The sequence below is a fragment of the Primulina eburnea genome, chromosome 4 (assembly GCF_022965805.1).
Source record: "Primulina eburnea isolate SZY01 chromosome 4, ASM2296580v1, whole genome shotgun sequence".
Lineage (NCBI taxonomy): Eukaryota > Viridiplantae > Streptophyta > Magnoliopsida > Lamiales > Gesneriaceae > Primulina > Primulina eburnea.
In genome coordinates, this window is record NC_133104.1 from 5,074,184 (window position 1) to 5,215,527 (window position 141,344).

The 141,344-nt window shown below is 37.3% G+C and overlaps 6 protein-coding genes and 1 pseudogene across 7 annotated transcripts; 4 read left to right on the forward strand and 3 right to left on the reverse strand.

Annotated features, from left to right (window-relative positions):
• Positions 1 to 7,260: 7,260 nt before the first annotated feature.
• On the reverse strand, positions 7,261 to 9,018 carry LOC140829717 (mogroside IIIx synthase-like). The gene has a single exon (XM_073193023.1). The coding sequence runs from the start codon at positions 8,783 to 8,785 to the stop codon at positions 7,427 to 7,429; it is 1,359 nt and encodes a 452-aa protein (XP_073049124.1). The 5' UTR covers positions 8,786 to 9,018; the 3' UTR covers positions 7,261 to 7,426.
• Positions 9,019 to 31,717: 22,699 nt separating this feature from the next.
• Positions 31,718 to 33,865, reverse strand: LOC140829718 (mogroside IIIx synthase-like). The gene has a single exon (XM_073193024.1). It carries the CDS (start codon positions 33,184 to 33,186, stop codon positions 31,825 to 31,827), a length of 1,362 nt encoding a protein of 453 aa, XP_073049125.1. The 5' UTR covers positions 33,187 to 33,865; the 3' UTR covers positions 31,718 to 31,824.
• A 1,250-nt stretch (positions 33,866 to 35,115) lies between these two features.
• Positions 35,116 to 36,558, reverse strand: LOC140829719 (mogroside IIIx synthase-like; annotated as a pseudogene).
• A 14,396-nt stretch (positions 36,559 to 50,954) lies between these two features.
• On the forward strand, positions 50,955 to 103,157 carry LOC140830745 (uncharacterized). The gene is made up of 4 exons (XM_073194212.1): positions 50,955 to 51,094; positions 54,742 to 55,676; positions 56,850 to 56,966; positions 101,809 to 103,157. Exons 2-4 carry the CDS (start codon positions 54,750 to 54,752, stop codon positions 102,865 to 102,867), a joined length of 2,103 nt encoding a protein of 700 aa, XP_073050313.1. The 5' UTR covers positions 50,955 to 51,094; positions 54,742 to 54,749; the 3' UTR covers positions 102,868 to 103,157.
• LOC140830746 (uncharacterized) lies at positions 97,906 to 100,080 on the forward strand. Of its 2 annotated transcripts, none has more exons than XM_073194213.1 (2): positions 97,906 to 98,007; positions 99,411 to 100,080. In XM_073194213.1, the coding sequence occupies exon 2, from the start codon at positions 99,419 to 99,421 to the stop codon at positions 99,947 to 99,949; it is 531 nt and encodes a 176-aa protein (XP_073050314.1). In that variant the 5' UTR covers positions 97,906 to 98,007; positions 99,411 to 99,418; the 3' UTR covers positions 99,950 to 100,080. The 2 variants fall into 2 exon arrangements, with proteins under 2 accessions (XP_073050314.1, XP_073050315.1); XM_073194214.1 differs by having other exon boundaries at positions 97,918 to 98,067.
• A 10,432-nt stretch (positions 103,158 to 113,589) lies between the features above and the next one.
• LOC140829636 (uncharacterized) lies at positions 113,590 to 115,176 on the forward strand. The gene is made up of 3 exons (XM_073192944.1): positions 113,590 to 114,116; positions 114,564 to 114,613; positions 115,141 to 115,176. The coding sequence occupies exons 1-3, from the start codon at positions 113,816 to 113,818 to the stop codon at positions 115,174 to 115,176; spliced, it is 387 nt and encodes a 128-aa protein (XP_073049045.1). The 5' UTR covers positions 113,590 to 113,815.
• Positions 115,177 to 137,252: 22,076 nt separating this feature from the next.
• Positions 137,253 to 140,355, forward strand: LOC140830747 (uncharacterized). The gene is made up of 4 exons (XM_073194215.1): positions 137,253 to 137,469; positions 137,561 to 137,683; positions 139,653 to 139,755; positions 139,864 to 140,355. Exons 1-4 carry the CDS (start codon positions 137,375 to 137,377, stop codon positions 140,110 to 140,112), a joined length of 570 nt encoding a protein of 189 aa, XP_073050316.1. The 5' UTR covers positions 137,253 to 137,374; the 3' UTR covers positions 140,113 to 140,355.
• Positions 140,356 to 141,344: the final 989 nt, after the last annotated feature.

The window sequence follows — 141,344 nt, forward strand, 5'->3', positions numbered from 1 at the left end:
GAAAACTCAAACATGCCTTCTCCCACTAGCTTGTGCATCCTTCTTTGGGAAATATGACCTAGTCCAGCGTGCCATATTTTGTGTGGGATTTGGATCATCTAACTTTCTTTTGTTTGTTGTTGAAATCATGTTTACTTGGACATTCACTTATCAATTTCAGAACATTTCTGGCGCATATAATTTCTTATGTCCGGACTTCTTGCAGTGAAATAAATCATTCTGACTTATCGGGCTTTGTTGCCCTTTTAAGTGTCCTTCAAAGTTTGTCTCTTATTGGGATTGTTTTTCTTGTGAGGGGCAGAAAATTTCTTTCCCTTACCTTGTGGGCCATTTTTCGTCTGACGAGAGAGCCATTAGAAAAATAACAATTTTCTATTTTATGGTGATCTCATTAGTTATAAGCGTATTGACTAGCTCTTCAAGGCTATCATCTATCTTATTCAATTCACCATAACCCCGTCAAATGAGGAAGAGAAAGACAACAAATTGATGTTATCTAGTAACTCGTTAGGAATCACATATTCCAGGCCCACCACATTCTCAATAAAGCCAGTCATACGTACACTACGCTCATGGGCCAAAGCCCCATCTTGCATACGTGTAGTCATGAGCTCCTTGAAAGTGGTGTGCATCATTCTATGAGTTTCTTAAACCATGCAACTTTTGCACGTGTATTCTAATGTCATCAGCATTCAACATTTCCTCAAACTGTCCCTACAGTTCATTTGACGTAAAAGCGATCATGTTACACTTTAGCTTGCATACTATGGTCCTACAATCTTGCATACTTTGTCAGTTCAACAGGACTGACATTAGTGTGTATGCCGTTTTCTCTGAACTCAGAACAATTTCCCAATCAGTTTTTAAAATTAGGTTCAGTTAGCTTGTTAATAACATAATTGGATTATGTGACGAAATCGAAAATATACTGATATGGAAACAGAATAATTGTTGTTGATTATTTTAAAATAATTTTAAGATATAAAATATGGATTTTTATTTTATAAATCTCCCTCCCACTATTTTGACATTTTCACCACCCTCTGATGAAAAAGGGAAATCGTATTTCCTTAGTGGGCACGTAGAGTCCAATTAACCAATTATAATCCCGAATAATATCAGCCAATTATAATTTCTAAAAGGTAGAATCCAATTGCATCCATATGCAACCTCCGCGTGTTTTGCCTCACGTTTAATAAGGACCAATAATATTACGCCGTTTATTTTCGCGTGTCAAACCAACCCATCAATGTTGAATTGTAGTAGACGGTCGCCATGAGTTCCCCCAATAATATGAGCCAAAGTCATGGGAGTTCCACTCAATTCACATCATATGTCCGGTGGAAGTCACAGCTTTCCGGCGTACAGGCCTCCACATTAATATGAGCCAGACACTGTCCGCGGGTAGCGATCAACATGCAACCACGGTTGATGGAAGGCAAGGAAAATTTAAACTCTTTTAATTTTTACTTTTACGGTTTGATATAAATTTTAAATCATATTCAAAATGAGGGATTTTAATTTTAAAATTGTCTCATCATTTTAATTTAAAATCGCGTGCCACGAGTTTGTATGTTTGCCGGATTCATGCAACTATATTATTTAATAATATACATACATGCATACTACTATATATCACATATATCATAATATGGCATTCAACAATGAATAAGGATGATCGATCGCCAACACTATTAGATCCATGTGAGCCATACATGGATCCAGGTCCAAAACCTAGGTGAATGCGGGGATGCAAATGCAACCATTACAAGAGCTTCCAATATTTTACAATATCTTGTTCATCGGGCCCACCATCTTCCAGTCTTGATCTCTCACTATTTCTAATAATTACATTTAAATAGCCATGGCACATAAGGGATACATCTCATGGGGGTGGGAACGAGCCATAAACCAGGCTCACTTTAATAATATCAAATATTAACAAAATGAATAAAAACAGTAAAATATCCTAACATACACCTAACACATTGGTCAAGGCTCTCGATCATCCTTCATGCATTTAATATCAAATATTAACATCAATTAATTAAACAATTTAATTAACTGATAAATCATATATCTAATAATTTTATCACTAACCACCACAATTATTAAAGAATTTAATAAATTAAATAAACTCCTTTATTTAATTTCCAATTAAATCAATAATAATTGATTTCTTGTAAAAACTCATTTTTACCATAAATAATTAAAATCATATTCTAATTATTTATTTTACAAGAAAATTATTAATTTTTCAAAAATTAATTTTCCAAAATAAAAATTGAACCAATTTTAAAAAATATCAATTTTACCCAAAATTTGAAAAAATCAGAAATTGCATCCTAGGCCCAAACAATTCAAGCCCATTATCCAGAACGGTTCCCGAGACACTCTCGGGCAGCCGCCCTCCCCGCTGCCCGAAACCGCTGCCCGAACGTTTCGGGCAGCAGCAGGGGCCCGGTGCGCGCTGGGCGGGCACAGGCGCGTCGGCGGCACGCCGTGCGCGCAGCGTGCTAACGTTCCGCACGCCGCGCGCACGGCACAGTGCGCTTCCCGGAACAGTTTCGGGCAGCCCCACAATTTTTTTTTATTTCTGGAAAAATAAACTTTTTTACGGTGCATCAATTTTCTGAAAAATTTTCTTGTGAGGCTGGAAATAAATTATTCAATATCAAACCATATGATTTAGACAAAACCTTGGCTCTGATACCACTGTTGGATCTCGGTTTTCTCGTGCCCAAAACGCAGGGGAAGTTTAATAATTTTATTTTATTTTGAAAAACAAAATAATTTTGGACACTCGTATGGTTTTCATATATTAAACATACATAGGATGTTTAGAAAATTTATACCTTCGGTGAAAATTTCACAAGGCTCCAACTATTCCGAGATTAGTGGAGATAGCTCTTGTTGTAAATCCCTATGAACGGTTTTCGATCTTTTAATCAGGTCTACGACTGTAATATATGTCCCTCTTCTAACTTGCACTAGAAAGTGTAAAAGATTTTGTATTTTGAGATCAAGAAAACAAAAATGGTTCAAAACCCTTTTGAGAGCAAAATGATAATTGCCGATAGAATTTTTTTTTGGATAACAAAGTAGAATGAATATTGACGGAGACTTTCCCCTTTTTTTATTCTTCAAAAGCATCGGTCAAAAATCTCTTGCAATCAATAATCAAAGTCATATATATATTTTATTATTTTGACTAATGATTATTTCCTTAATTAATCATATTAATTAAGTTAATGATTTCAATAAATCTACACATGATTCTCGAAATTGGCACACCATAATAATGCATATTTCGAAAATATGCATACATTTGTATATTATTATTATTAATTTTATGTGCAAGTTTTAAAGTATGGTATCATGAATATTTTCATATTACATAAATCAATACCATATTTTATAAAACTTAATGGGTCATATTTTAACTCAATTAAAATATAATTATTAAAGCCCATTTGAACTTTAATAAATTTACATGATAAGCTATACTCTTACAAGCTCATGATCCATGCTCCCATTATATCATCATAATCCCGATCGACGATCCAATATCATCGATGTGAAAATTTCAACTTATTTGTTATTATGATGCACATTTTAATTTCGAGATCACCAATGTCTAAATAAGGCAGGTGTACTTCTTTTGATTGTTTTATAGTCATGCTCTCAAAATTTCTATAAGCTTTTATAAACTTTATTTATAAGCTTATCGATTGATCATATCAAACTTATTTCTTATAAATTAAACTCTTTGAATTTATTATCCCAACGGGAACAAGTAAACCAGTGCTTGTGTGACCCTCAATGGTTCAGGGATACAGCTAGCCGTGGGTTCACAACTCTTTGTGATTCAGGACATAATCCTTTATTCGAGCTTACCCTAATTTGCCCCATTCTATATATCAACTATTGATCATGAATGTCAGAACTCATTTCTGATTGCACCCATCGGATCATGGTAAGAGCGTCTAGTAGCATCGCCCCATGATCCCCTAGGTATCACTGATAGTGCCTGCAAGAACCAGTCGATTATGATTAACGTGTAGTACTATCCCTTCATCTCATATATCCTGATCGAATCTGCAACCATTGGTTCATCGAGGGTTGCATATTAATTCGATAGCTATGTGATAACATAATAGTGGCATCGCGTGTACCATTTGAGAACTCTTTCTCTAACGTATATCTCATACTCTGGCCAGAGATTTCATGCACTATTATTTCATCATATCACACAGGATATCCACACCCGTAGGTGAGCGGTGAATCCCCGACTACAATGCACTGGCTCCTATATGTGTCGCAACTGTACCCAACCTCGCCACCTGATGACTCACCTGGAGCCGGTAAACGAGTCAAAGCACAACCCTAGCATATAGAGCCTCAGTGTTGTCCCGGGTCGTAAGGACTAATGGTGTACAATCATAACCACAGACTTATCCTCTTGATGAATGATAACCACTTGGAAAGTACGAGGGAGGGTTGTTCGGTATAATCATCATATGACTACCCATCTGCATGTTTGGAAATCTCCATGCCCTTACCAAGAAACGCAGTACACAATATCACAGATGCTAGTCTCGAGCTCAAGCGACCTTTATCCATGTTTTAGGCGGCTGAATCGACTAGGAACGAATTTATAATATGCAGTGTTTACAAATGAGTTTCGACATCGAATTACGATTCATTTGTATTAAAGCGTAATCAAGGACTTTATCTATGATGATTGCATAGGTATACAGATAAAGTATAACGAAACCATTAAAAGTTAAATTATATTAAAATAAAGATTGTTTATTTCACTTGAGTCAGTAAATTCTCTAGCCAACCATTGGCTTGCAGGGCATCTACTCTAACAGAATGCTCATCGATGAGGCAACTTCCGCAGCCCACGGTTGAAAACCATCGTAAATCAGCAAATCCGGCTTCAGGCTGCTGATGATATCAGCAAAGCTGGAGATAGACATTTGAAAGGCCTTGGAAAGCCTTGGCATGAGATTTGGAAGAACGTTGGAATTGTGGGGGAAGATCAGGGAATGATGGTAATTGGAGTTCAACTAGTTGGATCGAAGATCGTTCTGGAAACGAATTCTTGATCGAATCCAGGTTGATGGCTGTAGAACAAAAGTATATGTGGAAGTTCTTGTTCGACAGATTCTTGGATAGTTCAAGATAGGGGAATACATGGCCATGTGCAATCCATGGAAACACAAGGATACTGAGTTTCCTCTCATTCTTCTCCTCCATTGATGGGATCCTTTTGCTCTGTAACTCGAAGTCTAAACTTCGATATGGTTTGGAGTTTATTGTTTTTCGCATGCAAAATAAGACATTATACTATATAAATTCATAGCACGATTTGTTTTGTGATAATTGGAGAAATCCAATATAATATCTAGCTAATACGTCATCTGATTTGAATTTCAAGTAAAATTAATTGAAATAGTCCAATCCATGATTTCAAATTCTTTGGTTTTTTTTTTTGGAGTGATCCTAATTTGGAATAAGGAAGAGGAAAACATTCCTAGCTTGGCAACTAATGCATGGCCATGTGCAAGGGAGACCTTCCATTGACAAGTGTCTCACTATCCTTTCCTTCTCTCTCTTTCTTCTTTTTTCTTACTTATTCTTTCCTTCTTATCGTTTTCTTCTTTTCACTTAAATCTCGATCGATCGTTTTTGTTTTAAGTTTTCTCTTCCTTCGCTATATAGTATTTTTCTAATTCCCTCAAGGGGTATGATAATTCCTATAAAATTGCATCTTTCATATGTATCGTTCTTTGAGAAAAAAATTATATTGTAAGTTTTATAAGTTGGCGTGCTTTGAATTTTAGTCGTATAATTGTCAAAATTTGGTTTTTACTAGCTTGAATTATTTATTTGTTTTGATCTTTCTTTTTGGTCCGAAACCACTAAGTCATCGAAGATGATTTATTTGGGACTGATTTACTCCTACTTGGTACATATGGCGACAACTAAATTCATATTACTCAAATTAATAATCATCTAAAGAAAAAATAAAGCCAAACGACACTCAATACTTCAAATGAGAGGAAAAAGGTTTGTTTCCTGTTATTTTTGTTTATGTATATTTAATATGTGTAAAGCTTTATTCTTGTTGCATGTACCACATAAGAGATTATTAATGTCAAATAAACAATAGCTTGTTGATTTAGTGGTTTCAGTTAATGACAAAAAAAGTTTTTGTATAAAAACAAAACTTTGACAAGTTAAATGACTAATTAAAAAAAAACAACTTACTGAATTAAAATCGCAATTTCCCCCTTCTTTTAACTGTTATACATTTACTTGGAGGAATGCAATCTTAGATGGTATTAATAATTTAAAACTCGGTTGAAAAACATAAAACACCAAATGATAATATTTGAAAATTACAAAGAATTTATAATTACTAATTAAAAATTTTTCTATTATAAATGCTATAATTATCCAAAAAAAGACTACATTAATTTTAGTGTTAAAATTGAGAATTGTAAACTTAGTATTTTTAGTTCAAGCACACTTGAAACCACAGAATGCGGCAAAGATGTAATTTGGGTGTTGTAAATATGACATTACAACCGGTAGATCTATGTTTTTCAACAAGATGTACTCTGCAGAAATGATCCAAATCAGTATATGACATTGGAAATTAGAGCAACCATATAACCACAAAAAATGAATTTTAACGTCGGTAAACGTCTTTATGATGTTGAAACAACCTAAGCACAAGATTTCAGTAACATAGCTCAAAACATGGGAAGCAAGAACAAACCTCAGTTTTTGGAAACAAACTTATAATGATTACTGGAGCTGAGAAAACAAAGATGAAGAATCGATAGAGACGAGTAGTGATTGTAGATCGAGATTCAGCCACCGTTCTTTGATGTTGTAAAAGTGATTACTGAGGAGAAAATTATGATTTGATGAGTTTTGATATCATATCTCACTTGATTTGTCAAATTAACAATCAAATAGTTATCTACAAAATTGGATCTTAAACATGATAAAAACTATTATTAAAATATTAATCAAATATCAGATAAGTATCGGACCTTTCATCTATCCTTATTAAAACCAATCAACCAAACACTTGTTGCATATAGTTTTCTTACATGACTAGCTTGTTTTCTGCTTGTATTTTGTTTTATCGGAGCTTCATGCTCTCTACGTAAATGGATTCGCCGGACTTTCCTGACGACGGAGAAGCATAATCTAAGAAGCTGCACCACCGACACACGCTTCATCGGAAACAAGACATTTTTGTCATAACAGAGGAACACCGGACATGACTTGATGTTCATGGCAATAATTGGTATAATATACATGAAACTAACTTGCCCACAGAACAACGCACATTCATCAATGAAAATATTATGTTGCCTCATGATAATACTAAGTATATAACCTATAATTTCCGTTGCTTATACTTCATGCAAATCTGCAAGAGCTGCTCTGCTGCTTCATTCATGGCCTCTTCTTCTTCATTCTTCATCTTCTCACTCAATTCCATAGCCCTAAGCCTCAACTTTCCGCCACTCGGCTCCACGATAACCTTATGAATCGCCTTCACAATATCATCACTCGTGAACTTTCCATCTTCATCTCTTGCAACCTCAACACCAGCACCAGCCTCTACCACAAGCCTAGCATTCAAAGGCTGGTCGGATTTGAACGGTACCGCTATAACTGGTACGCCGAAATAAAAGCTTTCCGTTACGGAACTCATTCCACAGTGACTCACAAAAGCACTTACGCTTTTGTGTGCCAAGATTTTTGCTTGTGGCGCCCAGCCCTGCACAATAAGACCCCTATCATTAGTTCTATCAAGAAATCCCTTCGGCATGACCTCGTTAACGTTGATTGTCTGAGTCTCTCCAGCAGGACATCTTACAACCCATATGAAGTTAACATTAGAAAACTCCAACCCTTTCGCTATCTCCTCCATCTGATCTTTAGACAAATAGTTTTCACTGCCAAAAGAAATGAACAACGTTGACAACTTGGGTTTCGTACTTAGCCAATCGACAATCTCCGAATCATTCTCTTCATTGTAAGATTGTGTGATAAGAGGACCAACAGGTACCACTTTTTTCTTGCACAGAACAGACAAATAATCCATATACTTCCCTTCAATTCCCCTGCATGTCTTAATTAAAACAATGTCATTAGATAGTTTCAAGGGGCCAAACGAATAATCTTTGTCATCCTCATTTCTTTCTAGTTGACCACTTTCAGCCTGCAACGCCTTCCTTTCGTAGTCTTTGAGGTACACCGCCGGATAAGGGAAAGTTGAATCCTTGCATATGAACCCGTGATAAGCAAATGAATATGTAGCCGCTCCTGTCGTGACAAAATGAACTGCAGGAATGTTCATCGATGAGGCAGCTTCCGCAGCCCACGGTTGAAAACCATCGAAAATCAGCAAATCCGGCTTCAGATTGCTGATGATATCAGTGAAGCTGGAGACAGACATTTGAAAGGCCTTAAAAAGCCTTGGCATGAGATTTGGGGGGACGTTTTTCGTCGTGTGGAAGTACGGAGGAAGATCAGGGAATGATGGTAATTGGAGTTCAACTAGTTTGATTGAAGATCGTTCTTGAAATGAGGTTTTGATCGAATCCAGGTTGATTGCTGTAGAACAGTAGTACATATGGAAGTTCTTGTTTGACAATTTCTTCGCTAGCTCAAGAAATGGGAAAACGTGGCCATGTGCAATCCATGGAAACATGAGGATATTGAACTTACTCTCGATTTTTTCCTCCATCAATGGGAAGTTTTTGGCTCTGTAAGTCAGAGTTTAGACTTTGTCGTGGTATTTGGTGTAGTTATCTCTTGTTTTCGGTTTTATTCATGCTATTCGGATGAGCTTATCACTTAGAACACGATAATTATATTGAGTAGATAAATCATGATCACTCATTCAACCATGACTTAGGAATGAGCATCCACAATTTCTCGGATTATGCGGAATTTTCTCAATATATGTTTGGATCGCTGATAAGACCTCGATTCCTTTGCTTGTGCAACGACACCAGTATTGTCACACGAGACCAGGACTCGATCAACAGTTTGAGGAATCCTGGCCATGGCTTAACATACATGTCAAGAGGTAAGTAAATGATTGGCACCATGTATTCCACTTATTTAGTGTTTTTTTATTGATGAGTTTTTTGTTTTCCTATATATAATAAGGGGCAGGTTGGACAAGTTGTCGGATTTAATATTTACTTAACACGTGCTAAATTTGATTTTCAAGTATAATTAATTAAAAATAAAATCAAATTGCAGTAATTGAGTTGTGACTCATCTTTCACTACCAACCAATTTTCTCAGCTGTTTCTCCACCAAACATTGCTAGTTTGGTTTGGATCATTTATTTAATATAATTATAATTTACTTGTGATATAATTACTATTATATTATTAATATAGGCAACTACATATTAATAAAATTATTAGACAACTATATTCTTTTTATTTAAATATAATAAATTTTTAATTATTTATAATTTTAAAAAAATCGAAAAGCCTGCACCGAATTTGGGCCAAAGGATTTGAGAATGGTGCCCCATTGGAGCAGATATGCTACAGCCAGCATTGGAGATGGTCTTAGGTTCCGAACGTCTTTTGTAGTTTTAGAAGGGAAAATAGGTTTTTTGTTCTTGTTTTGGTCTACTAAAAATTTATAGTTTGGTTTTGGCGTAAGTGCTAAAACGAAACTAAATTTTGGTGACGTTACACCTAAAATAGTGAATTCTATGGTGTCACATCAATAATTAAACCAAAATAATCGCAAATTAAAAATCAGGTCACAATTTTACGAGTTAACGAACGAAAACAAAAAAAAAAAAATAGGACACCTTGGTGCGCAAAAAAATTACTGTCTCATATTAGAATGTATGGAATGTATATTTTGAAAAAAAATTATATCATAAATATTTATTAAAAAGAAATTCCGTGAAATGAGATGCTACTACATGGGTTTAACAAAAGGTTTTTTTATTTGATAATTTTTTTTTTTAATGAAAATGACTTCATTAAAATATCGTAAAAAGTTAAAGTACAAGTACACCGGGCATACCCGGTGTAGTATGTCAGCAACCAAGTCTGTACTCGAAGTTGGCAGTTGAAGAATCAGTTAATACAACTATCGGTTAGTTGGATAAGGTGGAGTAGATAGAGATATTCACTCGGTCACCAAAGAGATCCTACTGGAGGGTTGCCTCATAGCAGTGCATATATATATAGATGCAGGTGGAGTGCCCAAACAGATAGTTGGATTATCCAGAAAAGAAAGTGAACAAGAAGCAACACGTTTTCACACATTAGGCACGAGAGGTTTTTCTTTGTAATCCATAGAAGAGAAAAACGGTGGAGTGGAGGAAATCGATTGCAATTCAAATTGTTCATTTGTATACTGATTCATCAATGAAAATCACCTCCCGTGGATGTAGATCACATTCTTGATCGAACCACGTAAATCTCGTGTTCGTTTTTCTTTTGTTATTGTTTTGGTAATCTTCTGTGCTTTGCTCTTAATTCGATTCACGGCCAAATCTTAGTTCAAATCAAGTTGAGGTTGGATCCAAGTTTACACAACAACTGGTATCAGAGCCAGGTTCTTGGCTATCAAGAAACTCTCGAATGGGTTCCAAGATTGAGGTTGATCGCTTTGATGGAACTGGAGACTTCTCGCTATGGCGTAGAAGGATGCATGCCATTTTAGTCCAACAGAAAGTTGCTAAAGCATTAGGCGGGGAAAAAGTTCTACCAGAATCTCTCACCGCTGATCAGAAGGTGGATATCATGGAGACAGCGTTCAGTTCGCTCACTCTCCACCTAAGTGATAAAGTTCTTCGCGAAGTAGCCTCAGAGAAAACAGCAGCAGGGATCTGGGCAAAACTTGAATCACTTTATATGACAAGATCGCTACAAGATAAGATTTACCTTAAAGGTAAATTTTTCGCTTTCAAAATGGATGACTCAAAAACTATCTGTGAAAATCTTGATGAATATAATAAACTCATTCTTGATTTGGAAAACATTGGAATCGAAATTGAGGAAGAAGACAAATCCATCATTCTCCTAAATGCCCTCCCAAGTACCTATTCGGTATCTGTGGATACAATGAAATATGCGAAGGAGAATATGGTATTTGATGAAATTCTGAAAGATTTGAAGGCAAAAGAATCATACAAACAAGTAGAAAAGGAATTCAAAGAACAGGGAGACAGTCTCTATATGAAGGGGAAAGTCAGATAGGAAGGGCAATAACAAGAAGAAGGCCAAATTCAATTTTAAGTCAAAGAAACTGAAATGCTTCATATGTCACAAACTTGGCCACTTCAGAAAAGACTGCCCAGACCGATTCAAATATGGTGACAAGAAAAATGGAAATGGAGAAGCATCTGTAGCACAGGATGGCTATGAGAGTGCAGAAGTTCTGTGCGTGGGTGACCAGAAAGTAGATCTAGATTGGATCTTAGACAGTGGATGTTCTTTCCATATGTCACCAAACAGAGATTGGTTCATGTCCTTTGAAGAGATAAATGGTGGACAAGTTATATTAGGTAATAATAAGACTTGTCAAGTCCAGGGAATTGGCACCATAAAGCTAATCATGCATGATGGCACTGAACTCACACTTAAGGATGTGAGATACGTTCCTGAGTTAAAAAGGAACTTAATATCCCTTGGAAGCCTTGATCAGCTTGGATATTCTTTTAAGGCTCAAGAAGGAAAACTGTCAGTACTCAAGAATTCACTCACTGTAATGAAGGGTGTATGTGAGACCTCGAGACTAAAATAGCTTTGATGGCATTTTGGTAAATAAGTTGAAAAATATTCAATTTATTTTGATGGTATTTTCGTAGATAAGTTGAAAAATAATGAATTAATTTTAAAGGCAAAATGGTAAATAATGACATAACTTTTTCATATGAAGCCCAAATGATTTGAGATTTGGATATGACGTAGAAAACTCAAAGATTGAGAAGTTTCATGTTTTGAGTTTTGAGAAATTTGATCGTTTGACCGGTCCAAAGGAATGTACCGATGTTAAAATGATAAATATATTATATTATATTATTTTATTAATATAATATAATATAATATTTAAAAAAATAAAATAAAATAAAAAGATAAAGATGAAAACGTACGAGAATGATTCATTCTTCAGCATTTCATCGGAGAGAGATACGAGAGAATAGATATAGATTTTTATTTTCTTTTCGATCGTGCGACTTATCGGTTTATCCAATCGACGAACCGACTTCATATCTGGGATCGTTGACACGAGGTCTTCGATTTGAGGTATAAATTTTATATTTTTGGTAATGTTTGAAATTAATCGGTTTTTGGAATAAATCCGATAAATTGTTAAATCATACTAGAATCGAAAATTGTTGAATAGTGTATGATTTTAACGAAGAATAGATGATTATAGTGATATTATTTTGAATTATTCTCAATTTATTATAATTAGAGAATTTTAATCATTTGATTGAGATTGAAGAATTATTTGTCGGTTATATATGCGGTAAAATAACTGACAAGAAACTAAGTTTTGAAGTCGGAATTGAATTATGATATGATTTTGATTTGATATGAATTTTTGAAGTTTCAAATGATATTTGAAACTCATATTAATGATTTTGGAGTATGTTATTGATTGGAATGAGTATGTTATTGATGTAGATAAAGTATTATACTGATATCTTCAAACTACATCGACTGGAACGAAGAATTGAGGTATGTTGCGACCGGGTAACATACGACAGGTATCTGTATTATATGATATATGTCGGTTTGATTGGATTGATTGGATTAGAATACGTGTCTATGTGCCTATTTGATGATTTGATGTGGCATACATGACATTGAGATTTGAGTATCGATGTACAAAATAAATGTTTTGTTAACACACATCATTTTATGCATACATCGATACATGACATGTACGTTGAGCTATGATCCTTGGATACCCTGATATGATTGGATTGGATTCCGGGGTTTGTGAACACAATCCCTATGCCGGTATTATATGACCCGTAAAGCATAGACAATTGTGGCCCCATATGATTGGATATGAGATGTGGGATTGATGGCGCTTCGTCGACGCTATCATATGTGTATTCCCATATCGGCCGGTGTGCCAGCTCGAGCATTGATTTGATTTGATAGCGATTCGATTGATTCTGACATGTGCTCAGTGGATGGGCATTTGACCTGATACCTTCACGACATACATGCATTGCATACCATATATCATTGTTTTGATATCTGTGGTATATATGATTGGTTGTTCCATACGGAGCTTTGCTCACCCCCAAGGGGGGCTGTTGTTGTCTTTGTGTGTGGACAATGGCAGGTACTCCAGGATATCAGGAGGCCAGAGAGGGCACTTCTGGTGGAAGCCACAGCTTGGGCTGAGGTTTTTGTTTATGTCTTGTTCCCAGTATATATGTATATGTATCTATATACCGGGGCATGTCCCGAGGATATGAGATTTTGTATGTGATTGATTACGTGTGGGCGTGTTTATGATTTGAATTTAGATACTATTTTTAGTATTTAAATATCAGAAGAGATATTTTGGGCTCATTGTAAAGAAATTTTAAACCCGTTTTCTGCTGTGATTAATCAGATTGCATTGTAATAACGATTAGGAGTTAAGGGCCCCACAGTGTAAGATCAAATGGACTATATACTCTCCAAGGAAGAACTCACTTAGGATCTGTCAGTGCTGCTGAACATACCCTTGACAACTCAATGATATGGCACCTGAGATTAGCACATGTCAGTGACAGAGGACTACAAGAACTGCAAAAACAGGGCCTCCTTGGTAACAAATCGCTAAGAAAACTTGAGTTTTGCGAGGACTGTATAAAAGGTAAATCTACAAGAGTTAAGTTTAACAAAGGAGTTCATGTGTCCTCTGCCCCTTTGGAATATGTACACACTGATCTCTGGGGACCGTCAAGAGTCATATCAAATGGAGGAGCAAGATACTTCATGTCAATCATTGACGATTACTCTCGAAGGGTATGGGTGCATATCTTGAAAAACAAAAATCAAGCTTTTGACAGATTCAAGCAGTGGCTCATTCTGGTTGAAAATCAGTCAAACAGAAAGTTAAAAAAACTCAGGACTGACAATGGTTTAGAGTTTTGTTCGAATGAGTTCAATGATTTCTGCAGGAGTAAAGGAATAGCTAGACACCTTACGGTCCCATACACACCACAACAGAATGGCTTGGCCGAAAGGATGAATAGAACTATCCTTGAGAGAGTGAGATGCATCTTGGCACACTCAGGAGTTCCCAAGAATTTTTGGGCAGAAGCGGTAACTACAGTGTGCCAACTAATCAACAAGTCTCCTTCTGTCCCACTAGGATTTATAACACCCATGGAAAGGTGGTCCAAAACACCACCACTTCTGGATGACCTCAAAGTTTTTGGTTGCGCAGCATATGCACATGTAAAACAAGGAAAACTCGAAGCAAGAGCAATCAAATGCATCTTTCTAGGATATCCTGAAGGTATTAAGGGATACAAACTTTGGTGCGTAGAACCTGGAAGACAAGGCACTATAATCAGCCGTGATGTCACCTTCAAGGAAGACCACTTCCCTTATAAGGACTCAACCGTTGCAAATGAGCCCTTAGAAAATGATGAAAATTCAAATAACTCAAAGGTTGAGGTGGAGCTAACTGATAAATTTCCATTGATCACTAAAAAAGACACACCTGATGAAAATAGATCAGAAGAACTTACATACGACATGGATAACCTCAAACACTATCAGTTGGCAAGGGACAGAAATAGGAGGGTTATTAAACCACCAAAAAGATTAGGACATGCAGACATGATCTCATACGCATTCTCAGTTGCATCACAAATTGGAGAGGATGATCCAGTAAGCCTAAGAGATGCCATGAGCTCTGATGATAAGGAATATTGGTATCAAGCAATGACAACAGAAATGAACTCTTTGCAAAAGAATCATACCTGGGAGTTGGTACCAAAACCTGAAAATCAAAGGATAGTAGGATGCAAGTGGATATTCAAGATAAAGGAAGGAATACCTGGGGTTGAACAACCAAGATACAAGGCAAGATTAGTTGCCAAAGGTTTCTCACAGGTAGAAGGAATAGACTTTCAAGAAGTATTCTCCCCTGTTGTTAAGCATAGGTCTATAAGAGCTGTACTGGCCCTAGCCGCAAAGGAAGATATGGATCTTGAGCAACTACATGTCACTACTGCCTTCCTTCATGGTAAACTTGAAGAAAAGATATACATGCAACAACCACACATGTTCGAAGTCAAGAGTGAGACCCCATTAGTATGCTTATTAAAGAAATCCCTTTATGGCCTAAAGCAAGCTCCAAGGCAGTGGTATAAACGCTTCGATGACTTCATGATAAGCCGAGAATTTTCAAGGAACAATTATGATTGGTGTGTATATCATAAGGTCCTGAAATCAGGCAATACCATGTACCTACTGCTCTATGTAGACGATATGCTAATTGCTTGCCCAGATATCAATGAAATTCTATCATTGAAGGTTGAATTAAGCAGGGAATTTGAGATGAAAGACCTGGGACAAGTCAAAAGAATTATGGGCATGGAAATCAAAAGAAACAGACACAACAGGGAATTGATCTTGGTACAACAGGGTTATGTGTTGAAAGTATTAAAGAGATTTGAAATGGAAAATGCTAAACCAGTAGCAGGACCATTGGCTCATCACTTCAAACTCTCAATAAACCAAGCACCAAACACAGAAACAGAAAGAGAATACATGCAGAAAGTACCTTATGCCAGTGATGTTGGTAGTCTAATGTATTTAATGGTATGTACCAGGCCTGACCTTGCTTACTCAGTAAGTTTAGTGAGTAGATTCATGGCAAATCCTGGTGAAGAGCACTGGAAAGCTGTCAAATGGATTCTAAGGTATCTCAAAGGAACCATTGACACCGGTATAATATTCAAAGACTCAAGGGATGCTGATAACATGATAGCAGGATATGTTGACTCTGATTATGCTGGTAGCATTGACACAAGAAAGTCTCTAACTGGCTATGTCTTCACAATAAATGGCACTGCAGTGAGTTGGAAGGCAAACCTACAGCCAGTGGTAGCACTTTCAACCACAGAAGCAGAATATGTTGCAGTCACTGAAGCATTTAAGGAAGCTAAATGGATGAAAGGCTACATGGAAGAGCTAGGCTACAAGCAAAAGTCTGTAAATGTGTACTGTGACAATCAAAGCGCCATACATCTGTCAAAACATCAAGTTTTTCATGAGAGAACAAATCATATAGATATAAGGTTACACTTTGTTCGTGAAGTAATAGAATGTGGTGATGTTCAAGTGCTAAAGATAAGTACCGAAGATAACCCGGCTGATATGTGTACCAAGGTGTTAGGGACAAAGAAGTTTGAGAAGTGCAAAGAGCTGGTCAATGTGACCAGATGCAGGCTGCCTTAAGATAAGGGGCAGGAGGAGGTGTTTTCATGGAAAACTTGGGTGCAGACAAGGTGGAGAATTGTAGTATGTCAGCAACCAAGTCTGTACTCAAAGTTGGCAGTTGAAGAATCAGTTAATACAACTATCGGTTAGTTGGATAAGGTGGAGTAGATAGAGATATTCACTCGGTCACCAAAGAGATCCTACTGGAGGGTTGCCTCATAGAGTGCATATATATATAGATGCAGGTGGAGTGCCCAAACAGATAGTTGGATTATCCAGAAAAGAAAGTGAACAAGAAGCAACACGTTTTCACACATTAGGCACGAGAGGTTTTTCTTTGTAATCCATAGAAGAGAAAAACGGTGGAGTTGAGGAAATCGATTGCAATTCAAATTGTTCATTTGTATACTGATTCATCAATGAAAATCACCTCCCGTGGATGTAGATCACATTCTTGATCGAACCACGTAAATCTCGTGTTCGTTTTTCTTTTGTTATTGTTTTGGTAATCTTCTGTGCTTTGCTATTAATTCGATTCACGGCCAAATCTTAGTTCAAATCAAGTTGAGGTTGGATCCAAGTTTACACAACACCCGGGAAGAATTAATCCCCATCCACCCGAATCACAAATCAATCCATAGTATCAAACATGTCACTAGAGCTAGGAATACAACGAAAAACAATAATCTTAAACGTACGCACCAAGTCTTCAATCCTATGATCTTCTTCATCGAACATGGTCCTATTCCGAGCATTCCAAACGGTGTAAATAGTTGCTGCAAGAGCCGATAATCGCATCCTAGCTAGAACCGATTTCCCACCATAAGTTGTTCTGAAGGCTCTCAGAATTGCCGTTGGAGATTCCATTCTTTTAGATATGCCTAGCCACGCTCGAATATCCTTCCAAATTACCGAGGAGAAAGAACATTTGAAGAACAAGTGTTGTACTGATTCAGGCTCGCTTTTACATAATACACACGATTTCTCAACAACAAATGGAAGCCGATCTCTTGTCAGGAGCTTTGCATGAGACAGAAGCCAAAACGTAAATCTGTGTTTGGGTAGGATGAACGATCGGCTGATCAGTGGTTTCCAAGGCCATTTACCAGTCGAGTTGTTGAAGAAGTCATATGCACTTCGAAACCCGTGATCACGTGACATCAAGGGTGGATATTTTAGCATTATCAGAAGTTGATGCTCTCATTCTCACTCATGAAGGACGTCTGGAATCGCATAACACTAGAAATCACACTCTACCTGATATGAATCTTGACACGAATAAATAGCAAACACGATTAAAAATAAATCGCACCCTCTATTCAATTACGATAATAAGATTCGTGTGTTTTTCCCGATCTTTTGAATCAAGTAAGGTTGTGTTATTCACCTCTAAACTATAAAATTTTAGCAACAAATAAACACGAGAATAACAATCGAAATTTGATACGAACCTTCGAAGAACGACGCCTACGACAATCCGCACAAGAACGATCGACAAACGCCTCAAAGTTATAAACTTTGATAAGTTTGATTTGATTTAACAAAGCTAAAGCCTTGAAAAGTTGAGAGAAAAATCTCACAAATTTGATAAACTCAAAATAATATGTGTATTGTGTTCTAAAAATTCGTTCAACATAGTCTATATATCAAAAGATATCAAGAAATCTAGTTTCCTAACAAAACAAAACTCTAAATAAGGTAATTTTTCTCGGTCAAAACTCTAGGACACGGACCCCGTGTGTGCCTCCGTGTCCGGGTCCGTGTACACTCGGGACTGAATTTCAGCTGGAACAAGGGACACGGACCCCGTGCTCACCTCCGTGTACGGGTCCGTGTAGACACTGTCTTTGCCTATAACACAAGGCACGGACCCCGTGCCTGGGTCCGTCTTCAGGTCCGTGTAGGCTCTGTAGTTGCTCATATCGGGGTGTAAAGGGCACGGACCCCGTGTGCAGGTCCGTGTCGGGGTTCGTGCAGACTCGGCCGATGCACACAATGTTTGAATCATGTTCCTTTGGCCTCCACACGCACTCCCATGCATCACGACCCCTTCAGGCTTGCTCATGACTCCTAGTAGTGCCTCCTTAAATCTCTTTAGTCGACCCCTCGTGATTGGTCCCTCTGGCAACTGCAAAGGATCCCATGCTTTCCTTGGGACGTCCACGTTCGCATCATCCTCCCCTTCTTGAAAAGGATTTGTCCTCAAATCTTGCTCATCACCTACATCAAACAACGACAAATCACTAACATTAAATGTAGAACTTACGTTGTACTCACCTGGCAAGTCGAGTTTGTAGGCGTTGTCATTGATCCTCTCAAGAACTTGAAATGGTCCATCGCCCCTAGGTAATAGCTTTGAGCGTCGCTTCTCCGGAAACCTCTCCTTCCTCAAGTGTAGCCACACCCAATCGCCCTTCTCAAATACCACCTTCTTTTTCCCTTTGTTGGCTTGCCTAGCATATTGTTAATTCTTCTTCTCAATGTTGGCTTTGGCTTTTTCATGCAACCCCCTAACAAATTCAGCCTTCTTTTTGCCATCCATGTTTAACCTTTCACTCACAGGTAAAGACATCAAATCCAACGAAGTCAAAGGATTAAAACCGTATACAATTTCAAATGGCGAATAGCTAGTAGTAGAATGCACACAACGATTGTAAGCAAATTTAACAAATGGCAAGCAATTCTCCCAATTCTTTAAGTTCCTTTTAAGAATAACACATAATAAGGTTCCTAACGTCCTATTAACTACTTCAGTTTGACCATCAGTTTGAGGATGACAGGTCGTAGAAAACAGTAATTTAGTACCAAGTTTAGCCCATAGTGTCTTCCAAAAATAACTTAAGAATTTAACATCACGGTCCGACACAATGGTCCTAGGCATGCCATGCAGCCTAACGACTTCTCTAAAGAATAGGTCCGCAATGTTAGATGCATCATCAGTCTTGTGACAAGCAATAAAGTGTGCCATTTTAGAAAACCTATCCACAACAACAAATATAGAGTCCCTCCCCTTCTTTGTCCTAGGTAACCACAAAACAAAGTCCATAGAGATATCAACCCAAGGTTCACTAGGGACGGGAAGTGGTGTATATAATCCATGTGGTAGTGTCCTAGACTTAGCTTGTCTACAAGTTACGCACCTCTCACAAATACGCTCAACATCACGTTTCATGTGGCCAATAAAAATGTTCATGCAATGCACTTAAAGTTTTAGCCACCCCAAAGTGTCCCATCAAGCCACTCCCATGTGCTTCCCTAACAAGTAACTCACGAATTGATGACTTAGGAATGCACAATCTATCCTCTCTAAACAAGAAACCCTTATGCAAATAGAATTTATCATGTGGACCATGCACACAAGTTTCAAACACTTCCTTAAAATCATCATCTAGCACATACAATTCTTTAACAAGTTCAAACCCCAAGATTTTAGATTCCAAAGTAGAGAAAAGCACATACCTCCGTGATAGTGCGTCGGCCACTACGTTTTCCTTACCTTGCTTATACTTGATCATGTAGGGGAATGTCTCTATGAAGGCCACCCACTTAGCATGCCGCTTGTTCAGCTTTTGTTGCCCCTTGAGGTGCTTTAGAGACTCATGATCCGTATGAATCACAAATTCTTTAGGCCTCAAGTAGTGCTGCCACGTCTCAAGAGTCCTCACAAGTGCATAGAACTCCTTGTCATACGTGGGATAGTTCAGCGCTGCCCCATTGAGCTTCTCACTAAAGTACGCCACCGGCCTTCCTCCTTGCATCAACACGCCACCAATACCTACACCTGAAGCATCACATTCAATTTCAAAGGTGTTAGCAAAATCAGGTAAAACAGGTAAAGGAGCATTAATCAACTTTTGCTTAATAAGGTTAAAGGACTTCTCTTGCTCCTCGCCCCAATAGAATGGAACGTTTTTCTTGATTACTGCCGTCATCGGTGCCGCCAATGTGCTAAAATCCTTGACAAACCTCCTATAGAAGCTTGCAAGACCATGAAAACTTCGAACTTGACCAACATTAGTAGGCGTTGGCCAATCTCGAATAGCACTTACCTTGTCTTCATCAACTTGTATACCCTGTGAACTTACCACAAACCCAAGGAAGACAAGTTTTCTAGTACAAAAATCACATTTCTTCAAGTTAGCATACAAATTTTCAGCCCTTAACGTGATTAGCACAAGTTTCAAGTGGTTAACATGCTCTTCTAAGTTTTTGCTATACACGAGGATATCATCAAAATAGACCACAACAAATTTTCCTATGTGTGCACGCAAAACATGATTCATCAACCTCATAAAAGTGCTAGGTGCATTAGTTAAGCCAAAAGGCATAACCATCCACTCATACAACCCATATTTAGTTTTAAAAGCAGTTTTCCACTCATCACCTTCTCTCATCCTAATTTGGTGATACCCACTCCTCAAATCAATTTTACTAAAAATGCAAGATCCATGCAATTCATCTAACATATCATCTAGTCTAGGTATGGGATGCCTATATTTAATGGTTATGTTATTGATTGCCCTACAATCCACACACATACGCCATGAGCCATCTTTCTTAGGGACTAATAAAATGGGCACCGCACAAGGTGACATGGACTCACGCACAAACCCCTTATCTAATAGCTCACTTACCTGTCGTTGCAGCTCTTTAGTCTCCTCCGGATTGCTCCTATAAGCTGGACGGTTTGGCAAGGCACTCCCGGGCACCAAATCAATTTGGTGTTCAATCCCCCTCAATGGTGGTAAGCCTTGAGGTAGCTCCTCCGGAAATACATCGTCAAATTCCTGCAATAGTGAAACAATAATGCTCGAAAGGGATCCGGCTATATCACTTGTGTTAAGGAGAATCTCCTTGTAAAGAATTAACACAAGTGGTTCATGTGTGTGCAACAATTGTTTCAACTCACCTTTTTGGGCCATATATAATTTCTTTTTGGCCTCTTTCCTCTCCTTTTCTTTTCCCTCATTTTCTTTCCTCTCTTTTTTGTTTTTTTTGGCTATCTCACTCTTTTGATCACTCTTTTTTTCAGCCACTTCATTTTTGTTTTCAAAGGTCATCTCACTTTTTATTTCACTCTTTTTTTCGGCATCATCTCTCTTTTTCTTTTTCAAATGGTCCTCCAATACTTGCTTCGGGGACAAAGGAAGCAGTACAATGGATTCTTTCTTTAAAACAAATGAATAACGATTTTTGAACTCATCATGAGTAACGTGCCTATCAAATTGCCAAGGCCTACCCAACAAAATATGGCAAGCATGCATTGGCACCATATCACACAAAACCTCATCCACATACTTCCCAATAGAAAATGACACTAGAACTTGCCTATTTACTTTCACCTCCGCACAATCATTCAACCATTGAAGCCTATATGGTTGAGGATGTTTTATTGTAAGCAATCCCAATTTTTCCACCAACTCAACACTAGCCACATTAGTGCAACTCCCCCCATCTATGATGACATTGCAAACCCTACCATTCACAAAACATCTAGTGTGGAACAAATTCTCCCTTTGGCTAGCCTCCTCATTCTTGACTTGGGCACTCATGATTCGCCTAGTCACTAGCGCTTCTCCTACAACCGCTCCATATCCCTCATCGGGATCCTCCAATGCAGGCATATCATCATCACTACCCTCGCCATCTCCCTCACTTTGAGACTCATACTCACCATAATCATTCAAGATCATCACCCGCTTATTAGGACAATCACTAGAAATATGACCCATCCCTTGACACCTAAAACATCTAACATCTCTAGAACGATTAGAAGGAGTTTCAGATTTATCTTGTACTCCTTGCTTAGGGGCCTCTTGCTTAGTGTCAAATCTTGGCTTGGGCACCACTTTATTTTCCTCACGTTTCACCCCGCTTGCCCGCCAAGAAGATGATGCACCTCCGATTTGATTGGTGCGGCCAACTCCTCGCCTCTTGAGTTGTTGCTCCACCTTTATGGCCATTTGCACCATCTCGTCTAGATCTAAGTAGTGCCGAAGCTCCACTTGATCTTGGATCTCCCTGTTCAAACCACAAAGAAAACGAGCCATAGTTGCTTCATTATCCTCCTCAGTATTTGCCCTAATCATGAGTACTTCCATCTCCTTATAGTAGTCCTCAACACTCTTCAACCCTTGCCTCAAAGTTTGTAACCTCTTAAACATCTCCCTATAATAGTGGTTAGGCACAAACCTCTTCCTCATTACACTCTTCATCTCATCCCAAGATTCAATAGGTCTCTCATTATACTTTCTTTTTGTGGTCACTAATTGATCCCACCAAATGAGAGCATAGTCTAAGAATTCAACCACCGCCAACCTCACCTTCTTTTGTTCGGAGTAGTGGTGACATTCAAATACGAACTCTACCCTCTTTTCCCATTCTAGGTACGCCTCCGGGTCAGATTTCCCATGGAATGAAGGGATTTTCATCTTAATGCTACCCATGTGACGATCTTCCCTAGTCTCCTCATACCTACCTCTCATAGCTTCTCTTCTTCCTCTCCCAAATCCTCTATCTCTTCCATTCCTACCCCAATTCTCATTTTGACTCTCATCGCCTCCTCCTAGATCATACTCCTCGTCATCTCTACCCAAATCCCTAGGCTTAGGTTTACCCCCACTAACACTAACCTCAAGTTTACCCAACCTCTCATGCAACGACTCCATTTGGGTCGTCATCATCCTACTAAAATCCCCAAACAACGCATCTATTTGGGCCTTAGACACCCCCGAATTCGAACTATCTCCTACCTCCCTCTCCATTTAATTTCAAATTTGTACCTGCAAGAAAAGGTTAGTAGAAATAAAATAATCCCCACCCAAATGCTCACGGTCACTCCAAAGAAATTCACTCGCCTCTCCTCTCTTATTTTTTTTTGCTCACAACAAATACTCACTAGTCACTCCAAAGAAATAACACTCACACTCAAGTAATATCACTCAAATTTGAGAGTTCTCTCAAGAGCTTCAAGCTTTGTGTTTTGAGTAAATCAAACAATCAAGTTTCAACTTGTAAACAATTGCAACCGACTCACTTGGACTGTGTAGACACGAAAGTCGAATATAGGGACTATTTTTTTTTTTTTGACTGTGAGAGGCAATTGAATATGACTCTCAAAAGGGAATAGAACAAGATATCAAAAAGAAATAATGGTGAATTTTCGGAATTTTTGTACTCTTTTTTTTTTTTTTTTGAGTACTACTCGAAAATCCCAAAAAAATTAAGAGCAAAAATTTTCGAGAATCACAGATTCACGAAAAAAAAAAATAAACGAAGAACGATAAATTGACACAGATCTGACAAGGAACGAAGGAATATCACAGATCTGAAAGTTAATAACAGATGCTTACTTGAATTCAATAAACCCAAAGCTCTGATACCAAATGATATGAATCTTGACACGAATAAATAGCAAACACGATTAAAAATAAATCGCACCCTCTATTCAATTACGATAATAAGATTCGTGTGTTTTTCCCGATCTTTTGAATCAAGTAAGGTTGTGTTATTCACCACTAAACTATAAAAGTTTAGCAACAAATAAACACGAGAATAACAATCGAAATTTGATACGAACCTTCGAAGAACGACGCCTACGACAATCCGCACAACAACGATCGACAAACGCCACAAAGTTATAAACTTTGATAAGTTTGATTTGATTTAACAAAGCTAAAGCCTTGAAAAGTTGAGAGAAAAATATCACAAATTTGATAAACTCAAAATAATATGTGTATTGTGTTCTAAAAATTCGTTCAACATAGTCTATATATCAAAAGATATCAAAAAATCTAGTTTCCTAACAAAACAAAACTCTAAATAAGGTAATTTTTCTCGGTCAAAACTCTAGGACACGGACCCCGTGTGTGCCTCCGTGTCCGGGTCCGTGTACACTCGGGACTGAATTTCAGCTGGAACAAGGGACACGGACCCCGTGCTCGCCTCCGTGTACGGGTCCGTGTAGACACTGTCTTTGCCTATAACACAAGGCACGGACCCCGTGCCTGGGTCCGTCTTCAGGTCCGTGTAGGCTCTGTAGTTGCTCATCTCGGGGTGTAAAGGGCACGGACCCCGTGTGCAGGTCCGTGTCGGGGTTCGTGCAGACTCGGCCGATGCACACAATGTTTGAATCATGTTCCTTTGGCCTCCACACGCACTCCCATGCATCACGACCCCTTCAGGCTTGCTCATGACTCCTAGTAGTGCCTCCTTAAATCTCTTTAGTCGACACCTCGTGATTGGTCCCTCCGGCAACTGCAAAGGATCCCATGCTTTCCTTGGGACGTCCACGTTCGCATCACTACCTCATTCAACGAACACAGCTACCCTCCCTCCTCAGAAAATACCTAAACATTTTTCTTTACCTCGAGGATTCTATTCTCGTGGTCATGGTCGTGGAAGGTATACTTGGGGAGGACGACGTTTCTGGAACAATAATGGCCGATCTATTTTTCAAATATGTGGGATTACGACCATGTAGCAGAAATATGCTATTACAGATTTGATGCTGAATTTGTTCTTAAATTTACAAACTCCTTTCGACCGCCGTCATAGAGCTCTTCCTACCACGGCATCGAGGTCATCCACGACCTCCTTCGCCAGTCTATCCATCTGCAGCTTTAGCCACTGCTACTTTTGAATCTGCAGATGATGAATGGTGGTTTCCAGATTCCGGTGCCTCTCACCATGTTACAAATAACCTTGGCAATATCACAATTGGCTCCGAGTACACTGAAGGTGGTTAGGTTCATATTGAAAATGGTGCAGGTCTATTTATATCTCACATTGGTGACTCTAAGTTTCATTCATTCTTCTGCCTCTCGTCCTTTTCGATTAATAACTTGCTCCGCGTTCCTCGCATAACTGAAAACCTTCCAAGTGTTAGTAAGTTTGCTCATGATAATAATGTCTTTTTTTATGTTTATCCTTCCTTTTCTCTCGTGAAGGATCTAGCCACACAAGCTATTCTTCTCTACGGAATTTTGCATGAAGGATTATACAAGTTCACTCTTAGGACACCTCTTACTGCCACCTTTCCACAGCCCACATGTCTTCACTCCACCTTTTCAGCCCCATGCTCCACTATTACTCACGAGCATTCAATTAAGGTGTCTCCAAGTATTTTGGACCAGTGACACTATAGATTAGAACATCCACTACTTTCTATTGTTAAGAAATTTTTTATTCAAATGTAGTGTGTTGATTCCAAGAAATGCTATTATGAAATTATGTGAAGCTTGTGAACTTGGAAAAAGTCATAAACTCTCCTTTCCCAATTCTCAAACAAAATTTTCAGAACCTCTTGAACTTTTTTTCTCCGATGTTTGGGGTCCTGCAAACACTCCTTCACGCAATGGTTTCAAGTATTATGTCAGATTTGTCGATGCCTTCAGTCAATTTACGTGGATATATTTTCTTAAATTTAAATCAGAAGTTGCTCAAGTATTTTCCGACTTAAAAAATCATGTTGAACTACAACTCAACAAGAAAATCAAAGCCGTTCAATCTGACTGGGGTGGGGAGTTTCCAATCTTTAAGTTCCTTACTTCAAACACAGAGGACAACACATCGAGTGCCATGTCCTTATACCTCAGAACAAAATAGTGTCGTTGAGCGAAAACACCGTCACATAGTCGACATTGGTTTGTCTCTTTTAGCCTATGCATCAATGCCGCTACGGTTTTTGGATGATGCCTTTTCGATGACAGTTTATTCATAAATCGGTTGCCTACTGTTGCTCTTCAGGGACTTATTCATCTTCAGTGTCTGTTCAAAAAACCACCAGATTACTCTTATCTTAGAATATTTGGATGTCTTTGTTTTCCATGCCTTCGTGACTATAATCCTCATAAACTTGACTTCTGTTCCACCCCGTGTACATTTCTTGGCTATAGTGACAAACACAAAAGATATAAATGTATTAGTGCCGCTGGCCGTGTCTTTATTTCAAGACATGTCAAATTTCATGAACACAACTTCTCTTTCCATAAGCAGCTTGATGGCTTTAGTTCCACTTCCATACCTCAATCATCTTCTCCTTCATTTCTTTATTTACCAAAGGTTCCTACTTGCACATATTCCTTTAGTTCGGTATCTCCAGCACCTTCCCTTAATGACTCTTCACCTCAATCTTCTTTCACACAATCTGTTCATACATCTGCCACTCCGTCTCTTGTCTCTTCATCAACTGAGCAGATAATTACTTTACCATCACCTACTAATTATTCTCCCCCCCAAGCCACGACACCTGTGCCTACTACATTGAATCTTCACCCAATGGTGACTCGTTCCAAGGATGAGATTTTCAAACCAAAAGTTCAATTATTTATACATTCAAACATCTGGGAACCGTCATCTTTTCAGGAAGCCAGCTCACATCCTGAATGTCCTAAAGCTATGGAAGGAGGATATCAAGCTTTAATGCAGAATCATACATGAACTCTTGTTGCACCACCCTCTTCTTTACCAGATCTATTATTTAAGCAGATATAGAAGCGTAGCTAATGCCATATCCGAACTACTATGGCTTCAGTCTCTTCTTTCTGAGTTACATGTTACTGTCTCAAGTCCACCTATTCTTTGGTGTGACAATCTCAGCACCATTGCAGTGACTGCCAATCATGTACTACATGCAAGAACCAAGCACTTAGAACTTAATCTACATTTTGTTCGAGAAAAATTTTTAGCCAAACAACTTTGAGTACGCCATGTTCCTTCAATTGATCAACTAGCATACATGCTTACTAAACCATTGTCAGCAATAATGTTTCATAGTCTTCGGTTCAAGCTTTGTATGGTTCCTCATCCCCTGCAAAGCTTGAGGAGGCCAGTTAATCCCATGAAATTGAAGAACTCAAAGCCCATGTGATAAATGACAAGCCCATATAATCTGGGTCCAATAAACATAAGGATGAATCTAGATGAATTTACTGTTGAATTTTGTAACTGAATTGCATATTAGATTCCAGGTGTCAAATTCTTGAATCTTGAGTCCTCTGTATAAATCGATTCACAAATGTAAATGAAAGCATGGAAGAAATGATTCACACGAGTATTATTCTTACTCTTCATCTAACTTTTCTAACTGGAAGCGGCTATACTAGATGTTAAAACCAATTGCCCCTCCGGTTTCTTTTCATTTTTCTTTCGGAACTTATATACAAACTCTTGTTTTGTGATCAATAAAGAAACAATCTGGATTGGTTTCCATCGATGTAGGTCCTACTGAACCGAACCACGTAAACTTCTTCTTTGGTTATTTTCTGTGTCATTCATGCTATTTGAAATTCGATTCCATTGATACATTGCATCGACAATAAGTGTATGTGAGAAATTCTTAATTCATTGTGCACTAACTTGATCGAGGAATTTTTGATTAATTCACAATATTTGTACTAGAAAACCGATTTTAAAAAAATATTGTAGTAGAGGAATTTTACTCTATGGATCAGACTTTATAATATAAATGATTATATATGACATGGATTCTAGTAATTAACCCAAAACCACAGCTGACAGACATGTTTTTAAGATCATAATTAGCCAGGTTTTCTTATTATGATTTGACAAGTATAATAACTTATTATAAAGGCATTTAAGAAAAAAAAATTTGCTTATTTCAGTTATTTAATAACATTTAGGGGCTGGTTGATTAGCAGTCAAACATAACCTTGTCCCTCTTTTTAAGTGGTTCGATAAGTAAATCATATGTTATTTAGTTTAAATTTATAAACTGTTCAAAATTTCTAGGGACAATGGTAAAATAGATCCTTTAAATTTGTCTATTTTATATCTTGGTCTTGTCAGTATAAAAGTTTAAGTTTTGGAAAACAAAAAATGAAGCTTGATTTTTGATAGACCATGAAAAAATTAGAAGATTTTCAATGATATGTTTGTAATTTTTTCGTGTTGTATTTAACATGTTTATAATCGAAATTATGATTTTTTTTTATGTGTATTCTTGGTATTTGCAGTTCATGATCGACTCCCACTTACTGAGTGTTTCTCCCATCACTCACCCTTTACTCTCTTTCTCTCTCTAGATGAGAACGAAGAGCGAATAGATGAGGATGGACAAGTCATGTTTTGAGGATGGTGATGAAGAACAAGTTCATGATCAAGCATAGTTGATAATTTGATTTTGTTAAGTTTATAATTCACTTCTACATTTTGTTTTGAATCGCATTGTAAAGAAGATGATATATTTTTATGAAATATACTGGTTTGAATATTTGATTACTATGAAGCTTGTTATTTATAAATGGTGTGATTGCGAAACAATGTCAATATCAACCAACTTCGGTCTCGGGGTGTGACAAAAATGAATATGTTGTAGCTCGGTGGTGACGAAATGGACTGCAGGAATGTTCATCAATGAGAGAACTATTAGGACACCTTTTTCTCGCACCCAAGACACAACATAAGTTTAAAATTTTGTTTCGATACTCGAAACAGACTTTGGTCTTCGTATGTTTAAAACCATTCATAGGACGTATACATGCTGTACTTGCGCGTATATTTCACTTGGCTCCAAACAAATCTGGTTTTAAAGCGGAGATAACATTTCTTGTAACTTTCTGCAAATGGATTTCCCTCCGATTGATTGTCAAATCTGGTCCATGATCAGATGCTACATTTTTCGCTTGGATTGCACCTTGAAATCGTAAGTGATTTGTGCATTGAGACAGTGACGTCATAATTTTCAAAATCCGGGATCGGTGTAGCGACAGAAGCACGACGATGGAATAACACGAAGTGGCCGAAATATTTTTCTCCGAAACCTATAGGATGGCCTAAACTTTTCCAAGAAAGGGGAGGAAGATTTGTGAATTTTGTACTTGTTTTGTGTGCAAAAAATTCCGGTATGTATTGTAAACTCTTATGGTATATTTATAGATTGTGACTCTTGATCCCACCAAGAGTCCATCTCCCACAAAGATTCCTCTTTGTCTCAAATATATACACATATTTTATATCTCCATATAAAGTGTATATATTTAAACACTAATATATATAAACATGCACTTTTAATACATGCATAGACATATTAATTATATTAAATAATCATTATTTAATTTATATAATTAACTCATTAATTAATTAATTCTAGGCCCTTCTATAACATTTTATCAAAATTTGTACATGTTATTAGTCACCACTGCTAGTACCATCATTTAATTAGTAGAATCTAAATCTATTAAATAAATTATTCCGAACTCATTATAACTCCGATTGACGGTCCGGTAGCGCCGATGTATCAATGATATAGTGAAAAACAAAAATTTCGAAATCAAAATTTTCACTTACTATATTGGGCAGATGCTAGTTTAATGAACTCTTTCATCAAAACAAACAGTTCTACTATCCTTCCTTAATTAGCAATTAAGCTAACTTCCATTTCTTTCATCCTATGGAATCAGCTTATAAACTCCTTTATAAACATCTTGTTTGGTCTCCATCAAAATATAGTCGCCACATTCAACTCCTTGAACTTTGAATTTCTCAATATAACTAACCGTGGGAATCCGATGCTTGTGTGACTCTCAATGGTTCACAGATACAACTAGCCGTAGGTTCACATTTCTATGTGATTCAGAATAAAATTTATTCTTATTCGGGTTTACCTTAATTAGCCCCTTTTTTTTCATCAACTTCTTAACCAAGAATGTGAGAACTCATTTCTGATTTCTCTAATCGGATCATGGTAAGAGTGTCTAGTAGCATCGTCTCATGATCCTTTAGGCATCGTTGATGGTGCCTGCAAGCACCTTAAGTTATGGTTTGCGTATAATACGGTCTTTTCAACACATATATCTCGATCTAATCTGCAATCATTGGTATATCAAGAGTTGCATATGAATTCGATAACAATGTGATTTATCTTTGAGTACTAATAATGGCATGATATATACAACTAGGAAAACACATTTTTCTAAAACACATTTCTTGCTCTAGCAAGAGATTCCTTGCACTATTAACTAATTAGTTCACATGATATCTTTACCCGTAGGCAAACGGTGAATCCCCAACTACAATGCATTTGCTCCTACGTATTTCGAAACTACACCCAACCTCACCACCCGATGACCCTCAAGAGACTCAATAAGCGGATCAAAGTGCACTCTAGTACGTATAGCCCCTACATTGTCCCGGGTCAAAGAACTATTAGTGTACAACCATAACCACGGACTATTCCACTTGATAAGTGAGAGTCACTTGGACAGTTTGAGGAAGGGTTGTTCAGTGCATCATCATATGATCACCCATCTGTATAAATGGACATCTTCATGTCCTTGCTAATGAAACATGGCATTTATATCACATATGCTAGTCTTGAACTCAAGCGACCTTTATCCTTATTTTATGGGCCTAATTCAACTATGAACATGTTTAGAATATATGATACACTTCCTAATGAGTTTCATGATCTTACGTTGCGAGGCAGATCTCATGGTAGCTATTAAATATTCAGGACTTTTTTTATGCAGCTTGCATGAGTATACAAATAAAATATAATGTCATAATTGAATAAAATCATAAAATATTTTAAAAATAAAAATTGTTTTACAATAGTGTCAATAAAATCCCAAGCCACAAATTGATTTGTTGAACATCTATTCTAACATTAACTTCAACAACCCAAAGTTGAAAATCATCGTAATTAAATTAGAAAATCAGGCTTCAGATTGCTGATCATATCAGTGAAGTTGGAGACAAACATTTGAAAGGCTTGAAAAAGCCTTGGAATAAGATTTGGAAGGATGTTTTTCCTCGTTTGGAAGTTCGGAGGAAGATCAGGGAACGATGGTAATTGGAGTTCAACCAATTGAATTGAGGATCGTTCATGAAGTGTATAAAATAATATACATGGATAATTAAATATTTTATTAATTTCAAAAATTTTGAAAGTAAATGGGATATGTGATATATGCTATATCCTAACTTTTTTTAATATATAAATTAAAAAATATAGACGATATTAATTCAATATTCCCAGTAGTTTAAGAATTTTGAAAATGGGATGAGATATTACAGTTATGATAAGTTAAAAACTTATTATTTCTAATTTGAGTGGATAAAATAATTACGCTATTTAACATAAGAAAGATACATTTGTGGACCATGAATGTCACTGATCATATCTAATATATAGAATATATATAAATATAAAATATGTTGAAAATCAAAATTTATAATAATCTAAATTAATCATAGAATTAATTATGTCCTTCATAATTTCAAATACATGACTATGGAAAAATACACTTGCTGTGAAATTTAAAAGGACCAATTTTAATGACCTGATTTACACAGCCATATAATCACATCCTCAAGGCTGCTGCTTATACTTCATGCAAACCCGCAACAGCTGATCCGCTGCTTCATTCATGTCCTCTTCCTCTTCATTTTTCATCTTCTCACTCAACTCCATAGCCCTAAGCCTCAACTTTTCACCGTATTTCTCCACAATAACCTTATTTATCGCATTCACGAACTCGTCACTACTTAAATTTCCATCCTCGTCTCTTGCAACCTCAACACCAGCACCAGCCTCTACCAAGAACCTAGCATTCAAAGGCTGGTCGAGTTTCAACGGTACCGCTATTACTGGTACGCCAAAATAAAGACTTTCGATGATAGAACTCATCCCACAGTGACTCACAAAAGCACCTACGCTTTTGTGTGCCAAGATTTTTGCTTGTGGCGCCCATCCCTGCAAAATCATACACCTTTCTTTCACTCTATCTAGGAACCCCTTGGGCATTACCTCATGAATGTTAATAGTCTTTCCAACCGGAGATCTTACGACCCATACGAAGTTGACATTACATAGCTCCAACCCTTTTGCTATCTCCTCCATTTGATCTTTAGACAAGTAGTTTTCACTGCCAAAAGAAACGAACACAGTTGAAAACTGGGGTTTCGTGCTTAACCATTCCACAATCTCCGAACCGTTTTCTTCATTGTCCGAGCGTGTGATAAGTGGACCAACAGGTACCACGTTTTTCTTGCACAAAACAGACAGATAATCCACATACTTCCCTTCAATTCCCTTGCATGTCTTCATTAAAACAATGTCATAAGATAGTTCAAAGTGGCCAAATAACGAATCTTTATCATCCTCATCTCTTTTAAGTTGAGCAACCTCAGCTCGCGACGCTTTCCTCTCGTAGTCTTTAAGGTACAACGCCGGATAAGGGAAAGTTGAACCTTTAAACCTGAACCCATGATAAGCAAATGAATATGTTGCGGCTCCTGTGGTGGCGAAATGGACGGCCGGAATGTTCATGGATTTGGCCATTTTCGCTGCCCACGTTTGAAATCCATCGTAAATAAGCAAATCCGGTTTCAGATTGCTGATGATATCAGTGAAGCTGGAGACAGACATTTGAAAGGCCTGAAAAAGCCTAGGCATGAGATTTTGGGGGACGCTTTTCGTCGTGTGGAAGTGCGGAGGAAGATCAGGGAATGATGGTAATCTGAGTTCAACTAGTTGAATTGAATAATTTGAATTAGATTGTTGCTGAAGTGAATTTTTGATTGAATCAAGGTTGATTGCTGTAGAACAGAAGTATATATGGAAATTCTTTTTTGACAGATGCTTGGATAGTTCAAGATAGGGGAAGACATGGCCATATGCAATCCATGGAAACATAAGAATGCTGAATTTCCTGTGACATTTTTCCTCCATTAAAATGACTCGGTCTAAACTTTGTTCTGCTTGATGGTGTAGTTTTAACTTTTAAGGGTCTCTCTTGTTTTGATATATATCGGACGGCATCTTTTGTTTTGATGCGTTGAACGAGTTCTTTGATGGTATCACTACATATTTAGTGCTTTCCGCCATCAAAATTAGCCATTTTGATGATTTCAAGATAGAAAATGTAAACTAATAATATGTAAATCATCCACAGTTGTCCCATATATATGAAAAGGAAGGTTTACCAAATCCGATCCGATCATTTAATGTATTTTGAAGACGAATATCTGGTTTGATTTTTTCAAGGATATATGTTGAAATAATTTGTTATTTTCCCATCTGTCGTATCTTCCAAAGCTGATGGCCAACCTGTAAAATTCAAGACAACAAAGGACAATAGAATATGATATGTTAGAATAAAAACGGGGCTCAGACACACTGAGTTTGACCTCTCTAAATACGCAGTAAACACCAAGGTGAAGACCACAGAATTCTGTGTTTCCCAACGCTCTCACCGGTGAATGCTCTCACGGCCAGCGGGTTGCACACACACAGAGAATCCGTCCCCTTGCTGCAAGGAGAACAAACGAGAGAGAAAGGAATGAAAAACAGAGAAAACACCGAAGACGAAGCAAGGTCTCACGTTCTCTCTTCTCTCAAAATCAGCTGCTCACTCTCTCGCTGGAGAGCTGTGATTCAACTTTCACGTGCGAGCCATATGCACTCCAAGTAAAAGAAGAATTTGTTCGAATTTCAATTTTATAATTCAAGAAATCTCGTAGAAACAATTGAAACAAATTTACTTCACACTTTTTATACGACTTTCAGTTCCCGATCGGATCCCAGAAAACGCAGTTTCACAATATTGAGATTTGCTAGTTTTGGTCATACTATATCATACTACCCAGCTTAATATTTTTATTTTTAAATACGACATTCGGTTCCAGATTGAATTGTTGGTCCAGTATGCCATGGTTTTCTTTTGTCCTCAAAAGTATCTATATGGTGTCTAAAATGAGACAAGGTTGCACAATCGGGTAAAAGGACACGATTTTCCGGTGGCATGTCAATAATCCGATAAAAAAATAATAAAACTTGAAAAAAATGCAAATTAAAAAAAACATAATAGTGTAACATAGCAATTGTTACCATAATATTTATGATAATGTAGTTAAAAGAAAATTATGATACTAACCTATAACAATACAATGAAGAATGCAATTTGTATTCCTCTGAAATCTGAAGTATATGAAAATATCCCATCATCTTCTGTTGGGTAATTACGATGTCGATCATGATGATAATATAGTACCAAAAAATGCGAAATAAAATAATCAACAAAAACACAAAGATTTATGTGGTTTACCCAATATAAACTACGTCTACGGAGCTACTGCAAATCTTTATTATAGAGGGAAAATATTACAAATATATACAACACTCAATCTCTCACAATCTCAATCCTGAGTATAACCGAGAAAATATTTTCTTTAACTCAGACAAGAGTAACACTCAATTTTTTCTTCTCTCTTGACCTTGGGATGATTAGAAAGTTTGGATGTGATATATAGCAAATGAGCTCAATGTATAGCAAACTCTTCAAATGTCAAAGACAGATGTAAATTCAAACTTTGTTAGTCACCATTTGGACGGTAGTGCAAACTTCGTATTGGACGACATATATGAATATATACACAATTTTCTTGTCTACATTTTGGTCAAAAAACCACATGTCCAATCTTAACATCTTCAACCAGTCTTATTTATGAGATATTATTGTCTATAGTTGACTTATTCTACCAAACGCTACCTCCTCAAACAAATTCATTTATCTGATCTATATGACCTATAATTTCTTTTACCTAGAGTTCCAAGCAAATATGGGCATAATTTATACATTCACAATAGAATCATTCACAGTAATACTGTGTATGAATATAACCAGTAATATCCTCAGTTCCGTTGCCTACACTTCATGCAAAGCTTCAACAACTGCTCTGCTGCTTCATTCACGGCCCCTTCTTCTTCATTCTTCATCCTCTCACTCAATTCCATAGCTTTAAGCCTCAACTTTTTGCCACTCGTCTCCAGAATAACCTTATTTATAGCATTCGCGAACTCGTCTCTCCTTAAATTTCCATCTTCATCTCTTGCAACCTCAACACCAGCTCCATTTTCTACCACAAGTCTAGCGTTCAAAGGCTGGTCGAGTTTCAATGGCACGGCCTATAACTGGTACGCCAAAATAAAAGCTTTCGATTATAGAACTCGTCCCACAGTGACTCACAAAAGCACCTACACTTTTGTGTGCCAAGATTTTAGCTTGTGGCGCCCATCCCTGCACAATAAGACCCCTTTCTTTTACTCTGTCATGAAACCCCATCGGCATTACCTCATGAATGTTAATCGGCTTTCCGACAGGAGATCTTACGACCCATATAAAGTTTACATCACAAAGCTCCAACCCTTTTGCTATCTCCTCCATTTGATCCTTAGACAAGTAGTTTTCACTGCCAAAAGAAATGAACACGGTTGAAAAATGAGGTTTCTTACTTAGCCATTCCACAATCTCCGAACCATGTTCTTCATTGTTAGATTTTGTGACGAGTGGACCAACAGGTATTACGTTTTTCTTGCACAAAACAGACAAATAATCTACATACTTCCCTTCGATTGCCCTGCATTTCTTCATCAAAACAATGTCATCAGATAGTTTGAAGTGGCCAAATGATCCATCTTTCTCATCCTCGTTTATTTGAATCCGTCCAATCTCAGCTTGCAATGCCTTCCTTTCGTAGTCCTTAGAGTACATTGCTGGATATGGGAAGGTTGAATCTTTAGCTGTGAACATATGATAACCAAATGAATATGCTGCAGCCCCAGTGGTGGCGAAATGGACTGCAGGAATATTCATCGACAAGGCAATTTTTGCAGCCCACGGTTGAAAAACATCGTATATCATCAAATCCGGCTTCAGATTGCCGATGATTTCAGTGAAGCTGGATTTAGACATTTGAAAAGCCTTAAAAAGCCTAGGCATGAGTTTTGGGGGGACGTTTTTGGTAGTGTGGAAGTGCGGAGGAAGATCAGGGAATGATGGTAATTGGAGTTCAACTAGTTGGATTGAAGATCCTTCATGAAGTGAATTCTTGATCGAATCCAGGTTGATGGCTGTAGAACAGAAGTATATGTGGAAGTTCTTGTTCGACAGATTCTTGGATAGTTCAAGATAGGGGAATACATGGCCATGTGCAATCCATGGAAACACGAGGATACTGAGTTTCCTCTCATTCTTCTCCTCCATTGATGGGATCCTTTTGCTCTGTGAGTCCGAGTCTGAAACTTGTTCTGGTTTTAAGGGCTGAGAACTCGAGAAAGAGAGAGACATTGGACGGTCTCTTTGGCGTTTTCAAATTAGAAAGTGTCAAACAATTGCACGGTTTTTCTTGTGTGAAATGTAAGGTTTGACAAAGTTTTCAACTTAGAAAGTGTCGACCAATCTTTTCCTTTTTTTATTTTGAATCACTCGATATCTTTTTCATTTTATTTGTTTTTCCTACTTCTTTGTTTGATTAAATTCTGTAATCTCATCATCATATTTAATTTACATGTTCCTTTTTCATGATAAGATTTGACGTTGATTAATCTATTTGATAATTTTCTTGTTTTTTCTTATGACCTTATTTTGTTTATTTGAGTTATTTAAACTTCGGTCTTACTCCATTTTATTTCATTTTTTATAGAAGTATCATTTTGTTTCTGCACATCTTTTACCACTATTGACAATAGGGATGACAATGGGTAGGGTATGGGTCGGATTTCATACATCCATCCATCCCATACTCATTTATTAAATTCATGTGTGTGTTTGGTTGAGTGGATTAAATAAGGATAGATTAATAGTTCAATATTTATCGTTAAAATTTTAATATGTTTTAATAATCATTTTGACCCGGTTTAAGATCCAATTTTATTAATTAAATAGTTATCCATAAAATTGGATCTTAAATCGGGTTAAAATGATTATTAAAACAACTTAAAATTTTAACGATAAATATTGTACTATTAATCTATCCTTATTTAATCCACTCAACCAAACACACTCGGGGTATTGAATTTCATCATCATCCCATACTCATCGGATTATCGGATACACATACCCTACCCAAAGACTCTATTATCATATACAATTGATTTTTTTCAAATTTAAATTGTTTCATCGAAGTTATGAATATTTAAAAAAATTATTTAAATGAACAATATGAAAATTATTAATGATAAAAATTTGCAAAATAAACTTTATAACAAAATATTAAAAATAGTTTATATTAGTTGAATAAAAATAAGCAAATCAACAAAAATAAAATATTTTTCAATTTTTGAAGTCAAACATGGAATAAACTTACCATTGAAGAAGATGAAAAATTGAATGAAAAATAAAAGAGCGGTAAAACCTGGAAACGTAAAAGTGAAAGCGAAAGGGAAGAGAAAAGAAAAAGTATCGATTTACTTGAATTTGAGAAGATGAATCTTTAATATAAATAAATATAATTATTATATATGTATGATTTACTTGGATTTGAGAAGATGAATCTTTAATATAAATAAATATAATTACTATATATATATAAATATATATATATACATACATACATATATATATATTTATTTATATTTAATTTAAACGGGTATTCGGGTCAGGTGTGAGTCGGATTATATCAAACCCGCCTCCATACCCAAACCCAAAAATCCTCATACCCGATTACCCAATTATTTAATCGGGTCTAAAAATCCCTCCATACCCTCTTCTATTCGGGTCGGATATCGGATCTTCCAACGGGTACGGAGGAAATTTCCATCCCTGATTGACAACACATCATTGTTCTTAGTAATTACTGTATCTAATTTGAAATGAAACTTGTTATGTTTCTTGTTTGATTCTCTTAAATTTTCTTTATGTTTAGATATATATTTTTCCCTTAAATGAAATAAACTCATTTTTAAGTAAATTTTCAGCTCTCTCGTTTGGACACTTACTGACAATTTACGATCATAAAAAATTTCAGTCAAATATTACGCTAACACAACTCTCATTTATTTCATGTCCGAATGTATTTATATTTTCTACCAAAAAATATGTTATTTCCAGGATATTATTCTTTTCTGAGACAAATGACAAATGTTACAACCTAAAAAATGGTATATGTTTCCTTATATTTTATTTTATGAATTACTCTAAATCAAATAATGCTAATTTATGTTTTTCTTTCAAATTTGTTGGATAATTAAGTATCAAAATAATAAAATTTCAATGAATAAATAATAAATCATCTTTGTGACGAACTGTTACTTAGAATAGTACTATTATAATATTTGTGGAAACATTTAAAATTTTCTTATTAAATAATTTATTTTAAGCATAACTCGTAAAATAAAATAACGTTTACCACGCATCTTAAAAATAACGTTAATAACGACCTACAACGTTTGAAAATCACAACCATAAAAATCCCAAGTCAAAACGACCACCATAATTATAAAAACTCGAGCATAACATAATAAGTTTCAACGAACTTTCCATCAACCCAAGTTCAAAGTCAGATTAAATAGTTTTAAAACGTTCATAACTCTCGTGAACTACATGGTCCTTGGGTTTGCGCTGCCACTAGTCCGAGCCTGCTAACTGATCACCACCTCCCGTCTTCTCAACTATATCATCTGCATCGATCAAGTCTAGTGAGTCTAAAGACTCAGCATTCATAAACCATGAAGAATAACAAATAATACATAGTAAAAATTCATGCAATTTAAACACAGCTCGTACATAGCATAATATAAGCATAAATATATATAACACGACTTTCATGCATAAATATTTTCATAAAATCACATTTTCATGATCGTCATAGTAATCGTAGTCATAAATCATTTTGCATAGAGTTCTTCAATACAAGTGGCTCATAACATAACTCGTTTGATCAAACTAACCACAGTACTAGGCCGACAGAGATCACTACAGCCCTCAGACTGAATGTTCACTCCCTAACAGAACATAATTCCCCCGAAGAGGTTGGAGAGGTCCCGGACACATTCTCCGACTTCCAAACCCGTAACATAATTTGGCCATAAGAAAAATCGTTGTGGCCAAATCGCATACCTCAAAAATAATTATTTTGTACGTCATACATACTTACAAACATCGTGAAACTTGTTGGATCGTCATCGGAGATCTTGCCTCAACATCCTAAATTAAATATCAAAACAGTGCCTAAAGGTGCGTTCGGACACGTTCGACTCCCGAATTAAATAAAACCACTTAGTCTGTATCAATCAACTCGAGACTCGACCCACACGTAAAACACATCCCAACCTACTGCCCAAGGCTATAAACCAGCCCTGAACCATGCCCAAACCCCGTACCATGCACCATGAACCATGAAGACACAAGTTGTCCCAAAGAATGACGCTATGACACCTATGCGTTCCGTACAACTTCCTATCAATTTCCACTCAAACCAAGACCGAACCAAGCCCTAGAATCGACCCTTAGACATCCCTTGTGAATATGATTTGTCCCTTTCCAGCCCAAGACACATGTAATGCCCTTAAACCACAAAAACCTGAGACCTCCATGCACGAGCACTATCGTGCACAATCGGGACTTCACGACTCTAGCAACTCTTCCGTCCAACAAGTCCCTAGCCGACCCATAACAAGCTTACCCCAATACCCCAAGACCTTTCCTAGACCCTACTACGAGCCCTGGTCCAGTCAAGCAACCAACTCGACTCCCCAATGTCGTGATCCCTAACATGGGCGTGTGATGCTTCCTCAACTATTGCTGCACCAGCAGCTTATCGGTCCATCTCGGACCACCTAATGACATCTAAACACATCCCATAATGTGACCATATGTAGCAGCAAGCCATAGATCGGTCCAGCAAAGCTGGCGATCAAAAACTCGAGAAAATGAAGAAATTCATGCATATTATATATCGAAAATGATTTTATTAATGTTTTAGCATTCATATAATCAGAACAGTAAGTTTTCATGCATTTTTTGTATCAAAATACAGTAATTAACATTATTGATGTGTCAAAGAAAGGTTTATACATGCCTTTGCATATTAAATGCACGAAATATCGAATACCGACGCGAGGGAAAACAGAGGCCGAACGGAGAATGTTTGCTGCGTTTTCTTGCTTCAACAAGGACTAAATTAATCAAGGAACGTTGTGTGATGATCGTCTAGGGCTGCTGCTAGGTGAATAGATGCAAAAAAAAAAAAAACCCCAAAGTCTAGGTGTTTCGGCCAAGAGGTGTGTGTGAGTTTAGTGTGTGTTCTAGGTGTGTGTTGTGTGAGAGGCATGTGAATGAGTGTTATAGGGCTAGGACTTTCCTTTTTATTTAATAAAAAAAATATTAACTAGGGTTTTAGGTTAATTACCCAAGGTTTCTATTATTAATTAAGTCCTCCAACTTTTAAAATATGACAATTTGAGAGTTCTACAAATCATAAATTCTACCAATAATTAAATACTAACTAATTTAATTAATTATGACATAAATTAATTATTAAAATATTGTATCTCGAATGAAAGGATTTAAATTCCTTACTTTCGAAATTTTCTAATTAAACATTTAACATACTTTTATTTCACTCGATAAATTAAATTTAGCCTTTAAATACTAAAATTCATAAATACTTTATAATACCTATTCTCAGCTTAAAATAAAAATGTAACTTTAAATTTTAACACCTCAATCGTCTATGGTCTCCTTTCTCGATTCGGCGTCGAACATTTGTCTGAAAAACTAAAACTCGAGAAAAAAATCTTAAATTTCATATGCATGCCTATCTTATTAATTAAATAAATAAATTATTTCAATCATATATGGGATTTACGTGTAATGGTTTTTGGGTACTACAATCTTAAACGAATCAAAGGATTGAAGCCCATTTTATCATGTCTAAATACAAATAATAAAGGGTGAGAAAGATGAATGAGTCTATATAGAAAATCTAAAAAATTAATTAATTTTTTTATTTGTATAGTTTCTATTTTTAAGAAATGACATTAACTTTGATGTCTTAGTCGAATTATCATGGTTATGAAATTTTATTTACAATCATGTTTCAAAACAAAATGAGAGAAAAAACAGAATTAAGAATCAAGAAATAACTAAATTTTTATATTTTGAAATATATCTCATTTTCTCATCATTTTCATCGAATCGATGATATTAAAAAAATATCAATTCACGGAGATTTTATGAATGTTCGGAGACTTCAAATGCTCCTATGTCACTCATTCTATCACAAGATATGATTTCACTAAAAGACTTTGATTAATTACAGAAATTGTAATAACCTACTTCAGTTTGGTCTTAAACACTGCCAAACTAAAACTCTTAATATCTTTAAAACTTTACAGTATGCAACTCATATATTTTTCTAAGAACAACTAATCTTAAAAGATATAATACAACAAAGTGATGTGCTAGTGCTTTTGCTCGAAAGATAGTCTGAAAGCTATGAATATGTCTTTTAGGTATGAGCTTTTTCGAAACTGATCTTGTAAGCTTGAATTCAATAATTCACTCAGAATGAATGTGCACAAAGTTCTTTTCTCAGCTGAACTCCACGACTATTTATAGGCTTTGCTTCCAACGGTAATATTGAATGTATTCAAATGGCTTATATCCGTTGATTTGTTTTTTCTGAACGTGTCAACATTCTTACGAAAATAGTACACTATAGCGTTCTGATATGCGGCGCTCCCACTACAAGTTACAGTCTGCTTTGTATAGATTGTCGGTTGTTGGCTATGCTTCAGCTGATGACGTGTCCAAATGACTATTAGTTGAGTATATAGTCGATTAGTTGAGATGACTATATAACTGAGCTCTCATAACTGATCAGTTTAGTTATCTTCACAGATTCAGTTAGCTTCGATCAGTTCGATTGCCTTCGATTATTTAGCACATTATTTTTCAGTTCGGTCAACTTCAGTTTAAGTGATTTCAATTCGAATAAGTTCAGTTGAGCCGATCTGTTCTGCAGTCTTCAATCGCTTCATTTGTCAAACTACAAAATTATGATTCCAACAATTTCCCCCTTTTTGGTGTTTGACAAAACATAGAATTCAAGAACTTATATGAACTGAACTTTTGTAGATAAAATAATCTTTCATTGTACTGATTCGTACAAGGAATGAAAGAATTATCTTCTAACTAATCTTTACGAAAAATACTGTACAGATTCGTACAAATCAAATAATGGAAAGAATAAAGACTGTCTTCTAACTGATCTTTATTGTTCTGTATTTATTTGTTATTTTTTCAGCAGGTTCTTGATCAGTTGGTTGGCATGGTCTTTTCTTAGATTGCTGCTGCTATTTCTCTTCCCTTTTTTTGTCAACACCAACACGGGTTGATAGAAGACGGACTTCAAAGCTGACTTGTGATATGACATTCAACATCTGTTCCTACATCAAATCCATGCGCTTTGCCATACTTGTTTGCATGAAGTCAATTCGTTCAATAAGCATGTCTTGAGTTTGGAAGAGAGCTAGAATTGTCACTCTGTCTTTCTTCAGTTGATCTACTAGGAGAATAGTGAAGTGATATCCTTTGTAACCTGCTGGAGTTTCTTCATTGTAATCTTCTTTTTAGAATCAATCTTGAGTGTTTGTGTGATACCTTTGTTCGACATCTTAAAAATGAAAGATTTAAAATGAGTTTATAATGGCTTAAAATGAACTTCTATAGCAACTTGGGTTAATCATTTTCGTAAAGCGAGAACGAATACGAAGTAGTTGCTATAGGGGCCCATTGTGCAGTCATGCGGGTGCAAGCCCGGGCTCGGGACGTGACAGAATGGTATCAGAGCTGGTCACCGGTATGGAACACCGAGAAATAAGTGCTATGCGGGGCAAAGTGCTACGTGCATGGGAGCCACCTCTTGAACCTGCGGGGCAAAGTGCTACATGACGGGAGCCACCTCTTGAACCTGTAAGAGCCACCTCTAGATTCTCGGCGCTGGTGGATCGAGGGGTCAGGCCGCGACGAGGACGTCGCGTTTTGAAGGAGGGGTGATTGTGATACCCTTGTCTTAAATCTTAAAAATGAAAGATTTAAAATGAGTTTATAATGACTTACAATGGACTTCTATAGCAACTTGGGTTAATCATTTTCGTAAAGCGAGAACAAATACGAAGTAGTTGCTATAGGGGCCCATTGTGCAGTCACACGGGCGCGGGCTCGGGCTCGGGGAGTGACAGTTTGCAATAGTTGGGTTGACTTCATATCGGAGACAGTTGAAATAAGATTGTGCAAACTGGACTGAATTTCTTCAAGCATGAGATCAGTGGCCATCGGTTTTTCAGGAGACATGGTTTTAGATTTAGCTGGTGCTTTGCCCTTGTCTTCTTCACAAAAAATGACCATGCTAAATGCGGTGATTCAGTCTCAGTTTGGTCTAGTTCTTTGACCATTTCTTCAACTGCTTCCTGTTGAGGATCTTGAACTGAGGTAGAAGGTTGAGCAGTAGTTGAGCTGGAGGGCACATCAGTTGGTACTTGTATATCAACTATTTGTTCAGGGTGCAACTGGGCTGTTTCAGCTTTATTATGTTGGTCAGTCATGGCAATTGACCGAACCATTGCTTCAATATTTTCGAACATAGCCTCCGAATCTAGTTGTTATAATAAGCTTCGGTCTTCAACTGTCTTAGCTGGTTGACCAGATTCAAGGTTCAGCTGGATGTCAGTGGCAACTGATTGGATAACTTCGTCAATATTGGCCAGTGACAACTCAGCGTCAGTGTACAGTTAAAGAATAACTGGAGGAGATTTTGAAGGAGCAGAGGTTGAAAATGGATGATCATCTTGAGGAGTAAGAACAATCACTGGCTCAGAGCTCTGTTCAGCAACTGCTTCCTTGGATGGCTCTGACTGAGCTCCAGATGGCTGAGCCTGCTCCACAGATATTGGTCTTTGGGAATCAACTGGTATATACATTTTTTGATCTATTTCCCATGCTTTGATCGTCATTTGTAAGGATAAGAAATCTGAGTCCAGCTATTGAAAGACGGCTCTGTCAATGTAAGCAGTTGGAATGATCGAATCATAGTTCTGTTTAAGCTGAGCTGTTACTACAGCCAGCTTCTTATGTTCATCAGATCAAAGAAATAAGATCTCCTCTCCAGTGCCTGAGTGATGGTTATAGCCTTTACTGTCTTTAGGAATAATTTTTCCAGAGCGATGAATTCATTTAAAACTGATTTCTTCTTTAATCGACTGATAAACACTTCAGTCCGAAATCTGACTCATTCATCAAAATGTTCCAACTTCGATTCAACGAACTCATTTATTTCGTTCCAAGTGAGATCAATACGAGTCTGAATCAGGTTGGTTGGCCTGGGCTCTTCAATCATGTGGTCCTTGCCTTTCGGGTCATTTAGGACATGAGAGATACTCAGCCCAGAAGTAGTTGCATCCACCTTGTCACGTATCACCATGCCTTTAGGTCGAGCGATTGTGTGTATAGTTGGTCTGGTGACAGTGATAGGTGGTGCTCGGACTCCAACAAGTTTCAACTTTTCATCATATTCGGTGACTATCTTCAATGGAGGCTCAGTTGGCTTCTTCTGCTAAGTCTCTTCAGCTGTTTGTGCAACAGAAGCTGCCCGAATAGGTATAGCAGTTAAGAGTGGTTCAGCTCCAGTTGGCATCAGTCTTTCAGCTGGAATGACTACAATAGCAACTGATTTGATCTTTTGAGACCTTGGCTTCTTCACAATTTTTGCAGATGGTGTTTTCTCCGATTTACTATCACTGACAATCGGTTTCCTTTTGATTTTCAATTTCTTCACCAAGTCTTTGGTTATGTCCTTTTTCATGGATTTGGGAGCTGCCATCATCCCGATCTTTTGTTTGATTTTGGTGAACTTCTCCGGTGAAATATCCAGCTTTGTCTTTGGTGGCTGAATATTTTTGGCGTTGAAGACCTTGAACTTGGAATACTTCTCGCTTGAGTCATCCACTAGACCAGAATTTTTTAGCAAATAGCTGAGCATCAAAGCGAAAACATTCGACTGCTTCGAAGATTGAACCATATTTTTTAGAATGTTGAAAATAATGGTAGACCAATTCAATCTTATGTCTGTCATTATTGCTGTCATAACTTGGAATTTTTCAAGGCTGAGGGCATCAAATGAACCTGCCTTGGCGAGAACACCCTTGACGACGATATCTGTCAGCAGTTGTATTTCTGGCTTCAGCTCTATTTTGGGATCAGACACCTTGATCTTTCTCCCATCAGCAGATAATAAAGTCTGCATCTCCTCAATAACATATAGCTTTATCTCAGAGAAATGAGATAAGCCATCAGTTGACAGTGGAAAAAGTTTGCTGAAATAGTCTTCGTCCACGATTAACGAATGATTGTTGACGGTCATGACAATCTTGTCTTAATCAAAAATAGTACTTTTGGCATACATCTCTTGGATTTATTTTGGATAAATCACTTGGGTCGCCAACCCTAAATATTCTTCAATCCTGTAGAATCCAACTTCTAAATACGCTTCTTATAGCCTCATCGGAGACAGAGAGGACTGAATCGAAATCAATCGCCACAATGTTGAGAAGGAAAGCTAGAGTTTGGCTTGCCATTTTCGTTGATTTTCCTGCAAAAAGATTGCTTCGAGATTTTGAATATTTGAGAGATAGAGTAAAGTAAAGTGAACTGAATGGAGGCGACACGATTAGTTAGGTGTGTGACTGTTCAAATTTCGGGACACGTGGCAATCCAAGATTTATTTGAATAAAGACATGTGTACTTCATTTGAATATTGAAATAAAATGTTTTGAATGTCAAAAAATTTATTATGGAACTTCAACTGAATTAATAATCAGTTAACGTATGTGATAAGATCAGTCAGGTCGAGAACTGAATGATCAGTTGGAAACTAAATCAATTCAGTTCAAGACCAACTGATATTTGTCTTATCAGTTAACCAATTTTAATTCGACATTCCCACTAAATGGATGCATTAAATATTAAATGATCTCAATCTTGGAAGATGAATCATCGTTTGCTGATAGAAGTCTCTTCATATTCTCCTGCCAAAAATAATACTCGCGCCTCTTCATATGGTTTTGAGTCTATAAATAAGAGCAAATTAGTTAGACACAAAATCACTTGAGTAATTCAGCAGAGTACATACAAGGCAACATCAGATGGACAGAGCTAGCAGTTCTCAACAACCGGACCTTGCTGAGGAGTCTGTCGATCGAGGCAGCTCGAAAGATCAAGATTGAAGACACTGTCCACCTGGACAAAGATCCAGGAACTACAATCCTTCCGAGAGGAGGTACTAGTTGCCACGAGGATACAAGTGGCAACTGAAAACAAGTATAAGCGGCGCCTTTGTGTCACTCATACTTCATACATCTTCATAGATGAAGGTGTCTACCTCCTGATGCTCTTCAAGTAGCAGGGGGTTCTATACATAATTGCTTGATTTTAGAATATAATTTAAAAAATAATATTTAATTCGGACATTTTCTTACTAACAAGTAGCTTTATGCGAAACCCTACGTTTAGAGAGTTGATAACCATTAATTGTCCCGGTTTGTTCGATCTCGTGAAAATATTTGCCACCGGAGGTCATAAGTTGCTCAGTTTCTCTGTTGATTGTGTTCTCAATATCTGTTGTGTGGCAATTGATTTTGCTTGGAATCGTGGTTTATTTCTCTATTGTCGGCGTTGGTATAAAATTTCAATTTGGGAATTATTTTGGTGTTGAATGTTTCAATTTCTTCCCTTTTATGTTTGCTAGTATAACCCCGTGCGATGCACGAGATGATATTATTAAAAATTAATTACTGTAAAAAATAATATAATTATAAAAAAATAAGAAACTATTTTTTCTCAAATTTTGAAAAACTTTCTTAAATATAATATATGTCGATTAATTGTGTTAGCATAAGGCAATGACATGATTCTTATCGTGTTTAATATTAATGTCGACCACCAACCTAAATATATATTTAATTCTATAATTTCCGAGAAACTATATATATTATTATTTTTTAACATGTGATAAATAAATATTTTAAAATTATCATGTTTAATATTAATGTCGACCACCAACCTAAATACATATTTAATTCTATAATTTCCGAGAAACTATATATATTATTATTTTTTAACATGTGATAAATAAATATTTTAAAATCAAATTTAATAAAACTAATGAGAAATACTTTTTTTTCAAAATTCAATAACTTCGTCTAAATCCTCATTCACAAAAAATTTTGTGACATGGTACATGTGTAAAACATTTGAAGGATAACAACAATTGCTTTATCAATATCTTTATCCAAATAAGTTATGATTATATACACAAAATATATCCATAATATACACAACAACTTATTATTTCTAAAAAAAATGAAATATGTGATTATAAGTAAAGTATATATAAACCAGAAAAGTTATTTTATTAACATTTATTATGCGTATTACAAAACAATGCCAATAACTTTTATAAGTTGTCCCCTAATAAGTTGTGTACTTTCTTTAGAATTGGTTTAATCATTTCCATTACGGGACATTTTATATTACCTTGTTTTAGTGAACTTTGTAATATAGAAGAAAATTATCGCATTAGCAAATGCTTAATAATTAAAATTTTGTGCAAATAGGATAATAATATTTTTTACTTCTCGATTATGAAAGACAAATTTCAAACTTAGTATCTCATTGTTCTCATTGTTTCCACATGTATGTAGTTTATAATAACCAACTCATTTTGTCCATTGCAACTTGGAAGGACTCAACTCACAAATGATGCTGAAAATGGGAGTTATTTCAGAATTCAGTATTGGAGTACATAAATTTAGTAAGATAAATAGAATAAATTTGTTTCCAATATAATATGCAACAGTGCATTATTTATAATTTAAAATTCAAATAAGGCAGCCTAAGAGGAAAAAATTATACAGCGGGTGCTTTTGCTAGAATTATATCATGCTTGAACTCTTTCAAATTATGGAAATCTCGAATTGTATGTATTGAATGTCAAACATTTCTGATTATTGAGGGTAATAAACGTGTTTATTGAGAATAATTTAATGTATATTTGAAACCCTTTTGAATATATCTCTTGAAATTTTTTTTGCGCTATCTTATTTGAATTTTATGAAGACAGTCCAAGAGATACAATATACATATAGTTTTGGAAATTAAGATAATCTCGAAATAACATGCATTTGAGATCAAATATTTATGATTACTAAATGGTAATTTAAAGTCTATTGGAAAACCTTCTTTAAGCTATAACTTTTAATACTCTATCAATTTTTCTTAAGAAAAATTAAATAAACTAATTAAATATTGTATTTCTTTTTTTTAATAAGTAATTTGGGAGGAAAGTGTCATATTTTGGTAAAAACTCTGCTTATATATATATATATAATATATATATATATATCGAGAAATTATTTCATTTACCAGGGTGGCTTGGCTACGTAATTGGCTTGTTCGGCTTGGTGTTGATGGTGTAGGTTTTAGATATAGTTCAGTATTAGAATTGAAGTGCATGATTTGTTGTGCAGACAAAATTGGGGTTTGTGGAAATTAGATTTGTGGAGAAGTGATTGGAAGTTAATGTGTCAGATTTAGATTATGTATTTGAAAATATATACCAATTTAGGGATGTTAAATTTTTATCGGTTCTTCTAACGATAAAACATAAAATTTTGTCGATTCTTCTCTCCAGTATTGTTTGAATGATCGAATAGAATATGACTTTCAGAATCAGATTTAGATTGTCTACTTGGAAAAAAAATACCAATTAGGTTGTTAAAATTTGTCGGTTCAACTCAAATTAAATTTTTATTCGTTTTGCTCACATTAATATTTTTGTCGATTTGGATCGCTTGTATTGTATAAGTGATCAAATGATTGTGGCTTTTAGAATCAGACTTTGATTTTCTATTCGGAAAAAAATATTGATTTAGGTTTATAATTTTTTTCAGTTATGCTCACGATAAAAAATTGTCGCTTTTGATCACTACTATTGTAGGATGAGTCGAATTAATTATGACATTTTCAATCTTATTTAGATTGTGTCTTTAACTTTTTTTAAAAATATTGATTCAAGATTGTTAAATATTTTTTGGTTACTCTTACTTGTATACTTGTATCATACGATAATATTTATTATTTCAGTTAGATATTATTGATGATTTTTCAATTTTGATTTATTTTTCGAATATCATATGAAACAAAAAGATGGATTGTTACACGGATAATGATATGAGAATAGGAGAAGTTGGTGAAAAATCCCCAATCATAATATATCTTTGGGTTCACTCCCTACCCACAAAATTGTAATACTATGTCATACAAAATGTGGTACACTTCATGTGGAAATGTGGTACACTTCATGTGGAAATGTGGTACTAAAAAAATACCTAGGGACTGAACACAAAAAAAAACGGCGGCTAGGGACTGAAGGCCAATTTCCCGATGAGAATACTGACAAGAAACTATGTCAGTAAATGATCCAGCAATTTTCAAAGATTATGATATAGTATGATGTAATTGCACACTCATATACGATTAGTTGCATGAATATGTTAAATATTTTAAAGATTTGTATTATTTTATATATCCCACATTATTAATGGATTAAAATTTCAAGAACAATTATCTATTTTCTTATATAAATTATATGTATTGTTTTAAACAAAAAAAAGAAAAAGAAAATGACTATTTTGAAAATTAAAATATAAACCAAGTTTTATTGAGTGGGTTTCATGTGAGACCAGTCTCATAGATCTTAATTTGTGAGACTGGTCAACCCTACCCATATTCACAATAAAAAGTAATACTCTTAGCATAAAAATAATATTTTTTCATAAATAACCTAAATAAGAGATCCGTCTCACAAATACGACCCGTGAGACCGTCACACACAAGTTTTTACCAATTTTATTTAGTATATCAAGATTATATCAAGATAAGATAATATAAATGATAATATTGTTTACCAGGTTAGATGATAATTCAATTTAAGTCTTTGGAGGATCCAATAATATATGCATTAAGTACTTTTGTGGAAGAAGTATCATACACGATGCAACACTTTTAGGAGTATCTTCATAAAATTTAAACACGAATATCAGTTTTATTTTTTGGTTCCATTTCGGAATTTAAATTCATTGTTGTCAACTATAATATATCTAATTAATGGGTTTGTTATTCATTTCCCCCCTTAGGATCTTCTCGTTTTCCATAATTCTCAATGACAATAGGTTGGATCTAAATCCAATCAAACACAGGTAGCCCGGGACTCTTCTCGGACCGCTCTATATATATACTAATTACTCTGCACACGTATTATGTGTACAATCTTTTTTTATCATTATTGATGGACTAAAATGAAATTTGATAATTATGGAGGAATTATATTAATATTTGAATTGTTGAAATAAAAAAATAAAAAATAAAAGTGTGTGTTGAAATTTAAAAAAACAAAAACAAAAAATAAAAGTGTAATATTAGTATCATATAAGGGTAAAATTTGGGAAAAAAAATTGATGTCCTATCTATACAGTTATTATCATGTCATCACAATTAATAATATAATATAGAATAATATAGATATATATATATATATATATATATTAATAATTATTATTTATATTTTATATTAAAATTTAAAATAAGGGTAAAGTAACTCTAACCCTAACAATTCACAATTGCAGTCAGCCGCTTGCTCATCTCTCCCTGTGTGTACAAGCCAGATTAAGATAACTTTCCAGTGTAAGTCTCGAGCACCTTGCTTCCTCGAATCGCCTGCAGTCGTTTGGATTTTAACATCAGGTTCCAGAAAAGACGTCTTTCGTTTTTTCTCTTTACCTTTGGTTTTACTTCATGAATTTCGCTTGACTGCTCCTTAATTTGGATCAAGGTTTCGGATTTTAGGTTGGTTAAACCTGGTGAATGTAATTTGTTTTCCTATCCCTCCCAAGATTTCTGTTATAATTGTTTCTTGCACTTGGCTGTTTTTGATTATAAATACATCGTATCTGTATACGATATGATGTCACCTTATTTTGTTTAATTTGTCTTCTCGAAATAGGATTTCGATCTATTAAATTTTTTTGCCTCACGTTTGGCGGGTTGATGATGGGTCCAACCCGGATTGAACTGTCGGATATTAGATGGGGCGGGGCCAAAATGAGACTGGGTGGGTTTTTTCTTGGCAGGGTGTGTCCCGGGTTTGGCTAAACCCGCCGGTTGCCAACCCTATGGTACCATAATTGGTTTGGTTTTTTTGCACTCAGCACTATTATGTTCACGATCATGGGCTTTATCTTAGAATTTTGGACTCTTATTAAATGGATTAAACCTGAAATTTTTACTGTGCCGCTTTGACCACTGCTGGCTTTGGAATTTTCTAACAGAACTTTAGTGTTATTCTTATTAAAATTTGTTTAGAGTTTAATTTAGATATGTGACCAAACTTCATTGCACATGTTTATGAAGCTGATCCGTCCACCTTTTATCAATGATTTCAAAAATCCCTTGGTACTTCTCTTCATTGTTGTTGAAAGACAAAGGAATAGCCTCCTTAGCTCGATCCATAGCCTCGTATATAGACCCCATTGCAGGTCTTTTTCACCATCAACTAATCAAAGCACTTTAACCATTGGGCCACCAACTTTGATGGCATAAAAAACATGATTCCAAAATGAAGGCATCAATATAATCTCTGTTGCACATTTACCTTCTTTCTACTTCGCAAATCGACTCCTGTTACTTTCCAAATTCTTGAAGTGAACGTCTTTCTTGTGGCCTATTATATATATAGCCATTCACCATCATGCTCCTCTCATAAACCGTCTTGAGTACTGGAATTTTAAACAAATCTTCAAGCAGTAAATCCAAACAATGGGCAACACATGGAGTCAAGAATATGTGTGAAAATCTTAACATTAAATGCTTCCCCGCATATTAAAGATTTATGATATTACTTATAAGTAACAAATCTAATACTTATAGTTATTAGAAAGTAACCACTTGAATTCACATTTCATACCCGCTGAAACATTTGCTGATACATTATCTGGAACCACTTGAACAACATTCTTTGGACCAGTTTGCTCTACATACTTTTCAAGTAAGTCAAACAACTTGATCCTTGTATGAGAAAAGCCGGAGGCATCCACAGATTCCAGAAATAACATCCATTTTGGACCGTTCACCAAAAAATTAATCAAAGTTCTATTTTTCTATTAGCCATTAATTACTGCCTCGTACTCTTACAAAGAATTTTCGTACTTTGTATTTCTTTATTTAAATAAGTTACCCTAACTTCATGGTAACTTGGGGGTATCCAATCATGAGTACACTAATATGCAGCTCTACAAAATTTTCTCAAAGCTATCATACTTTACAGCGTTGAACTGGAATACCTGCATCGTACATCCATTTGACAAAATATTACGCTACAGTCTCTCACTTTTTTCCGACTTTCATTGTATTTCTTTGAATCTTTTGCTCTTTTTTGCTTTCCTTGATTCACAACTTGATCCATATTATTGACAAAGAAATAATAGAGGACCAGTCTTTGTCTTTTGAATTGAGAAAACAGGGTGATGGCGGTGGAACTCGCTGTTGAACTTAACATTGATCGTTTCGTTTTTCGAGGGATTGGAAACACATCATCTTCTTCCAAAATTTCCAATTGCTCAACAAATTCATCAAAATTAGGATTCATGTCCATTTGCTACTTGACTTGAACTTCAGTTCTAACATGCTCAGGGCATTTTGGACATGATTTGACATGTCGATGACATCTAGCAAGATGTTTCTTGAGACGAAAAATTCATCCCTTGAGAATTTTGCCAAAAAAAAACACATTACAAGGAATTAGTGTCTTTTGGATTGATTAATTTCCATAGTTCCAGCCAGGATCTTTTCGATTCTCCAAAATTTCAGAAGTCAACATTACTCTAGAGAAAAAATTGCAACATATTATATCAGTAATTCGGTATATACAATAACATAAATGAACACACCGTGCAGAAACCAAACAAAAACGTTACATAATTTATAATTAAAATTTAAAACTGAAGTTAAACTCGAGTAAAATTTGCAACCATGAAATATGAATATCCTTGATTCCATGTGTTTGAAATAAATTAATATGCAGAAAATAAACGTATTTAACATACAAATTTGGACAAAATGATGTGGGCAGTGGGCTGGAGACCATTCCATAGTTCATACAGGCACTAAAATTTATTGCCAATAGGAAATCACATTTGACTTATACTATTTATATTGACTAAAAAATAAAGATTAAAATTTGCCAACATTGTTGATCCTAATTTAGTGGTGTCCTTTCAAAAAGATATTCATGATATTGCACGGGACAAGTCGCGTGGGAACTAAAAATATTATCATGTCTCGCGATTCTAACAACTTTAAACTTTTACAAAAGATGCCCATCAAATTAATATTCTCAGATAGAATTCGCAAACATGCATAAATTCAGCTATCAAATATACAACATCAAATAAACATCATCATTTTGGGTTTCTCTACTATGCTACGTCCAGTAACACATTTTAGGTTACATATGAAAACAAACTAGCAATCTATTGTAGCTGTCCAAGATGAAGTAGAAATCACTGGCAGATTTTGTCTTCAGAAATGGTACGAGGTAAACCAACTTCTCGGTCTTCACTGCAGCGCTCTCTTCTTGTTTTGCATTTCTGCTGCTGCGCGCTCTACTACTCTTCTTCTACGCGCTCCCTTCATTTATTTTACGTTTAGAACTTCGGTTGTTTGGGGTTGGGACATTTGTTTTTTAAACTAGTAATTAAAATAAACAAAAAGCAACTTCTCTGTTTTTCAATTTAAAAAAAAAAATAACTCAAGTGCGCTTTAAGCACGCCTGAGTGACCTTCCAAGGGGAGCCTAGGCACTGGGTTTGCCTTAGTGAATCATTGCGCCTAGTATGGCCCCAGGTTATAATTTTCCAATTGATTTATATTTTTGTTAGGACCTATTTATTAAGATAGCAAGAACTCTTATGACGTAGAGATGGTAAACTCCTGGCCCTTCAAAGGAGTGCCAAATATCATGATTGTTTGAGCTTAAGTATAAAGTGGCTACCGGCTCAAAAAAAAATAATTATTATAAAGGGGCTACTGTATTGATCCTGATAGGGATTTAAAGGGACAAGAGTTTCAATTGGTGTATGCTCTCAAGGTCCCCTTGGTTCTAGAGGCTAAGGCCCAGAACTATAGATCCTGCAGGTCTAATTGAAGATATTGTGGGCCCAAAATGAACGATGCAGCAGCAAGCATTGAATCATTTGGTTGATGCACATGTGTTCACCGAAGAATTTGTGTTTGTGGTGTATATGGATTAATCTTACCAAGCAGGATGCCTTTATTTTTAGTATATTGCAATCCAGTGAGCGAAGCATTTATACATAATCTGCTTTGGATCCACAGAGTTGGCAATGGTGCGTGCCAAGAGAATTACCAGAAGCTCTGATAAAGCTCGTAAGGAGCATGAAGCTTCTGAAAATGCAGTAGCTCAGTCAAAGACTTCTGATCTTGTGCAAGTGGATGTGGAACCACCCAAGGCTGCAGTTCAAGGTGAAGATAAAATAGAAATATCACTTGACCAGGCAGAAAGTGGAAAAGATGAAGAAACTCACAATTTAGAAATAAAAAATGCAATTACGGTGGACAATGATGAAAATGAGACGATGACAGAAATAAATGATGATAATTCGGCTGAAGAGGACCTAAATGGTTCTGAAGATGATGAAATTTATTCTGAAGAAAGCGTGTGGGAAGATGAGGAAGAAAATCTTGAAGAAGTCAATGAAGAAGATACAGTTGACAAAGATGAGAATAATGTCGAGTTACAAACAGGAGAAGATGAGTCAATAGAAGATCATGTGGAAACAGAAGATGAAGTTAAGAAAAAAGAAAATGCAGAAGAAGAAAAAGAAATAACAAATGGTGATGGAGGAAGCACCCAAGAGCCTGTTACTGAGAAAGTGAAAGCAGGTTTGAAAGAGGAGGTGGATAAATCCACCGGAAGGATTAAAAAGAAGGCCCAACCAGCGAGCTCAAGGAAATTGAAATCTACCGACGAACATAAGCCAGAATCATCACGCAAGAGAAAGGCTAAAGAGCGAGTTGAGAGCATGGGAATGATTTTCATGTGCAGTTCTTCAACAAAGGAAGACTGTTTCCGATACAGGGTTTTTGGGTTGCCGGCAAGCAAGAAAGATACTGTGGAAAAGATTTATCCTGGGATGAGACTATTTCTGTATGATGTCGATCTGAAATTGTTGAATGGCATCTATAAATCTGCTGGACCTGGTGGTTATAACATTGAACCAAAGGCCTTCAAATCCCAGTTTCCATCTCAGGTTCGTGTGTCGTGTGTACGATATATGCTATGCATACATTTCTTATACTGCTCAATCTGTACTCGATAATGAGAACTTTCTGCGAGATGATATAGGCGCCACTATGGGCAGATTGGTAAATTCTATGCAGGGAAAGATGTTAAGAAGTGTTAACTTCAGTTCATCATTGTTAACTTGGTAAACTGTCTTTATTCTGCTTTAGGCAAGGGATTAAACAAACTAAATTGAGCCTGATGCTATTTACTTTTTCATGGATTTAAGTCATTGATTGTGACTTAGGTATTTTATCTTTTGGTTTTAGAATTGAGGTTGAGAATAATATGGTTGATCACGTCATTCAGTATTTCAGTCGCAAGCTAAAAGCCAATCTGGCAAGGGTTCAAAGCATATTTTGATTTCTCAGACAAAATTGGGAAAACCTTTTTGCCTCAGATCAAATTGGGCAAAAACTATCAAAAAGTGGAAAGAGCATCAATCTCATTCTACTTTGAGCAGCAGCTCAAGTTATGAGTCCTCGAGGAGAACTTATCTCTTGGATGTCTTAGAAGGACTAAAAGTCTAAAAGTATGAGCTGTTAGGAGAAGTGCAGATCCACTGAAAAAATATTAGAAGTAGTTGTACAGCGTTTGATTTTTTGCGAATGAAGGCCATAAACCACCAAACGATGCTGATTGTAGAATAATTGCTTGTACAAGAAGAATGTGTCAACTGTATATTTAGGATAGTCCCATGGGCATGGGAAATTGTCTCGTAAACTAGAATGCGTTAATTCCTCAATATTCACAAGCTCATTACATGACTTGTATAATTTAAATATATTCTAAAGTTTACAAGCGACATTGTTTTTCTCTCATTGCTGGACAACTATGCCCCCAAAGAGGGGTAAAGAAATACTGTAATCAAACTTTAGAGTGGCTAATTAGCTTTATTTGAATATTTATTTTATACTTCTCTCTTTTATCATTTTTATGAAAATGAGATTATTGTAACTGGGCTAAGATTTTGAATTGTGGTGTTGGTCAAGTTCGATGGTTCTCATCAGTGAAAAGATAATATCATATTTTTAGTTGTGATTTTTTTCCAAGTGCTTTGTCCTATGCGTTCAGGAAGTCAAATAAATACTGCCGGTGTGCTGAACCTCGAGTTTTGATTTGAAGGCAGTTATTGTTTCAGGTTCGATTCAGAGTTTTGAAAGATTGTTTGCCTATAGCGGAGGAGAAGTTCAAGAAGGTTATCAAGGATAACTACTTTTCAAAGAATAAGTTCGATTGCAAACTGACTTCAGTACAGGTATCTTGGCAAAACCTCCTTGGCTGAATATATGTTCTCAAATCTCAAGGACTAGTCTGGTAGCATGATAGTAGGAATGACGATTCTGACATTTTTCATTTTGATTTATCATCTTTGTTGTATTCAATATTTCTTTTTTCCAGGTCAATAAATTGTGCAAACTTTTTCTGGCTAAGAGCATAGGACAGCACCTAGCAAAGTCAGGCAGGATTCGTAAAGCAGAGAACCACACAACCGTACGTAGAGGCAGACTTGGGAGACGTAGAGCAGAAGAGGACAGGCTCCATTCAGTGAGGGAGGAGCGCAGGTATCATGACCGTTCTCACAAGCGCCAAAGGAGGATCCCAGTTTCACCAGTGCGGGAACCACTGCCTTTACGGGTTCCCTCACCTCTACCTTCTTCTGTTCGTTTATATGCTCATGATAGGACTTTGGAAGAGGATCCTTACAGGAAATATCCATATTTAGAAATTCGTGATCCTTATCAGGATGGGCTGCTTTTAAGCCATGGCGATCCTTACAGAGATCGACGAGATCCACCCACAGAACGACGTGATTCTTTCAGAGATGGGCGAGATCCATCCATAGAACGACGTGATTCCTACAGAGTTGGGCGAAGTGATTTTTATGGGGTTAGGAGAGATCCACCTACAGAACGTCATGATCCTTATAGAGATGGGCGAGATATACAGCTAGGGCGTCCATCTCCTTACAGAGATGGACAGAGAGTGTACATAGATCGTCATGATCCTTACAATGACAAGCAAGATTCATATTTTCTGCGCCGTAGTCCTCCCAGAGCCATCCCTCAATCTGACCCTTATATCACTTACAGGAGGGATCCTTTATCAGACCGTCATGATGTTTATAGAGATGATCGCTTGGTTGAGACCCGCGAATCTTATGGGCGAAAGTTACTGCTGGACCACCGTGACCTTCCACCACATTTAGAATCTAGGCGGCTCGATGACATCAGCATTAGGGATTCACATGTTTCGTACCGAGCACGTCCAGCATACATGGAACCTACGTATTCTGTAGAATATCCTTCTGGGGCAGGGTTGGAGCGCGACCTTCGTCCTTTAGGTCCATCTAAGGATCATTCTGCTAGGGGCCAATTATCTGGGTTCTACTCGACTCGCCTGATTTAAGAAAGAACTTTATGGTGAGCACGTAAGGAAGCTGTTTCAGTAGACTTCGGCTTGTAATGTCTTTACGTTGCTTTTCTGGTTAATTTAGTACTTCTGTGTTGGTTTGATTGATGTTGTCAACGCTCCTTTAACTTTCCCTAATAAATTCCGTATCCTGAAACTTAGTTCGAACAAATATATGATAACTTATTGTTAATTGGAACTACATCGGAGCAAATGTGATAATTTATGAGGCATTTCAACTGTAATACTTTATGTACTAATTTTTGTTTCTGAGCTCTACATGTTTAGTCTATTGTGAACCATTTAATCATTTTGGTTCGCAATCAGTAGTTCGGCTGTTATATTTGACCATTCAATTTCGGCTTAGTTAGCTTTGAATCTCGTCGGATTACCATTTCATGTTGCCAGCATGTGGCAATCTACTCTGTTGGAAGTAGATCATCCTGTAGGCAATAAACGGCCTCCACTGCAAAATATGTGTTAGGCAAAAGGACCAATCTTACCTTATGGTATCTGGGAATTTCGATTCCACAGGTGGGACGACCAGCATTGACAACGTCAATTGATTTAGGGCGATGAGATCCAGGCATCATCATCTTGGAATTTCCCCGCGGTGACGTCGAATCTCCCTGTTGCATTCTGAGTATCCCAATGAATTTGAATTAAACATGTGTTTTTGTCACACTGAAGTCATCATCAATGTACGAAGGATTTAAACATTAGCTCAGGTCGTAAGAATCTCTCTATTTTGTGCCTTATGAGCGTTCCATGTCATTGAATGATTTGACTGGAATATACATGAAGAACTCAAATATTCTAAAATTAAATATTTATTATTTCATTAGGAATTATGGGGTAAGCACATAAAATAGTAAATACCAAGGTTCCTTGAGTGGTTTAGCACTAGCTTGAATGTAAATTGAAGAAGTTTTACTATACTTTTCAATAAATCATGTCAATCTATAAATAAAATTTACACATGCATATAGCAAATTTAAGCATGAATTTTAAAGTCCTCAAAACTTAAAATGTTCAAAATCACAAATATTAATAGTTCAAGTTTTTGGAGTTCTGTCTTTTTGGTGAAGATTGAATGAAGGTGATGCCGCATTAGGTTTTTTTGGGTAAAAAAATGTTATACTATTAAATTTTAATGTTAAAAAAAGTCAAAATAGAACAAACTGTTTCACGTTAAAATTGGCAGTTTTTCGTCATTCTTTCGAAAAATTATTTAATATTAAAAATAAAAATGTAGTATGAAACATGTTGTGAAAAAGTAAAAATTTATGGTAAAAAGTAAAAATCTCAAACTCTCAAAATTTACCAAACTACACACTTTATAATATTTTTCTCCCTACTCAATTGTGATTTTCTTCACAAACGAGAGATCTATTTATAGGAAATCTTTACAAATAATCCAAAAATAAAATACATCATTACCTACATCATCACACACTAATTTTCAATATTTACAACTCTTATTTTCAACATTCAAATATTCAACATTCAAATATTCAATACACACATTTTAAATATATTTTTCAACAAAACAAACAATTATTCCCCACTCTTTCCAAAATCCTAGTATGCTTCACACATAATCTTGTTTTTTCTTGTTTGTTAAACACCGACAAAAATGCAATCATTGTTTACACAAACTCAACAATTCGTATCATAAGCTCCAATGATTCTTCTCAAAGTCACGACATTGATCTATTACGAAAATACGGATCAGTATAAAGTTCAAGTCACTAAAAAATTCATATTTTAACTGGTGTACAAATTTGTTTGAATGTTCCAAGCTTAATGATAGAAATTAAGTAAAAGAAAAGACAAAAAAACTCGTCCGAACATAATGGAAAGAAACATGTGCCTAAAAATATGTATGAGAATTTACCATGTCGCAGAAGAGGCGTTGATGAGCCTAAATTTGGCTCCTCAACGCCCCGTAAATGGCATGGACGTTTCCAGGCCGTAGGGGAGGCACCTGTGATGCAAGTGAGGAGCCTAAGCGCCTCCTTATGCACAAGATAGGCGAGGGAGATGTGCCTGAAGTGTTGTTTGACAGAAAGTCACAAGTTTTCATGATATTGTAAATCCAAATGGTGTCTTTTGAAATCTTTAATCTAAATTTTGAGTGTACGAACGCTCCAATTGGTGAAACATGTCCCTACAAATTGATAACATTAAATAGAGCTTAAAATATAATTTGAATCAATCTTTGAATCAAAATTCTGAATTCATTCATCATGTCTACATCTCTTTCTTCTTAAAAGCAAGAGAGTTTATAACCATTTATGGTTGTTGTACTTGTAATTTATTGTGTTGTTATTACAAGAGAAGTATTTTTTATCTTGAGAGAATATTGTCCATCGGCCATCCACAAAATTTAAGAACTTATTGCTGCAATAGGCCATCAACTTATTTCTGAAACTTTAATGAGAAACCGACCATCTTCTAAATTTCAGAAAATTTTCTTTAGATTTTGGTGAAAGATCTTGAAGATGGCAATGATCAGAAGTAAAATTTGGGGCCAATATTGAATATTATGTCCTTAAGAAGTTTTGCTCGGCACTGGTGCTTCGGTGATTGACGATCTTCTCATAAGAAACAACTTCTTTTATGATTATCAGCATAGTCGATTTCACAAGTTTTATACCATAAAATGGTATAAACTCTCTTTGATTTTGGAAGGAAGAAGTGCAGACAAGATAAATGCAAATGTGTATTCAAAAAGTTCATAATTGAATTAATATAATGACTTTTGATAATGTATTTAATGTTATCAATACGTAGGGACATGTTTCATCATTTGGAGTGTCCCTTCATCCAAAAATCAGATGAAAGACTTCAAAGGACACTATTTGGATGCAATGGATCATGAAAATTCTCATATGCTGTCAAAATACACTTCAGGCGCCTAGGCGAAACTTTTCGGGCACCTGAGAACCTCGCTCTCGCCCGAGCTGAACGCAAGGAGGGGCTATGCCTCTTTTGTGCCACAAGCAAGGCGCTCAGGAGCCCCATGCGACCTGGAATTTTCCATGCCTCACCCAGCGCCTTTTTTAGATGCCTAAGCACTTGCACTGCTGCCTGGAAAAATCTCAGGTAGCTTTTAGGCGCAAGTGTGAATCTGTTTTTAATCGAACGAGTTCATCTTTCCTCCACTTACTTTCCATTCATTCAGGTTAAAACATTCCAATATGTGTAGGGGTTTTTGTCAGTTTCTATCTTTGGGTGCTCGATCATCTTACCTCGGGCAACATCTATGAAGAGACAAAGACTCCTAGCTCTGGAAATCGACACTACCTCTACCCCTATTTTTCCGAGCATCATCATATATTATTTCTCAATGGTAACTATCGCATCAGCTTTCCAACGCGTATCACAGCAAGACAGTTTGTTCAAGAGAGGTGGAGCAAACCTCCAGTGGGACATATGAAATGCAATGTCGATGCAACAATATTTTCAAATCCTCCTCATGCTGGCTATGTGAGAACCTGAAATTCCAGCAGTAGCAGCAGCTGGCCAATTTCAACAGAAGACAACAATTCCAGCAGCAACTCATATTTCAGAAGATGATAAAATCCAGCAGACCGAATCCAGCAGCAGAAGATCGAATTACAGCAGACAATTACTGATTCAGCTATTGAGTTGTAACTGAAGCATTTATCACGGAATAAAGGTTGTTAATGACAGATTATGGCCATTAAATGGGAAGCTAACAGTCAGAATATGTGCATATAAATAGCACCCTCAACCTCTGAATTGGTGTTACACAAATCTTGAATTATCACTTGAAATATTTGAGATAAGAGAGTGCTTATTTTCGGGCAGTAGAAAGCAGTAGCGAGAGCATGCCTATTTCCAGAATTCAACCGAAACTCTCCAGCAAATTACTGTAAGTGGACTTATGTATAAATACCTTGAAATCAGTTTGTTAAGATCTGTTTTAAAGCATAGTTTATGTATGTTTGATTTCTGATATGTGTTTCGAAGCACTGAAATTCCCTAATGAACTAATGGTTGGAAGATATATTCTAAACATTTCTGAATTCTGATTCTGATTCTGATTCTAGCCTCACCCCTTAGAGGAGAGAACATATAGGGTACTGATATCAGTTTAGCCATGAAATTCACTAACGTGTTCAGTGCTTACTAATTCTGATTTCTGTTCTGAAACCTGTAAATTCTGAATTCTGATTTCTGTTATGAAATACGAGTTTTCTGTATATTACTGTATTACGGTTTTTGTATTAAAATGATTTTCGAAAACTGGGAGTTATTCCCGCCCCTGCTTACTGAGTGACAATCATATCACTCACTCACCAAACTCATCTCAGATAAGAACGAGGAAGAGTTGATAGAAGAAGAGGAGCAACGCCAGTTTTGGGGCTGGTGATAAAGATCGTTGTTCTTAGTTCTGATTTATGTTTTATATTCCTCTGCATCTGTTCAGACATTGTAATTTTATGGTTTTACAATTCCGCTGTAAAACATTTGTCATTGAGTTGTAACAGACAATGATTATTATGAATAAAAGACTGGTTTCTGAAATTTTGTACTTCTGGGGCTTGTTGTTTTCGAATGAATATTGGAGAGCAACGCCGGTGTCAACTAACCCCCGTCCCGGGGCGTGACATTGAAGTGGTATCAGAGCAGAACCGGGTTTCATAATCTGGGGAGGAGGAACTAGAAATAATAAGTTCTTATAGACTTCTGAAAATAAGTCCTGAAAGTTACTGAAATAAGCTACTGTAATAGACTACTGAAAGGATAGACTAACTACGTACAGTTAGGAAAATCAGTAGAGAAGTAAATCAGAATACAGTAGCCGAAACCAGAACCAGTAGATGGAAACCAGTAGCCGAAACCAGAACCAGTAGATGGAAACCAGTAGATCTGAATGCAGAAGACTGAGTCAGTAGACTCGGAATGCAGCAGACAATGCTGGAAAAGCAGCAGACTGATTACAGAAGCATCAGAGTTGCAGTAGAAAGTGTATTCCAGCAAGTAAATGCACTAGACCTTGCAAATGACATAGAAGTTGAGGTGTTTTTCGCGCAAACTTCAAACGGCCATAACTTTTGATCCAGGAGGAATTTTTACTATTAAAAGTAGGCGTTGGAAAGCTCTCGACGAGGAGAACCTAACCTAGAACAACTTATCAATCTAGCACCGCCGACGAACCCCAAAATCCATCGTTTAGATAGTGATATCATCATTTCCGTAAAATTTTCCAAAATTTTGAAACTTTGAGGAATTTTCATTTTCAAATGGCTTAGTATTTTTGCACCAAACTTGGCACCATTCATGTTCTTGATGTCAAGGATTTTTAGTAAAATTTTCACGTAATTCTGAGATAAAAAATTTTTGAGCTATTTCTGCTGTTAATTGTATAGGCAGTACTGATTCTGTTCATTCCAGTATTTGTCTATAACTCGACCTATATTCTTGAGATCATTTCTGAACCTTTACGCTTATGTTTTTGGATGTAGGATATGGCGGACCAAAGTAGCTACATTAAGAGCTTAGAGAGGAAGCTAGAAAAACTAAAAGGGAATAACTACTGCCAAAGTTGGACAAAGATGAGTTTGAGCGTCAAGCAGAACATTTGAGGTGTGATGTTCAACGTTATGCTCATTATATGCATGAGGCAGAAGAGAGGAGTAGGAAGGCTCAAGAAGAGTTTGAAACCTCCCAAGAGACTGTGGTAGAATTCATCGAGTTACGTGATACACTACTTGAGAAGATCCAAATACTCAAGGATCAGAATCACCAACTCGTGCACCAGCATAATCAGTATAGTGAACAGACTGATGCACATATTCATGAGTTTCAGAGTACTGTTGAAGTTCTTAGTGACCAGAATGTAGTTCTGCATGGCCATATTGAACATCTACAAGCAGTAATAGCCAACCAAGATGAACCTGAAGAGGAACCAGAACAGGAAGAAGAAATTGAAGAGGATCCTATGGAGTTGGGATTAGGAGAAGTGATAGATTAGACATTCAGTAGTAGTTCTTTGTATTACCATGTGTTCCATTTGCATTCATGTTCTCAATTTCGATGTTTCGTTGTAATTGCACTTCTTGAGGAATCAATAAAATTTATTTCAATCCATTGGTTTCATATTTAAACTTTGAGCAATTACTCTATCATCGTGCTTCATTTGTTTAGTCTCTATTCTGCCATCAACCTTAGAACTTTCTTAATTGTAGGAAATGGACGGACGACCAGTTAGAAACAATCGCAATCCTCGCTACGACAACCGCAATAATAACCGAAATGATGAGGATGCTCAACAACAACCACCACAACCACCACCAGCAGTTGGCCTCAGTCAGGTAGACTTGATGGCTATAGCCATGATTGTGGCAACCACGCTACAAGGGTTAGTGAACCCTAATGCTAACCAGCCACCGCCACCACCTCCAGCTCAGAATGGGACTAAGCAGCACTATGAGGCTCTCCGAAGAGCAAGAGTCCCTAACTTCGATGGAAGCACCAATCCAGAGATCGGACAGAATTGGATGAAAGAGGTGGAAAATCATCTTCGACTACTTGAGGTTCCCCAAAGGATCAGAGTAGAGGTGATTACACCTTTTCTTGTGGATAAAGCTGCCAAATGGTGGGAAGGAGTCTCACCAGCTATGTTAGAGGCGGGACCTATCACTTGGCAAAGGTTCCGAGAGGCATTCCTGAGGCAGTACTTTCCAACAGCAGTCCGAGTGCAGAAGCTGTCAGAATTTGAAAGCTTGGTTCAAGAACCAAACATGACAGTGGTGGAGTATTCATCCAAGTTCCACTCGTTGGGAACTTACTCCCCAACCATCATGGGAGACGAAGCCTTGAAGATGCATCGCTTCAAGAAGGGATTGAACAGCCGTATTCAATCTGCCCTCGCCGTTATCGAGCCCAATAGTTTTGATGAATTGATGGGAGCCGCCATCAGGGCTGAAAATGATATTAAGGGGCGTGAAGGCGAGAACAAACTCAAACGTCCTCAACCAAGCCAGTACCAATCGGGCCAGTAATTCAAGAGGCCTAGGATTTCAAGCAACCAATTTAGTGCTCCATCCAAAGGAACCACTTCTTCTCAATCAAACAAAGAAGGAGTCAAGTGCCAAACTTGCGGATTCACACACACTGGTGAATGTCGTAGGAATTCTGGAGCTTGTTTCCGTTGTGGGAAGATGGACCATCGCATTGCTCAATGTCCTATTCCAGATCCAAGGAATGGTCCAGCAGGTGGAACAACTCCAAATAAGCCTAAGGAGAACAAGCCCAATGCTCGAATCTATGCTATCACTCAAGAATAGGCGGACAACTCAAATGATGTAGTAGCCGGTATCATTCTAATCAATAATATACCTGCTTATGTGTTATTTGATTGTGGTACTACGCATTCATTCATGTCTAAGAGATTTGCCAAGAAGCTAGGAGCTAAGCCTGATAACTTAGAAGAACCATATAGAGTTGCAACCCTTGCAAATCGAATTTTAGAAACTCGCACTCTATATCGGAATATTGGTGTTCTCATAGAAGATCAGAATTTCAAGACAAACCTGATTCAACTAAACATGGTGGAGTTCGACGTAATTCTTGGAATGGATTGGTTAGCCAAGAATCATGCCTTAGTAGACTGTCATGGAAAGACGGTAACCATCCAAACTCCACATCAAGAGAAACTTTTATTTCATGGCAAGACCAAAGAACGAAAGACTCTTCTTTCTGCTTCTCAAACTTGGAAAGCCATGAAAAGTGGGGAAGAAGTTTACCTAGCCATGTTAAGCGAGGTAAAAGAAGGAACCACACTGACACTAGAAGAGATTCCGGTAGTACAAGAGTTTCCGGATGTCTTTCCTGAAGAACTCCCAGGCAAACTTCCCGATCGTGAAGTAGAATTTGAGATTAACTTAGTGCCCAATGCTACACCAATCTCAAAAGCACCATACCGAATGGCTCCAGCAGAGCTGAAAGAACTCAAAGAGCAACTCCAAGAGTTGTTGGACAAGAAGAAAATTCGACCAAGCGCATCTCCGTGGGGAGCTCCTATCCTATTTGTAAAGAAGAAGGATGGAAGCATGAGGATGCGTATCGATTACAGAGAGCTGAACAAGATCACAATCAAAAACAAGTATTCGCTTCCAAGGATAGATGACTTGTTTGACCAACTCAAAGGAGCCTCAGTCTTTTCCAAGCTCGACTTAAGGTCAGGCTACCACCAACTCAAGGTCAAGACGGACGATATTCCGAAGACAGCCTTCAGAACAAGGTATGGGCACTATGAGTTCACAGTGATGCCGTTCGGGTTAACAAATGCTCCGGCAGTATTCATGGATCTCATGAACAGAGTGTTCAAGCCATTTCTAGACAAGTTTGTTGTGGTATTCATCGACGATATTCTAGTATATTCATCAAGTGAAGAAGACCAAAAAGAACATCTTCGTCTCACCCTCCAGAAGCTGAGAGAAAAGGAACTATACGCCAAGTTCAAGAAATGCGAATTCTGGCTAGAGAGCGTCGCATTCTTGGGACACATAATATCAGCAGCGGGAGTCTCTGTGGATCCAAAGAAAGTTGAGGCAATCTCAGATTGGCCCAGACCAAAGAATGCGACCGAAATTCGAAGTTTCTTGGGACTAGCATGATATTACCGAAAATTTGTTGAAGGTTTCTCTTCAATAGCAATACCTCTCACCAAACTCACACAGAAGAACTCTAAATGTCAATGGAGTGAAGATTGTGAGAGAAGCTTCGAGACTTTGAAGAAGAAGCTTACATCCACGCCAGTATTAGTATTGCCAACTGAAGGCAAAGACTTCACCATCTACAGTGATGCATCTAAAGGAGGTTTAGGATGTGTACTCATGCAAGAGGGAAGGGTGATTGCATACGCGTCAAGACAGTTGAAGCCGTATGAACAGAATTACCCAACACATGACCTTGAATTAGCTGCAGTGGTGTTCGCACTAAAGATTTGGAGACACTATTTATATGGTGTTAGGTGTGAGATTTTCACCGATCACCAAAGCCTCAAGTACTTGTTCACTCAGAAAGAGTTAAACATGAGGCAGAGACGATGGATTGAACTCTTGAAGGACTACGACTTGACGATAAGCTACCACCCACGCAAAGCAAACAAGGTAGCCGATGCTTTGAGTCGGAAGGATATGAACAAAGTAATCCTAGCGTCACTCTCAGCACAACCATGCCTTCGAGATGCCATCAAAATGAGTCAAGATAGAGATTTAGCTTTAGTGAAGCTGAAAGAGCAAGCTAAAGAAGGGAAATCACCAGAATTCGAGACGGATAACAAAGGAATATTGTGGATGCAAGGACGATTGTGCGTACCAGACATTGATGACCTTCGAAAAGAAGCAATGTCTGAAGCACATAAGTAAAATTTTCAGTACATCCTGGCAGTACCAAGATGTACAGAGACATGAAGAAGAATTTCTGGTGGAATGGAATGAAAAAGGATGTTGCGACATTTGTTTCCAAGTGTCACGTGTGCCAACAAGTCAAAGCAGAACATCAGAGACCTGGTGGACTTCTTCAACCATTAGAAATCCCCGAATGGAAATGGGAAAATATTTCTATGGATTTTGTAGTAGGTTTACCCAAGTCGAGACAAAGTTATGACGGCATCTGGGTAGTCGTAGATAGACTCACGAAATCAGCGCATTTCTTACCTGTCCGCATGAATTATAATTTGGACAAGCTAGCCACCTTGTACATGAATGAGATCGTGCGATTACATGGAGTACCGGCTAGCATACTATCAGACAGAGACCCTAGGTTTACATCTCGATTTTTGAAGAGCTTTCAACAAGCTATGGGGACAAAGGTTACTCTTAGAACGGCCTACCATCCTCAGACCGATGGCCAAACAAAGAGAAAAATTCAAACTCTTGAGGATATGCTGAGAGCTTGTGCTCTAGACTTCAGTGGTAATTGGAGCGAACATCTGCCCCTAATCGAGTTCGCATACAATAATAGTTACCACAGTAGTATTGGAATGGCACCATACGAAGCTCTGTATGGACGAAAATGTCGATCACCACTGTATTGGGATGAAGTAGGGGAAAAAGCCATCGTTGGACCCGAACTGATCCAAGAAACAGTGGATAAAGTTGCTTTGATCAGAGAGCGATTAAAGGCTGCACAAGATCGACAGAAAAGCTGGGCTGACATGAAAAGAAGACCCGTGGAATTTGAAGTTGGAGAGAAGGCATATGTCAAAGTGTCACCCATGAAGGGTGTATTTCGATTCAATAAGGCTGGGAAACTTAATCCTAGATACGTCGGACCATTTGAGATTCTTGAGAAAGTGGGAACACTTGCTTACAAATTAGCACTTCCACCCGATATGTCAAGGATCCACAATGTTTTTCACGTATCGCAGCTGAGAAGATATAGCTCTGATCCAAGTCATATTCTCGAGGCCGGACCACTTCTGGTTGAGAGCAATCTAAATGAAGAGTTGAAGTATGAAGAAATTCCGATTCGAATTGTGGATTTCAAAGACCAAGTACTGAGGCGACAAACTATTCCATATGTCAAAGTACAATGGTCCAACCACAACGAAAGAGAAGCCACTTGGGAGTTGGAAGAAAAGATGCGAACACAATATCCTTATCTCTTAGAGAATCATGTTTAGTCAAGTTTCGAGGACGAAACTTCTTATAAGGAGGGAGGGATGTGAGAACCTGAAATTCCAGCAGTAGCAGCAGCTGGCCAATCTCAACAGAAGCCAACAATTCCAGCAGCAACTCATATTTCAGAAGATGATAAAATCCAGCAGACCGAATCCAGCAGACAAATCCAGCAGCAGAAGAGCGAATTCCAGCAGACAGTTACTGATTCAGCTATTGAGTTGTAACTGAAGCATTTATCACGGAATAAAGGGTGTTAATGGCAGATCATGGCCATTAAATGGGAAGCTAACAGTCAGAATATGTGCCTATAAATAGCACCCTCAACCTCTGAATTGGTGTTACACAAATCTTGAATTATCACTTGAAATATTTGAGATAAGAGAGTGCTTATTTTCGGGCAGTAGAAAGCAGTAGCGAGAGCAAGCCTATTTCCAGAATTCAACCAAAACTCTCCAGCAAATTACTGTAAGCGGGCTTATGTATAAATACCTTGAAATCAGTTTTTAAGATCTGTTTTAAAGCATAGTTTTTGTATGTTTGATTTCTGATATGCGTTTCGAAGCACTGAAACTCCCTAGTGAACTAATGGTAGGAATATATATTCTGAACATTTCTGAATTCTGATTCTGATTCTGATTCTGATTCTGGCCTCACCCCTTAGATGAGAGAACATATAGGGGACTGATATCAGTTTAGCCATGAAATTCACTAACGTGTTCAGTGCTTACTAATTCTAATTTCTGTTCTGAAACCTGTAAATTCTGAATTCTGATTTCTGTTATGAAATACGAGTTTTCTGTATATTACTGTATTACGGTTTCTGTATTAAAATGATTTTCGAAAACTGGGAGTTATTCCCGCCCCTGCTTACTGAGTGACAATCATATCACTCACTCACCAAACTCATCTCAGATAAGAACGAGGAAGAGTTGATAGAAGAAGAGGAGCAACATCAGTTTTGGGGCTGGTGATGATGATCGTTGTTCTTAGTTCTGATTTATGTTTTATATTCCGCTGCATCTGTTCAGACATTGTAATTTTATGGTTTTACATTTCCGCTGTAAAACATTTGTCATTGAGTTGTAACAGACAATGATTATTATGAATAAAAGACTAGTTTCTGAAATTATGTACTTCTGAGGCTTGTTGTTTTCGAATGAATATTTGAGAGCAACGCCGGTGTCAACTAACCCCCGTCCCGGGGCGTGACAGGCTATGGTTGTGTTCTCAAAGATTATGAAGATGTGTTGATAGCGGCAACATATGGTAGTAGCTTTGGACAACATTCTCCATCAGTAGTAGAGTAACAAGGAATCCTTGAAGCTCTAAGCTTTCTCAAAGGAATGCAAATTCAAAATATTATTGTAGAATCTTGTACCCAACTAGATATCCATGCTCTCCAGAATTCAAATTCAGATTCTTCGAGTTTTAATTTTACTGTTGATGATTGCAAAATCCTAGCTTCGGATTTCTGAACTCTAGTTTTGTTTTTGCTAAGAGATCCGCAAATCAGGCAGCTCATGTCTTGGACAAGACTACTGGTTCTATGGATGATCATGTAGGATGGTCATCTCACCATCATATTCTTATTTATGGTGTAATTGATTATGAATTATTGATTTAATAATATTACCGTTTTATTTTAAAAAATATCTATTCGTCGGATATCAACCCGTCGTAATAATATTACTGTTTTATTTTATGGTGTAATTGATTATGATATGATATGATGTCTGGATGTATAAGGTATGATTTTGGTGGGAAATTAACCGGATTGGGTTGGTTTCTATCCTGGTATGTGGGAGTTCAGGTGAAAAGTGACTGGGCTTGAAATACCTCACTTAAGTGAGTAGAGAACGTTAGTGGGTGCCGGAAGATTCTCCGGCGTAGCTATTCTGACGGTCAAGTCAGTACAAATGTTTTATCTTTGTACAATGAATATACACATTTATTGCAAGAATATCTGAAGGCATTAATATCAAGCAAACCTGATATTTATAGGAGAAAGATCAATGAAGACTTTGTTTTCAGTGTCCAGCTGCTACTCTTGGCGAGATGGTCGCTCATGCTCTGTTCACTGACACTATCAAGTCGTACAACTCATACTTACTTTAGCCTAGTCACATCACCCTTAAGTGTACTGAAAGACATCCCAATGATGATCAAGACATGGCGTCCCATACATGTGAGCTCAGAGATGACACATGTGCCAGGGTTCTCGGGTGGATAACCGCGACAGGTAACACTACCTTCTAGTTATACTAACTGATCTCTTACTACCCGAGCTGATCAGCTGAGAGCCCGGCTTCTTCCGAGCACTGGTGGGCTTGCTCAACCTTCCTAACTACCCAAAATCCGGACTAAAGATGACCCGAGTACCTCTTTGATGATCTGGATATCTCTGGAGTATGAGATTCCAACTAGTTGGATTGAAGATTGTCGGCCAGTCTCTTTTGTTTGGACATGTTGAATGAGTTTGGTAACATAATTTACCAACGTAATGTTTTATAACTGTGTTTTTTTGTTCTTACGCTAGCAAAATTAGGCTTAGACTTTCAGTCTTGGCTGTTTCAATGTAAAAGTGTCAACAAATGTCACCTGAATCAGACACATGTGGCCTATCCTTACCTAGGAGATTTATTTATGAATTTATTCAGTGCTAGGAACTAAGTTTATATAATTAATTTATCTTAAAGATAAGAAAAGAAAATATACTTTTGAAATTTACTTTCCGCACTTTATTCTCCCTCCATTGTTTATTTTCATTGTTTTTACTCATTTAGTTAATTTTTTACGTAATGTCTGAAATCCATGTGCTTAAAAATATTATATGTACTAAAATAATTTAAATAAATTATCTAAATAAATAATTTATATTCTTTTGAAGTAATTATATATTTATGTTCGAAATTTTATTATTTATTGAAATTAAGGATTTTCAAGCGAATATCCGATTTTTGACTGATGGAAGAAGACCGGGACGATTGTGGTAAAATATTTTAAAAAAATTAATTTTATTATTATCAAGAGGCTCAAAAATATTTTATTTAGGGGCGAAATTTTCTAAATTGTATAGATTTAGTATTTATTTGAAAGTTGATAATTATTTCATCCTAAAAATCGAATTTCAATAAAGTAGGGGAATTTTTGGAAATTTTCACCATAAATTCAAAAATTTTGATATTCTAAAATTATATGCAGAATTTATTAGGTTTAATGAGCCTAAATGACTAGAATTGAGATAATTAATTAAGGTTTATTTGTTCTAAGCTTAAAAGGACCCAAAACCCTAAGCTTAAAAAAAAACAACATAGGGTTCCTAGCAGTTACCGAGACCTAGCTGCACAAAAATCAATACAAAATGTAAATTTATAGTGAGGAATAGGAAAAGAGTCGTCTCTCGATCGTGCTCTTCACTCCTTTGTGCTGGTATTCGAGTTTCGAGTGTTTCTAACACAAAGGCACGTTCTAAACCGTTATTTTTACACCATTCAAATCATATTATATATGTTATTGATGTCTTGTATGAAAATTTATTTGTAGCCATGTTTTTTGGCAATGAATCTTAAAGAGTCCAAAAATCTAGAAATTTCAGCATGTTTCAAAATTTACTCCCTCATATTTTAAGTTATGTGATTTATAGGTTCATTTTATGAAAATGTTATCAACTGATGATTTGTACTACTCGATGTTACTTCGATTGGATAGTAAATTCAAAATTTTTGAGTAAAAATTGAAAGAGATATGATTTTTCTCGTAGAGCTACTCAATCTATGCAAAAATTTACGTGTCAACCCATCATCTGATGTTCTTTTGGTTACTATTATTTATAGGTTCGTTTTCTTGAACTGTTGTCAACTTAATATTTGTAGTACTCGATGCTTCTACGATTGGACAGTAAATTCGAAATTTTTGAGTGAGAAACGAAAGAGATATGGTTTTTCTCGTATAACTGCTCATTCTATGTGAAAATTTACGTGTTGATAAGTGCAAGATTTGCACTAAATTTACCTTTGAATCCATTTTGAATTATGCTTGTTTCGAACAGAATTACGCGTTTTTGGTTTGTTTATGTTATCATTTCAGGAATGGAGAAAATAGCGGACACGAAGCTAAGTGAACCAAGAAGTGCATTACCACGAGCACGCCATGGGACAGAAGTGCGCGCGCCATCGCGCCACTTCACGCGCACATACACTCAATCCTCGGACAGAGCCTCGCGCGCGCCCGCGCGAGATCACGCGCAGCCGCGCGCAAAGATGTGCAGGATGATCGATAGTGGCTGGCGCGCCACCGCGCCAGTTCATACGCACCCGCGCGTACAGACCCGAGAGCAACGCGCGCCAGCGCGACTTCATGCGCGACCGCGCGCATACATGCACGGGCAGATGAACAGCAACTCGCGCGCCACCGCGCGCGCGCCGCAACCAGAATAGTTATAAAAGCGCGATCGCTAGGTCAGAAAAAGGTGGCAGCTGTTTTGGTAGAGAAAACACCTCGGAGGGCTGGAGAAATCAAGAGACGAAGATCCGGAATGCGAAGATCGATCGCAGATACGAAGAACGACGGATCTGGACACAGAGACGACACTTCGGATTTGTCTTTTATCTTTCGTTTTTATATTTTCGTGTAACTCAATGTCTGAATCTTCAAACATGCATTGTGTTTATTTAGATTTCGTGATGAACTAAATTCCCATTCTAGAGAATGACGTAACTCTGTTGATACGATGATTTGACACCGTTATTTGTTTGATTGAATTCCGCTTTCGTTTAATTGTGTTCTCTGCGTTTACTGCACTGCAATTTACTGGCCATAAATTGTTTGTTGTTTGATTAATCTTATAACTCGGGAGAGGGACTAGGATTATAGATCATTAGAGACACATCGTTGAATGTTTATAGCGTTCGGAAGGAGTATAACTTTAGCGAGGCTTAGTAAGAACATTGTATGCGCTTATCTATGAAACGTAGATTCTAATTAGGAATAATTGAATCGAAGTTGATAGATACACTTTATTCGTCACTTGGGAAAGGGGGAATAAAACAATCTAAGTGTTCTTGGCCATTAATCGATTGGAATTCAGGAATATAAATTAAACTGTGAATAATTATCGTGGAAACTTTGTGAAATCATTTCTCTAGATACCTTCTCTCATTATTATCTCTCAATCCGGTGAGTTAATTTATTCATTGCTTTCAATTAATTCGTTTAAACAAACAAAACTGATTATTGATTTTTCTAGATAAAGTCTTGGCTATTTTAATTACAAGAATTGATATACATTTTTATACACACTCCTCGTGGGATCGATACTTGTACTCAGAAGTACATTTTACTATAACTTGATATCGTGCGCTTGCGAGCAGTTAAGAAAACGCGCAACAAGTTTTTGGCGCCGTTGGGCGCGCATGCGTCTGGGGAGTGTCAAATTTGAATTTATATCAGTATTGTTACCAATTAGTCTAGATTTTAATTTAGAGCTTCTATTTTTCTTTTATCTTATATTGATTAAGCGTTTTATTCTTCTTCCTGTTTGACAGTGTATGCTAAGATCGCAAAACTCAGAACTGCTTATTTTTTATCCGGAGATCGAAAGAACTGCGAGAAGATTAAGAAAAGCAAGAAGAGAAGAGATCCAAGCAATGGCGGAGAACAGGGAAAATGACAGACGCGACCAACCAGAGGCGATTCCTATAAGAGATCACTTCCGACCAGTGCTCGGCAATCATTACTCTGGTATTGCAAGAGGGACCATAAATGCCAACAATTTCGAGCTGAAGCCTGCCTTGATCAATATGGTTCAACAAAACCAGTTCGCTGGAACTGCTACTTCAGATCCTCATGTTCACCTGAGAACCTTCTTGGAGATAACGGATACGGTAAAGATTAATAATGTTTCTGATGATATTATTAGACTGCGTTTGTTTCCGTTTTCTCTCAGGGATCAAGCACGAGGATGGCTACAATCGCTTCCCTTGGGAAGCATCACGACATGGCATGAGCTAGCCACGAAATTCTTAGCGAAATATTTTCCCCCTGCAAAATCTGCCCAGTTCAAGATTGAGATCAGCACGTTTAGGCAGACTGAATTCGAGCAATTGTATGAAGCATGGGAAAGATACAAGGAGCTGTTAAGAAAGTGCCCAAACCATGGCTTCGAAGACTGGGTGCAGATTGAGTTATTCTACAACGGTCTAAATGGGCAAACAAGAGGAACAGTGGATGCTGCAGCTGGTGGCACGATCTTTGCCAAATCTCCTGAGCAAGCTTATGACTTGCTCGAACAGATGACGATAAACAGCTACCAGTGGCCGTCGGAAAGGGCAGGAGTAAAAAGGACAGCTGGAGTTTATGCGGTAGATCCTATTACGTCACTCACTGCGCAGGTATCTGCATTGACCACTCAAATAGCCGCGATGAACAAAGTGAGTACATCTGACATCGAGGGTCCATCGATGGTTACTGAGGAACTATCCACCCCTGAAGAAGCACAGTATATCAACAACAGAAATCAGGGTGGATATGGAGGATATAGAGGTAACCCTCCCCCTAACACTTATCATCCTGGATTAAGAAATCACGAAAAATTTTCTTACGCAAACAATAAAAATGTGTTGAATCCTCCACCGGGGTTCAATACATCAAAGGGGGAGGGAAAGCCTTCATTGGAAGATTTGATAGGTACATTCGTTGCTGAGTCTGGAAAAAGGATGGCGAGAACTGAATCTCGTCTTGACAATGTGGAGACTCACATGGGAAACATGGGTGCCACAATGAAATCTTTGGAAACGCAAATCGGACAGTTGGCCAACGCTCTAAAAGATCAGAACAAGGGGCAATTTCCCAGTAACACAGAGGTGAACCCAAAAGAGCAGTGCAAGGCTGTCACTTTGAGGAGTGGGAAGGACTTAGAGGTACACAGTCCCAAAGAGAGAGTGGACAGTGAGAAGACAGTTGAAGAAAGTGAACCGGAGGGATCCACGGCTGAAATCAAAGTTGAACCACTTCCAGTGTATAAGCCGACTCTACCCTACCCTCAGAGATTCAAGAAGAAGAATTTAGATGATCAGTTTGCAAAGTTCTTGGAAATTTTCAAAAAGATACACATCAACATACCATTCGCTGATGCTTTGGAGCAAATGCCGAATTATGCAAAGTTTATTAAAGATGTGATGTCTAAAAAGAGGAAGCTGCAAGAGTTTGAAATAGTGAAGCTTACTGAGGAGTGCAGTGCCATCCTACAAAAGAAATTACCACAAAAATTGAAAGATCCAGGGAGTTTTACTATTCCTTGTTTTATTGGTGGTTCTCATTGTAGTAAAGCTTTATGTGATTTAGGAGCAAGTATTAATTTGATGCCATTTTCTATTTTCAGGAAATTGGAGCTTGGAGAAGTTAAACCAACTACTATCACACTACAGCTTGCAGACAGAAGTCTCACGTATCCGCGTGGGATCGTCGAGGATGTACTGGTAAAAGTGGATAAGTTTATTTTTCCTGCTGACTTTGTGATTTTAGATATGGAAGAAGATCATGATGCTCCATTGATCTTTGGGAGACCATTCTTGGCGACTGGAAGGGCATTGATTGATGTTCAAAAGGGTGAACTCACCTTGAGAGTTGGTGGAGAAGAAGTTATGTTTAACATCTATCACGCCATGAAGGGATCGAATGAGGTAAGCACTTGTAAAAGCATTAATGTTATAGACTCATGTATGTCTCTTGATTGTGCAGGAATGAGGGATCCCTTGGAGAGCTGTCTGACAGGTGCGGCAAGAACTGTTGATGAAGATAATTGGGAAGTGAAAGAGCAATTGGTGGCTCTTGAAGCACTACAAAAAGAAAAGAGAAAAGATGCACCGCACGAGGAGTTGGATGTAAATGAGAAACTAGAGGTAATACCACCTTCCCCTGAGTTGAAAGAGTTGCCGAGCCACCTGTGTTATGATTTTTTAGGTGAGAAGTCGACGTATTCGGTAATTATCTCTTCCTCTCTTTCGTGTGATGAAAAAGATAAATTATTGAGAGTGCTGAGAGAATACAAAACTGCTTTAGGATGGTCGATATCTGATATTAGGGGAATTAGCCCCACTATATGCATGCATAAAATTTTGATGGAGGAGTCGTATACTCCTTATGTGGATCACCAGAGGAGGTTGAACCCAGCAATGAAAGAGGTTGTGAAGAATGAGGTACTGAAATTATTAAATGCTGGTGTAATTTATGCTATTTCTGATAGTAGCTGTGTATCTCCTGTACAAGTAGTACCAAAAAAGGGTGGAATGACAGTGGTAAAAAATGAAAATGATGAATTAATATCTACTCGTACTGTAACTGGTTGGCGAGTATGTATTGATTATAGAAAGTTGAACAATGCCACACGAAAAGATCATTTTCCATTGCCTTTTATTGATCAGATGCTAGATAGAATTGCAGGTTACTGTCACTACTGTTTCTTAGATGGTTATTCAGGTTATAACCAAATTGCTATAGCACCGGAAGATCAGGAGAAAACAACATTCACATGCCCCTATGGTACGTTTGCCTTTAGGAGGATGCCTTTTGGGCTATGTAATGCACCTGCCACTTTTCAGAGGTGCATGATGGCCATATTTGCAGACATGGTGGAAGAGATAATGGAAGTCTTCATGGACGACTTCTCGGTATTTGGCTCGTCATTTGATCATTGTTTACATAACTTATCCCTTGTTTTGCAGAGATGCCAAGAAAAGAACTTAGTTCTTAACTGGGAGAAATGCCACTTTATGGTCCAAGAGGGCATAGTCCTTGGACATAAAGTGTCGTCTCGGGGATTAGAAGTCGACAGAGCCAAGGTGGTTGTCATTGAAAAACTTCCTCCACCAAAGAACATCAAGGGAATAAGGAGCTTCCTTGGACACGCGGGGTTTTATCGTAGATTCATTAAAGATTTTTCTAAGATCACTAAACCCCTGTGCAATTTACTTGAAAAGGAGTCGACCTTTATATTTGATGATAATTGTTTGCAGGCATTCGAGAAGATAAAAATGGCATTGGTGACTGCACCAATTATGATAGTGCCAGACTGGGAGCAACCCTTTGAGCTGATGTGCGATGCAAGTGACTATGCAGTAGGTGTAGTGTTGGGCCAGAGACGTGATAAATTCTTTAGATCAATCTACTACGCAAGTCGTACCATGGATGCGGCACAGCAAAACTACACAACTACCGAAAAAGAGATGCTTGCAGTAGTATTTGCCTTTGACAAGTTCAGACCCTACTTGGTAGGTACAAAGGTAATCGTTTTCACTGATCATGCAGCTATCCGATACTTATTTTCCAAGAAGGACGCAAAGCCACGCTTGATAAGGTGGATCTTGTTGCTCCAAGAGTTTGATTTTGAAGTAAAGGATAGGAAGGGATGCGAAAATCAAGTGGCTGACCACTTGTCAAGACTTGAGCTTGAAGAGAAGGAAGAAGAGGGAGCCATACAAGAGACATTTCCTGATGAGCAGCTTTTTGAGGTAAACTCTGTACTTCCTTGGTTTGCTGATATTGCTAATTTTTTGTCTTGTGGAACCCTTCCCCCAGATATGAGCCACCATCAGAAGAAGAAATTCGTCCATGATATAAAGCTCTTCTATTGGGACGATCCGTTCGTGTATAAGAGGTGTGCTGACCAAGTGATTAGGAGGTGCGTGGAAGGTATTGAAGCACAACAAATTTTGGAGAAGTGTCATTCTTCGCCATATGGTGGACACTTTGGAGCGTCACGAACAGCGGCTAAGGTATTGCAATCCGGTTTTTATTGGCCCAGTTTGTTTAAGGACAGCTATACCTTAGTAAAATCATGTGATAGATGCCAAAGGTTAGGAAACATCTCTAGGCGTCACGAATTACCACTGACAAATGTTTTGGAAGTGGAACTTTTTGACGTTTGGGGCATAGATTTCATGGGACCTTTTCCCCCTTCCTCTGGTTATTCTTATATTCTGTTAGCTGTTGATTATGTGTCGAAATGGGTGGAAGCAATCGCCACCAGTACTAATGACTCTCATGTTGTAGCGAAATTCGTACAGAAAAACATTTTCACCAGGTTTGGAACACCGAGAGCCATCATAAGTGACGAAGGTACGCATTTTTGCAATAGAATTTTCAACTCACTATTGGCCAAATATAATGTGAAGCACAAGGTGGCACTAGCATATCATCCGCAGTCGAATGGACAAGCTGAAGTATCCAACCGGGAAATTAAGCAGATACTGGAAAAGACAGTCAACACAAACCGGAGGGATTGGGCCATGAAGTTGGATGATGTGCTATGGGCTTATCGGACTGCGTTCAAGACGCCTATTGGGATGTCTCCCTATCGGCTGGTGTTTGGAAAAGCATGCCATCTACCATTGGAGTTGGAGCATAGGGCATTTTGGGCCGTGAAGAAGTTGAACTTTGATTTGAAAGCGTCTGGCGAGGTTAGAAAACTACAATTGAGCGAGATGGACGAATTCCGAAATGATGCATATGAGAATGCCAAGATCTACAAAGAACAGACTAAGAAGTGGCATGACAAAATCATAGTTCGAAGGGAGCTCAAACCAGGACAACAGGTACTGCTGTACAACTCTCGTCTGAAGTTGTTCCCTGGTAAGCTAAAGTCGCGATGGTCGGGGCCATTTGTTTTGGAAACGGTGTCGCCCTATGGAGCTGTCGAGCTAAAGTGCAATGATGGAAGAACCTTCAAAGTGAATGGACAGCGGGTTAAACCCTACTATGGAACTGAAGTAAGAAATATCGACAGTTACAAGTTGATTTGATCAGACAGGGTACCGTCGGGCTGATGACGTTAAACCAAGCGCTGTGTGGGAGGCAACCCGCATTTATTTATTTTCGCATTCGCTCTGCCTCATTATTTCATTTCAATTTCATAGTTAATACTTGTAATTTTCTATATTCAAGTTTCTTATTTGAATCGCTTTATTTTGCAGGTGTTTTATTAAAAAAATAAAATAAAATAAAAATAAAAAATGGATTTGCAGACGCATGCGCTCCCAAGCGCGACATCTCGCGCGGCAGCGCGCTAAGAACCACTTGGATTTACAGAAGCTCGCGCGCCCGAGCGCCATGTCTCGCGCGATCGCGCGCACAGCAACTTTGCACGAAGACAGTAGGTCACGCGCGATAGCACGACTTCTCGCGCGCTCGCGCGTGCTACTTTATCACCGATTTACAGAAGCTCGCGTGCGGTAGCGCGACATCTCGCGCGAACGCGCGCCCTCAATTATTGCTTACAGACCCGAGGACCGCGCGCCCGCGCGCCGCGTTCAGCCCCACTTCTTTAAATACCCTCCTCGCGATTTTCTACCCTAAATTCTCCTCTCCCTCACCACTCAGCCGCCTCCCCTCACAAATCCACTCTCCTTCTCATATCAAACTCCTCTCCCACTCACATATTTTCACTCCAACACCACCATATACTTACCTCTCCACCTCCCTCACACCTCAACACCACAAACACTCTTCCCTCAACACATATACACACCCAACCACCACAAGCAACCACCACTAGCAGCGCCGCCGCCGTCCTCCCAAAGCACCGCCCCTCAGCCGCCGCCGCTCTAGCGCTGCCGCCTCCCTCCAAGCCGCCGGTGTTCTTTCTAGTCGTTTGCTTCAAGTAAGGGTACCGTTCCTTCCACAATATTATTGTTTGGGGATAAATTTCAAAATTCTAGCTGTGTTGGTGGAATTGTGCTCTCGATTTGTTGATTATTATTGTTGATACAAAGTGATAATTATGGCGCCTCGTAAAAAATCAAAGGATGGGGCTTCCTCCTCTCGTTCCTACGATGCTCACAAATTTTGGAACGGGGAAGCCTTTCGGGTATATGAGAGCACCTTGTCTAGGTCGATTATTCCAGAAAGAGGGCTAGATATGACATACCCCGACTGTGCATTCATTAGAGAGGTCGGGCGACGAGGGTGGATGGATATAGCCCAGTCTCCGCCAGACGCTGTGATATCCGTAGTCCGCGAATTTTATGCGAATTTGAGAATCAAACATGAAGAATGCGGAGTTTTGGTGCGAGGGCAACTCGTCTATTTTGATTCGGCCACTATTAATGCAATTTACAATCTGCCGGATTTTGAAAGTGACGGGTACACTGAGTTGATCACGGGGGCTGTGAACTACGATGAGATTATCAGGACCTTAGGCATCGAGGGTGCAGAGTGGCGATTGAATCAGGGCTCCCCAGTCACTTTGAAGAAATCTGATTTACGCCGTAAACCACGTTGTTGGGCATCTTTTATTCTTTCACGGATCATGCCCTCATCCCATCAGACTGAAATTACAAAAGACAAAGTGGCGTTGATTTACGCCATCATGACTGGGAGAACCGTCGATCTTGGGAAGCTTATTCACAGCTATATTATGCGTGCTGGCACGGGACTCATGACCGTCAGCCTTCCCTGCGCACATACTATCACTGCCCTTTGTCTTCATGCCAGTGTGCAATGGGGCACCGATGAACAGGTCCTGAAAGCCAAGAGCCCAATCACAGTATTTGAAGTAGAGCGTTCGCGCTTTGGAGACGAAATAGAACGGCAACAGGCTAGGGCAGCTTATAATCAGAGGGCCAGAGAACGTCAGCCACCACCACCACCATCGATTCCTCGTTCTAGTTTGCGAGATAGGATGTTCCGACTGGAACAAGAGTCGCGGGCTGAGCGCCGACGGCAGGCCGAACACCGACAGACTACTAGTACCTTCATGTCCTACATGATGGATTTCACGACGGCACTTACCCAGCGGTTCCCACCTGGACCCGAGGATGTTCCTTACCCACCACAACCAGCCTGGCCACCACAGTACCCACAGCCGATGGACGATGATGATGAAGGATCTGGGGATGATGATTCGAGCCCCGAGTTCTGACACTCGGGTGCGAGGTATGTGTTGTCATGTTCTTTATTTCCATACATTGCGGACAATGCATACTTTAAGTTTGGGGGGGTAACAAATTGCTTGTTGGAATCTGAATTTTTATTTTGCACAGTAGTTAGTTTGATTTTTTTTTTTAATTTATTGCATTCTATATTTGTTAGGTAGAGTCATGGATAAGTAAAATGTGTGACCGATGATGAAAACTGAATTGCGATCCTGAAATTTATATGTGTTCATGATAACTTAGGAGTCACAATTATTTTGCACTGTCGTGTTTGTTGATATTATCGTTGTTTAGAGACAAGTTGCATGCCTGTGATGCTAAACAGATGAGGGAGATCTGATTATTGGTAATTCTTGCATGACATTGATTGACACTTTTGCAATCATAGGAATGAGCTAGGCAATTGTTCGTAATATCCTTGGGCCTATGTTATTTGCTTATTGTCAATTGTAGCCCTTTGAGCTTCAAGTTAATTGAGATGCTTAAATTTTCTTCGTGCACCTATTTCATATATCATTTTTATTGAAAATTGCATGTGATTGGTGTGTATGAGTTGACTAATGGATTGACGGAAGTCTAGAACTTGTTTGAACACTTTTCGAGGCGAAATACGGATAATATGTAACATAGAAATGATTTAGGCGATCTTTGAAACCGTTGAGCCTTCGAGCCTACCAAATGAACATGAAATATCCCTAGTGTCCCATTTTGAGCTTACTAAAAATCAAGTGGTGTGTGTCAATGACATACAATCAACCCCCACTTGTATCTATTCTACATCCCACAACAACTACCTAATGAAGCCGATACACTTATTTTCCTACCTGATTTTGAGAGAAATAAATTCATTGGTGGTGTAGTGATTCAAAAGCTCCTTGAAAAGAAAAAGAAAAATTGAAGTGAGCAAAGAGGGAGTTGAAAATAGACAAAAAGAAAGAGAAAAAGTTCAATCAAAGAAAATATAAGGGAGATGAAGGATATGAATGAAAAGAAAACAATAAGTGGATGGTGAATGAAAAAGAAAATGAAAAAGAGTGAAATTGATGAAGAGTTGATTATTTCTCTCAAATTTTGAATTCCATACCTTTTATTGTAGCCGTGAGCCGTGGCCTAACGTTACAAGCCTACAAGACCTATTAACCTTGTCACATTTATCCAATATACTAGTGGAGAAAAGTTGTTCAATTCAAGCCTATGGATACCTGAAACTCATTGTCAACAAGTATAGACCTTAATCACTTGCTTGCAAGCATCTCATTTTGTGATTTCATCTTTGGCATACTTGTGTTGATCATCTTTCGAGCCAAATAATCACCGAAAAAGTCCTATGTGATCTGTGAATGCAAATGTTTATGTTGATGATGTGAAAGTTGAACTGAACTGAGGATTTCTTGATCCTGTAAGGCAAAGGGGCATTACAACTTTATTTGAGCATTCGATGGGGTAAACAAACATTGACATATCACACACACACGTGACTCTTGGGAAATCGTGAATTACATGAAATTAGATGAATCGGAGGTCATTATCACTTTTTGCACATCCATGACTTTAGTAGTTTGCGTATTTTTATTCCTTCTTTATTAGCTTTTCTTATATTTTGCTCGGGACTAGCAAAAATTCAAGTTTGGGGGGTTTGATAAGTGCAAGATTTGCACTAAATTTACCTTTGAATCCATTTTGAATTATGCTTGTTTCGAACAGAATTACGCGTTTTTGGTTTGTTTATGTTGTCATTTCAGGAATGGAGAAAATAGCGGACACGAAGCCAAGTGAACCAAGAAGTGCATTACCACGAGCACGCCATGGGACAGAAGTGCGCGCGCCATCGTGCCACTTCACGCGCACTCGCGCGCACATACACTCAAGCCTCGGACAGAGCCTCGCGCGCGCCCGCGCGAGATCACTCGCAGTCGCGCGCAAAGATGTGCAGGATGATCGACAGTGGCTGGCGCGCCACCGCGCCAGTTCATACGCACCCGCGCGTACAGACCCGAGAGCAACGCGCGCCAGCGCGACTTCATGCGCGATCGCGCGCATACATGCACGGGCAGATGAACAGCAACTTGCGCGCCACCACGCCATTTCATGAGCCACCGCGCGCGCGCCGCAGCCAGAATAGGTATAAAAGCGCGATCGCTAGGTCAGAAAAAGGTGGCAACCGTTTTGGTAGAGAAAACACCTCGGAGGGCTGGAGAAATCAAGAGACGAAGATCCGGAACGCGAAGATCGATCGCAGATACGAAGAACGACGGATCTGGACACAGAGACGACACTTCGGATTTGTCTTTTATCTTTCGTTTTTATATTTTTGTGTAACTCAATGTCTGAATCTTCAAACATGCATTGTGTTTATTTAGATTTCGTGATGAACTAAACTCCCATTCTAAAGAATGACGTAACTCTGTTGATACGATGATTTGACACCGTTATTTGTTTGATTGAATTCTTCTTTCGTTTAATTGTGTTCTCTGCGTTTACTGCACTGCAATTTACTGGCCATAAATTGTTTGTTGTTTGATTAATCTTATAACTCGGGAGAGGGACTAGGATTATAGATCATTAGAGACACATCGTTGAATGTTTATAGCGTTCGGAAGGAGTATAACTTTAGCGAGGCTTAGTAAGAACATTGTATGCGCTTATCTATGAAACGTAGATTCTAATTAGGAATAATTGAATCGAAGTTGATAGATACACTTTATTCGTCACTTGGGAAAGGGAGAATAAAACAATCTAAGTGTTCTTGGCCATTAATCGATTGGAATTCAGGAATATAAATTAAACTGTGAATAATTATCGTGGAAACTTTGTGAAATCATTTCTCTAGATACCTTCTCTCATTATTATCTCTCAATCCGGTGAGTTAATTTATTCATTGCTTTCAATTAATTCGTTTAAACAAACAAAACTGATTATTGATTTTTCTAGATAAAGTCTTGGCTATTTTAATTACAAGAATTGATATACATTTTTATACACACTCCTCGTGGGATCGATACTTGTACTCAGAAGTACATTTTACTATAACTTGACATCGTGCGCTTGCGAGCAGTTAAGAAAACGCGCAACACGTGTCAACCCATCATCCTCCATTCTTTTGATAACTGCGATTTATAGGTTCGTTTTTTGAAAATGTTGTCAACTGAAGATTTGTATTACTCGGTGTTATCTTTCGATTGGATAGTAAATTTTTTAGTGAGAAATGAAGGAGGTATGGTTTTCCTCGTAGAATTGCTCAATTTGTAAGAAAATTATACGTCTTAACCCATCATCCTCCATTCTTTTTATTATTGTGATTTATAAGTCCAGTTCCTGGAAAGGTTTTAAACTAATGATTTGTAAAAATCTATGTTATCTTCGATATGGTACCAAATTCTCAATTTTTGGCTGAGAAACGAATGAATTATGATTTTTCTAGCAAAACTATTCAACAGGTTTTTTTTTTATATGCACGGGGTTCGTGCCTAGGACACATACATTTAACGGACCATAAATGTATTTTTTAAAAATGTATATAAAGTATACGGAAGCATCAAAACATGTTTATTATATGATTATTTTAAATGAAGGGAAAAAAGAAAAATATTGTGGAATGTGAATTGACTATGACTAAGAGGTAGTGAGGGATATGTCGAAAATGGGGGCGGAGAACTCACAATGAAAATGGTGAAAATTGTGAAGAACAGGGACAGGGATCTCACATGGGTAATGGATCCGTTGATAACAAGAATGATGAACTTACTATATGATGGTTAGAGGGATTCGACAATAACATGGTCTTTGAACTCTGTCAGTCTGGTACTACGGTTTATAGATCGATCAATCAAATAAAGGAATCACTTTTGATGAACAAACTTCACAAAATTTTTATGAGGAGAGGTTTACGTTATGAACAAAAAAATAATAATTGATGTGGATGCATTTGATTTAAAAACTAAAAGTATTTTCAATTAATATTATTTTAAATACACGTGATTGTATTTATATATATATATACATATATATATATATATGTGTGTGTGTGTGTGTGTGTGTGTGTGCGCGCGCGCGCGTGTGTGTGTGACTTGTTATAATGGTTTGAATATGTTGAGCCATTAGACTCACTAGATTTGAACGTATGCGGGTGATGATGATGTTGAGACATGAGTACGCTCCTGAAAACCTTGCATTCCGCTATAATTTAAAGTTTAACGAACGTTGACGAGAGAATTTTTATTTAGCATGGTCGAGATTTTTTGATTTGCTGAATTTTATTGCCTATTGAGTATTTAGAACCTTATTCAAATATTACTTAATAATTATATGTTATCCGGATAGTTTTGGAAACTTAAATTTTTTATTTAAATGTGATATCGATTTAACTTTTCATTAAAATTTTATCAAACCGAGGTTCCAAATATTTTCCCCATGAATAGTGTTTTCATGAATAGTGAAAAAAATTTCTTGTGTTATTTATTTCAAATTAGAGTTTGGAACTTTTCGATTGGTATTAGAGTCAGGTTCTTGTAAGGGTTGTGCCTACTGTCAGTTTCGATGAGCTCAAGGAGTCACGCCTCAAGTTTGTGAGTTTTGAAGCTTTAAATTTTAAATGTTTGAAATTAGATGTTCTTAAGATTGTTAACAGTAGAAGACAAGATATCATGAATTTAAATGCATGTTAGTTACATGTTGGGTGAGATTATGATTACAGGTATGCCTCCGAGACGCATTATCTACAGACAATGGGAAGATGACCATAGAGAGGAGAGGCATGAGGAGGCAACACCCCCACCTCCACCCCTGGGCGCAAGTGCTCGTGTGCTAGAGGACATGGCATAGCCGTTGGAACGACATACTGAGACTGCTTGTAGGGTTCGACCAGAGGCGAGATATTATCTCTTCAGGAAGATTGACCCCAAGGACTTCTATGGCACTACCGATCCATTCATGTATTAAGGATGGATCATATCCTTGGAGGTGATATTTATATTTATGGACATGACAGATGCAGACAGAGTGCGAGGTGCCACTTACTTCTTGAAGGATGATGCTTCTTTGTTGTGGGAAGGAGCAAAGAAATCAGTGGACTTTGAAACTTTGACTTGGGAAGAGTTCAAGAGAATATTCTACAAGAATTATTTCACCACAGATGTGTGATCCAGAATGAAGAGAGAATTCACGAGTCTTCGACATGGAGATTTATCTGTTACTGAGTATGTACAAAAGTTTTATAGAGGGTGCCACTTTGTGCCCCTAATTGCCAACAACATTGTTAAAAAGTTGAGGCACTTCATGGATGGTATGAGACTTACTATCTGCCGCATTGTTCTGATGGAAGACCTGATTGAGTATTCTCTGGCTACCACTAGGGCCTACCGGGCAGAGCAAACTCTGAAGGATATTGATGGGGAATGCAGAGAAAGAGGCAGCACCTGCAGCAGAACAAGAAGCCTGTTGCGGGACCACCAAAATTCCAGGGACCGCCAAAGCCTCAAGGACAACAGAAACCTTAACGACAGCAGACACAACAACCACAAAAGCCAGCTGCTCTAAAATCTAATGACAAACCATTGTGCAAGGAGTGCAACCGCCACCATTTCGGCAAGTGTATGTGGGAGACTGATAAATACTTCAAATGTGGTGAGGTTGGGCACCAATCATAAAATTGCCCAAAGTTGTGACAACAAATGACTCGTAGGGCCTATGTGATGCATGCAAAGCATGCCGAGCCAGATACTACTCTTATCAAATGTATTACAGTTAATTCAGCAGTTTATACTGTTGAATTCTTTGGATGTTCAGCTAGAGATGTTAGAATTATTCATGGTTTAAGTTTTCAGAATCGTGTTTATTAAATAGGATTTTTTTAAAAAAAAAACTTCGGAATTTCAAATTTATGGTGAGGTGGATTTTAAGAATTTTGTACGAGGTGTGATTTTTTTTATCACATGCAGGATTTGTATCGCGAGTGTAGCCACTAATGCTTTATAGATTCTGGAACTACCCACTCATTTATATATGAATCATTTGTGAATCGTTTGGGAATCACACATAAAAGATTGGAATTGTTATATAGAGTGGCATGAGAACATTATTCGAGCATATCTTATTATGTTACCAATGCCCCTAGTTCGATATTATATTGGCATTGACTGGTTGATGTTAAATAGAGCCTCGATTGATTTTCGTCAGAGGTCAGTATCGATTAGATCGGCCAACGAGAAATTGATACGATTCTTCAGACACAAAAATCAAACACGCTCTAAACGGAGTCATGCCATCGATTGAATGAAATAAAAAACGTTGTGTTTTCCCGATATTTTTTAAACAAGTAATTGTTTTTGATATCCACCTCTAAGCTACAAATATTTAGCAACAAATATTCATGAAGTTAACTTATCTCAAACGAACCTTTAAAGAACGCATTTTTGACAATCCGAGTGAAGAACAATCGACAAACATCACAAAGAATAAATCTTTGATAATTTTGATTTTTAGTTGTACAAAGCAGAGCTTTGAAAATCTTGAGAGAAAACTTAAAAGAAATATATTCAATCTTCAATAATTGTTTTACATTGTTTTTACAAGGTGTTAATTTTAAAAAAAAATTACAAAAAATCATAAGTTAGGGTTTCTAGGTATCATTCTGCACTGCAGCGCGCTGGGGTGGGAAATTTTTTCCGCTGAGGCATGGTGTTCTCACAGATAGGCATGTTGGGGCAGGGATTTTCTCTGCTGGGACACGCATGTCTCTACCCTAGCTGCCTTCCGGGGTCATTTTGCACTTGAATGCTTTGGTGCTCGACACGTCTTCATGAAAAGCTTCATTGGACTCCTTCAATCATTCAAAGTTGCTTGATTTTTCACATTTAATCATCATCAAGCTTGTACGATCGAGACCACATAGTCGTTTGAATCTTTTCCAAAAATTTAGCATGTCATGCCCAGTCAGATTCATATAAAAAAGCATTTATTTTTGAGACATTCAAGAACAGGCAGATGCCGCGTGTTAATTCTTGCATATGTGGGAGGGAACTTTTGCTTAGAGGCTGCCAAGAATTTCTAGCCAGCATCACTTCGTTTCCCGACACAGTCAGTTAGCTTATAGATGAGGTAGAGATAGTCAGGAGGTTTCTCGATGTATTCCTTTATGATGTAGCTGGTTTTCCACACGAGAGAGAGTTGGAATTTTCTATCAAGTTGATACTGGGTACAATGTCAATCCCTAAGGCATCGTATCGTATAACACCAGCAGAGATGAAAGAACTGAAGGATCAGATTCAAGAGTTGCTAGATAAGGGATTTATTCGTTCTAATTTCTTTCCTTGGGGCGCGCCAATGTTATTCGCGAAAAAGAATAACGGAAGCATGAGGATCTGCATTGATTACCGGAAGTTGAACAGAGTAACAGTGAAGAATAATATCCATTGCCGAAGATCGGGGACCTATTTGATCAGTTGCAAGGAGTTTTGGTATTCTCGAAGATAGATCTTTGTTCCCGGTATCATCAGTTGAAGGTAAATGAAGCATATGTGCATAAGATAGCCTTCAAAACTCGTTATGCGCATTATGAGTTCTTGGTATGCTATTTGTGTTGACATATGCCTCAGCGATCATAGATATCATGAATTATGTATTGCAGTTGTACCTGACTCGGTTTATTATAATGTTCATAGATGACATCCTGATTTATTCGAAGAGTAAGGAGGAGCACCGACAACACTTGAGAACAACATTGCAAATACTTCGGAAATGAAAATTGTTGGCTAAGTATAGCAAGTGCGAATTCTGGTTATATAATGTGGCATTCTTATGCCACATTATTTCGATTAAATGAGTAGAGGTTGATCCGTCTAAGGTTGAGGCAGTGAAGGAGTGGTCAATGCCTAGAAATGCATATAAGATAAGTAGTTTCTTAGGATTAGGTGACTACTATCGCCGCAAATTTATCAAGGGCTTTTTGTCCATTGCAGTGCCATTGACAGTTGATAAAGAATAATGCTAAGTGTGTAAGTGGATATGACTGTCAGAGGAGCTTTGAGAAGCTGAAGCGGGCATTTACCGCAGCACCAGTTCTAGCTATGTCATCTAGGCAAAGAGACTAAATGTTGTACATCGATGCTTTGAAACTCAGTCTAGGCGCAGTGCTGATACAACATGTTCGAATTATTGCTTATGCATCTAGGCAAGTGAAGGTGCACGAGAAAAAAATTATCCGACTCATGACCTTGAATAACAACAGTTCTCTTTGCTTGATGATTTGGAGGCATTACTTTATGGTGAGAAATGCAAAATTTTTACCGATCTCAAGAGTTTCAAGTATTTCTTTACCCAAAAGAAGCTGAATATGAGACAAAGACGTTGGTTAGAGCTCGTGAATGATTATCTACCACCCAAGAAAAAATAATGTCGTTGTGGATTCCTTGAGGAGGATGACAGCAGTCATAGCCCAACTATCATTTCAGAAATCTCTTCAAATAGAGATTCAAAGGTTTGATCTTGAGATTTTTTCTAGAGGCAACTCCTAGATTATCCACATTAATAGTACAGTCTACCTTTAGAGACCGTATTCGTATTGGACAGTCGACTGACGAGCAGTTGCAAAAGTGGAAGAAGATGGATGAGTCTAAGGGGGGCATGTTACATTCAATGGAGGACGACGTTGTCAAGTGCAGAGGTTGATTTTGGGTTCTATTGTTGATTCTCTTAGAGTTGAGATTATGACAAAGGCTCAACTTCTCCTTATTTTATACATCCGGGAAGTAAGAAGATGTATAAAAATCTACAAGGACTCTATTGGTGGCCATGTACGAAGCGAGATATCCCACGTTTTATGTTTCAATGCCTAACTTGTCAACAATTAAAGGCAGAGACGATAAATTTTAAATTTCGTCGATCCTGCCCATGGGTATTGTTTGATGCATCAAATCAAATATGAATTTCAGAATCAGTTTTAGATTGTCTACTTGGGAAAAAAATATCAATTAAGGGCTAATAAAATTTGTCGGTTCTGCTCAAATTAAAATTTTGCATGTTCTGCTCACAACAATATTTTTTCTCGATTTTGTTCGCTTTTATTGTGTAAGGAATCGAATGATTATGGCTTTTACAATTAGAATTATATTGTCTCTCCGAAAAAAAATATCGATTTTTCCCCACTCATATATGTGTATCGAATGATTATGTATTTAAAATTAAAACAATACTGATTCAGGGTTGCTAAAAAATGTTCGGTTCTTATCACACTTGTATATATTGTATCGTATGATGGTATTGATTATTACAATTAGAGATTATTGGAAATTTTTTTAATTTTGGTCTCTTTTTTGAATATCATATGAAACAAAAAGATGAAGTCACTTTCCATTTGGGGTTTATTTGCGAAAATTAAGTTGAACGAGATTACCGAGCAACAATTTTCGAAGAATATCATATATGAAGATGAAACTACTTTAATTATATGTGTATATGCACACTAATATATGTTTAATTTTATAAATATGTTAAATTTTTTAAAGTTTTGCGTTATATTATATATCTCACATTATTAATGGATTAGAATGCAATATATAAATATATAATGAAGAATTGTAAATTTTCTTATACAATTTATATTTATTGTTTTAAACAAAAAATATAAGAAAATCAGTATTTGAAAATTAAAATATAACTCGAGTCTTATTTGGTACAATCCTATGTTTCACGGTTGGATGACACTCCAAGTTAAGCCTTTGGAGGATACAACATATATGCATTAGAAGTATCAAACACGATACGACACTAATACCTGACTGATATCCGTGGATGGGCCCACTACCCCTGGCCCATCCCAAGCCCAAATGGAAGACAGGCCCATCGAGGGCCCAGGTATTCTCCTATAAATACCAGGTTTGAGTGTTCATTCGATTAATTCACTATATTGTTTTCAGCATCGCCCTTAGCTGCTCCCCCCATATATCCTCAGTCTCTGACTTGAGCGTCGGAGGGGCTATGTCAGGACACCCTCCTGGCCCCCTCTTAACTGTCTTTTTCTTGATTTCAGGCTCAGGGTCATCTTAAAGCCCCCGTCTGAACTAGTGACGCTCGTGGGGATCGGACCCTAAATTTCCCGTGAGTATCACTTGGCACCGTCTGTGGGAACATTTGAGTTGAGACGTAGAAATGGTAGGGAAGAGAGGGAGTAGAAGAGCTACCTCAGCATCATCGCGTCCTCAGAGGGGACCCGAACAGTCTCATGCTGAGGCAAGGCATGAACAACCCCATCAGGAGGCGAGAACAGAATAGCCTCGTCAAGAGAACATGGTCGAGCAACCCTGTCCTAATGAAAATGTGGGGAACTTGACCCTGGAGCATTTGGGTCAATTTATCACCCGAACAGTGGATGAGGCCATGAAGAGGAATCAAGAGTCTATGTTTGTAGAGGAACAGGCCGCCCGTCAGGAGCGTGAAAAAAATGTTGAAGTCCATCAGAGCAGGGTTGAAGAGACGCATCCCCTCCAAAGTGGGGAGAGTAGTGAGATGAGGGAGATGTGGAAGGAGATACGGAGGTTGGGAGAGCAGGTAGGAAGCAGGGAGCCGGTACCCAAGAAAAGAAGCCCCTTTTCACTATCCATCTTGGAAGAAGGGCTTCCTCCAAATTTCCGACAATCGGACGTTGGAGAATATGACGGACATACAGACCCCGAAGAACACTTGGGGAGATTTGAGAATGCGGCTATGTTGCAACAATATTCAGATGGGGTCAGGTGCAGGGTGTTCCTGGGCACGTTGGTGAGGTCATCCCAACAATGGTTTAATACCCTGCAGCCCAACTCCATACAGTCTTTTGAGGATTTTGCTACAGCTTTCTTGCACAGATTTGCCAGCAGCAAGAGGCATCAGAAGAATTATTTGAGCCTGTTTGTGATGAAACAACAAGAGGCTGAAACCTTGCGGGAGTTTGTCCTGCGCTTCAGCAGCGCAGCGTTGGAAATACCAGCGGCTACCCCCGACATCATGATAAGCGCCTTTACCCAAGGGCTGAGGGGGGCAGAATTCTTCAAATCGCTGGTCAAGAAACCTCCGTCGAGCTATGATGACTTGTTAGCTCGGGCGGAAAAATATGTAAATATAGAGGATGCCCAGTGGCATAAGAGGATGGAGCAGCGGCCCGGGGAAGGAAGAGTTGAGAGAGCGGAGAGAGGAGGAAGGAAGAGGGGTGCAGAGGAAAATGAGGAGGATAAAGCTAGGGACAGAAGACAATTCTCATCACATGTTTCTCTGGATAGGAGTCGTGACAAGGTGATGGAAGTGAAGGAGTCCGAGGGGAGGTGGGAGAAGTCGCAAAGGGTTGAGTGCAGTGCTAGATTGCCTTCGCGGGATATACGAGAAGGATCCTCATCCAGGAGCCGACAGAGGTCTCGCTCGTCCCATAGGCGTGGTCAAGGCCCTCCATGGACAAGTCAGAGGATCGGGGTGCAGAGAAGGGAAGGTCGATGTCAAGATGTCCCTCAGGAGCCCGTCGAACCGAGGAGGGGAATGAATGAGGATAACCACCCTACGAGATGAATGATTCATATGATCTCGGGGGGTGCTACTTATGGAGACTCGGGGCGAGCTCGGAAGGCACATGGGATAAGGTTGGAGAACTTTGAGATATCTAGGGGTGCAGACTTACCACAAGACCCCGTCATCAGCTTTGGGCCGGAAGACCTTCGAGACATTGTGACTCCACATAACGATGCCTTGGTGGTAAGGGCCACCATTGCCAATTATGATGTGACGAGAATATTTATTGATAATGGGAGCTCCGTGAACGTCTTGTTCAAGAGCACGTTGGATCAAATGAAGATGGGAGGATTTGAGTTTGAGCTGGTATCCACCCCGCTGTATGGGTTTGCAGAACATGTCATCTTGCCTTTGGGTCAGATTGTTCTTCCCCTATCCTTGGGGACTGATCCTCGGCGGGTAACAAAGATGATAGCCTTCACTGTAGTAGATACCCCGTCAGCGTATAGTGGAATTCTAGGACGACCAGCCCTGAAGGATTTTAGAGCAGTAGCTTCCAGTTATCATCAGAAGCTTAAGTTTCCTGTGGGAAAAGGAGCTGGAGTCCTGTGCGAGGACCAAAAAGTCGCACGTCGTTGTTATGAAAGAATCGTGAAGGAAGAAGAAAAGAGAGGTCACGAGCATTCGCATGGAAGCTTGAGCTCAGTCTTGCAGTTGTAGAGTCATTCGGAGAAGCTTCTAAATGGGTAACTTTGTCCTGTGGAGGTACAAGAGGAGCTGAGAGGAAAGTTGGAGAATGCGCTGGGTAAGGCTCTAAAGAGCATTGGAACGCTTACCACCTTAGAGAATATCTTTACTTCATTTTTGATGTATTTCGTTCCTGAATTTGTCTTACGTTATCAGTTGATATTTAATAAAGCCAAGTTCTTATATTAAGTTCGTGGTTGTTCTTGTATTATGAGGATTATATGAATTTTATTTTACCTACTTAGGTTGCGCCTAGTAGATGAGAAGAGTGGGGGGGGGAGGGGGGGGAGAAAAGTTAAATTTTTCCTGCTAAGGCATCGCCTAGCAGAGGAGTAGAGGGTGAAGTGGAGAATATTTCTTTTCCTGCTAAGGCATCGCCTAGCAGAGGAGCAGAGTTGGGGAGAAGAAAAATTTTATTTTCCTGCTAAGGTGTCGCCTAGCAGAGGAGTTTGAGGGTGAGGGTGGAGAATATTTATTTTCCTGCTAAGGCCCGGCTTAGCAGAGGAGTTATGAGATGATGAGGTGAGAGTTTGATTTTTCCTGCTAAGGCCTGGCTTAGCAGAGGAGTTAGAGGGTGGGAGGTGTTGATTTTATTTTCCTGCTAAGGCCCGGCTTAGCAGAGGAGTTAGAGGGTGGAGGTGTTGATTTTATTTTCCTGCTAAGGCCCGGGTTAGCAGAGGAGTAAGAGGGTGGAGGTGTTGATTTTATTTTCCTGCTAAGGCATAGCCTAGCAGAGGAGTTAGAGGGTGGGCGCGTTGAATTTTATTTTCCTGCTAAGGCCCGGCTTAGCAGAGGAGTTAGAGGGCGGAGGTGTTGATTTTATTTTCCTGCTAAGGCTCGGCTTAGCAGAGGAGTTAGAGGGTGGAGGTGTTGATTTTATTTTCCTGCTAAGGCATCGCCTAGCAGAGGAGTTAGAGGGTGGGCGCGTTGAATTTTATTTTCCTGCTAAGGACCGGCTTAGTAGAGGAGTTAGAGGGTGGATGTGTTGATTTTATTTTCCTGCTAAGGCATCGCCTAACAGAGGAGCTAGAGGGTGGGCGCGTTGAGTTTTATTTTCCTGCTAAGGCCCGGCTTAGCAGAGGAGTTAGAGGGTGGATGTGTTGATTTTATGTTCCTGCTAAGACATCGCCTAGTAGTGGAGTTAGAGGGTGGGCGCGTTGAATTTTATTTTCCTGCTAAGGCCCGGCTTAGCAGAGGAGTTATGAGATGATGAGGTGAGAGTTTGAGGGTGGAGGTGTTGAATTTTATCTTCCTGCTAAGGTGTCACTTAGCAGAGGAGTTAGAGGGTGGGGGATGTTGAATTCTTATTTTCCTGCTAAGGTATCACCTAGGAGAGGAGTTAGAGGGTGAGGAGGTTGAATTTTTATTTTCCTACTAAGGCATCGCCTAGCAGAGGAGTTAGAGGGTGAAGGTGTTGAATTTTATCTTCCTGCTAAGATGTCACTTAGCAGAGGAGTTAGAGGGTGGGGGATGTTGAATTCTTATTTTCCTGCTAAGGTATCACCTAGCAAAGGAGTTAGAGGGTGAGGAGGTTGAATTTTTATTTTCCTACTAAGGCATCGCCTAGGAGATGAGCTAGAGAGTGACGAGGTGAAATCTTTATTTTCCTGGTAAGGCGTCGCATAGCAGAGGAGTTAGAGGGTGACGAGGTGAAATCTTTTTTTTCATGCTAAGGCGTCGCCTAACAGAGGAGTTAGAGGGCGACGGGGTGAAATCTTTATTTTCCTGCTAAGGCGTCGCTTAGCAGAGGAGTAGAGTTTGGCCGAAGAAAAATTAAAATTTTCCTGCTAAGGCATCGCCTAGCAGAGGAGTAGAGTGAAGGAGGAGAATTAAATAAAAATTTTCCTACTAAGGAATCGCCTAGTAGAGGAGCAGAGTTGAGGAGGAGAAAAATTTATTTCGTTTGTCGTTAACGAACAACGTTCGCAAGGGAATATATCAAAATTCTCAACGTACTGGACGAGGATGGGCGATGCGAGGCGCGCGGACGAAGGCGGGGCGAGCGTGCGAGGCATGCCGGGCGAGCTTGCGGCGCGAACGTTGGGCGAGCGTGGCTCGTGCGGGGCGAGGGCGTGCGTTGGGGCGAGCATGGAGAGGGGCGAGCACGGCGAGGGACGAGCGTGCGCTGGGGCGAGCGCTCCTACGGTTCTAGGGCGAGGGTGCGCTGGGCGAGCGGGAAGCGGTGCGCGGATGAGCTTGTGAGGGCGTAGGCGAGTTGCTCGGTGGTGCGCGCTGGGGCGAGCGCTCATACGGTGCTAGGGAGAGGGTGCGCGGGGCGAGCGGCAGACGGTGCACGGGCAAGCGTGCGATGGCAGGTGCGAGCAGGGAGGCAGAAGGCGAGACTACTGTGGTGAAGGCTTTCGAGTGGGCGGAAGCTGGCGAGAGGGCTGGAAGTGGGGACGCACGTTGGGGGCTGAACGCTGTGGGCGAGAATGCGGAGAGGAGGGCGAGCGTGTGAGGGAGAGGTGCTCGGGCGTGCGTTCGGTGGCAAGTGGCGATTGGGCGATGGCAGTGGCGAACAGGGAGGCAGAAGGCCAGGCGAGTAGGCTTGGCGAGGAACTGCGCGAGGGTGCGCAGGCGCGTGCGGACGATTCGAGGAGGGGTGGTGGGCGAGGCAGCGACGGGTGGCGAGCGTTCAAAGGTGGATGGCGCAGGTGCGAGAGGGCTAGGTCGTGAGGCGAGTGTATGTGGGATCGTGCGGTTGCCCGACGATGGAGAGCTGAAAGATTTCGATTTGATTCGTTTCCAAATTTTTGGAGACTGACGGACGGCTGGAAGAAAATGCACAACTCACGCCCCGTAAACCGAGGACAACACAATTAATCGAACTTCGAACCTGCGATTCAGTTCGACTTGGGAGGGGGAGACTGGTGATACCCCGTGGATGGGCCCACTACCCCTGGCCCATCCCAAGCCCAAATGGAAGACAGGCCCATCGAGGGTCCAGGTATTCTCCTATAAATACCAGGTTTGAGTGTTCATTCGATTCATTCACTATATTGTTTTCAGCAGCGCCCTTAGCTGCTCCCCCCATATATCCTCAGTCTCTGACTTGAGCGTCGGAGGGGCTACGCCAGGACACCCTCTTGGCCCCCTCTTAACTGTCTTTTTCTTGATTTCAGGCTCAGGGTCATCTTAAAGCCCCCGTCTGAACTAGTGACGCTCGTTGGGATCGGACCTTAAATTTTCCGTGAGTATCACTGACCATTTTAGGAGGATCTTTATGAAAATACAAACGCTGATTTCAGTATTTTTTGTCCCATTTTGGAATTTAAACCTTAATGGTTGACGGTTATGATTTATCCGATCAACGAACTTGTTATTCATTTTATATTCTCGTTTTCCATAATCAACGATGATAATGGAACGAGTCTAAATCTGATCAAACGGATAGCTCGTGACCCGCCCTCATGTATAGCGATGTAATCGAGCCGAGCCGAACTCTTGAATGTTTGAGCTTGGTTCGTTTGTAATCGAGCCGAGCTCGAGTTTTATTTAACGAATATATGCATGGCACGAGCTTATTCAAGTCGTTATCGAGCCTAAACAAACTTAATAAATATGAATTATACATTTAAATTTTCATTAAATTAATTAAAAAGTAAATTATATATTTAAAAATATATATATTATTCTTATTAAAATTTGTTAATTTATTATAATAAATAAATTTAATAGATTTTTCTATATATTTCATAAATAATATACAAAATCAATAAATCAAATATCAAAATTATTATTTTTTCATTTACAAGATTACTCATCAACTTACTAATGAACATGTTCACGAGCTAACGAGCCGAATACTGTAAAGCTTGAGTTTGGTTTGTTTATCTTAACGAGCCTCGTTAAACGAGCTCAAATGAGCTTTTATCGAATCGAGTTTCGAATATCACACAAACGTTTTGGTTCGTTTACATCCCTGTTCATAGTCATGTATATTAATAATTGTTATTTATATTTTATATTAAAATTTAAAATAAGGGTAAAATAACTCTCAGCCCTAACAATTCACGATAGCAGGAAGCCGCTCGTTCATCTCTCCCTGTGTGTACCAGCCAAATCAAGATAACTTTCTAGTGTAAGTCTCGAGCACCTTGCTTTCTCGAATCGCCTGCAGTCGTTTGGATTTTAACATCAGGTTCCACGTAAATTCGATTTGACTTTTGGAATTCTTTGTTGACTTGTTTAAAATTATTAATTTTCGTTGATTGATCTTGCCTTTTGCTTTTTCCCGATTTGTTTTTCCTGAACTGTTGGTGAAATCTAGATCCTTAATTGTTGATGAGTTTTGTATATTTTTGAGATTCTGGTGTTTGGCTTTTCAGTGGAACATGGGTATTGAAGATATTGGGGGAAAAGACGTCTTTCGTTTTTTTTCTTTACCTTTGGTTTTACTTCATGAATTTCGCTTGACTACTACTTAATTTGGATCAAGGTTTCAGATTTTAGGTTGGTTAAATCTGGTGAATGTAATTTGTTTTCCTATCCTCCCAAAATTTCTTTTAATAAATGTTTCTTGCACTATGCTGTTCTTGATTATAAATACATCGTAATTGTATTTGATATTGTGTCAAATTATTTTGTTTAACTATTCTTTTCGAAATAGGATTTCGATCTATCAATTTTTTTGTGCCTCATTATGGCGGGTTGGTCGGACCAACCCGGATTGAACCCGTTGAGTTTAAGAAGGGGCCCGGGTTTGGCCAAAACCGACTCGTTGCCATCCATCATCCCTATCCATAATGGTTCACGATCATGGGCTTTATCTTAGATTTTTGGACTCTTGTTAAATGGATTAAACCTGAAATTTTTACTGCACTGCTTTGAACACTGTTGGCTTTGGAATTTTGTAGCAGAACTTCAGTGTTATTCTTGTTAAAATTTGTTTAGAGTTAATTTAGATATGTGACCAAACTTCATTGCACATTCCGAGTCACCTTGGATGGGGGTTGGAGAGCTGGCCTTGATCCTCCCCCTGTAAAGAAGTAAGATAAGAAAAAAGAAAAACCTGTCATATTACATTAAGCAGGATATAATTTACTAGTTGATTTATATTTTTGTTAGGACCTATTTATTAAGAAAGCAGGAACTCTTATGATATAGAGATGGTAAACTCTTGGCCCTTCAAAGGGGTGCCAAATATCATGATTGTTTGAGCTTGAGTATAAAGTGGCTACCAGCTCAAAAAATAAATAATTTATAAAGTGGCCACGATATCGGTGAGTGCTCTCAAGGTCCCCTTGGTTCTAGAGGCTAAGGCCAGAACTATAGACCCTGCAGGTCTAATTGAAGATATTGTGGGCTCAAAATGGACAATGTAGCATCAAGCATTGATTCATTTGGTTGATGCGCGTGTGTTCACTGAAGAATTTGTGTTTGTGGTGTATATGGATTAATCTTACCAAGCAGGATGTCTTTATTTTTAGTATGTTGCCATCCTGTGAGCAGAGCGTTTATACATAATCTGCTTTGGATGCACAGAGTTGGCAATGGTGCGTTCCAAGAGAATTACTAGAAGCTCTAATAAAGCTCGTAAGGAGAATGAAGCTTCCGAAAATGCATTAGGTCAGTCAAAAACTTCTGATCTTGTTCAAGTGGACATGGAACCTCCCAAGGCTGCAGTTCAAGGTGAAGATAAAATAGAAATATCACTTGACCAGGCAGAAAGTGGGAAAGATGAAGAAACTCACAATTTAGAAATAAAAAATGCAATTACGGTGGACAATGATGAAAAAGAGATGATGACAGAAATAAATGATGATAATTTGGCTGAAGAGGACCTAAATAGTTCTGAAGATGATAAAATTTATTCTGATGATAAAATTTATTCTGAAGAAAGCATGTGGGAAGATGATGAAGAAAATCTTGAAGAAATCAATGAAGAAGATATTGTTGACAATGATGAGAATAATGTTGACTTACAAACAGGACCAGATGAGTCAATAGATCATCATGTGGAAAATGTGGAAACAGAAGATGAAGCTAAGAAAAAGAAAATGCAGAAGAAGAAAAAGAAATAACAAATGGTGAGGGAGGAACCACTCAAGAGCCTGTTACTGAGAAAGTGAAAGCAGGTTTGAAAGTGGAGGTAGATAAATCCACCGGAAGGATTAGAAAGAAGGCCCAGCCAGCGAGCTCAAAGAAATTGAAATCTACAGACGAACATAAGCCAGAATCATCACGCAAGAGAAAGGCTAAAGAGCGAGTTGAGAGCATGGGAATGATTTTCATGTGTAGTTCTACAACAAAGGAAGACTGTTTCCGATATAGGGTTTTTGGGTTACCGGCAAGCAAGAAAGATACAGTGGAAAAGATTTATCCTGGGATGAGACTATTTCTGTATGATGTTGATCTGAAATTGTTGAATGGCATCTACAAATCTGCTGGACCTGGTGGTTATAACATTGAACCGAAGGCTTTCAACTCCCAGTTTCCATCTCAGGTTCGTGTTTCATGTGTGTATGATATATGCTATGCATACATTTCATATATTGCTCAATCGTTACTCGATAATGAGAACTTTTCTTCGAGATGATATAGGCGAAACTATGGGCAGATTGGTAAATTCTATGCAGGGAAAGATGTTAAGAAGTGTAAACTTCAGTTCATCAATGTTAACTTGGTAAATTGCCTCTATTCAGCTTTAGCTAAGGGATCAAACAAACTAAATCGAGCATAATGCTTTTTACCTTTTTATATTCGAATTCGAGCTCTGCAACTCTAAGAAATTAGACCTAACTTGGATTTAAGTCATGGATGGTGACTTAAGTATTTTATATTTTGATTTGAGAATCGAGGTTGATAATGGTATGGTTGATCGAGTCATTCAGTTGCAAGCTAAAAGCCAAGTCTGGGAAGGTTTCAAAGCATATTTTGATTTCTCAGACAAAATTGAGAAACTTTTTGTCTCATATCCAATCAGACAAAAACTATCGAAAAGTGGAAACAGCAGCATCAGTCACATTCTACTTTGAGCTGCAGCTCAAGTTATCAGTCATCGAGGAGAGCTTATCGTATGAGCGGTTAGAAGAAGTGCAGATCCACTGAAAAAATATTAGAAGTAGTTGTACAGCATTTGATTTTTTGCGAATGAAGGCCATAAACCACCAAACAATGCTTTAATTTAGGATAATTTGCTTGCACGAGAAGAATTTGTCAACTGTGTATTAAGGATAGTCCCACGGGCATGGAAAGTTATCTCATAAACTAAAACGTGTTAATTCTTCAATATTCACAAGCACGTTACGTGACTTGTATAATTTGAATACATTCTAATTTTACAAGTGACGTTTTTCTCTCATTGCGGGTCAGTGGTCAACTATGCCCCCAAAGAGGGGTAAAGAAATACTGTAGTCAAAATTAAGAGTGGCTATTAGCTTTCTTTTGGAATCGAATATTTATTTTATGCTTCTCTCTCTCATCATTTTTATGAAAATGAGATTGTTAGTGGGTTAAGATTTTGAATGTGGTGTTGGTCTAGTTTGATGGTTCTCATCAATGAAAAGATAATATCATTTTTAATTTTAGATGTGATTTTTTTCCAAGTGCTTTGTCCAATGCATTCAGTCAGTCAAATAAATACTGACGGTGTGCTGAACCTTGAATTTTGATTTGAAGGCAGTTATTGTTTCAGGTTCGATTCAAAGTTTTGAAAGATTGTTTGCCTATAGCTGAGGAGAAGTTCAAGAAGGTTATCGAGGATAACTACTTTTCAAAGAATAAGTTCGATTGCAAGCTGAGTTCAGTACAGGTATCTTAGCAAAACCTCCTTGGCTGACAATATGTTCTCAAATATCAAAGACTAGCCTGGTATAATGATAGTAAGAATGGCGATTCATTTATATCTTTCATCTTTGTTGTATTCAATATTCTTTTCCAGGTCAATAAATTGTGCAAACTTTTTCTGGCTAAGAGCAGAAGACAGCACCTAGCAAAGTCAGGCAGGATTCATAAAGCAGAGAACCACACAACTGTGCGTAGAGGCAGACTTGGGATACGTAGAGCAGAAGAGGACAGGCTCCATTCAGTGAGGGTGGAGCGCAAATATCATGACCGTTCTCATAAGCGCCAAAGGAGGGTCCCAGTTTCACCAGTGCGGGAACCACTGCCTTTACGGGTTCCCTCACCACTGCCATCTTCTGTTCGTTTATATGCTCATGATAGGACTTTGGAAGAGGATCCTTACAGGAAATATCCGTATTTAGAAATTCGTGATCCATATCGGGATGGGCCACTTTTAAGCCATGGCGACTCTTACAGAGATCGACGAGATCCACCCATAGAACGTGGTTCTTACAGAGATGGGCGAGATCCACCCGTAGAACGACTTGATTCTTACAGAGATGGGCAACATCCACCCATAGAACGACGTGATTCTTACAGAGATGGGCGAGAACATCTTGATTTTTATGGGGTTAGGCGAGATCCACCAACAGAACGTCATGCTCCTTATAGAGATGGGCGAGATATACAGCTAGGGCGTTCATCTCCTTCATCTACTTACAGAGATGGACAGAGAGTTTACATTGATCTTCATGATCCTTACAACGACAGGCGAGATTCATATTTGCTGCATCGTAATCCTCCCAGAGCCATCCCTCAATCTGACCCTTATATCACTTACAGGAGGGATCCTTTATCAGATCATAGTGATGTTTATAGAGCTGATCGCTTGGTTGAGACCCGTGAATCTTATGGGCGAAAGTTACTGCTGGACCACCGTGACCTTCCACCACATTTAGAATCTAGGCGGCTCGTTGACATCAGCAGTAGGGATTCACATGTTTCCTACCCAGCACGTCCAGCATACATGGAACCTACGTATTCTGCAGAATATCCTTCTCGGGCGGGGTTGGAGCGCGACCTTCGTCCTATAGGTCCATCTACCGAACATTCTGCTAGGGGCCAATTATCTGGGTATTACTCTCGCCACACTTGATTTAGAAAAGAACTTTATGTTGAGAGCACATAAGGAAGCTGTATCAGTAGACTTCTGCGTCCCTTTTATGGTTATTCGGCTTGTAATGGCTTTGCGTGGCTTTTCTGGTTAATATAGTACTTCTGTGTTGGTTTGATTGTTGTTATCAATGCTCCTGTAACTTTCACTAATAAACTCCGTATCCTGAAACTTGGTTCGAACAAGTATATGATAACTTATTGGTAATTGGAACTACATCGGAGCAAATGTGATGATTTATTAGGCATTTCATTTGTAATATTTTATGTACTAATTTTTGTTTCTGAGTTCTACTTCTACATGTCTAGTCTATGGTGAACCATTTAATCATTTTGGTTCACAATCAGTATTTTGGCTGTTACATTTTACCATTCAATTTCGTCTTAGTTAGCTTTGAAACTCGTCGGATTACCATTTTATGTTGCTAGCATTGGCCTCCACAGCAAAATATGTGTTAGGCAAAAGGACCAATCCTACCTTGTGGTATCTGGGAAGTTCGATGCCACAGGTGTGGAGACGACCAGCATCGACGACGCCAATTGATTTAGGGCCATGAGATCCACGCAGCATCATCTCGGAATTTCCCCATGGCGACGTCGAATCTCTCTGTAGCATTCAGAGTATCCCAATGAATTTGAATCAAACATTTGTGTTTTTCTCACACCGAAGGCATCATCAATGTATGAAGGATTTAAACATTAGCTCAGGTCGCAAGAATTTCTCTCTATTTTGTGCCTCATGAGCTATCAATGGCATTGATAGATTTGACTGGAATATACCTGTAAGAACTCAAATATTCTAAAATTAAATATTTATTATTTCATTAGGAATTACGTGTTAAGCATATAAAATAGTAAATACGAAGGTTCTTTGAGTTGTTTAGCACGAGCTTAGTGTATATTGAAGAAGTTTTACTATACTTTTTAATAAATCATGTCAATCTATAAATAAAATTTACACATGCATATAGCAAATTTAAGCATGAATTTTGAAGTCCTCAAAACTTAAAATTCTCAAAATCACAAATATTATGAGTTCAGGTCTTTGGAGTTCTATCTTTTTGGTGAAGATTGACGGTGATGTAGCTTCGGATTTTTTTATTTTTTTTTGGGGGGGTAAAAAAAAGATATACTATTACATATTTGATATTAAAAGCTAAAATGTAATAGGGAAAAACTGTTTCACGCTCATCAACAACAACGAAACACATTCCACTGGCACAAGGAGTAGGGGCGGAGCCAGGATCTTGGTTCAGCGTAAGCAACCATATATATAATTAATAAAGCAAAAAATAGAGCAATAATTATTCGACAGCTAAAAATAATGTGTCATAAAATTTGAACACAAGTTACGCACATCCAGTTGCATTGATAATTGATGGGAAAACGTCAGAAAAATGATGAACAACTACGTGTACAAAATCCGAAATAAAAAAAAAAATTATATAAAATATACGTTCGAAAAATAAGCATTAATTTATTATCGGTTGGAAAAAGCATAAAATTATAAAACAATTGAATGATCGACAAATATTGAACGAAACAACGAACCTAAAATTTGGTAACATTTTGAATTTTTTAGAGATCATGAAAGATTAAGAAGTAATTAAAATGAATTAGAATGATTGTTACTCAAAGTATATGACGTTCGTGACTCGAGAAAAGAAAACACATACAAAAGGCTATATAGAGTGTATACTTAGATACTAATAACAAGTAAAAAATTGAGTCTAAAATTTAGGTCTACAAATTATTAAAAGAAAATTGGATCAGTAGACAACTAAACATATAATAATAGCATACACAAATTAAAAATTTAGACACACACACACACACACATATCTATCTATCTATACTAATCTAAATATATGAATTGAATTGTGAATTTACATAAATATCCTTACTTTCATTTAATATTAATCATTAATACATATTTTCATATTAATCATTAATACATATTTTCTTTTTCATTTTCTATTTCATAAAATTAAAATTAATTAATTAAAATCTATCTATATCTATATCTATACTATACTAATATAAATGTGTGAATTGAATACATGTTTTCTTTTTCATTTTCTATTTCATAAAATTAAAATTAATTAATTATCTATACTAATCTAAATATATGAATTGAATTGTGAATTTACATAAATATACTTACTTTCATTTAATATTAATCATTAATACATATTTTCATATTAATCATTAATACATATTTTCTTTTTCATTTTCTATTTCATAAAATTAAAATTAATTAATTAAAATCTATCTATATCTATATCTATACTATACTAATATAAATATGTGAATTGAATACATGTTTTCTTTTTCATTTTCTATTTCATAAAATTAAAATTAATTAATTAATATTTAAAATTATCATTTAATATTAATCATTATTACATATTTTCATATTAATCATTAATACATATTTTCTTTTTCATTTTCTATTTCATAAAATTAAAATTAATTAATTAAAATATATCTATATCTATATCTATACTATACTAATATAAATATGTGAATTGAATACATGTTTTCTTTTTCATTTTTTATTTCATAAAATTAAAATTAATTAATTAAAATTTAAAATTAATTAAAATTAAATTAATCTATCTATTATATGAATTGAATTGTGAATTTACATAAATATCCTTACTTTCATTTAATATTAATCATTAATACATATTTTCATATTAATCATTAATACATATTTTCTTTTTCATTTTCTATTTCATAAAATTAAAATTAATTAATTAAAATCTATCTATAATATACTAATATAAATATGTGAATTGAATACATGTTTTCTTTTTCATTTTCTATTTCATAAAATTAAAAGTAATTAATTAAAATTTAAAATTATCATTTAATATTAATCATTAATACATATTTTCATATTAATCATTAATACATATTTTCTTTTTCATTTTCTATTTCATAAAATTAAAATTAATTAATTAAAATCTATCTATATCTACTATACTAATATAAATACGTGAATTGAATACATGTTTTCTTTTTCATTTTCTTTTTCATAAAATTAAAATTAATTAATTAAAATTAAATTAATCTATCTATCTATACTAATCTATACTAATATCTATATATGAATGTGAATTGTGATTACATTGACATCAAATTCACACAAAATCACTTTATTTTTTTTTCAAATTCACAGAAAATCACTTTATTTTTTTATATTACAATTTGTCATATTAATGGTGTTATTTAAGTCATTTTTTATTTTAGTTTAATAAGATCATTAATAGTGTATTTAACTCAATCAAACTAACTATTATTTTAATTTACTTTAAATTTAATTTTAAATACTTAAATTTATACATTGCCGTCAAATAATAATAGGAAGACAAAAGAGATGAGTCGGATTGAATAAAAATAAAGTATTAATAAATATTAAGGTCATACAAAATTTCTTTCTCTCATTTAGAATAAAAATATTTTCAGACTCCTCATGTGTCAATAGAAATATACGATTGAGAGAAATATTTTTCTGTAATAGATTTCAAACACTGTTTTTAAGTTATTTAGTCAATTTTTTTATAAATGCTGCTAAATAAATATTATTAAATAATATGCTATATTTGATCATTTTTTGTTCTTGCAATGAGAGGAGTTTTTTTACCCTAGCGTTAACATGTTTGATTGTTATAAGTCATTTGTATTGATCATGTAATTGTGTTTGGATTGTTTTTGTTATTTGTTTGTTTGCTCAAAGAAAAGAGAAAACAAAATCAAATATCCAACATAAATGGTTATTTTTCAATTTTTTATTATTAAGATATATTGTTATTTTTTAAACACATAATGCATGTTTTCTGTTTGCTTAGATTACTTAGTTTAAAGTGAGTTAGAAAATATTAAAAAATTGAAATATTTCTTCGTTTTTACCTTATGTCTCAGAATATCAAGGAATAATATTTTTTATTTATTGGGACAAATATATTTCCAAACTTCTGTCTATAAATCAATATTTAAATTTTTTACGACATTATTATATTATCTAATCAATTTTTTTTACTTAGATTGATAGAAGGCATTTTAATTTGAGTTTTTATGTTCTTGTTTATATTATTTTTGTAATATTATTTATTATGAAAATAATAGGTGAACTACAAAAATTGGTAGGTCTAAGAGTCCTCAGGTAAACGACAAATATGGATAAATTATTAAAATATATAATATCTAGTAGATTTTTGGCATGCGCTTTTGTTCTAATTCAATGATTATGCATGATTCTAAATTTTCATTATATCACAAGTTAACGCATGTTTTGTTGTTGCTACATATATTTTGTCAATAGTCTAATATTTTTCTATGGTTTAAGAAAAATTGTGTGCCTTTGTATTATATTTTTACAGCTGCTTTTCTAAATAGTTTTATTATGATTTCAAGGCACCATTTTTCATTTGTGTTTTTTTAAAGAAGTTGAATGAATATCTATAAAACGATGACATTAATAAGACGTCTTCTCTTTATTTAAAAAAAATATTGGAAAATTTATACAAATTGTAAATAATATGGGTTAATATTTAATTTGAGAGTGATTTATGCTTTTTATTGTTAGTATATACTTCAATTTCTTTGTTATTGTACTAAATAAATTATTTTTAAACTTTGAGTTATCATTTTTTTTCTTATCGAGATTGTTTGTGTTATGATTTTTTTATTCGTTTTGGTTAGTATTGTTGGCGGTAATTGATTTTTCTGATATTATATGATGTGTCTTGTTGTTTATATAAAAATAAGTATGAGAGTACACCAATCAAACCACGTATTTTGGGTCTTCTGTTCTATGAAGAGAATAATAAATGGTTTCTGTGAATTATATAATTTCTTGGTTTTTCATATATATAGTCTACGAAATGCGTCAAATTTTGAACAAAAAAGTTTCGACAAACATAGGATGAAAAAAAAAGACATGTTAAATAAAAAATATATGTTGTGTGTTACTATGTTGGGTGCGATAATTGTCCCTGTTTGGTAGAGCGGTCGAACCGTGATGCTTGAGCTGCTGTGCAGTTTAATAGATTTGAGTTGCACAATTACTACTAGCTATAGTTTTTGGTAAAGCGACAAACGCTCAGTCTTACAATTGGTATCAGAGCCAAGGTCACGGGTTCGATTCCCTTTTATTGCAATGAGTGCAATTATAAGAGGAAGATTGTTGAGTGCAATAATTGTCCCTACTTGGTTGAGCGGCCGAACCGTGGTGCTTGAGCTGTTGCGCGGTTTAAAAGATTTGAGTTGTACCATTACTACTAGCTATAACTTTTGGTAAAACGGCAAGTGCTCAGTCCTACATACTATGTCCTAATTTCTGTATGATATAATTCAAGCACATTTTTTTATAGATATTTGAAATTAGGTCCAACTAAGTAACATGAAACATATACATATATATTAAATCATATTTAAAGCAAAATTTTAAGATCAAGAATGATTCAGATTTAAATTTCAACGAAGCACAATGAAGAAGAAATTGAAGAATTGTATGTGTACATTAAGTGTTATATAATGATTATGTTGCTAATTCATGGTTGTGCGACATATAAATGTCAATATTTCTCAATAAAATAGTTTTTCAAAAAGAAAAAATTATTCATTCAGAAAAAAAAAATACATGAAAAACAAATTGTACATAATTTTCATTCTATTTATAATGGTATGAGAACGATTCTAAAGCTTTGTTGACACAATATAATAGATGAATTATGTGCATTTCATTGACACATCGAGCCAGTTTCACTTTATTTCCTCCAATATTATCTCAATATATTTCGAGGTGATACGATTGTTTTTGTCTCTTTTTTTTAGTCAAAGTGTCTAACCAGCTAATTCATAACATATATGATGTAGCATAGAAAACTCCTTGTCAAGTAAATTCACTTAGCCAAATATTGAAATTCAAATAAAATTCTACAATATTTCATCAAATTAATTTTGGCTATCGTAAAATGCTCATGAAATCTAAATGGTTATATTATTAAATGAGATATTGAATAAAACAAATACTTTGACATATATTAGAATGATATCTCATATGCATATTTTAATTACATTATTCGTATCTATTCTCAAGATTTTTAAAATACAATAAATAATTTTGTATGTCGTTCTACAAGATAAAATATTATAAAACAAAATATAAACTCGCTAGAAGAAAATTTGTTTTGTTTCAATGAATAATATAATATTATGTTCTAAACGCAACAAATGAGATTGAAACTATATCATCCTCATGACATGATGCACGCAATCATTATTGCAAAGCTTCCAAAAAATGACGATCAAAGATGATTTTCTTGAATTGTGTCAAATTAAATGAGGACACAATTCTAAGATATAGTCATTTGAAGAGATTTCAAGTAATTTTTCTCACAGTGATTGAGAAATAGTTGTTGAAAATTTATTAATCTTATAGCTGTAGACGATCAGATATTTGCTGAGCATACCAAAATAGTTATATGCATATTATAACAAACTACGACAAAGACAGGGGCGGATCCACTGTAGGGCCGGAGGGGGCCACGGCCCCCCTGAATTTTTTTAATTTTTTTTACTATGTAAGATATATTTTATTATTTAGTATATATATTATTTGACCCATCAAAATTTTAAGTATCTATAATTAGTCTAATGGTTAAAGACTTTCGAGGTTTACACATATGGTCCATGTTTAATTCTTTTTATACGCTGTTTTTTGACATTGTTCTGCAAATTTTTTTTTTTTTGAAAACCTAAATAACGGGCTTTTACAAAGTCCCAACTTAAAACCTTTATAGTTGGTTAATACAAACACAATCAAGAAAGCCATTTGAAATAATAACCTTTTGCAAAACATCTGCTATATTGTCGACTGATGAGTGAAATATTGTGGAACGCGAGTTCGGAGACACATCAGAAGGAAAGACAAGGATTCTTGGAATTTTTTCTACGTTCAGGAATTGAGGTAGACCGGGCCCCCCAAACATATCATTCTGGATCCGCCCCTGGACAAAGAGTTGTTGAGTTGTCAAAATCAACCAAGAAGCATATTGGAAAGTGTGTCAAGTGGATAAGATAATTTCTCTGATTCATATACCGTCTATTGTCATGATTTTTTATTTTTTATGGCTTAGTTTGTTTTATTTGATAAATGTTATTAACCATGTTTTAATTCATTTAAATATTATCAAAATTTCGTACATATATTTTCAGCAGTTTAGGTTTTTACGTGCAACGCACGTGCATTTTTCTAGTATATATATATATTTATATATATATATATACATATAATTATATAATTTTGATATCCTGCACACCTACCGTGCACACCTTTGTGAGCCTCACTCACCCATTGGATGCGCAATTTTTGTAGTAAATACATGGAATCAAAGTGATTTTCTATACAAAAATATCATATTACAAAGCATCATAATTGGTGGATATAGACATTAATGAGCGAGTTAAAAGAGTTCTGAAGTTGGATGATATAAGGGGTAATGCCAAAGCCTGGAACATAGTGGATGTTCTCTGTTTCAGTACTAGCCATTGATGAATACAGAAATGTTGGCTTAAGCCATTTATCTACATTCATATATTTTGGAGTAATTACTTAGGTCATTTAAATGAAGCGGATAAAAGTATCTTCTCTTTTCAAAATTTCTAAAATATTTCAAGATTCTTGTTTATAATTAATATGATTTATTGTTTTTAGTATCATTCATCACTGATGATTAAAAATTCCTAAAAGTAATTACTTCAATTAAAAGTCTATATAGGGTACTAAAATTTTATGCTTAGATTGTCAGTGTGAAAAAATGTGTAGCATAAAATCATATGGTTAGTGGTTACTCGTACTCGTGATAGCATCAATATTACTTTTGCTTTTGCTACTCTTAAATACATGTTTATCCACTGAATCAAATCTCAATTTCATAGCGCTGATGAATGGAATTCAAGAACAATGTCAAAACCAAGAAACTGCTATGGGGGAGACGACGCTGATGACAAACAGAGACACTTCTTAACCTGAACCATACCTAGATCAAGTGAAGGTAACGAATGAAGTTCTTGCTTCCATGAACAGATCGAGCTCCCTTTTTGCTCGACATAACAATGATGTCATATACGTGGAAAGACGCTCACCCGGCCGTTTATAGCGGAAAGTTGACGCCCGAGCAACGGTCTCGTCATGATCCTTCTGTTGCTGACTATGAGCATTGGTGTGTTAATCCTAGATTGCCCGATTCTTCTACAATTTTGAGATTTTTCTTCGATACATACTTAACTTGCCAAATTTTAAAAATTTGCTCCCCATATACACAATGATTTGGCATTTGCACGTAAACTGTTTTCTCGTACATGTTCATGACGTACCTAGACTGAATTGAATTCACTGGTTTCTTTGTTGCACGAAAGCTGCCTTGCATGTATTATTTTTTTTTTTAAATTTTATTGATATCTTAACTTAAATTTCGAAATTCCCATTATTTTACAATAACACTTGAATTCAAAAATATTCAAATAAATAATTTTATGCCTTACAAAATGGGATTCTAACAAAAATTGCATAACTGAAGGAAAGGATTAGGTTTCATGGAATATGGTAATTTCTGGTTTCTCATTCTAACAAGGCAGCAAAGGAGCTCGGAATATCTTTTCATGAATATACTAGAACTGGGAGTTAAACCTGATAACTTACCCTTATGCTAATGTAGCTACTATCGGGCTTTGGAAGCTGTGGCGGAGCCAGAAATCTAGCGCTACCCGGGCTAGAATTTTAAACTCTTAACATCCTTTAATAGTTTAAATTGATCTACCCGGACTAATATCAAATTTATCCAAAATTATACAAAAATTTACATATAAATTCTTTTAAAAAAATTTGGACTAGCCCGGGTACAAGAGGCTTTGCCTCCGCCCCTGTTTGGAAGCAACTTCATTAACAGATAATTAAGCAAGATATGCAGTTAGTCGTATCCACTACAACAAAACTATTTCCAAATGCTGCACTGAAGCGGAGAAAATTTAGTCATATAAGTTACACTCGCACTGTTTTGATCATGGGAAATCTCAGCTTTAGTCGTGTAAGTTGGTATGTTTTGTGTTTTAGTCTTGTAACTCGTCAAAATTGATTTGCATCCGGTAAATTGGTTTTTGTTTTTGGCTTTTTTTGCTCGAAATCAGTAAATAAACCAGATATTGTTTATTTGACATTGATGATTTCTTACGTGGCACACGTGACAAGAGTAAAGCTTATATTACACATATTAAAAGTATATATAAACAAAGAAAGGAAAACGAAAAAACTTTTTCTTCCTAATTTGGCATTGAAGGTCATTTTGCTTTATTTTTTCTATTTTATTTTTTATAAGATGAATTTTTGCATGAGTAATATAAGTTCAATAAAATTTTAAAAAAATAATAAGTTAAATGATAAAACATGTAAGGATCAAATGTTTACTAATAGGCCAAAAGTTATAGTTGTTAGTCAAGGCGTAACTTTATTTCGTCATACTTGTGACAGCGCAGAGTACACCTACTTGGGTGCTAATATGTCGGGCTGCTAGGCACATGAGTCATGTGAGGTGCGTGTCTATGTGCTGGTGCTTTCTTATATCCCTTAGAGTACCCTTTCCCTACAGTCGACTCTGTCCCCAGCAGAGACGGTATTACTCGTTAAGAACTTGTGTCACTCTTTTACGGCCCCCTTATCCAATCAGATCAAACGACGCAACGTCAGCAGCTTGACTCATGAGAACTTCCAGGAGATCACTCATCCCAGTATTAGTCTATAAATTATAAAAATTTAAAAATCATTATTAATATTTCAAGTGAAAATAGCCCGTTAAATATTATTAGTTGAATCATTTTTAGTATTTATATGGTTTCGTATATTAATGAAATATTAGCGTTCTTGCTCATTTTTTGTTTTGGATTTATTCAGGTCTTGTATTAATTTATGTGTCAAATTTTATTTGTTACAATGAACATGCTTGTGATCTATAATAAATAATTAGATGCATGTTTATCATTGAAAAAATATAGTTGTCTTAATGAAGAAATGTTAATTAATTTGAATGTATGAAAATGTAACGATTGTGGAAATATTAAATGTTTATATATCAATTTTCTATTTAGATTAATTGTTTATGCGCCATGTTTTTTCGTCTCTTTATAAAAGTATAAAAATTTGTTTCTGATAGAAAGATAAAAGGGATCATATGGAATCTGCATGTTAATTTATGACTTAATTTGAGAAAATAATATTTTTGTCCATTAATGTGCATAATTTTAGGTTTAAGTTCATTAAGATTTCAAATGTAAGAATTAGTACTCTAACTTTTAACTATAGGCTATTTTGGTTCATCAATTACTGACGTGAAATCAAATAAATTATTTCTAATATGTCTTGGTCAGTGCATGTCAGTATTTTCTGGTGTTACATCAGCATTCCGTATACCGTCTAAGTATGACGAAAAGCAAAAATAAAAAAATGAAAGTCAGTGTGCCTAAATAGACTGAAACCCAAAAAAAAAAGGTTAGTTGGACAAAAATGTTATTTTTCATAATTTTTTCTTAAAAAAAACATGAACGAAACCCTAAATACCATTCAACCCCTCAGCCACGGAAAAAACGCTTTGTTTTCAGCCCTAGAAAAACTCAAACAAAAACATGTGAAAAATATATGAACATTTCACCTTTCATTCTCGTGTCCAATCTCCTCGGAGAAAAGGAAATTGAATTCAAGAATCCATTTCCTATCCATTCCAACGTCCAACTAATAAAAACCGCAATGGGTTGTGGGGAATCGAAGCATGCTGTTGCAACAGCCAACATCATTGTTGCCAAAAGCAAGAGCAAAAGATCAGAATCCAACATCAACCCACCTGTTCAAAACGTCGCCACGAATGAATCTGTAAATGCGAAGGAAAATGAAATCCCAGAAGCCATATTCGAGAAAAAAAGAAGGCGAATCCTTGGAGGATGGAAAGAAAAATACCCTAGCAAAACAGGAGGATATCGGAAATGGAGCATCCGGGGAAGAAGGAGAAGGGAACACGCAGACGTCTTGGGATTATGAAACGAAAGAAGACGGTGCGAAAAATCAAGAACTGGAGAAGGGCTGCGCAAAAGATCGGGAGAATGTTGTTGCAGGTGGCGATGAAGAAGAGAAAGCAATGAATTCATGTGACCATTCGCACGATCCCCCGACTAAAAATGGTTAGTGTTCGAATTTTTCTGGAATTTTTTTTCCTGGTTTAATTTGACATTTTGATTATTAAATTTCCAAATTTTAGTGATGACAGCTATTTTGGTATAATTAATGAGTTAGACAGAAAAAACTGATTAATATGAGAAAATGCTGACATGAGATAAAAAAAAAAAAATCCTGCCGTACATCAGCAATTGAATCAAATAGTTGAAAATTAAAGGTTAGTGTACCAAAACAAACATAAAGAACTTAATGAATCAAAATCCAAAATTGAACAAGTTAAAAAAAAAATCATTCTCCATAATTTTTAAGATTTTTTATGATACAATATTTATCTTTTGTTGCATGGTTTTTTTTTTGAGTAATGTTGCATGAGGTTTTAATTATATAATATTAATATATTAAATCTTTGGGGACCTGTATCAATTTAATGAGTTCGTTGTTTCTGTATGCAGAGGAGGGACTTCAATTGGAGTACAAAGCGTCTACTTCTGTAGGAGAAGAGGCAATCGCATCTAATATGTTTTTTTCAAAAATTAAATTTTTGATTTCTAGATAATAAACGGCAAAAACTTGTGTGAGAAGTCTTACAGATCGTATTTTGTAAGACGGATTTCTTATTTGGGTCATCCATGAAAAAATATTATTTTTTATATTAAAAATATTACTTTTTATTGTAACTATTGATATGACTGACCTGTCTCAAATATAAAAATTCTTGAGACTGTCTCACAAGAGACCTATTCATGATATAATTAATAATCTCACCCTAAAGGCTGCAGGAACTTTAGTCTAATAATGGGTTTCCTTGAAATATGTACACATTATGTGGATAATGGGCTGATGGCTAAATGATGTACATAATGTTGTGATAAATTAACAATAATATTTTTGGGTTCGATATCTAATCGTAACAAATATTTTTCTCGATTAAAACATATCATAAATCGCAAAAAATATTAATTCAAGTTGGTTAAAATTATATTTAATTTTGTGGGTTGTTACTTATAACGGTTCTGGTTGATGTTACAGGAAAATGCTGATTTGACGGATTCGAAGACAAATTGAAGAATCTTCTAATGTTCTCAAATTCCAGTTGTCATTGAGAGGACATGGCGTTAATGACCAAATAAAAAGTTTAGTACTTCAAAAGGGAGATTTCAATCTTTATATTTGTTTGGTTATGGTGTTCTAAAAAATAGTAAGGCATTTTTTTTATTGAAACGCAAAGAATGTCCTAACTATTATTTTAATTTGAAGAATTAAAATTTATTTTTTCTTATATTTAATATAATCATATGAAAATTTAAATTTATTTATTCCTTGATTAAATAAATTAAATAGAGACATTCTTGTACATCCTATATCAATCTTAGGACTTCGATTACTCCATTGAAATTTGCAAAAATATAATAATTTAGTTGAATTAATGTACATTGAATATTTAAGAGTAATATTCCTGCTAGTAGTGTTATTTCTTTATGAATTTAAACATCATTCTTATTTTTATTTTTATGAAGTGAAAAACCGCAACCGCTGATCTTGGATAAAACCTAAATTAAACCTAAATTAAATAATCATTCTTATTTTCTTCGTACAATCGAGTGTTAGAGAAATAATAGATTAAGAACAAATAGTCTTATTACTTTTAATTGTGAATATCGATATGGTTGATCTGTCTTACAGATAAAGATTGTTGAGACTGTGTCACAAGACCTACTCTATATTTTTTTAAAAAAATCACTTAGAGACCCTTTAAGCGCTCACTACAAAAAAAATTAAAAAATAAAATTGCGACGGATAAACCGTCGCTAATGACATTTATCTAAAGTCATCGTCGTTAAATTTTGCGACGGTTTCTCGTAATTAACGACGGATGTAGTGACGGTTTTTAAACTGTCGCTAAATTAGCGACTTTTTAAAACTGTCGTTAATTTAGCGACAAATGGTTAATTTAGCGACAATTTTGAGAATATATGTTGCTAAATTAGCGACGACTCTCGCTACTTAGCGACGGTTTTCTAATAAACCGTCGCTAAATACCGACGTTTTTGTTTTGCTGATTAGCGATTATCGCTAATTAATTAGCGAATGTTTTTTAAGAAACCGTCTATACATTAGCGACGGTTTTTTGATTTGTTTTTTTAAATTATAATTTAATAAAACAATTTTAGTTTTAATTTTTATTTGTATATATTTTAAAATTAATCTCCTTGACTCGTCAAATTTTGTTGTTAATCTATGAAAAACAATATAATTGAATAAAATTTAGATTTATTTAAAAACGTTTTAGTTTTGTTGTTACTATGACGTAAAATTAAATTTAAAATCTTACATCGTAATGTTTAAATTAATCTCCTCGACTCATCAAATTAGTAAATAATTTATGAAAAAACAATTGAAAAAATATATTTTTATTTAACGAAGGTTAATTTAGTATTGTTGTTACTATTACGTAAAATTAATTTTAAAACCATAAATCAAAACTTACAATGAACTACGTACTCCCAATATGCATTGACGCTGGTCTGTAATGAAATTTGAGCAGTAATGAACTGTCACATTATTGTGATTCGGCTAAATATGTTATTGAAAATTTTAAAATTAGCAACAACATTTATCTCAATTTTTTTTATTACCAAAAATATAATTTTTAACTTACATGTCATTTGCGAACCATATCGGAGTACGACCATCATGCGGATTGTTGTTCGTGCTGCTGCTCTCCCATATACGTACAAAATCTATATGTATGCAAACGATTAATTAATTTTGTGCATAAAATAAAATATTTTTTTTCCAAATTACAATTCAATCATAAATAAACTCAACTTATTCACTTTCGTCGTAGATGTCACGAACATCGTCGCTCGAATACTGGAACCTCTTCTATTTCACTTTTAGTGTTGTTCAAATTATTTCGTTGTCGTGCATAACATTAACATCGACTAGATTTTGGGACGTCAAAAGAGATTGAGTTGAAATGTGATGAGGTCCACTTTCGTTGTTTTGTGCATCGTTCGTATCAATTTGATTCTGCTCAGTATTTGGCTCAACATCAGAAGTGACATAAGCTCGCCTACGTAGACTACTCACATACATCCAATCTGATTCAGCTCTCTTCGTTGTTGGATAAGTCAAATATACAACTTGCGACGTTTGCGTAGGAAACACAAATGGTTCGTAGTATCCCAGATTCCTTTTACGATTGACATCAACAATTTTGTACCTTTCGTGTATGCGTGTGCCCAAGCGAGGATGAGTATCAAATCAGCAACACTTGAAAAGTACAACTTGTTTCATTGGTAGACCTGGGTATTCAATTTCTATTATTTCCTCAATTTGCCCGTAAAACTCAGTCATATTTCCACTACTCATATGACCAATCACTTGAATCCCCGAGTTGTTTGTACCTTTGAACGAAGTGTCATGCACTGTGTGAAAGTTAAATCTATTAATGCAATAACCTCGGTAAATCTTAACTTTCATCAAAGGACCTCGTGCAACTTGTTTAATAATTGGATTTTCAATTCCAACATCCGGTGAGGTAGCCTACGATAAAAATTAAAAACTTTAAATCGCATTATTTAACAGTTTATTGGAATATGTAAATAAAATTGTAATTTGTCATTTATACATATTGACGAAACCACATGAATAAATTGTTTTGGATGTACGCCTCGACTGAAGAGTCGTCCATCTCTGGATATTCCATACGGATATTGTTCTCGTACATGCTGCAATACATTGAATACAAGTAAAAATCTGAAACGAGTGTTTATATAATTTAATGAATGACATATGCATAATACCTCACAAATGGCTTTATTTCATTGCAATTGTGCAAAACATATGTTTAAACTGCATGATATTCTTCATTTGTTAGCCATCGCGATTTTGCAGCTCCAATCTTCTTACCACGAGTGCGGAATATTGAAAGATGTTATGAATTATTAGTGTCAATGAATGTGCTTTCATGAGCTTTCCCAGTTTTCCTCCTTCTAATGTATGTTGAATCACTGAAGTAATGCTGACAGAATATAGCAACCTCCTTAGCCAAGTGCGCATTGCGTATGGAACCCTCTCCTCGTGCCTTATTACGCACCGTGTTTTTCAATTTACGTAGATATCTTTCAGATGGATACATTCACCTAAATTGTAGAGGATCCATGATCTGTGCTTCATATGGTAAGTGTATGAAAAATGCTTCATCGAGTCGAAAAAACTTGGGGGAAAAATATTTTCTAAATTGCACATTATGATGTTCATCGAGTCGAAACTTGGGGGAAAAATATTTTCTAACTTGCACATTATGATGGGAATTTGTTCAGTTAAATGCATCATATTACTTGGTTAAACATTCCGCGACGTTAAGTCTGCAAAGAATATACTCAACTCGGTAAGAGCCTCCCAAACATCTCGTGGTAACAACTCTTTGAATACTACAGGAATTAGTCGCTGCATGAATACATGACAATCATGATTCTTCATACCAAACATCCACAACTTGTTCATGTCTATACAACGCGTCATTTTAGAAACATACTCATCAGAGAATCTAACTTCTTCGAGCCATCTAAAAAGTACTTGTCGGGCATGCTTGTCAAGTGTGTAATTTGCTTTCGAATATTTTTCGTCTGTTGTAGATGAATGCAACTCAGTTCTGATACACATCTGAACAAGATTAGCTCGTGATTTGACATTATTTTTCGTACGTCCTTGTATACTACAAACCGTATTAAAGCATTGTCGAAGACATTTTTCTCAATATGCATGACATCCAAGTTATGTCTTATAAGGTTCGTACTCCAATATAGAAGCTCCCAAAAAATATTCCGTCTTCTCCAACCACATCTCGTCAGATTACAAATTTCTTTATTGATTGTGTCATAGCCAATCTCATACGAAGGTCTAAAACCAAATTCTTCCAACTCATTGAGTAATTCATCCCCATGTTTAGTGATAAGGGCCAACTGTAACAGTTGTCTACCTCTTAGAAACATTGTCCTATTACGACACAATGGGTGATCTTCAGGTAGAAATTTTCGATGATTGTCGAACCATGATTTCCTGCCACTATATGGCAAAGTAAAAGCGTCTGAATCAGACATGCAGTGGGGACATGCTTGTTTTCCGGTAGTGCTCCAACCAGAAAACATTGCGTATGAGGGGAAATAGCTTATCCCCCACATCAAAGCAACCCGCATATTAAAATTTTGTTGGGCGTGAATGTCGTATTTGAGAACACTATTACACCACAAAGATTGAAGCTCGACAATTAACGGCTGAAGGAATACGTCCAGTTTGTCTTTTGGGTTACTCGGTCCAAGTGCAATTACAGACAAGAATATGTATTCGTCTTTCATACACATCCAAGGTGGTAAATTGTATGGAGTAACAATGATAGACATGACGAATACTGCTGGCCACTTTGTCCAAATGGTTGAAATCCATCTGTTGATAATCTATCGTGTCCCTGTGTGACGGATCGTGTAAAAGGTCTCGTGCTAGACGAAACCGTGGAATCCAGATTCCACGTTAGTTTATTAGACTTCCTACCTTGTCGACCAATTTTGAATAAGAAAGAGGCTCGAGAGAGAGAACCTCACGATCTCTGAATAATTGTTACGCTGAAAAAATATTGATGCCTTTTATTCAACGTTGAATGCATATAAATACACAAGAGTCCTAGCTCACCAAAACCCTAAAAAGATAACCAACAACCATATCCTAAAGATGAAGAGATAATAAATCTGATCCTAAATACCAAATCCTAACAAAAAAACTTAAATAAATAAGAAAAAGAATCTTAATCCTTTGGTTTGAATCGACCGTGCGTGTGTCGTTTATAAACCAGAACCTTCGGACTATCGTGTGGTGCGTGGTCTATGACTGTGGTCCTGACATCACCCACCCCCTGAGATTAGTGTTTGTCCGCAAACACAAAAGTTGGGAAACGCTATGTGAATAATGCCACATCTTCCCACGAAGCTTCTGCTAGAGATAAGCCTTGCCAATGAATTAACAATTATGTTCTTCCTCTGTGAACTCACTGGTCGAGTATGGCTTGGGGTGCAAGTAGCTGCTCCCCTGAGGGAAGAGCCGGGGGCGTTGCCTCGCATGCTTCTGCTCCCCGAAATGTTTTTAAGAATGAGATGTGGAAGACGAGATGCATTTTGGCTGAATGTGGTAGTTCAAGTTTATAGGACACTGAACCAATTCTCTCTAACACCTTAAAAGGCCCATAGAATCGAGGGGATAACTTCTGATTTGCTTTGGCCGATAGACTTACATGGCGATACGGTTGGAGCTTTAACAAGACCATATCATTGACATTGAAATGTAATTCGCGGTGATTGTTGTCATATTGCACCTTCATCCGATTTTGTGCATGCAGAAGTCGTTCTCCGACATCCCGAAGGACCCTGTCACGAGATACTAGTGCATGGTCCACAGCTTCGAGTCGAGCTACCCCTTGACAATAAGATAAGAGACTAGGTTTCTGCCTCCCATAAATGACCTCAAACGGGGTGGCCCGCAAGGAAGAATGGAAGCTTGTGTTGTAGCAGTATTCATCCCAGGCTAGCCATTCCCCCCACTTCTTCGGGTAGTCGCTTGTAAAGCAACGTAAACACATCTCCAAAACTCGATTAACCGCCTCTGTTTTTCCATCCGATTGAGGGTGGTATGATGAACTGAAAAAAAGTTTGGTCCCTTGCAAACGAAACAACTATTTCCAAAATGAACTCGTGAACGTCACATCTCGATCGCTGACAATGGACTCGTGTTGGCCATGTAGTTTAAATACATAGTCAAAAAATATGCGGGCCACCGATACAGCAATATAAGGGTGGACAATAGCAATAAAATGAGCGTACTTTGAGAAACGTTCTACCACAACGAGGATCACGCTTTTCCCATGCGAAGGGGGAGACCCTCCACAAAGTCCATCGAGATATCCGCCCAGATATGGTGAGGGATTGGTAGAGGTTGTAGGAGTCCCGCTGGTTGAAGGTGCTCAACTTTATTCCGCTGGCAAACCAAGCAAATGGTCACAAACTCCTTCACGTGTTGTCGCATTCCTGTCCAATAGAAGTCGCAATTCATCCTCTGTAATGTCTTTTGATAACCTTCGTGGAACGGATTGTGTATGGCCCCAATAATTCGAGAGATTAACGGTGAAGTTTTGGGCAAAAATATCCGTGATTTATAAAGTAAAAGTCCTTCAACATAAGCCCAATTTGCATGCGGGGCAGCGCCTACATTCTCTTTAATGAGTTGCTGTATTTCTTCTGATTGTGCATGTTCGGTTTTAATATCACCTAGAAAATCCCAAGATGGAATGGAGACAGCGGTGGTGCACACCGTAGACGATTCCAGTCCTGATAAGGCGTCTGCTACGATATTAGAACAACCCGACTTGTATTCGATGGTGAAATCAAACCCCAATAACTTGCAAAGCCAGCGTTGTTGGGATGGTGTTGCAATCCGTTGTTCTAGAAGATATTTGAGACTATAGTGGTCGGTGCGAACGACAAAAGGTTGGCCCCAAAAATATGAGCGCCAATGCCGTATTGCCCTTGTTAAACCCATTAGCTCCTTCTCGTAGGCCGGTAGTTTTTGTGGTGTTGAGCAAATGCATGACTGAAAAAAGCTATCGGGCATTCGTCTTGGTGAAGTACTGCCCCAATCCCGGAGTCTGAAGCATCACATTCCACAACAAAAAGTTTTGAAAAACTCGGAAGGGTGAGAACCGGGGTTGTAGTGAGGGCCGTTTTTAGTTTTTCAAAGGCTGTTGTGGACTCCGAGGACCACTTGAAGGAATTTTTCCGAAGCAGAGAGGTCAGCGGTGCCGCAATCAATCCGTAATCCTTGACAAAACGACGATAATATCCCGTAAAACCGAGGAATCCACGTAAAGCTGTTGGAGAGTATGGATGTGGCCATTCGGCTATGGCCTCTATTTTTAGACATATCAACCTTAGCCCCGGACTGTGAGATCACAGATGTAAATGACTCTCCCATGTAGGACTATAAATCAAGATGTCGTCAAAAAACACGAGAACAAATTTCCGTAGATACGCCTAGAAAAAAAAGTTCATCAGAGCTTGAAATGTGGCGGGCGCGTTGATGAGACCGAAGGGCATAACCAAGAATTCGTAGTGCCCATGGTGTGTTCGAAATGCTGTCAAGGGAGTGCTTCCAGGATCCATGCGAATTTGGTGATACCCTGCGCGTAAATCAAATTTTGTAAAGAAGGACGCGCCAAATAGTTCGTCCAATAGTTCCTCGATAGGTATAGGAAACTTGTCTTTGACTGTTTTGGCGTTTAGAGCACGGTAATCCACACAAAACCTCCAAGTTTTATATGCTTTAGGAACTAGGATGACGGGCGAGGAGAAAGGAGATATATTGTGGCGAATAAACCCCTTGGATAACATTTCGGTACATTGCCTTTCAATTTCATCCTTCTGCGAATGTGCATATCGATACAGGCGGATAACAATAGGACTTGTCCCGCCGTGGAGGTCGTGATCCATTTCCTTCTGTACTTGCATGTGTGCGAGATGACCACTTGAGCTAAAGTGATTCTTGATGTTTCCTTGTAGAATAACTGTCTGCCCATGGGACACAAAACCCATACACAGTTTGGCGAAATCCCATTGAATGGGTCCCAAAAGTTGGAGCCAATTGACCCCTAGAATCGCCCCAAAACCTCCCAGAGGAATAATAACGAAGTCGATGCAAGATTTATTTTCACCCAATCGTAGAACCACGTTATGACAAACTCCCGTACATGGGATTCGTCGCCCATTCGCCACTAAGACCTGAAGATTAGCTTTGGTTTCCATGGAGAGCCCCAAGGATTGAGCCAATGATTTATCCAGAAAGCAATGCGTGCTGCCCGAATCAATTAAGACAAGGAGTGAATTGTGTGAGATCAACCCTTTGATTTGCATGTTTTGTGCCCCATGTGTTCCTGTAAAGGCGTGTATTGAAACCGCGGGTTCTTCTTCCTCCATAGGGGTTGTTTGGTCACCTCTCTGTGTTGCATCGTCCACTGTTTCTATCCAGAACAACCTCTTACAGCGATGCACGGGTAGATATAATTCATCGCAATTATAACACAATCTCTTCGCCTTTCTTTCTTCCATCTTGGAGCGATTTAAACGTCGGATGAACGGCCCTGTTGATTGTTGGACAGTATTCCGTCGGTTAGAGGTCGGGGTATGGGCTGATCGCGCTCCTGAGCGCACGTCATATAACCATGTGAGGCGCATGGCCCGTGGTAAGTCCAGAGGTAGATGGATGAGGACCTCTGCTGCAATACCCTCATGAAGTCCGCTAATAAAAGTTCCACCAGCTGATGTTGTAATAGATTGGTTGTCCTTGCCATTAAGTGTTCGAATCTCTTCTGATAATCTTCTACGGAACTCGTCTTCCTTAATTTAGACAGTTCTCCCAATTTAGTGCAGCGCAAGATTGGCCCGAAACTTAAGTGACATTGCTCCTTGAAGTCATTCCACGTCATGTTGGGGCTTTTCTCTTCTACCTTCAAGAACCATAATTGCGCATCTCCCTCCAAGTGGAACGCTGCGATCCCTACTCGGTCGTGGAAGAGAAGTATAACGCTGCCCTCCGAAGAAATTTTCTCCTTTATCGGTCCCGCCGCGTCGAGAGTCGCTTGAGCCCCTCGCGTTGCTGTCTATCTCATTATTCTGAAGGGATTCTGTTCGAGCAGCCGCCAAGGAAAGGGATAACTCTTCTAATTGTTCTCGAAAACCTTGTTGAATCAGGTCTTGTGCCTTCTTGTCCTCTATGTACATTTTCATGAATGCATCCAGTTGTTTCGAGATGGCCGAATCACCCATTACACCCTGCTCTGATACCACTTTGTCGTGTCCCTGTGTGACGGATCGTGTAATAGGTCTCGTGCTAGACGAAACCGTGGAATCCAGATTCCACGTTAGTTTATTAAACTTCATTCCTTGTCGATTGTGAATAAGAAAGAGGCTTGAGGGAGAGAACCTCACGATCTCTGGATAATTGTTACGCTGAAAAAATATTGATGCCTTTTATTCAACGTTGAATGCATATATACAAGAGTCCTAGCTCACCAAAACCCTAAAAAGATAACCGACAACCATATCCTAAAGATGAAGAGATAATAAATCCGATCCTAAATACCAAATCCTAACAAAACAACTTAAATAAATAAGAAAAAGAATCTTAATCCTTTGGTTTGAATCAATCGTGTGTGTGTCGTTTATAAACCAAAACCTTCGGAATATATCGTGTGGTGTGTGGTCTGTGACTGAGGTTGTGACATAATCCTAATCTAACATTTCGAATTTCTGATTAAAAAGAGGGATGCAAAGCGTCAAAATGACGCCACGATGCACAATCAGAAGGGTGTGTCATAGTGTCACCGTCAAAATAGTGATCATTATTCCAACGCATATGTGATGTTGTAGCTTTCGAAGCATACAACCTTTGCAAACGTGGAGTGATCGGAAAATAATACATCAACTTATATTGAATTCCTTTCTTCTCAGGATTTTGAGATCGACTTCTACTACGTTTTTACCGAGGATGTTCACATATCTTACACTCTGTTAAAACATCATCGACACCCCATTATATCATACAATTATTCGTGCACGCATCAATCTTTTCAACCGGAAGCCCTAGATCTTTGATAATTTTCTTGGTCGCGTAAAAACTCTCAGGGACGTAGTTATCAGAAGGACATAACGTCTCTGACATGAGTTGACACATGTCATTGTAATTGCGCTCAGACATGTTGTGTTCATGTTTTTCATCTTCAGTAACCGAGCGAGCACAGACAACACAGAATGACCGTGTAGATTTCCATCCCAAATTCTTTCTCGGCTGAATTAGTACATTTATACAATGATTTAATATAACTGTTTGGACTTTCATGAACTTCGGGAACGGTATTTATTGTAGGATTTTTTTACCAAAATTCTCATTTTCATTTTCAGGGTTTTCCTCAAAGTTAACATTTTCTTCAATAGTATCAAAAAAAAATCCGGAAATGTAGTTTGAGCAATTGGTGGTGCAACACGAAACGAAGATGACGAAGGAGTGTGGGGCCCTTAACTCCTAATCGTTATTACAATGCAATCTGATTAGGGTTTAATTAATCACAGCGGAAAACGGGTTTAAAATTTCTTTACAATGAGCCCAAAATATCTCTTCTGATATTTAAAAACTAAAAATGGTATCTAAATTCAAATCATAAACACGCCCACACGTAATCAATCGCATACAAACATCTCATATGCTCATCCACTGAGCACATGTCAGAATCAATCGAATCGCTATCAAATCAAATCAATGCTCGAGCTGGCACACCGGCCGATATGGGAATACACATATGATAGCGTCGACGAAGCGCCATCAATCCCACATCTCATATCCAATCATATGGGGCCACAATTGTCTATGCTTTACGGGTCATATAATACCGGCATAGCGATTGTGTTCACAAACCCCGGAATCCAATCCAATCATATCAGGGTATCCAAGGATCATATCTCAACGTGCATGTCATGTATCGATGTATGCATAAAATGATGTGTGTTAACAAAACATTTATTTTGTACATCGATACTCAAATCTCAATGTCATGTATGCCACATCAAATCATCAAATATTCACATAGACACGTATTCCAATCCAATCAATCCAATCAAACCGACATATATCATATAATACAGATACCTGTCGTATGTTACCCGGTCGCAACATACCTCAATTCTTCGTTTCTAATTGATGTAGCCTGAAGATATTGATATAACGCTTTATCTACATCAATTACATTCTCATTTCAATCAATAACATACTCCAAAATCATTAATATGAGTTTCAAATATCATTTGAAACTTCAAAAATTCATATCAAAATCATATCATAATTTAATTCCGACTTCGAATATACGTTTATTGTCGGTTATTTTACTACATATCAGAAATTCAACTTCAAATATAAGCTATTCCAGCACTTTAATATTTCAAGCTGCTGAAATCAGAAGAAAATTACCTCAGTCTGAAGCCCTCAACGCGCAGATTACAAATATATAATTTGTTTTGCGTTTAGACGGCGTTTCAAAGTCGATTTGTAAGAAAGAAATAAAATTTCTCTCGTGTATCTCGAAGTTACTGAGGAAGAAAATGAAAAAAACGAAGACAAAAGCTCGTTCTTATCAATGCACCGCTCTCGCGCTCGGGCGGTAGAATTCTCGCGCCCGAGCGCGAGACATTCTGCCTCCGAGAAACATTTCTGCCGCGCTCGGGCGGTCAAAATTTACCGCTCGGGCGCGGAGTGTTCTGTCCGAGAACACTAGCCCTTTCTTCCTTGGCGCTCGGGCGGTCATTTTCTACCGCCCGGGCGCCACATGTTCTGTACAAATTTTTAGTTTTTGTATTATATTGGCGTCCGGCCTCTCAAATCAAATTCGTACAACATCAATTCATATACAATATTCATTTCTCAATTCCATTGTCGTAATATACATCAAATGTATAATCTCACATCAAATTCATGAATTATCGATAATCATATAAGATTTACGATAATACGATACACGGTCCTTACATTTCTCCCCCTCTTAAAAGATTTCGTCCTCGAAATCTCAAACATCTCTATATACATAACATCGGTAAACATACATATGTCACCAGTTATAGTACATATCAAAACTAAAATCAGTAAAAGGATCAAAATACATCGAATACAATGGAACAGATGTCATAGAATCAAACAAATGCGGATACGAATCTCGCATCTTGCTCTCCAATTCCCATGTCGATTCTTCAACACCATGTCGTGTCCATTGCACTCGTACCAGAGGAATCGATTTGTTTCTCAATATCTTTTCCTTTCGATCCATAATGCGAACAGGTTGTTCAACATAGGAAAGAGAAGAATTCAGTTCAACCTCATCAGGTGCAAGTATATGTGATGGATCCGGTTCATATTTCCTCAACATGGAAACATGAAACACATCGTGAATGGCAGATAAGCTGGTGGCAATGCCAATCGATACGCAAGATCACCAACTCGATCCAGAATCTCGTATGGACCAACATAACGAGGAGATAACTTCCCTCGCATGTCGAATCGAACAGTGCCTCTAAAGGGAGATATCTTCAAAAACACTCTGTCACCTTTCTGGAATTCCAAGGGTCGTCTTCGTTTATTCGCATAACTCGTTTGACGATCCTGAGCAGCTTTCATCCGCTGTCGAATTAACTGAATGATAGGATCGATTATGGGGGTAATCGTTGAGCTAAAATAGCTCGGTTCTTGAAATATTGAACACCGATGAATTAAATCGAGTTTGGTGTTCAAACCAAGCGGAAAATACTCGAAATAATCCTTCGTAGAAACCGAATAAATAATTTGTAAACCATTTAAAATATATGCACGTTGAATGAGTTAAAATATTCAGTTGAAGCATTTTATCAAACACTTGGTGTACAATATTTTGGTATTTGAAGAACACATAAAATGCTTCAACAATGCATCTTTAAAACTATGAAATGATAAGTAAATGCAATAAAGAAATAGACACGAATTTGTTTATGGATGTTCGGAGATTTCAAACACTCCTACGTCACCCCTTCTTCCCCTTGGGAAGGATCCACTAGAAGACTTTGATTTATACAACTCATTGTACAAACCCATTCAGCTAGGGCTTACCCACTGCCTAAAACTGAACTCCTAGCACTCAAGATTGTAGGCAGCACCTCACAATCAGCATATTGTTTAATGTCTCATATGCAAAGACTACATACACAAGTTTATTGTCTTTGTGCAAGACTCACTCAACTAATCTTTGAAGCTCAACTCTCTTGTATAAGTGTGAGTGAATGTGTGTGAGGAATTTATCATTACAGTGTACATCTCAGTATCCTCACACAAGGGCTTGTGCTCTCAACTAGCTGATTTCTTCATGCTAAGTGCCCATGCTTTTAATCTCCTTCAAAAGCTCTTGTTTGATCTTCAAGATGTTGTATTTATAAGCCCCAACAATTATATATACGTTAGACACAAGAATATAACCGTTGGAAAGTTTCTGTACTGTTTCGGGAAGTGCAACGATCAAATTCAGCTTACTGGGCATTTTTCCGACTGGTCAACTCTGGTCAACTGGTCAACTCTGGTCAACTCAACTGGTCTTTCAGTTAGTCTGGTTCAGTTGGTCAGTTCAGCTGGTTCAGTTCAGTTTCAGCAGGTCAGTTCAGTTTCAGCAGGTGTGCTGAAATCAGCCCAGCTGATTTCAGTTTGTGCAGAACCAGTAGTTTCATCGCCATTTAGCAGCATCTTAAGCTTCGATTCAGACTTTGACTTCTATTAATGATTTGTAGATCTTTGTCTTGTCTTTCCAACGCATACTGAATCGCTTCGTTTCGATAACTGAGCTGAGAGATATGACCAAAATACCGCAGCTGCTCAAACCCAACTGATTGCTGTTTTCGTGTGATCAGTTCGGTAGTTCAGCGATCAGTTAGGCCATGATAACATCCGATTTTGCCCAACTGACGTGAAATACAACTTGTTCGAAATTGAGTTTTCTAATAAGTCCAATTGGCGGATTGTAGTTTGGATCATCCAGCTGAGATATATCTTCAAAATACAGAAGCTCGCCAGAAATTCAGTTTGTGCAGAATTCAGTTTCGGTTTGCTTCTTGTGTTTGCAACTTCACACTTGAGTAAATATGTTAGAAACACAATAACAAGTTTTGTTAACATCAAAATCAAGATTGCGAACTTGAAAAGTTCCAACACTGAACCTTATCGTTCATTTCCTGTATCATTTCAGGTCCAGTCAATTGTCTCTCACCAATCTCATCCCAGAATAACGGTGATCTACATCGTCTCCCATATAGAGCTTCAAACGGTGCCATACCGATACTCGTCTGAAAGCTATTATTATAAGAAAATTCAACCAATGGTAAGGCATCTTGCCATCCCATTCTAAAGTCCATCACAATCGCACGTAACATATCCTCTATAGTCTGAATCGTACGCTCAGTCTGGCCATCAGTTTGAGGATGATAAGCAGTACTCATAGCCAAACGCGTACCCATCACTTCCTGGAAACTACCCCAGAATTTAGAAGCAAACCTGGGATCCCGATCAGATACAATCGAGACTGGCACACCATGCAGTCTCACAACATTCTCAATGTATAAACGGGCCATTCTCTTATAAGGATAAGTCCGTTCATACGGAACAAAATGTGCAGATTTTGAAAGCCGATCAATAATCACCCAAATAGCATCACAGCCCTTGGGCGAACGAGGTAAATGAGTCACGAAATCCATAGCAATATGTTCCCAATTCCATTTCGGGATTTCAAGACTATGGAGCAATCCTCCCGGTTTCATTCTCTCGGCTTTCACTTGCTGGCAGACAAGACATTTAGAAATAAACTCAGCAATGTCCTTCTTCATACGTTTCCACCAAAATTGAGGTCTCAATGTCAAATACATCTTCCGACCTCCAGGGTGAATACTATATTTGCTACAATGTGCTTCTCGAAGAAGGGCAGATCTCAAATCAGAATCATCAGGAACTACCAGCCAACCATTAAGTCGTAAAGAACCATCAGAAGAAATTTGAAATCCAGACTGATGTCCTGCAGATACAAGTTCTTTCGACTTTTGGATCTGAGCATCGCTTCATTGGGCCTTTCGAATCTTCGATATCAAATTCGGCTCAATTTGCAATGCTGAAACAGTGACAGAATTCCAATTCGAGTGAAAAGTCCAACCAGAAGTACAAATATCCTCACGTACCTTGGCGACACAAACAGAAGCTAGAACAGAATCATGAACTTTACGGCTCAGGGCATCCGCAGTAACATTCACCGATCCAGGGTGATATTGAATCTCACAATCAAAATCCTTCAAGAGATCCATCCACCTGCGTTGCCTCATATTCAAATCAGATTGAGAAAAGAGATACTTCAGACTTTTATGGTCCGAATAGATAACAAACTTTTCTCCGTACAAGTAATGGCGCCAAATTTTCAAAGCTAACACAATGGCAGCCAATTCGAGATCATGAAAAGGATAACGTGTTTCATGAGATTTCAGTTGACGAGACGCATAAGCAACCACCTTGCCATGTTGCATCAGAACATAGCCCAAACCTTTACTAGACGCATCTGTACAAACCACAAATCCTCCGGTACCTGAGGGAATAGTAAGCACAGGTGCTGTGGTTAATCTCGTCTTCAATTCAAGAAAGCTAGCTTCACATTCATCTGACCAAATGAATCTCTGATTCTTCTGTGTCAGTTGAGTAATAGGTTTAGCTATCTTCGAAAATCCTTCAATAAAACGACGATAATATCCAGCCAAACCCATGAAGCTACGGACCTCAGGAACATTTGTAGGTCTTGGCCAATTCAATACAGCTTCGACCTTCGTAGGATCAACAGATATGCCATGTCTCGAAATGACGTGGCCCAGAAATACCACTTTGTCCATCCAGAATTCACATTTGGACAACTTGGCATATAAATGACTAGTATGAAGAGTTTGAAGTACCAGTCTCAGATGTTCAGCATGCTCCTTCTTCGATTTCGAATACACAAGAATATCATCAATAAACACAATAACGAATCGGTCTAGATAATCTCGAAAGACCCGATTCATTAAATCCATAAAAATAGCAGGAGCATTCGTAAGACCAAAAGGCATAACCAGGAATTCATAGTGGCCATACCTCGTACGAAAAGCAGTTTTGGGCACATCTTCGTCTCGAACTCGTACTTGATGATACCCAGAACGAAGATCAATCTTCGAGTAAACAGAAGTACCCTGAAGCTGATCAAACAAATCATCAATACGCGGAAGTGGGTACTTATTTTTCACAGTAGCCCGATTCAGTTGCCTATAGTCGATACACATTCGCATCGTACCATCTTTCTTTCGAACAAATAAAACTGGAGCTCCCCAAGGTGATACACTCGGTCGAATATATCCCTTATCGAGAAGATCCTGTAATTGTTCTTTCAATTCTTTCAATTCCAATGGTGCCATGCGATAGGGAGCTTTAGATATAGGTGCAGTCCCCGGCACAAGATCAATACTAAACTCAACTTCTCGATGAGGAGGAAAATCAGGAATCTCATCGGGAAACACATCTGGAAACTCTTTCGCAACAGGAATCTCAGACAAGGAAGACTCCTTCTTCGACATATCAATAGTGTAGATAAGATGACCCTCATCTCCGCTAGTCAACAATCGAGACATCTCCAAGGAAGATACCAATGGAATTTTGGCTTGGGAACCCTTGCCATAAAAATTCCACTTGGGTCCATCAATCGGTCGAAATCGAACCACTCCATGACAACAATCAACAGTAGCTCGATTCGTCATCAAGATATCCATGCCAACAATACAATCAAAGTCGTGCATAGGGAGGACAATCAGATTCAGAAATACCACATTATCCTCATATATCAATACTCAATTATGCACAACTTTCTCAGACAAAATAATCTTCCCTACTGGCGTGGCTATCGACAAAGTATCATACAACGGGGTACACTCAATATCGTGAGATGCAACAAATGCATTAGATATGAATGAATGAGATGCTCATGTATCAAATAAAACACGTGCAGGATAATCGCAAAGCGTGCAAATACCTGCAATCACACCTCCAGGAGCTTCTCTCGCCTGATCCTCAGTCATGGCATACACTCTCACTTGAGGAGGAACTTGGGCACTCTGACCACCCGGTCCTCGATATCGTGGGACACTCGACTGCTGAAAAGATGGAACAGGAACAGCAGGTCTCGTCATACTAGGGCCACCTCTAAATCCTGGCTGGGGTTGAGCAGAAGTCGTACCCCTGTTCGGATATACTCGAGAGAAATGGCCTTCCTGCCCACATTGATAACAAGTACCAAACATACCTCGACACTGCTCGATAGTATGCCACATCAAATCATCAAATAGGCACATAGAAGAAGACGAAGAAGCAGAGCCAGTCTTCTTGAACTTCTTACCCCTCGGTCGCAAAGTAGGCTGCTGAGCTGACACCGGTGGTGGAGGAGTATACTGTGGACCTCCCCGCCTAAGTCCAGCCTCGGCTGCCTTGGCTCGTTCAACTGTCTCTGCGTAGCTGGTAGGCAATCCAGAAACAACATATGTATATAAAACAGGATGTAAACCATTTACAAACCTGTTATATTTTGCCCTCGCATTCCCAGCTAAGTGAGGTGCATACTTCAGCAAAGTAGAAAATTTAGAAGCATACTCTGCAACAGACATCGTTCCCTGCTGCAGGTTATTGAATTCATTCTCCTGAGCAGTATAATACGAAGGAGGAGAATACTGCTCCAAAAACTGGGCCTTGAAGACATCCCATGTGACTTCAGTCCCGGCCTCTTTCAATCCAATCTCAGCGGCTTCCCACCAAGATTTAGCTCGGTCCTTCAACTGATATAAAGCAAGTTTCAGTCTCCGAGCTTTGGAATACTCAACAATATTAAACAAGTGCTCGATGTCCTTCAACCAGGCCTCAGCTCGTTCAGCATTCTCAGTGCCAAAGAACCTCGGTGGTTTCAAATCCTGGAATCGAGCCATCACAACATCCATGGACAATCCTTCAAATTGCCCAACAATCCTCTCAGTACTGCTACTCGCAGTTTCATTTGTGTGATCTATCTACAAATCAAAAGATGAATATCACAATTTCATATCAATTCATAATCTCATCGTCTCATATCATTATCTCATATCATCAATCTCATCAGATACTTACTCAATTCAAATCACATAAGAGCAAGTAATACAAATAAGTCAAACAGATACGCACAATTCATTTGTGCCTATTCAAGTGTACACAAGACTCAACAGAGCATTCCCAGCTATGCTCTGATACCATCTAGTGTGGGGCCCTTAACTCCTAATCGTTATTACAATGCAATCTGATTAGGGTTTAATTAATCACAGCGGAAAACGGGTTTAAAATTTCTTTACAATGAGCCCAAAATATCTCTTCTGATATTTAAAAACTAAAAATGGTATCTAAATTCAAATCATAAACACGCCCACACGTAATCAATCGCATACAAACATCTCATATTCTCGAGACATGCCCCGGTATATAGATACATATACATATATACTGGGAATCAGACATAAACATAAAACCTCAGCCCAAGCTGTGGCTCCCACCAGAAGTACCCTCTCCGGTCTCCTGATATCCTGGAGTACCTGCCATTGTCCACACACAAAGACAACAACAGCCCCCCTTGGGGGTGAGCAAAGCTCCGTATGGAACAACCACAATATATACCACAAGTATCTAAACAATGATATATGGTATGCAATGCATGTATGTCGTGGAGGTATCAGGTCAGATGCTCATCCACTGAGCACATGTCAGAATCAATCGAATCGCTATCAAATCAAATCAATGCTCGAGCTGGCACACCGGCCGATATGGGAATACACATATGATAGCGTCGACGAAGCGCCATCAATCCCACATCTCATATCCAATCATATGGGGCCACAATTGTCTATGCTTTACGGGTCATATAATACCGGCATAGCGATTGTGTTCACAAACCCCGGAATCCAATCCAATCATATCAGGGTATCCAAGGATCATATCTCAACGTGCATGTCATGTATCGATGTATGCATAAAATGATGTGTGTTAACAAAACATTTATTTTGTACATCGATACTCAAATCTCAATGTCATGTATGCCACATCAAATCATCAAATATTCACATAGACACGTATTCCAATCCAATCAATCCAATCAAACCGACATATATCATATAATACAGATACCTGTCGTATGTTACCCGGTCGCAACATACCTCAATTCTTCGTTTCTAATTGATGTAGCCTGAAGATATTGATATAACGCTTTATCTACATCAATTACATTCTCATTTCAATCAATAACATACTCCAAAATCATTAATATGAGTTTCAAATATCATTTGAAACTTCAAAAATTCATATCAAAATCATATCATAATTTAATTCCGACTTCGAATATACGTTTATTGTCGGTTATTTTACTACATATCAGAAATTCAACTTCAAATATAAGCTATTCCAGCACTTTAATATTTCAAGCTGCTGAAATCAGAAGAAAATTACCTCAGTCTGAAGCCCTCAACGCGCAGATTACAAATATATAATTTGTTTTGCGTTTAGACGGCGTTTCAAAGTCGATTTGTAAGAAAGAAATAAAATTTCTCTCGTGTATCTCGAAGTTACTGAGGAAGAAAATGAAAAAAACGAAGACAAAAGCTCGTTCTTATCAATGCACCGCTCTCGCGCTCGGGCGGTAGAATTCTCGCGCCCGAGCGCGAGACATTCTGCCTCCGAGAAACATTTCTGCCGCGCTCGGGCGGTCAAAATTTACCGCTCGGGCGCGGAGTGTTCTGTCCGAGAACACTAGCCCTTTCTTCCTTGGCGCTCGGGCGGTCATTTTCTACCGCCCGGGCGCCACATGTTCTGTACAAATTTTTAGTTTTTGTATTATATTGGCGTCCGGCCTCTCAAATCAAATTCGTACAACATCAATTCATATACAATATTCATTTCTCAATTCCATTGTCGTAATATACATCAAATGTATAATCTCACATCAAATTCATGAATTATCGATAATCATATAAGATTTACGATAATACGATACACGGTCCTTACAAGGAGCTTCCATATTAAGATTAGGATATGACGGATTAATGTATTCTTTTTCATGAAAAAAAACAATTATAGTGATCCGGTACAAAATCCATAACGACCGAGATGTACCTTGACGGTATCTTCATCTAAATATATTTTGTTCTGACATTTTTTTTTCGTTTGCAAATACAACGTATATTTCCAATAATAAATACCCAGGATGACTAAGTGCAAATGTTACAAACGACTCTACACCATCACAATATTCAGTCGTTAGAAATATATTCTCCAAATGACGATACATCCAATTTCTATCGTTATCCATTTTATCCTACAAAATAATAAATAAGATGTATTTTACTTAATCGCTATCATTTACCAATTAATTAAAATTAAAAAAATTAAATTTCAAAAACATAATTAGACAAATTTATTAATTTTAATGTTGACAATTTATATAATATTTTTAATAAAAATTTAAACATGTAATATATTTATTAATTTTTAAATAACATGCCATAAAAATAAATTAAACTATGTATAAATTTATAAAAAAAAAACTTACAAATTGATCGTAGAAGACGTCAGAGCACTGTGCACATGCAAAAAAATCAGGTGGAAAATGACCTGCAGCTAACAAAATTCATGATATATACCAACACTCTTTCTAAGAAATGAAACGCTAAAAACTTAAAAAAACTAAAATCGTTAAAAGAGAGAAATTTATCGCATGTGTGAAATGGAATGGAAACGCTTACAATTGGCGACAGTTTTTGATTAAACAATGGCGACGGTTTTAAGTTAAACTGCCGCCATTTGCGACGGTTTTAACTTAAACCGTCGCTACAAACACAATAGCGACTGATTTAAATAACCGTCGCTATTAGCAACTTTTTGCCGTCGCTAAACTAGCGACAGATTTATTAACCGTTGTTATATAGTTTGGCGACGGTTTTATTTTATCACGACCGTTGCCAATTTTTGCGACAGATATTACAGTACCGTCGTTAAAAGCAAAATAGCGACTCCTTTTAATAACCGTCGCTATTAGCAACAATTGTTTTTAGCCGTCGTCAAATTAGCAACAAATTTTATTAGTCGTCGCTATTTTGGATCGGCGACGGTTTTGTTTATCACGACTGTTGCCAAATGTTGCGACAGATATATTACAACACTGTCGCTAAATTAGCAACCATTTTATTAACTGTCGCTAATAAATCGGCGACGGTTATTTCAACTGTCGCTAAATAGCGACAACTCATTAAATCTGTCGCTATATAGACCGTCGCTATTAGTGAAGTTTTTGTCCAAAACCGTCGCTACATGTCTTTATAATTGACAGCTTCTTGCCCATTTTTTCACTACGATTTCTTCTCTCGCTTCTTTCTATACTACCGTGTTTGTGTCTTCTCCGACGACCACGCCTTCCCGTTTTTGAGGTATCTAACTCAAGATTTCATATTTTGAATCTTATTGTTTTATCTTGTTTAGATTACGTACTATATTTTATATCGCATGTCAATTAAGTGTTGAAAATATTTAATTTCAGATTTGTAGATGAGTAGAGGTGATTATTTATAAAATGTGTACAAATAATTTAAAAAACGGCTAATTTTTTTAATTTATATTATAAAATAATTTTTTTTAAAAAAAATTTATAGAAAGCGACGGTTTTCCTGAACCGTCGTGTTAAGAATTAGCGACGGTTTACATAATTAACAATAAAATTAGTCAATTAATTACACGATTTTGACGATAATTGCTAAAATCTATTGTCAAAACATAGTTACATTAATATAATTTATTCGACAAAAACAAGATTTAAATCGACATTTCACATATTTAAAATCCCAAATTTAAATCAATTTTTCTCTAAACAAGAATTAGATTTCTAAATATCATTTTTAATTTCAAAACAATTCCAATTAAAAATCCTTAAGTAAGGTTTGGATTGATGTATTTCAAATATATTTAAATATATTTTTGTAGTTTTGGATAAGTAATATCATAAACTTTAAATTCAGTCCTTCCATGTATATATAGGATTTCATATTAATTATGACGGATTTCAAATTCAAAAATAATGAAGGCATTTAAAATTCAATCTACTTTTTATGATTAATGTGCAAATAAGTAAACTGGATTTAATATTTCATCTATTGTTTCAATGTTAATAATAAAAATATAATTAAAATTCATTGAATTCAAATCTATACATCCGAATACAACTTTATTTTTTAAGCATCCACATATAAACTAAGAAAAATCAACACGGGCCTGGATAACCTCCATAAATGATGGGTATTTGGTTGGACAGTACGAATTCATCAGCCATATAAATAAAGGCCCGTTTGTTTCATCAACCATATAAATAAAGGCCCGTTTGTTTATCGGCCCAAAAGTGTTATCCAGGTATCGTCTTCCGTTCAGTTCCACCAATCTTCCTTACTGGGAACCATAAAAAATACGACACCGTATCGACTCTATCCGAGCCTCGCCCTGTTTCTCATTTTTGATACATTTCTTGTTGGAAATAGAAGCTGCAACACTTTCAACAATGTCATATATGAAAGGAGATTTGCTTGCAAAAACTAGGAAACTCGTCAAAGGGTTAGCCAGAGCTGAGCCCATGTGGCTTAAAGCCATGGAAAAGTACGTCGATTTTTCTTCTTTTACTTCAATTTTATGAAGAAATTGATTCACATTTTTTATTTTTGATTTGTGTTTTCGTGATATTTTGTAGAGCACCGCCTGCGACGTTTCCTCGAGCGGAGAAAAAGCTGAAGTCCATAAGTTTACCCGAGGATGTTTATGTGAATAAGTTTTTTCAAAAGTATCCCGATTCTAAGCATGAGGGGGCGATCGGGTATTTTGCTAGATCCTTTTTTCTCTCCATCTTTTCCGTCTGAGATGTTCATCTTGTAAATTTTTTAGGGTATTTTATGGAAGATGGCTAAAAGAAAAGGAATAGGTTGATTCTTGGTTATACACAGAAGATGTTTTAATTTTGATATCATGTGTGATTTGAGGATTAATATTGCTGCTCATTGGATTGTAAGATTGTGTTTCTACTGTGAGTTTATAGATTTTCTTCAAATTTATAGCCATTAAAACCTTTTAGCTTATGTCCAGATTAAGCCGATTGCAGGTACTATTGCCTGATGACAATCACCATCATATTAGTTATTTCTTGCATTAATTTTTAACATGATTAAATAATGTTTCCTTGAATATGTTAAGCAATTTAACTCTTTTTTTCCACCTAATCACAGATCCATATTTTCTCATATTGTTCGATCCATGTCATGATGCCTAATAGTCCCTTTTATATATACCCACAAAGGTGAAACAAATAGGCCGAAAACAAAACATGTTGTGGAACACGATACATATAGATCTGGATGTATCGAATTTCTTTTCCTTTTTTGTCGATGCGTGATTATTTATGATGGCAAGAAGAAGACTCTTGTTTATCACTTGAGGAAACTGCTAACATCAGATGTGTGTTTTGTGTAATTTTACATCACACTGATTTTTCGAAGCTAACACCACCTGAGATATTTTTGTAATTAATAATGATAATTTCCTTCAGATTAATGAATGAGGTTTGATATAAAGAACATATGCACACAACATATGTTTGTCGATGAACCTGTGGCTACTTCTGCACATCCAACTTCTTAATCCGCTGCCTCTAGTGCTGATAAAAGATTGAATTTTTCAATATATATTTAGAAGCATAGTTCAGGAACTCTGAGCTTCTCTATTAAGGAAAAATACATTCAGAGGTCTAATTGGGCATTTCTATATTTATTTGATAATACTAGTTATAAAGTATGATTCAATTAATCAATTTTAGAGGTCGAAAATACCTAACATGCAGTGTACGAGATAAGCTGAGAAGCAAAGTGATTGTGATTTTGTACATAAGTATGTATGTACATTGGTGTATTGTGTGTGTTGTGGTGTCTTGAGTATTGGAGGAAAAAAATAACTCTTGAGGAAAGAATGGTTTGTGACAATTTTGTGGAGAAGATGCTGAAGGTATATATGACTCAGTCTTGAGTTTAACTAACGAACTCACTATTTTTGCCTTTTTTGGTGATGTTATTGGGATATGTTTTTTATTATTTTTTTTGTTAATTGAGAGATGAATAACATAATGTCACATTAAATCTTAATCTTCGTGAGAGTGAGAGTTTTTCACTTTCACACATTGAAATTCAGGAAGTTTTATTTTATGTACTTCACACATTTTTTGTGTTACGATATTATGATATTTTTTTCATATTATACAACAAGATATATCTATGTCACATAAAAATCAAATAAGTGAACAAATAATTATACTCCAAGTATCCATTGTTGTGCATGCATGATTATTCTTTGGCCGATGATGGATTGAATTACAGTTGCCTGGTCAGTGGCTTAACACATGAAAGATTTTGAAGTTGATATGTTAAATACAAAAATGGCATTTGTTATATTTTGTGTTTATATTCATATTTGATGACATATTTGTTATTCAAAGACCTTTTTCAGTGATTGAATGGATTCACTTGTTGTTTTCCAAAGACGTCGTACATGAAGATATTTCTTGTTTCCTTCTTTTTTTATCATTGACAGGACCAAAGATCAAAATAAAATATATACAAAAGGAAAATGAAACCCCTAGGTGAAATATGTGCTTTATGGAATCAAACTGTGCCATTTCATAAGGAAGAAAAGGTTTTAGTTCTGCATGTCAGACTTCTGTTTGAAGAGACAGTTGAGAGAAGTGTATGTCCATTTTTCAGGATAGTGAATATGAATCACTGATTCTTGCACGTGAACAGGATATCTGGTTTTGATCCACCAGCTGCCCGTGTATTTGCTTGGAGGGTGCTTGAGTTTAAGGATCATGGAATTAGTGATGAGGATGCTATAGCCGTTGCCGATGTTTGTTCTCTGTCACCTACTCTCATTTATTGTCATAAATAAAGTAGTCAAACTTGAAAATGAAATCCCATTTGTTCATCCTCTGAATCGTGGTTTCTTTGTGGGTAGATGGAATATCGAAATGAAAGAAAAGCCAAAAGGAAGGCATTTGCTCGGCTGAAACAAATTGCTCGGATTCAAGGAAGGAGCCCACCTCCAAATCCATATTCGAGTGCTATCAAGGAGATACAGGCTGAGGAAAGGAAGTTTGTTCATGATCGATTTTATGATTCTGCCACACGAGAAATCTTGCAGAAACTGAAACAGGAAAGGGCAGCTGAGTTCCAGGACAGAAGAGGAGGGTTTATTGGCTCATGAGGTGACTTTATCAAAACATAAGTAAGCTTAAATGCTTGTTATTGGAGCTGAATTTTGTTAAGATTTATTCCCAGTGGCTCTGGCCGCATCACATTTTGAACGGATCAAGATTTCTTAGATGATTAATAAAAGAGTACACTAGCAGCGGATGTATTTGGAATTGGCTTGTTGTGTATTCAAGGGATATTATCCCAACATTTGTATTGAAGTTTCCTTCAGTGGTCATGGATGCATTTGAATCTCCTTGATTCTTTCTATAAAAGCTTTTAACAATCCAAGTTGGTTGATCAAATGGCAGTTTGAACTGCACAGGTTAGAAACTCGGTGGAAATAGAGAGAATTGGGAAAAAACTGCTAGCATGTTTTCCAGCCGCTAGTTAAAATGCTACTTCATTATTTCAAACAAATGAAGCTATATTTTCCTTAGGACCATGGATTTATTCAACCTTGCCATGTCAAGTAGAAATTTTCCAGGAATATTTTTACAAAATTTCTACTGAACTAGGTTCAAAGACTCCAATAAATACATTTGGCTTTTGCAATAAAAAAAATTAAAAATTGAGTAGACAAAATTAATTTATACAGAAATCTAAAATCACTGCCACTTTTCCAACCTTCGTAAAAACAGGGGGCTAAGACGAAAATCTTTGAAGTTCAACACACCATTTCCTTATCTACCCTCTCTTTTCTCTTTAGTTTTATCTCATAACTGAGTACATTTTACTACACTAATCTAGGGAATTCCCCTCTAGGATTATCTGTGTCACGGTCATTGAACCATATGAGTATTCTTGCCGCCAATGTTGATGATTTGTCAACAATTAGTTCAGCTCTCCCTTCAATCGATTGTACTATTTCGGTGGCCCTATGTCAATTTCAATAATTCCATACATTCATTATTTGTCGTCCACGATAATTGTTTACTTTCTTGCCATTTTTTTTAATCTTGTGCGATATTGCTCGATTCTTGGTTTTTTTTTTTTGTTTTAGTTGATGTGTCTTGCTCTTTCTTGGTCTCATATTTGCTAGAACAGAGTTTTATGTTCTTGCACACATATTTCATTGTGCCTTGACTTTTTGGAAATGCCTACATGCTGTTGCTTTTCTTTCTTTGTTTTTTATGGAATTCATGTGGGGAATTGGGCAGCTCTGTGTTGTTTGGCCATTCATCACCCTTTGCTATAATGGTCATGGTAAGGTGGCCGTTGGTTAGCCTTGACTTGATGATGTCT

Excerpts from the sequence above, each read along its gene's own strand:
- LOC140829717 (XM_073193023.1), bottom strand. The coding sequence starts at position 8,785 with ATGGAGGAAAAAATCGAGAGTAAGTTCAATATCCTCATGTTTCCATGG.
- LOC140829718 (XM_073193024.1), bottom strand. The coding sequence starts at position 33,186 with ATGGAGGAAAAATGTCACAGGAAATTCAGCATTCTTATGTTTCCATGG.
- LOC140830745 (XM_073194212.1), top strand. The coding sequence starts at position 54,750 with ATGGTGCGTGCCAAGAGAATTACCAGAAGCTCTGATAAAGCTCGTAAG. Across the intron at positions 55,677-56,849 it reads AATCCCAGTTTCCATCTCAG|GTTCGATTCAGAGTTTTGAA; the intron begins GTTCGTGTGTCG and ends TTATTGTTTCAG. Across the intron at positions 56,967-101,808 it reads GCAAACTGACTTCAGTACAG|GTCAATAAATTGTGCAAACT; the intron begins GTATCTTGGCAA and ends ATTCTTTTCCAG.
- LOC140830746 (XM_073194213.1), top strand. The coding sequence starts at position 99,419 with ATGGTGCGTTCCAAGAGAATTACTAGAAGCTCTAATAAAGCTCGTAAG.
- LOC140829636 (XM_073192944.1), top strand. The coding sequence starts at position 113,816 with ATGCGAAGGAAAATGAAATCCCAGAAGCCATATTCGAGAAAAAAAGAA. Across the intron at positions 114,117-114,563 it reads CGATCCCCCGACTAAAAATG|AGGAGGGACTTCAATTGGAG; the intron begins GTTAGTGTTCGA and ends TTCTGTATGCAG. Across the intron at positions 114,614-115,140 it reads CTACTTCTGTAGGAGAAGAG|GAAAATGCTGATTTGACGGA; the intron begins GCAATCGCATCT and ends TTGATGTTACAG.
- LOC140830747 (XM_073194215.1), top strand. The coding sequence starts at position 137,375 with ATGTCATATATGAAAGGAGATTTGCTTGCAAAAACTAGGAAACTCGTC. Across the intron at positions 137,470-137,560 it reads TGGCTTAAAGCCATGGAAAA|AGCACCGCCTGCGACGTTTC; the intron begins GTACGTCGATTT and ends GATATTTTGTAG. Across the intron at positions 137,684-139,652 it reads AAGCATGAGGGGGCGATCGG|GATATCTGGTTTTGATCCAC; the intron begins GTATTTTGCTAG and ends GCACGTGAACAG.